At 43.8% G+C, this 144,179-nt stretch overlaps 1 protein-coding gene across 3 annotated transcripts; it reads left to right on the forward strand.

The window, feature by feature from the left end:
- The first annotated feature begins 339 nt into the window (after positions 1-339).
- gipc2 (GIPC PDZ domain containing family, member 2) lies at positions 340-74,521 on the forward strand. Of its 3 annotated transcripts, none has more exons than XM_048539913.2 (6): positions 340-754; positions 50,155-50,340; positions 58,418-58,598; positions 66,780-66,889; positions 68,531-68,612; positions 72,316-74,521. In XM_048539913.2, the coding sequence occupies exons 1-6, from the start codon at positions 473-475 to the stop codon at positions 72,465-72,467; spliced, it is 993 nt and encodes a 330-aa protein (XP_048395870.1). In that variant the 5' UTR covers positions 340-472; the 3' UTR covers positions 72,468-74,521. The 3 variants fall into 3 exon arrangements, with proteins under 3 accessions (XP_048395870.1, XP_048395869.1, XP_059504127.1); XM_048539912.2 differs by having other exon boundaries at positions 342-754; positions 66,777-66,889; XM_059648144.1 differs by lacking the exon at positions 340-754 and adding an exon at positions 32,177-32,228 and having other exon boundaries at positions 66,777-66,889.
- Positions 74,522-144,179: the final 69,658 nt, after the last annotated feature.

A 144,179-nucleotide genomic window follows, 5' to 3' on the forward strand; every position in this document is an offset into this window, starting at 1 on the left:
CAATTTACATTCCAATATAATGTCTAACTCACATCACAGGTACACTCCTCGCACACCTGGCCTTAATCTGGCCACGCCCAACTTTTGTCAACTCCTTTCGGAATGCGCGTGCGTCGGGAGCCGCTGGGCGGATTGGCCTGACCTCACTGCACCGACGTCCGAAGGGGGAGCCAGAGCATGCGCATACGACGGCCGCTTCCCAACTGGGCCAGAGAGCGCATATGCAAACCTCGACTGGCGAAGGCAAACCGCTGGATCGGAATACTGCGCAAGCGCTGTAGCACGCCGAACAATGGGCCGGCACAGTACGCATGCTCCACAGCGGCAGTGGGAACGCCTGAGCGTCATTCCACCCTCGCCCACCGTCCCGCGGGGCAAGGGGAGTGCGCCTGCGCACTGTTGTTCTTTGGTGCTTCCCTCACCTGCGGAGTGCGGCCGTTCCTAGCGGCAGGTTGGTAAAGGAACGGGAAAGATGCCGTTGGGTCTGAAAGCCAGGAGGAAGAACAAGTCTCGGGATAGTTCCGCCTTAGTGGATAACGAGGGGGGTTCGGCATGGAGGGGCGGCAGTGCCGGCGCTGTTTCCCACGATGGCGTTGGACTCGGGCTCCCTGCGCCGCCGCCTCACGCCCGGCCCAAACTGGTCTTCCACACGCAGCTGGCGCACGGCAGCCCCACCGGCCGCATCGAGGGCTTCTCCAATGTCCGTGAGCTCTACGCCAAGATCGGCGAGGTGTTCGGCATCCCGCCCTCCGAGGTAAAGGAAGAGACGCCACACCCGATGGGAAAGCTGTGGACCGCAAGCCCTCCCCTCTCTCTCTCTCTACCAAACCCCACCTTGCCCTCATTCCCTCTTTCTTTGCCCTCCCCCGGTCTCTTACCCCGATTCCCCCGTCCCCCACCCCCCCCGCCCCCTCCGATTCCCCCCCCTGCCCCCTCCGATTCCCCCCCCCTGCCCCCTCCGATTCCCCCCCCCTGCCCCCTCCGATTCCCCCCCCCCTGCCCCCTCCGATTCCCCCCCCCCTGCCCCCTCCGATTCCCCCCCCCCTGCCCCCTCCGATTCCCCCCCCCCTGCCCCCTCCGATTCCCCCCCCTGCCCCCTCCGATTCCCCCCCCTGCCCCCTCCGATTTCCCCCCCTGCCCCCTCCGATTTCCCCCCCCTGCCCCCTCCGATTTCCCGCCCCCTCCGATTTCCCCCCCCGCCCCCTCCGATTTCCCCCCCCCCCCGCCCCCTCCGATTTCCCCCCCCCCGCCCCCTCCGATTTCCCCCCCCTGCCCCCTCCGATTTCCCCCCCCTTCCCTTCGGCCCCGTCCGATTCTCCCCCCCCCTCCGATTCTCCCCCCCCCTCCGATTCTCCCCCCCCCTTCCCTTCGGCCCCCTCCGATTCCCCCCCCCTTCCCTTCGGCCCCCTCCGATTCCCCCCCCCCTTCCCTTCGGCCCCCTCCGATTCCCCCCCCCCTTCCCTTCGGCCCCCTCCGATTCCCCCCCCCCTTCCCTTCGGCCCCCTCCGATTCCCCCCCCCCTTCCCTTCGGCCCCCTCCGATTCCCCCCCCCTTCCCTTCGGCCCCCTCCGATTCCCCCCCCCCTTCCCTTCGGCCCCCTCCGATTTTCCCTCTGTCCCCCCCGCTCCGATCGCCCGTCGCCTCTGCTCCCCCCCCCCCGTCGCCTCTGTCCCCCCCCCCGTCGCCTCTGTCCCCCCCTCCGATCAGTAACTGAATTGGGTTTTGTTACTGATTGTTATGACTGTTCTTTTGCACGTTTGTAACGTGATGTGCGTACAGTACTGAGTCTTGGATTCTTACCGCCAACTAATTCCTGTAAGTACTATTTGCTGCCTCAGGGTTCATTTCAACCCCCTGAAGGTGTGATGGAGTGATTGCAGCTCCAGCACCCGAAAAGAAGTTGGATGAACTGTTGATGAAGCAAGGGCTGGGCATACAAGCACTGATTGGATAGCTCTTTCAAAAAATTGGCATCAGCAACCTGCTGAATAGCTGTGCCCTGTGCTTGAAGTCAATGACCAGTACAACATTCGTGTTGTATTTTGTGGCTTCATTGGAGAACAGCTTTCAACTCCTCATAATTTTGCATTTATATGTCACCTTTACTGTAGTAAAACAGCTCCAGTCATTCCAAAGTGCTTTTATAAGGTTAATCTTGAACACTGTTATTTGTTCCTACAAAAAGTACTGAATCATACAGCAAGGATGAAGGCCATTTGGCTCATCATACCAAAGCTGAATTTTCTTTTTTGTCCCCCTGTATCCCTTGTTATCTTTACCTTGTTTTGTGCTTAAAATAAAATTTTGTGCTCGAAGATTGAAATGTACATTTGGGGTAGATATTTAAAAATGGAGCGTAGATCTATGTCCGGCTTTTCACATTCTCTGCAAGTTCCAAAATGTTTTAAAACCACTGAAGTTACTATTAAATCTAGTCATTGGTATCAATGTCAATTTGCACATAGCAAGTTCCGATGAATAGCAACTGATAATGATCAGACAATCTGTTAATTATGTTGGTTGAGGGATAAATATGAGTTGGGTCTTTCTAAAATCATACTGTTGGGTTTTTAAAGTGTGCCTGAGAGGCAGCCAGTGCTTTGGTTTAATGTTAGGCCTGGAAAGTAGCACTGTTGATAGTACCACACTGAACTGTCACCCTAACTGAAGTCTGTGGAGTGAAGTTTGATTTCTGATTTTGTTAACTGATGGAAATTGTCATCAACAAGTGTTACACACCCACTTGACACTTACCTGCTCACCGACACTCTAATTTCAATCACTCCAGACTCCGGTACAGCTATTGTCAGAGATGGACAAGTGAGCAAAATGCCAGCACAGAAATATGACTGCCTGTGACATTAAGACCAAATTACACTCTCTCTGGGGAGCATGTAAATTCAGGAGGTTGACAAATGACCATTCCCCTGTTATAACCTTGGCAGTGGTGCTAAATAATAATTATTTCAGTGTTTCTGACCAAGATTTAGTTGAAGATAAGTGCATAAGCATACCTCACAAAAATATTTCATGGCTTCTTAAAAACTTGAGAACTACTAGGCTAATAACAGTTTGTTCTTTCATGATCTGGTGGTTTATTCAGTGTCAGTCATTGAAATGTGCATTGAATAGTTTCATTTGGTTCCTACTCCTTTGAGACCATTGTACGTACATCCTGCATTTCTCTGCCACAAAATCCTTTTAAAGAGCTGCCTGTGGGTGTATCTCACATCCTCTCTGCAACTGTAACCTGATCTGTCATATCCAATTATTGCTTGCAATTTTCTTTTTCCTCTTTTTGTTTAACTCAAGTTTAGCTGCAGTGAGTGTATTCAGAGATGCTCGCAATTGTTTAGTGTCCCATGTGTTGAATTGAGTATCCCAGTCTCTGCTTGCAGTTGTAATATTATCAAAGTAATTACCACTGAGAAAATGTTGCTAAGTAGGTTACTGAGTAGTTACCAAGTAATTCCTTTCTAACAGTGAATGTGTTTCAAGGAAATTTGCGTGCATTGTTTAATGAAGATAGGCAAATCTCATTCAACAATGAACATGGAGTGAGTTCTGTTTTTGTCAATTGCCAGATGAAGGTTTTACACACCAAAATCAAGCTGTCACATGAAAGTCTAGGGAAATTGTCTGCATCCTGTTTCGAAGGAAAATGGTTCCATGCATAAAACTTCGGGGTAATGGTCAGTTCTGACAACTTGCAGAATGTTGTGTTGACCCTGTTTAGGTTTAGCTGACATGCTGGAAAAACTTTTCTTGTCTTGGTAGCTGTATTTTAACAAGAGTAGAAAAACTTAAGTTCCTCCAATATTAACAACTGGACTTTTGATTTCCTTCATGTTTTTATACATTATTCAAAACCATCAGGTATGCTCATGAATGTAAAGAGAACAGAAACATTGCTCAATGCAGTTTTTCTTTGTATGTTTTGCGTGAATGTTTTGAATATTTTTATGTATAGAATACTATGACTCAATGATTGCTCCTGGGACTTTCTGCTTACAATTTATTCATGTGACTTTTAAAAATTCATTCACGGGATGTGTGTATCTGTGGTTAGTTCAGCATTATTGCCCATTGCTAATTGCCCAGGGATCAGTTAAGAATCAACCACATTGATATGGGTCTGGAGTCACATGTAGGCCAGACCAGGGTTAGGATGGCAGATTTTCTTGCCTAAAGGGCATTAGTGAACCAGAGGGGTTTTCTGACAAATGACAAAGGGCATCATTATTCCTGATTCTTCAGTGAATTAAAATTATGCTATCTGCCAAGGTGGGATTTGAGCCAGGCCTGCAGAACAATAGCTGAGTCATAGTCTGGCATAACAGGGAGAACTTGCTATCTGGATGCAGAACTAGCTAAAAGGTAGAAGATAGAGGGTGGTTGTGAGGGGTTGCTTTTCACACTGGAGGCCTTGAAAGTGGAGTCACAGGTAGATAGGAAAATGGAGAAGGTGGTTGGTATGCTTGTCTTCATCAGAAATGGCCAAGGGTCTAGGCCCGAAACGTCAGCCTTCCTGCTGCTATGATGCTGCTTGGCCTGCTATGTTCATCCAGCTCGACACCTTATTATCATTGAGTATAGGAATTGGGAGGCTGTGTTGTGGCTATACGGGATGTTGGTTCAGTGACGTTTGGAGTATTGCATGCATTTTTACTTGGAGAGTAGTAAGGGAATGGAACGCTTTGCCTGCAACGGTAGTAGATTCGCCAACTTTAGGTACATTTAAGTCGTCATTGGACAAGCATATGGACGTACATGGAATAGTGTAGGTTAGATGGGCTTGAGATCGGTATGACAGGTCGGCACAACATCGAGAGCTGAAGGGCCTGTACTGTGCTGTAATGTTCTATGCTCGATTCTGGTCTCCCTCCTATAGGAAGGATGTTATGAAATTAGCAAGTGTTCAGAAAAGTTTTACGAGGATGTTGCCAGGGTTGGGGGGTGCAGTTTGGGCTATATGGAGAGGCTGAATAGGCTATTTTCCCTGAAGTGTTGGAGGCTGACGGGTGACCTTAGAGGATATAAAATCATGATCGGCAAGCATAGGGTAAATAGGCATCATCTTTTTCTCAGGGTGGGCGATAGGTTTAAGGTGAGAGGGGAAAGACATGAAAGGGACCTAAGGAGCAACTTTTCATGCAGAGGATAATGAGTGTATGGAATGAGTTGTCAGAGGAAGTGGTAGAGGCTGGTACAATTACAAATTTAAAAGGCATCTGGATGGGCATATAAATATGGAGGGTTTAGAGGGATATGGGCCAAATGATGGCAAATGGGACTAGATTTATGTCAAGTATCTGGTTGGCATGGACGAATTGGACCAAGGGGTCTGTGTCTGTGCTGTATATCCCTGTGACTGTATAATATTATTGGGCCTTTGTCTTCTAATGAATGAATGGAGGGAAGGTGTGGATGCTAAATTTGCTGACGGAATAAAGTTATGTTGGAATCTAAGCTGTGAAGATAAGGATCTTAGAAAAAGATACAGATAAGTTGGCAAAGAAAACACAATTGGAGTATAAGATAACAAAGTGTGAAGCTGGATGAACACAGCAGGCCAAGCAGCATCTCAGGAGCACAAAAGCTGATGTTTCAGACCTAGACCCTTTATCAGAGAGGAGGATGGGGAGAGGGTTCTGAAATAAATAGGGAACGAGGGGGAGGCAGACCGAAGATGGATAGAAGGTAGGTGGAGAGGAGAATAGAGGTGGGGACGGGATAGGTCAGTCCGGGGAGGACAGACAGGTCAAGGTGGCGGGATGAGGTTAGTAGGTGGGAAATGGAGGTGCGGCTTGAGGTGGGAGGAGAGGATAGTTGAGAGGAAGAACAGGTTAGGGAGGCGGGGACGAGCCAGGCTAGTTTTGTGATGCGGCGGGAGGAGGGGATGAGCTGGGCTGGTTTTGGGATGCACTGGGGGAAGGGAAGACTTTGAAGCTGGTGAAGTCCACATTGATACCATTGTGCTGCAGGGTTCCCAAGGGGAATATGCGTTGCTGTTCCTGCAACTTTCGGGTGGCATCATTGTGGCACTGCAGGAGGCCCATGATGGACATGTTGTCTAAGGAATGGGAAGGGCAGTTAAAATAGTTTGCGACTGGGAGGTGCCATTGTTTATTGTGAACCGAGCGGAGGTGTTCTGCAAAGCGGTCCCCAAGCCTCCGCTTGGTTTCCCCAATGTAGAGGAAGTCACACCGGGTACAGTGGATACAGTATACCACATTGGCAGATGTGCAGGTGAACGTCTGCTTAATATGGAAAGTCATCTTGGGGCCTGGGATGGGGTGAGGGAGGAGGTGTGGGGGCAAGTGTAGCACTTCCTGTGGTTGCAGGGAAAGGTGTTGGGTGTGGTGGGGTTGGAGGGGAGTGTGGAGCGGACAAGGGAGTCATGGAGAGAGTGGTCTCTCTGGAAGGCAGACAAGGGTGGTGATGGAAAATGTCTTGGGTGGTTTTTGTGGGAAGGTTCGAAATTTCCATTTTTGGAGTAAGAATCAAAAAGCGCATTATCTAAATGGTGAGAGATTGCACAGCTCAGATGCATTGGATCTGGGTATCCTATGCATGAAGCACAAAAAGTTGATCCGGAGGTCGGCAAGTATTCGGCAAAACTAATAGTGATACAATTTATTGCAAGGAGAATTGAATACAAAAGTAAGAAGCTTGCGTTTCGTTTATACTGGGTGCTTATGAGATAGCATCTGAAATACTGAGTACAGTATTGATCTTATTGATGGAAGGATGTAAGTAGATTGGAGCCTATCCAGACACTGTTTCTCAGACCATTGTCTGGAATGCGAGAGTTATTTTAGAAGAAAGATTGGACAAGCTCAGCTTGTCGCCAGTTGAATTCAGAACAGGAAGAGACGTTTTGATTGAAACACCTGGGAACCCGAAGGATAACACCGTATGGAGATGGAAGGACGCAACAGACCAGGTAGCGTCAGAGGAGCAGGAAAGTTGATGTTTCGGTTTGGGACCCTTCTGACTTTGGCATCTGCCGTTCTTACTACCTCTGAGAGCCTGAGGGGTCTTGACAGGATAGATCTGGAGATGATGTTTTCTCCTATGGGAGGATCTAGAGCTAGGGCTTCAGTTTTAAAAAAAAAATCATGAGTTGCCTATTTGAAACAGAATTGAGGTGAACTATTTTTGATTGGGTTGAGTGTTCTGGAACTCATCCTGTAAAGATGCCCAAGACGGCTCTTGAATGTTTTTAAAGCAAAGTGGATAGATTCTTATTAAACAAGGCAATGAATGGTTATCTGGGGTAGGTTGAAATGTGGATTTGAGGTTGCAATCAGATTGACTGTGACTTTATTGAATGACAGACACGAAGGTCCTAATGAGAGGTTTTGGGATATGAGCCTGCTGATTCACTTCACTCTTGAATGAGATTTGGCATTGTATAGTTTTGAAGGCAAATTGCATAAGTTTTAGTCGGAGAAGAGAATTAATGATTCTCAAATGTTACAGGCCCAACCTATTCAACCTTTCCTCATGAGACAGTCCCCCCATACTGATACTCCATATATTTCACTTAGAAAAGATGAAATAATTTGAGCATAAAGATGGGCTTGAGATGAAAGGCTAGTTTGTGCACAGTCTCTCCTGTGTCATAGCAAGTGATTTGAAGATAATTATGGATGAATATTTGATGTTCTTCTTGCTTTTACTTCCTCATGATATTTAACACAACGTTTCCTGATCAGTATTGTTTTTGACTATTTTAGTTAGCTTCTGCCAGAATTGACTCTCTTTAGAAAGTAGTTGAATGCTTGGATGATAACTAATAGATGGAGTGTTATGACAAAGGGACCACTTTCAGGATGGTATCTAATGGTGTGCCACAGGTATCAGCACTGGGCCTTAAAATGTTTGCAATATGTTTGAATGATGTGAATATGGAAAGTGAATTTACTGTAACCAAGTTTGTAGGTAACAAAAATAGGTGGGAACATAAGTGGGGAAGATGGCACAAAGAGTTTGTAGAAGGATATGGATAGTTTAAGGGATAATATAATGTAATACATGAAGAACCATGAGGCTGTGCACTTTGGCAGGGAGAGTAGAGGAGCTGAACATTATTTAAATAGGGAAAGACTGTAGACAAGAATGGAACAGTACGTTTTGGGAGTTGTAGTGCATGAGTCACAAAAGATTGCATCCAAATTTAGTGGGTAATAGAAAGGCGAATGGAATGTTGGCCTTTATTTCCAACGGATTGGGGTTAAACTTTGGAAGATTTTGTGAAAACTATACAAGGCACTTGTCGGACCACAGTTGGACTTTGAAGAATTTTTGGTGGCTTATCTACGAAAAGATATTATGGCATTGGAGGCATTCCAGAGGTGGTTCCTAGGCTGATGCCAAGTGTGGATGGACTGTCTTATGAGGAGAGGTTGAATAGGTTGGGTCTGTAACGTTTGGGATACAGAAGAATGAGAGCTGACCTTGTTGAAACATGAAAGATTCTGGGAACTGAAAAGGGTCAATGTTGAGAGGTTGTTTTACCTTGTAGGAGAGACCATGACCAGAGATGCAACTTCAGAAAAATGCGGCTTGGTGGCTCAGTGGCTAGCACTGTTGTCTCGCAGTGCCAGGGACCCAGGTTCGATTCCTGCCTCGAGCGACTGTCTGTATGCAGTTTGCGCATTCTCCCTGTGTCTGCGTGGGTTTCCTCCGGGTTTTCCGGTTTCCTCCCAGAATCCAAAGATGTGCAGTTAGGTGGATTGGCTGTGCTAAATTACCCTTGGGGTTCAGGGATTTGTAGATCGGGTGGGTTATGCGAGATGTGTCTGGGTGGAATGCTCTGAATGTTGGTATGGACTTGTTGGACTGAAGGGCCTGTTCCCACACTGTGGGGTGCTATGGAAAAATTTCTATGGTTGCACATTAAGACACAGATGAGGATAGTGAATCTGTGGACTTCTGTTCCAATGTCTTGTGGTTTTAAAAAGTTTACACCTTTTTTCTGCAGATGTCCTATTCCATGTGTCTTTTGATGGCTGTTATGTTGGAGAGCACGAGTGCCAAATCCTACAATGTATAAACCTGGACAGTGATGCTGAGTTAACTACTTGGTTGTATAAGGCCTTTTGCACAAAGCATATATCAGTACTTATGAAAGTTATGAGGAGGACTGAGGACTAGAGATGTTGATTCTTCTTCTTCCTTCCCATATCCCTCCCGCTTAAACCCAAAACCCTGGCCTGAAAGGACGGGTTCGTTCAGCAGGGTGGTCATGGTTCCCCAGTTGAGTCATGAAATCAGCGATGACTGAGGATTGAAAACTTCCTTTTTGTGAGGCTCTGTCAGTTAGTGTATAAACAAAATTTTTTGATCATTTGAGATGGTTAGTTGATCCTCCCCGTAGATGCCTATGAGTTGGACCCAAATTAATTGACTTGTAATGAGTTTAAAATGCTGTTTAGTTCTTGAACTTGGTATACACTTGCTGTTGATAGATGTTTGGCAGGGTGGCACAAGCCTAAAGATCTGTTAAGGCTAATAATGAAAATAGACAAAAGCATAACTTTGATATTTCAAACAATGCAAAAGTCAGTGTGATTCAAGATTGGACTGCTCATTTATTGGCCTGCAGTTTTGAATGTTTATAGGTTTTGGATTTGCCTTAATAAACATGGTGAAATGTCCACTCTTGCCACATAAAACCAATGAATTTATCTACCTAATCTGTTCAGTTTGTTTTGCAAATTGAAGAAAGTGCAGGCAAATTGATTTTTGAGTCAACATTCAGATTATTTTGTCTGAAACTGTTTATATTTCCTGAAGTTTAAAGGTTTAATTTAGTTGTTGAAATAATGTTTACCTTCTCTGGGGAAGCCAATAACGAGAGGCTAAAGTGAGAGCGACATCATTCAACATTGACACTATACACAAATTTTTAGTCGTGGAAATTTGCAAAACTCATCTCTTCACAAAGGATGTCACAAATTGCTTGATTTGTACTTTGAGCAAAGGTATCAGGAGGTAGAAATTGAAACAGCATTTGACAGTTTGGCATCAGAGATCCCAAGTAACATTCACATTAATAAAATCTGTTTGATATTATTGTCATGTATACTGAAATATAGTGAAAAGCTTTATTTGCAAGCACTAGAGGCAGATCGCAGCAAGCAAAGGATGTACAGATCAAAAAAGACTTAGAGGCACACAGGTTAGATTGCAGGTTACATTATTTGAGGCTAGAGTCCATTCAGCAGTCTGATAATGACCCGAAACAAGCAGGTTCAGGAACAGCTTCTGCATGTATTCAGGCTTCTGTACATTCTCCCAGACGAAAGAGGTTGTAGGAGGTCGTTACCAGGGTTTGATGGGTGTTTGTTGGCAGCCTTTCTGCAGCAGCGAGCCATGTAAATCAAGCCCATGGATAGAAGGTTGGCTTCTGTGATGGCCTAGGCTGTGGACATCACCTTTTATAATTTCTTATAGCCTTAAGCAGAGCAATTGCCATACCAGATCATTATCTGTTGGTTGGATTCATATCTAATTTACGAAAGGTAGTTGTGGTTTTTGGTTAGTCATTTAATTCTCACGATATGGCTATCTAAGTTTCTCATGGCAGTTTCCAAGGCCCAACTATCTTCAGTTGCTTCATGAATGACCTTTCCAGCACCAGCAGTGGGGTTGTTTGCTGATTTCGTCATGTCAGTACCATTTGCAATTCCTCAGGTAATGAAGTAGTCAGTGTCCTAATGAAGCAAGTCCTGTAGGTATGAGGGTTGAGCTGAACTGTGGCAAAGTAACATTTACAGCAGGCATTGGCTGTCTGAAGAATCGTCTCCCCTTGACGGTGAATACTCTTTTCAACCTTTTGGCTTACTATTGACCAGAAACTGAACTGGAGCAATCAGATAAAGACTATTTCCGAGTGCGGGTCAGTAGTCGTTTATATTTGCAGAGACTAACTTGTTTCTTTTTTCCCCAAAGCTTCTCTATTATCTATAAAGTACAAGGCAGGACTCAAGTCTCCAACTGCTGGATGAGTGAAGCTAAAATGATACTTGAGAGACTTGATACACTCCAGGACAGAGAAACCTGCTTCATTAACATCACATATGCCACCTTGAACATTCAGTGCCTCCAGCACTGGTGCACAATGACAGCCAATTTAGATATAGACTTTTATTGTCACAAGTACAAAAGTGCAGCAGTAGAGTGAAAAGTGTATAATGTCACCACACAAAGCACAAGTAGCTAGGTACAGAATCATAAGAACAAGAAAGAAAGAACGTAGCTAAATGTTAAACATTATAGTAATTCTTAGTATTAAGTAGAAAAATAAAGAAATGAAGCTAAAAGTCAAATAGCACAGTCTTTCGAAAGTGCTTAGCCATGCTGAGACAGTACTTCCTACAGGACCCTGATCACCACTTCTTTGCCATGCTTTTCCTGCACAGTCCATTCCAGCAGTCCCCACACTGGGCCTACCATGCTGCCGCTGAAGTAACTGCTACTCCTGTTGATGCACCTGAAGTGTCGATTATGACCGCAGAGGCTGTGCTATTGATGAAAGCCAGTGCTGCAGCTAGTGCTTCAAGTCCTGTGCTGAGCCCACCAAAGTCAAAGGCGTCCTGCTCTGGAGCCATCACTTGCAGCTGGAAAAACAGTCTCTGTCATTGTGAGCTTCCTAAAGACTAAATCCTCTGTGCTGGGCTAGTTCTCTCCAAGGAGCTGACTCCTGCTGCCACACCTACTTGGGAGGCCGGGCCTGCTCCCTGCCTGCCAAGAATGCAGAAAGGTCTTGTCTTCAGTAGCTGCTGAAGCAGCAACAAGGAACAGCCAGATCCACTCCACTGCTGCAGGCTCCCGGAGCCTCCTTCCTTAACTGAAGCCTGAACTAGGTGTTGAGCTGGTTCTAGGATGGCCTTGACAGAAGCTGCTGGGAAACTGAACCATGGATGCTGTGAGTTCACACTGCTGGGCCCACTCGTCGCTGCCGATCCTATTGCTGGGATTGAGCTCTCCATGAAAAGGTAAGAAAAACGATGTGAGGTAAGAGAGAGAAATGAAAGAAAAAGCAAACGGAACAGATGCGCCCTGGAATCAGAAGCCCTATTCTGCCACCATCTTACTTACAAGATTTCCTGCAGCAGCTCATGCAGATTTGTTTAATGGCACCTTCCAAACCTGTGATCTCAACCACTTAGTAGTAGTAGTAATAGTATTAGTAGTAGTAGGGCAGAAGATGCAGGGGAACACAAATGTCTCCAAGTTCCCCTCCAACTTTTCCACCAACGTGACTTAGAAATACATTGCCATTCTCTGTCATTGGGTCAGAATCCTGGAACTAGGGAATGTGATATTGATGTATCTACACAAGATCACTCGTAGTGGTTTAAGAAGGCAGACCCCCACCTTGTGAAAGACTGGTAGAAATGTGCAAAAAATGCTAATTTTGTAGTATCTGAGAAAATGTGAAGAGAAAGATGAAATTACTATGACTTAGCACCTGGTGAAGGCGATTTGCCCCCCTTGAGCTTGCTGTGCTGTTCTGTAAGATCATGGCTGATCTGATTATTCCCACTCCTCCCTACTCTGATAAGCTTTCACCCCTTTGCCCATCAAGAATCACTGCCCATAATTATCCCAAACTGCTTTCACTGCCTTCTGAGGAACTGTTCTAAAGACTTAGCACCATCTGAGATATACTGCTTCTCTGTCTTAAATGGGCAGTCTCTTATTTCGAAACAGTGCCGTCTCATTCCAGATGCATGCTCCGCCTCCAGCAGGACCTTGTTTGATCTATCAAAGAGCATGTTATCCTTTGCCTGCATGGGTGTGGGGGCGGGGGGGGGGGGGGGCGGGGGAGAAGAGACAGAGAAAGAGAGAGAACGTAACAGGAAGCAATGATGTGTGGCTGGCTATCTTACCCCAACAGCCATTTGCATGCATTTTGGCACAACATGGAGAGAGTATAACATAAAGGTTCTATTTTAAAGGATGGACATGGGAAGTTTTAAATAAAATGGAAAGTCACCATGGTCTTACCAGACATTAGGTCTCTTCTCTCATGAGAGAGAAATGACTGATAGTGGTTTAATCTGAGGGTCAGTACATCTGAGGCAAGGGAAGAGGTTGAGCAGGGAAGTCCTTCTTGGTAACGTCAGATGATGTGGGAATTGAATTGTCATCACTTTGCTTTGCGAGCTAGACATACAGCTAACTGACCCCAGAAGCAGAGAGATATGGGTGTACACGAATAAGTCATTGAAAGTGGCAAGACAAGTGTAGAGAGTATACAGTATCCTAGGTTTTGTTAGTAAATGGAAAGAATTTGAGAACAGGGAAGCAGTGATGAACATAAATAAGATGCTTGTTAGAGATTTTGTACCAAAGTGCATCACTTCACTTGGCCACGTTGAAATTCATCTGCCACCTCTCTGTCCACTCCACCAGCATGTCTGTATCATTTTGAAATTCTATGCTGTCCTTCATGCAGCATATTTCTCCTAAGTTACGTGTCCACTACAAGCTTTGAAATTGTCCCTGCACACCAAGAGCTTGATCACTATTATCCATCAAGAAATGCAAGGACCCCATGCCAATGCTTTTGCGAGCTCCACTACGACTTCCTAAAATTGACCCACAGTCAATTCAGTCTGTTTCCTAACCTAAGTATCGCATGCAGATCTAAGAGCTACATTATTGGAAAACTGTGAATCCATTGCAGAGGGTACTGAAAAGGTTGACGAGAATGAATATCCCATCTTCAGAACCAATGATGAGGAAAATTTAGAGAAGTTGCCATTCATTTCCTTAAATGAGAAGCCTAGAAATCGATTTTCATAGAAGTTCTTAATATTATGAGAGGCTCAGACAAAGTGGAGAATGAGAAACTGTTCCAAGAACCAAAGGGTACAAGTTTGTGAATTTGAGGTGAAAAACCTTTTTTACACAGCGAATATTTAGGGCGTGGAATCACAACGCGGAAGTGGGTGCAGGCTGATAGGCATTCAAGAGTTCATTAGTTAAATAATCATCCAATGTGCAGGCAAAAAGCAGCAGTTGGCATCAAGTTTAAAGGCTCCGACAAGTGTGTGGAGTTGGCATGTTCTGCCCGTGTATGTGTGTTTCCCCTCCAGTTTTCTCCCACTGTTCAAAGATGTGCCGCTTAGGTGCATTGGCCATGCTAGGCTGAATGACTTCCTGCTGCGCTGTAGCAATTCCATAAATTCTGTGCTATATCTTGCCCATAACAGATCTCAGACTAACTGCCCTCTAGTTTCCTGCTTTTCTGACTCCCTGCTTTTTGAATAAATGACTTAGGTTGACTATTTTTCAATATAGTGGAACCTTTCTGAATCTGGGGGAGCTTTAGAATTGTTGATGAAGTCCATCAGATCCTGGGAACTTGGCAGCTCCAAAAATTTCCCTTTTGCTGTGCAAATCAGCCATGATTTAGCTGAATGGTAGAAAAGGCCAAATGATTTGAATACCAAGTATTCCTCAAAAATGGAATCTTTGAGTCTTGGACTGCAGCATTGAATGCAAAACCTGTGGTGCCCACTGGTCAAAAATCCAATCCATTTGATAGACACCTTTATTGCCTACTTCAGGGACATCCAAGTGTCTCAGAAGAAGAGCAGCCAGCCAGCCAGGTTGAGCAAACCATTTGCCTGCATTCTCTTTGAACTCTACCGACACTTTATTCCCTCACAAAATGGCTGAATGTCTTTTGCCATGGCAGTGAAATCCAGCATGGCCTGCCTCATTTTGATTCATTGACTTCCAGTCCATCTCTGCATTCTCTGTTTATTAGTTACTTATCGATAAGTTACAGTGGCTTACCCTTTAGTCTTTCAATTCTCTGACATCTCTCTTCTCTTGTACATTCCCACAGCCGTACCACCCACACGTCGGCTTTTTTGACCTCCCATGTATGTCATGTGACTGTCTGAAAACTGCTGTTCACTATTTTCTCTGCCTCCTCTTGTACTTTAGTAACTTTTTTCTGTGCAAAAGAAACACTCTTAAAAGAACTGTGATAATGGGAACTGCAGATGCTGGAGAATCCAAGATAATGAAATGTGAGGCTGGATGAACACAGCAGGCCAAGCAGCATCTCAGGAGCACAAAAGCTGACGTTTTGGGCCTAGACCCTCCTTCAGAGAGGGGGATGGGGTGAGGGTTCTGGAATAAATAGGGATAGAGGGGGAGGCGGACCGAAGATGGAGAGAAAAGAAGATAGGTGGCGAGGTAGGGCGGGGATAGGTCAGTCCATGGAAGATGGACAGGTCAAGGAGGTGGGATGAGGTTAGTAGGTAGGAGATGGAGGTGTGGCTTGGGATGGGAGGAAGGGATGGGTGAGAGGAAGAACAGGTTAGGGAGGCAGAGACAGGTTGGACTGGTTTTGGGATGCAGTGGGTGGAGGGGAAGAGCTGGGCTGGTTGTGTGGTGCGGTGGGGGGAGGGGACGAACTGGGCTGGTTTCGGGATGCGTTGGGGGAAGGGGAGGTTTTGAAGCTGGTGAAGTCCACATTGATACCAATGGGCTGCAGGGTTCCCAAGCGGAATATGAGTTGCTGTTCCTGCAACCTTTGGGTGGCATCATTGTGGCACTGCAGGAGGCCCATGATGGACATGTCATCGAAAGAATGGGAGGGGGAGTTGAAATGGTTTGTGACTGGGAGGTGCAGTTGTTTGTTGCGAACCAAGCGGAGGTGTTCTGCAAAGCGGTCCCCAAGCCTCCGCTTGGTTTCCCCAATGTAGAGGAAGCCACACTGGGTACAGTGGATGCAGTATACCGGGGATGATCCGGTTCTGTAGGCAGGTTCTCTTAAAAGAACTAACTGTTTTCATTAAAAACTCACTCTAGGGTTATTAAGAAAACAGTTTGTTTCGGTCAGACCCCAGTAACTATCAGATCATCTTCTGTTGACTTTTGGTTATCTTTAGAAAAATATTTTTTAAATAATGGAGATGTTGTGAAAGAATAAATGGTTTGACAAGTACATCGAGTTTTCATATTAATCGAGGTAAATGCCTGTTTGTAAATTGGGCTAATTCTATGGAAATCCTGCAGGTGAATCCTAGTTTCTTTGTCATTCACATGTTCACTTGTACTTGGCATTGTCTGATGGACTGAACCAACAAAGTTTATAATGTGCAATAGTTTTAGCAATGGTTTTACGCATCATGGGTGCTGGTCCCAAGGTTGCACTTAGGATATTGCAAAATGTCATGACCAACCAGTAATTGACTTTTGTGAATGGATTCAAACATCACTGTCAAATATCATTGGGTAAACTCATTAAAAATATTATAAAGACAGTGGAGGCTTCCTGTATCTCTGGCAACTTTGTTGTGCAGAATGTATGTGTGGAAGTACATTGATTTTCGCCAAGTATCATCATGAGCAGATTTGAAATTCTGGCTGTTCGCAAGAACACATGGAAATAACCGTCACTTACAACCAGAAGATTGATCACTTAATGAAATGAGATTCCTATTTTTCCCAAAATCATACATTGTTCGCAAAAATTTCAATGGCCATTATATTACATTTCTCCATTGAACACAGAAGACAGCTCACCACCGCCTTCTCAAGGGCAACTACAGACGAGCAATAAATGCTGGCCAGACAGCGATGCCCACATCCCACAAATTAATAGAGGAAAAAGAACCCAAAGCTGTGTGTTCTGGAATGGGTGTCCTGCAGAGGCACCTTAGGGAAAGCCAGTATCTGAGGCATTTCAGGCAGAATGTATTGAAGAACTGAAACTTAGAGAAACTCTTGGGCTGTGTGCCTTGTTATGAAATGTGTGAAGCGAATGTCTCATATTGTTATGGTTTTGATGCACCTAAGGTTGCCATAAGTTCAGTGGAGAACGGATGAATATTCTACTTCGTCATGTCCAATTTGAAATGTTATCCAATGTCCATTGAAAGTTTTGTTAACAGTGTATGATTTTGGGGGAAAATAGTTGATCCTTCAGCCCATTCAGACAGCTTTTGTCTTTATTCGATGTAATCCCTTTTGGTTTTCTCTGTTCTGAACAGAGCAGCTCAGTTTTTTCCAAAGTATCTCTGTGCAACTATCACTGCTTATTTTTGGATCCATTCGAGCAAATTTCTTGCACTCTCCAAAGCCTTTGCCCAGTGTGTTACTTAGAATTGATCGCAGTACTTCAGTTGGGGGCAACTAGTGCTTCATTTGGGTTTAGCCTTTGGTATTCCTTGCTTCTACGCTGTACTAACCAGTCCAGTCACTTACAATGATTCATGCACAAGGACTTGCATTTTATCATATATTGATTTCCTTCGTTGTTACTAGCAATCTATTAATTCTCATTTTTCTGTGACGTCGACTTCCTTTCACATTCAGTCTTGGACAGCTAATTGGGTTGGACAGTTTTTTTTCTTGATTACAACCATTTTCAACTTGATGTTTAATTTCGGTGTTCTTTGTACGTTTTTCTTTTTAAATGTCTTCAATAGTTTGTCTTCATGTTGCTAATTGCTATCCCTTTAGCTTGTGACCATGTACATATGAATGACATTGATATTAAACCATTTCTCCGTGTTCACTGAATATATAAATACAAGTAGAAAACTGATAAGCTTGGGTTGATAAGCTGCTCCCTCCAGCTTGCTTAAGACATTGTGAAGAGCTCCTCCATGAGTTAGTACTTACCTTAATTACCACCCAGGCCAATACAAACATTTTCCTGCAGCACTGTAATCTCTAGAGAGACGAAAACTGGAATCCAGGAACAGGCTACTCAGTTACTTAGGTGTGTTTTTATGTGTGAGAGAGAATATAGACATGGGAAAATATAAGATCAGAGGTGACTTATTTAAAGCTTTTTGTAATTTGAAAGGAATCATTAGAAGTTGCTTTCTTTTATTGGTGAAAAAGTCTCTGCCTTCGGGATGCAGACGTAAAATCATTCGAGGGAGAAGTTGGGAAGCAATTTCTCATGCAAAGAATTGTGGAAGCCTGGAATACTTTTCAACGGCCATGCTTACTTTTCAAAAAAAAATCTGCACGTTTGCGGGAATATGAAGGGATATGGAGCTTAGGTGGACAAATGAAGTTTGAAGGGATCCAGATCAGACAGAATCCACTCAGGTGGCAGAACAGCTTTTGGGGCTGGATAATCTAATGCTGCTCTGAAGTGGAAAGTGCAAATTGTATGTAATTGATTGTAATGGGTGGGAGTGAGGGCGATCTGCAACAACAAATTCAACAGTTACATACATAGGGGAAAAGTTACTATCTGGATGGGATAGTGTAGTCATTGAGAACAGTCAGTGGGAATATAATGGTCTTCGCTAATCCTGACCGTTTCTGCCTGCACGTCTTTGGTCTTGGGCTGAAATCCTAGCGTAACAAAGTTTACTGTATTGATTTGGCTCCACACGTTTCAGGTCCACTCACCTGCATTATCTAACTGTGAGGACTCTATACCTAAGATTTTTGTTAGTCTAAAGGAGCATCAAGTGATTTAATAAATTAAAGCTGGCAATAGTCCCCCATTCCCACTTCCTTCGCGTCCGCTGCATCTGCTCCCAGGATGAGGCATTCCACTTCTGCACATCCCAGATGTCCGTGTTCTTCAAGGACCGCAACTCTTCTTCTCCCCCCTCCCCACACCACTCACTGTGGTCGAGTATGCCCTTGACCGTGTCTCCCGCATTACCTGCAACACATCCCTCACACCCCGCCCCCACAATAACCACTCTAAGAGAATCCCCCTCGTCCTCACATACCACCCCACCAACCTCCGGATACGATGCATCATCCTCCGACACTTCCGCCATCTACAATCCGACCCCACCCTTGTCTGCCTTCTGGAGGGACCACTCTCTCTGTGACTCCCTTGTCCGCTCTACACTCCCCTCTAACCCCACCACACCTGGCACCTTCCTCTGTAACCGCAGGAAATGCTATACTTGCCTCCACACCTGCTCCCTCACCCCCATCCCAGGCCCCAAGATGACTTTCCATATTAAGCAGACATTCACCTGCACATCTGCCAATGTGGTATACTGTATCCACTGTACCCGGTGTGGCTTCCTCTACATTGGGGAAACCAAGCGGAGGCTTGGGGACCGCTTTGCAGAACACCTCTGCTTGGTTCACAATAAACAATTGTACCTCCCAGTCGTGAACCATTTTAACTACCCCTCCCATTCCTTAGACGACATGTTCATCATGGGCCTCCTGCACTGCCACAAGGATGCCACCCGAAGGTTGCAGGAACAGCAACTCCTATTCCGCTTTGGAACCCTGCAGCCCAATGGTATCAATGTGGACTTCACTAGCCTCAAAATCTCCCCCTCCCCCCACTGCATCCCAAAGCCAGCCCAGCTCGTCCCTGCCTCCCTGACCTGTTCTTCCTCTCACCCATCCCTTCCTCCCACCTCAAGCCGCACCACCTCCATTTCCCACCTACCAACCTCATCCCACCTCCTTGACCTGTCCATCCTCCCTGGACTGACCTATCCCCTCCCCACGTCCCCACCTATACTCACCTCTCCACCTATCTTCTCCTCTGTCCATCTTCAGTCCGCCTCCCCCTCTCTCCCTATTTATTTCAGAACCCTCTTCCCCATCCTCCTCTCTGATGAAGGGCCTAGGCCCGAAACGTCAGCTTTTGTGCTCCTGAGATGCTGCTTGGCCTGCTGTGTTCATCCAACTTCACACTTTGTTATCTTGGCAATAGTGGTGCTCCCTTGCTGACTATTTCTCAAAAAGTTGATTGGTTCATTAATTGACCATGTTTGCACAGGCAAGCCAAATTTTATATTTGAAGGTGATTGGAATTTACTAAACGGTGGCTAGAGCTTGGTAGCTGCATTTGTTTGTTTGGTTCTGTACGGAATAAGGGCACTTCACTATAACCCAGGATAAACTTGTCCAAATATGCACTTGCGTTTGAAATGGCATGCCATATCTTCCTGCATTGAGTCAGTGCACTCTATTTAATTGAGTGAAAGGATGTCCCAGTGGTGACATTGTGGCCAGTGTGCTGTACAAATTTGTAACTTTGCAACGTGCGTACAACATGCCTGTTATGGTTGTATTCATTATGTTTAGCACTTTGTTCCCAAGTTGTTGACTGACACAGGCACTTGTTAAAGAATGATGTATGAAGAAAGATTTGGATTCATTTATTTTGTATGACTCAGACTAAGGATGTAAGATTAGATTCCCTACAGTGTGGAAACAGGCCCATTGGCCCAACAAATCCACACTGCCCCTTGAAACATCCCACCCAGACCCATCCCCCTATAACCCACACACCTCTGAACACTACGGGCAATTTAGCATGGCCAATCCACCTAGCCTGCACATCTTTGGACTGTGGGAGGAAACCGGAGCACCCGGAGGAAACCCACGCAGACACGGGGAGAATGTGCAAACTCCACACAGACAGTCACCTGAGGCTGGAATCGAACCCAGGTCCCTGGCGCTGTGAGTCTGCAGTGCTAACCACTGAGCCACCCTGCCGCCCTCATGTCTCATGCTTTACAGCCAGTAAATTACTTCTGAAGTTTTACAGAGGGTGAGATTTCATATTTGAGTCCTTAGTTTAATTTTAATGATTTTAATCAAATTGCTGCACTCTACACTATGCTGTGGTTTCCGTAAAGACATGAAGCTGCTTATCAAAACAGAGAATATTCTTTTTTGTTTGTCTTGACAGCATGTTCATCTTGGAAAGGGGTGTAAACTGACACGCCTGATCTTGTCTTGAGATGATTTTTCCAGCCTGGAGTGGAAACCTTGTTAATTTTTCTCCTTCCCTTGGAATTGTTGAATTGTAACAATCATCGTTTATCAATTAGTTTGAAACAGTTCAATAGAAGAAGTGAAGAGAAATGAGCTTGTTAGGTGAGTAGACCAATATGTGATGTTAATCTTACAACTGTTGTCAGAAGTCGGCTAACAAGTTGTATTAAAACTGCTGGCAATGGTTAAGTCAGTGGGTTTTTATTGTTGATGAGTCAAAATCTTGGGAACTCTGCACCTAATGGTACAACAGCAGAACATTTGTCATTGGACTGCTTCAATTTGAAAAGAGGAATTGTGACTAACTGGTCCAGTAAATGAGGGTTGGGCAATAAATACTGGATTTACCATTGGTTCTGTTTATAGAGAAGTATAGGTTTCTCTTGCAAAAGGGGCATGTGTGCAATCCTAGTGTCTCATTCAAATGGGTTTGTTAATATTGTCCCAAAACACTTGGTCACCTTTAAACCCAAGTCTGTCTGGTCAATGTGCTGAAAGCAACTAGACTGGTAAAGAATCATTTGCCTGAATTTGTCTTTTGCAACCTCGGCACTGATGTACCCTTAGCTTTTCCTCGTGTATGGCTGATTTATTTACTCGGTTGCAACCTTGTGCAGTTAATTGAAGGAGCAAATTTGTGCACAGCTTGCAAGGAAACCTGGTTATGGTGTGGTGATGCCACCTCAAGGGACACTGCTGTACATGGCTGAGTAGCTGAACCTGGCATGTGGACGTTCTTCCTCTTTTTTCACTTGTGGAGTGCCTCTGCCTGACTGAGATTGGGAGCACTGGAAAATGACAGCTGTAAATATTTCTGTCACTTCTTGATGATGCACTGTTTTGGAACAACCATTATTACCTTGAGTTTTACTGTGCCATAAAATATTTTGCTTCTGAGCATGTTGAAGATTTATACATGTGAATCATTGGATGAAGGGAGATTAGAGCTTATTAGAGATAGTAAGAACTGTGGATGCTGGAGTCAGAGATAACACAATGTGGAACTGGAGGAACACAGCATGCCAGACAGCATCAGAGGAGCAGGAAAGCTGACATTTTGGGTCGGGACCCTTCCTCAGAAAATGAAGACTTTTATGAAGAAGGGTTCTGACCTGAAACGTCAGCTTTCCTGCTCCTCTGGTGCTGCCTGACCTGCTGTGTTTCTCCAGCTCCACACTGTTGTCTTGGAGCTTATCAGTTCATTTTGTCCTTACTGGTGGTCACATGACAATCAGCTTTTATCAATTCGTTTGCAACAGTTCAGTACGAAATAAGGAGAACTCGAGTGGTGGAGAGCTTTAGGAACCGGGTTGAAAATCACCAAGTTTGTTCCTTGTCTGAGGTGAGGCAATGGCCTAGTGGTATTATTGCTGGACTGTTACTCCAGAGACTCAGAACACATTCTGGGGACTTGGGTTCGAATCCTGCCATGGCAGATGATGGAATTTGAATTCAATAAAATATATCTTGAATTAAGAATCTAATGATGACCATGAATCAATTGTCGATTGTTGGGAAAACCCCCCTGGTTCGCCAATGTCCTTGATGGAAGGAAACTGCCACCCTTACCTGGTCTGGCCTATATGTGACTCCAGACCTACAGCAGTGTGTTTGACCCTGAACTGCCCTCTGGGCAATTAGGAATGGACAATAACTGCTGCCTAACCAGCGATGTCCTCATCCAGTTAATGAATAAAGGAGTTCATGTCCTTTCTAAAATTAGTCATACAAATTACAAAATGTTATTTTTGGCAAAATATTTGTCTCTTCACATTCAAGCCACTCAATACATTGTACTAAACCTGTGACCCTGTTGCCTTGCCATCACTCACAGTTGGGATTTTCAGTCGAACTGAAAATGAGGGAGGCTGTTGTTACTTTCATTTTTCCTCGTGTAACAAAAAAGCACTATTTCTGGATATGAATGGCACTCTGTTTAATACCCTACCTAGGTTCTTACTGGAACTGAATAATTTTCAAGGCTCCCTCAGAGCAGTTAAGTGCCAGCTGATGAGGGATTGTAGTCACATGCACTGTGGTTAAAGCTGTCAATTTATTACAAATGATATCGGCAAACCAATTAAGTCACAGGCAAGCTTTTGACTTTTTTTGTCCTGGTGAAAGTTGCGGTGTTAGGATAAAGATAACTTCTATTTGCGTTTTTGGTTCAGATGATAGGAGAAGGCTTTCCACGAACATCTGACCCATCCCACTAATGAGACCACTATTGCTTGACTAAGGAAACTATTTTAGAAATGCAAAAACCGGATGCAGCAAGGTTAAGTTGAGCACCACCTGCTTATTTTGAGGTGTGTTCTGAGAGCTGGGACAGTTGAATTTTTCTCGTCAATTCTAAACTGAGACCAGCAGAAGTCCTGATGAAGGTTTTCAACCCGAAACATCCCTGCTCCTCGGATCCTGTGCTTTTCAAGTTCCACATTTATTGACTCTAGCTGCAGTCTCTGCAGTCCTTACTGTCTCCATGTTGCTGAAAACCAGCATGAGAGTCAATGTGATAATGGGAACTTCAGATGCTGGAGAATCCAAGATAATGAAATGTGAGGCTGGATGAACACAGCAAGCCCAGCAGCATCTCAGGAGCACAAAAGCTGACGTTTCGGGCCTAGACCCTTCATCAGAGAGGGGGATGGGGTGAGGGTTTTGGAATAAATAGGGAGAGAGGGGGAGGCGGACCGAAGATAGAGAGAAAAGAAGATAGGTGGAGAGGAGAGTATAGGTGGGGAGGTAGGGAGGGGATAGGTCAGTCCAGGGAAGACGGACAGGTCAACGAGCTTGACCTGTCTGTCTTCCCTGGACTGACCTATCCCCTCCCTACCTCCCCACCTATACTCTCCTCTCCACCTATCTTCATTTCTCTCCATCTTCGGTCCGCCTCCCCCTCTCTCCCTATTTATTCCAAAACCCTCACCCCATCCCCCTCTCTGATGAAGGGTCTAGGCCCGAAACGTCAGCTTTTGTGCTCCTGAGATGCTGCTGGGCTTGCTGTGTTCATCCAGCCTCACATTTCATTATCTGAGAGTCAATGTTAACTGTGAGGGAGAGATCTTAATTAAATGCATGTCAGTGGATTACAGTAGCGGGGGTGGAGGTGCAATGATTTAGGTGATTTAATTGTTTTGTGCATATGAGGGCATGTGAAAAGAGGAAGAAATTCTCCAGCGGTTTTATAATTTGATTTTAGTTAGCTTCTACAATAAATTGATAAGGTAGACCAGTTGGAAAGCAAACAGTCTCACCTATATCAATTGAAGAGAAAAAAAATGAAGAAAGAAGCTGTCACTTCTTTAAAATCCAATTTGGTTTATGTTAAAAAGGTTGTCCAGGGGAGCAGTTAGATTCTGGTTGCAGTAAGAAAGATGAAATCCTTTAATTGCAAGTTAGAGTTTTTAAATTTCATTCTGCTGATATGATTGGCTAATGAGGTAAACAGAGCAACTCAGTGGTAAATAGTGAAAATGGTCATTTCATGGCATTTTGGTGGCACAAATGTTGCTGAATTTTGTCATGGATTGCTTCAGAATCTCAAGAGTCATGCACGATACTGAACGTTGTAGTCATCAGCGAACATTCCTACTTTTGACCTTATTATTGAGGCAAGGTCATTGATGAATCAGCTGATAATGGTTGGGCTGAGTACAACACCTTGGGGAATGCCTGCTGCAATGTACTGGAGCTGGTGAGGTTTGACCTGCAACGACCATATCCATTTTCCTATGTGATAAATACAGCTTCAACCAGTGGAGATATCCCCTAATTCTCCACGACTCCAGTTTCGCTAGTACTCCTTGATCGCACACCCAGTCAAATATGGCCTTGTTGTCAAGGACAGTCATTTGCATCTCACTATGGAATGCAGGAGGTAAAACAATTGGAGCGTTCTTCATTTTTTTTGCACATCTTTCTCAGGGTTTGAAATGGGCAGATTACATTGTCTGCTGCGCTCTTCAGCTTTTGTCCCCAAATGTTGATTTGTGAATGTACACCTTCCCAACTGAAGGTAATGTATCTGTGGAACTGTAGGAAGTTTTTGCCTTTGATGCACAGCGGAGGTCCAGTGCTACCACTTGACTGACTGCAATATAGAAATAAAGTCATCACTGCACGCTTTCTTTTGCATAAAATGACAATCCTGTTTCTTTGCAGACTATTCAGTCCAACAAGTCCATGTCAGTATTTCTGCACCAGAAGAACTTCCTCCCATTCTCTTCATCTCCTGTCATGTGTGTTTTATTCCTGTTTCTTTCTCCCTTTTGTTTATCCAGCTGCCCCTTAAATGCTCTTCATTTCAACTCTTCCTGGCAGTGAATTCCACATTCTCACCGCTCTGGAGGCTGTAAAAGATTTGTTTCTGTGTTCCTGGGTTAATTTATTGGCGATTAAAATTTATGGCTTGAGCTTTGTACTCCCTAAGTAATGGTGAAGCATCTCTGCCGCTGCCCTATCAAACCCTTTTGTAATTGTAGAAACTACATTGTACTTAATTGAAGGAAAATTCCAAAAATGATTAACTGTAGAAGACAATAGACCTGAGACATTCCCTTCAGTTTTTTTTAATCCTATTTATGTATAAATTCCTAGTAATAATGTAGTAGTAACCAATTGTCTTTATTGGGAATACTGGAATGCTCTGGAACACTCTTGATGAGTGGTTGCCTTGGTTACATTTGATATTAATGACCAGAGTGAGTGTGTAGCTGTTCAATTTCTAAGCTGTCAGCAGCTTGCGGAAATATCTTGAATTTGTAACTAATTCCATTGTTTGTACGTACCTAACAGACCCCATGTTCTATTTTAGGCAACATATGCACCTTGCGCTTTTTAAGGTGAAAGATGTTTATACAAGAGAATGGAATTTATTGAATCTGCTTGGATGACTTCATCTGTGCATCAAGTACGCCTTTTTCACACCCGATATGTGAACAAATTAGATTTAAATTGGAGATGGAGGACTATCAAAAGTTAATTGAATTTTGAAGAAGGATCACTTGATCCAAAATGTTGACTCTGCTTTCTTTCCACAAATGCTGCCAGAGCTGTTGAGTTCCTGCAACAATTTCTGTTTTTGTACAAGGTAGCTGAGGAATGGTTTTAGACTGCAATGGGATTTAAAAGCTAAGACCATGATCTTTAATTAAGTGTCCAACGATATTCCCTTTGAATTGTGTGATTTGTTTGTGACTGTTAACATAACCAGACTGACAGTCAGATCCTTAGAATTATTTAAAACGACGAAAGGTGTGTGTTTCTAATGCAGGACATAAAGAACCTCCGCATCCAGCGTATCATTCTCTGCTACTTCTGCCACTACGATCCGACCCCCTAACTGAAGAGATATTTCCCTCCCCACCCCTATCTGTCTTTCGTAGGAACTGCTCCCTTGAACGCTTCACATTCCCCACTAACCCCACCACACCTGTCAGCTTTCCCTGCAACTGCAGGAAGTGCTGTATCTGTCCCTACACCTCCCCCCTCACCTCCATTAAAGTCCCAAAACAAACCTTTCAATATCAGATCTGTATATCTGTCAACTTGGTTGACTGTATCCGCTGCTCCCGATGTGGCCTCCCCTATATCGATGAGACCAAGCATAGACTCAGACTGTTTTGTAGACCACTTGCACTCTGTTTGTGACAAGCAACGACACCTTCTGGTCACGAGCCGTTTTATCTCCCCCTCCCTCTCCCTAGATGACATGTTCCTCCTGGGCCTCCTGCAGTGTCACAAACTGGAGGAGCAGTGCCTCATATTCTGCCTCGGGAGCCTATAGCTCAGTAGCCTAAATGTGGAATTCACTAGTTTTAAAATCTCCCCGCCACTGGCCTCATCCAGTGTCCAACCCTCCCTCTCCTTCCCATCTCTTTGACCTGACACAACCTGTCCATCATCTCTCCCACCTATCCGCCCCTCCCATCCCAATACTTTCCCCAGCCGCACCCCTCCTCTTTGTATTTATTTCTCAGCTCCCTTGCCCCCTCTCCATTTCTGAAGAAGAGTCCTGACCTGAAACACCAACTCACCTGCCCCTCTAATGCTACCTTGTCTGCTTTGTTCCTCTAGTTCCACACTGTGTTGTCTCTGCATGTGTCATTACTCCTGTGAGTCAGTTGCCAAGATGATCTGCAGCCTCGGGAACAAGCAGGACTTGTCCCACAATTGGTGTTTGCTGATCCCTCTCCACACTTAGAACCGTGTTCGTAGACTGATTGAGGTTTACATCACAAAAAAAAAGCAGTTCAGTCTATTGTGCCTGCGCTGGTCAGTTCACAAACCCCTTTCTGTGTCTCATGTTTCCAACCCTAAATCCTGCAATCTTTTGAATATTTTCTGTCCTCGTTGTGTTGATGAGGCATAAAATTAAACCAAAGTCCGATGTTCATTTAGATTAGATTACCTACAGTGTGGAAACAGGCCCTTCGGCCCAACAAGTCCACACCGCCCTTGAAGCATCCCACCCAGACCCATTCCCCTATAACCCAGGATATAGGATCGATAATAAACTTTGAGTTTCATGAATATGACCTATTTTTGAGCGACGTTTGGCTGAATGACTTTATTTATCTGTGCTGTAAATTCAGTCTAATTTGGGTAATTACAGGAGAACACAATGGAAGATAGGTGTGCTTAATTTTGTTAATATATTGTTCCATTCTGACTTCACCTTGCCAAAATTGACATTCTATCCATGTGGAAAAGTGGAGTGTTTGAATGAGAAATAGATTCTTGACTTGAGACCTGATTCTTGAGATTTTTTTTAGAATGCACCCTTGCTTGTTCTTGCCAGCTTATAACACACAGACTGCAGTGGTTCAAGAAGGCAACAGGTATGAGATTCTTGCTCCCTGTACGGTTGAGGAAAAAGACTGTGGACAGGATGAGCCAGCTGACCACGACACCGTGGTGCAGAAGGTCATTCAAGAGGGGGGAGCAAAAAGACAGGTAGTTGTTATAGGGGGTTCTATAATTAGGGGGACAGATAGTATCCTATGCAAGCCGGATCGGGAGTCCCGCATGGTGTGTTGCCTGCCCGGTGCCAGGGTGCGGGTCATCTCTGACCGGGTTGAAAGGATATTGGAGCAGGAGGGGGAGGATCCAGTTGTTGTGGTCCACGTTGGGACGAACAACATCGGCAAAGCGAGGGTAGAGGACCAGTTCAGGGATTATGAAGCACTAGGAAAGAAATTGAAGTACAGGTCCTCAAGGGTCATAATCTCCGGATTACTGCCAGAGCGACTTGCCAACTGGCATAGGGAAAAGAAAGTTAGGGAAGTAAACGTGTGGCTAAGGGATTGGTGTGGGAAAGAGGGATTCCATTTCATGGGGCATTGGCATCAGTTTTGGAACCGGGGGGGGATCTGTACCTTTGGGACGGTCTCCACCTGAACCGATCTGGAACCAGTGTTACAGCGAAAAGGATAAATAGGGTGGTCAGTAGGACTTTAAACTAGTGAGTAGGAGGGGAAAGGGAAAGTGAAAGAGACAGGGAGTATGGAGTTAAATGGAAAGATAAGCAACAGGATAGCATGTGTACACGTGCATTTAAGCTCGAGGCAGACTAGGAATACAGCAAAAAGGAAGGATATCTTAAGACATCTTGGGATTTCCAACCTCTCTCAGAATGATAAGAAAGCTAGCATTAAGACACTTTATCTAAATGCTCGTAGTATTCGCAACAAAGTAGATGAATTAACAGCACAAATCCTCTTGAATGATTATCATGTGGTAGGCATCACAAAGACATGGTTGCAGGGAGCTCAGGACTGGCAGTTAAACATCCAAGGATTCACAACATATCGAAAAGACAGGGAGGTGGGCAGAGGGGGCGGGGATGCCTTGTTAGTTAAGAATGGAATTAAATCTACGGCACTGAATGACATAAGGTCAGAAGATGTGGAGTCTGTGGGTGGAATTGAGGAACCACAAAGGCAAAAAAACTATAATGGGGGTTATGTACAGACCTCCTAACAGTGATCAGGACCAGGGACACAAGATGCACCGAGTAATAGATGGGGCATGTCAGAAAGGCAAGGTCATGGTGATCATGGGGGACTTCAATATGCAGGTGGATTGGGTGAATAATGTTGCTGGTGGATCCAAAGAAAGAAAATTCATGGAATGTTTACAGGATGGCTTTTTGGAACAGCTTGTGATGGAGCCCACAAGATGGCAGGCTATTCTGGACTTCGTGCTATGTAATGAGCCAGACTTCATAAAAGACCTTAAAGTAAGGAAACACTTAGGAGGCAGCGATCATAATATGGTAGAGTTCAGTCTGCAGTTTGGAAGAGAGAAGGCAAAATTGGATGTAATGGTGTTACAGTTAAATAAAGGTAATTACAGGGGCATGAGAGAGGAATTGACGAAAATCGACTGGAAGCAGAGCCTAGCGGGAAAGACAGTAGACCTACAATGGCAGGAGTTTCTGGGTGTAATTGAGGACACAGTACAGAGGTTCATCCCAAAGAAAAGAAAGATTATCCGGGGTGGGATTAGACAGCCATGGCTGACAAAGGAAGTCAGGAAATATATCAAAGAAAAAGAGACAGCCTATAAAGTGGCCAAGGGCACTGGGAAATCAGAAGATTGGGAAGGCTACAAAAACAGAGGATAACAGAGAGCAATAAGGAGGGAGAGAATCAGATATGAAGGTCGGCTAGCTAGTAATATTAGAAATGATAGTAAAAGCTTCTTTCAATACATAAGAAACAAATGACAGGCAAAAATAGCTATTGGGCCGCTCCAAATTGATGCTGGAAGGCTAGTGATGGGAGATAAGGAAATAGCTGAAGAACTTAAGTACTTTGTGTCAGTCTTCACAGTGGAAGACATGAGTAGTATGCCAACAATTAGGGAGAGCCAAGGGGCAGAGTTGAGTACAGTAGGCATTACAAAAGAGAAAGTGCTAGAAAAGCTAAAAGGTCTAAAAATTGATAAATCTCCTGGCCCTGATGGGCTACATCCTAGAGTTCTGAGGGAGGTGGCTGAGGAAATAGCGGAGGCTTTGTTTGTGATCTTTCAAAAGCCACTAGAGTCAGGGAAAGTCCCAGATGATTGGAAAATTGCTGTTGTAACCCCCTTGTTTAAGAAAGGATCAAGGCAAAAGATGGAAAATTATAGGCCGATTAGCCGAACCTCGGTAGTTGATAAAATTCTAGAATCCGTTGTCAAGGATGAGATTTCTAAATTCCTGGAAGTGCAGGGTCAGATTAAAACAAGTCAGCATGGTTTTAGTAAGGGGGGGGTCATGCCTGACAAACCTGTTAGAATTCTTTGAAGAGGTAACAAGTATGTTAGACCAGGGAAACCCAGTGGATGTCATCGATCTAGACTTCCAAAAGGCCTTTGGTACAGTGCCTCACGGGAGGCTGCTGAGCAAGTTGAGGGCCCATGGTGTTCGAGGTGAGCTACTGGCTTGGATTGAGGATTGGCTGTCTGACAGAAGGCAGAGAGTTGGGATAAAAGGCTGTTTTTCGGAATGGCAACTGGTGACGAGCAGTGTCCCGCAGGATTCAGTGTTGGGGCCACAGCTGTTTACCTTATATATTAATCATCTGGATGAAGGGACTGGGGGCATTCTGGCTACGTTTGCCGATGATACAAAGATAGGTGGACCGGCAGGTAATACTGAGGAGGTGGGGAAGCTGCAGAAAGATTTAGACAGTTTAGGAGAGTGGTCCAGGAAATGGCTGATGAAATTCAACGTGAGTAAATGTGAAGTTTTGCACTTTTGGAAAAAAGAATACAGGCATGGACTATTTTCTAAACGGTGAGAAAATTCACAAATCAGAAGTGCATAGGGATCTGGGAGTGTTGGTCCAGGATTCTCTAAAGGTTAACTTGCAGGTAGAGTCCGTAATTAAGAAAGTGAATGTAATGTTGTCGTTTATCTCAAGAGGGTTGGAATATAAAGGCAGCGATGTGCCTCTGAGGCTTTATAAGGCTCTAGTTAGGCCCCATTTAGAATACTGTGTCCAATTTTGGGCCCCACACCTCAGGAAGGACATACTAGCCCTGGAACATGTCCAGTCGAGATTCACACGGATGATCCCTGGAATGGTAGGTTTAATGTATGATGAACGGTTAAGGATCCTGGGATTGTACTCATTAGAGTTTAGAAGGTTGAGGGCTAATAGAAACTTACAAGATAATGTATGGTTTAGAAGGGGTGGACGCTAGGAAGTTGTTTCCGTTAGGTGAGGAGACTAGGATCCGTGGGCACAGCCTTAAAATTAGAGGGGGTAAATTTAAAACTGAAATGAGACAACATTTCTTCAGCCAGAGAGTGGTGGGCCTGTGGAATTCATTGCCGCAGAGTGCAGTGGAGGCCGGGACGTTGGATGCCTTCAGGGCAGAGATCGACAAATTCTTGATCTCAGAAGGAATCAAGGGCTATGGGGAGAGTGCAGGGAAGTGGTGTTGAAATGCCCATCAGCCATGATTTAAATGGCGGAGTGGACTTGATGGGCCAAATGGCCCTTACTTCCACTCCTATGTCTTATGGTCTTAAGGCAGCTCATCACTGCTTTCCTGAAGGCAACTAGGAATGGGCAATAAATGCTGGCCTAGCCTGTGATGCCCACGTCCCACAAATGGGAAGAAAATCTCGAGTGCTTTTGCGCAGCAAGCAGCACAGATGATAAGTTGAACTCTGACCACAAACTGTGGTCTTTGTTTCTTGAGCAACACACATTTGCTTCAAAATTGCACATCATTTCTTGAATTAATTCAGCATCATGCATTTCTTTTGCTTGTAATTCTTTTATCTCTTCCTTCCTTCCCTAGCTGCTGAAATTATGAATAATTAAACTGGAACCAATCAGTTTTGTTTGTTTTACTCTTCAAAAATTCTGGCTCAAGATCTTATCTTCTGGTTGGCTGAAATACAGCATGGTTGAGTGGATTGTAAATCCTTGTACATCCTCAAAGTGAAACTCTAAACTCTGTTGATAAGTAATGAATCATGCATTTTGACCCAATTTAGACTTGAAGGTTAGATTTATTGAAAAGCATGTTGTCAGCCTGCTACTCTGTATATGTTACCTGCAATGTAACTCAATGGTCTAAGGTGACTGTCACTTATACTGGGTATTACATGCCAAATGTTATCAGACTTTGGTACTTGGTGACTAATCTAGGCTGCCACAATGTCGGGCGTGCACTGTATAGTTATGAGATGTTCACCTTGGGTGAATATAACGATCATATAACATGACTTCAGAGGTGAGTTGCATTCTTTCCAGTGCCTGATCAACAATTGTCAGACAGCAGACAAAACAGATACTGTGTTCCTTACACTAATAGTTTTTGGGGATCTTCCTGTGCAGGAATCTGTTGCAGCGTGTTGATTGTTAAAGTTGCAATTATACTTCAGCAGAGCATTTCATGAGAATATCCTGGTGGCTGTGAAAAGTGGTGCAGTAATGATTTTTTTTCCAGAGGTAATGTTTAAGTCTTCGTTAATGATCTGTCTGAACTATATTATTATGGCTTTTCCCAATGCAAGTCAAGGATTTTATGACTTAAGAAAGCTTGTGCTCTTGATTGCTGTTTTCTGTGGTAGATAAAACCACACTTTGAGGTCCCAAATGTGCTTTGGCACCCTTGCTGCAAATCAACATTTCTTGGATCTTCAAAATTCAAGCTGGGCAATGCACAGACTACATAATTAGAACTGAATTTTTGTGTTGGATTGATGAAGGTTTGCGGAGCAACTCTAGGTTGGCTGCATTTTGGGCATGCTGCTGTGTGGAAATGGCAGTATATGTTGACTTGCCTTAGCTAGTTTCATCTGGCAACATCTGAGGTATGCTCATGGATTTTCAGGCTTAGGAATGGGGGGTGGTGGGATGTGGAAACAGATTTCATGTTACTAGTTCTGGAATCCTACTGGAGAAAGAGAATATTTGGGACTGATGGCCTGTGCTACTCCTAGGTCAAAAACCTCCTGACATTTGCTTTTCTGGTTTGTGTGTGACTTTTGGCCCCTCAGATAAGTTCAAGTCGTGCCTATTCTCCAACAGGGTTTTGGTGACCAAATCAGAATGGTACATTAAATTAAGATGTACCACTTTCCCTGGACGAATTCCCAAATTCCTTCCTTAAACCTCTGAAGCACCCCTTAATGACCCAACCTCCATGGCCCTCTGCTGTGAAGAATTTCACTGATTCATTATCTGAGAGAAGGCATTCCTCCTTATCTCTGTCTTAAGTTGGCAACCACTTATTGTGGGATTATGCCATCTGGTCCAAGACTATACCACAAGGGTAAACAACCTTTCTGCATCTACCTTGTCAGGTCCCCTTGGAACCTTGCCTGTTTTCTAAAGTTGCCCCTCAAACTTGTAATGAGAAAGGCCTAATCTGTTCAACCTTGACTAATAAGACAGTACCTTCATAGCCAGGATCAAACTTGCAAAACCTGGCCGAACTTCCCCTAATGTCAGTGTATCTTAGGTAAGGGACCAGAACTATCCACAGTATTCCTGGTGTGGATTAATTAGTGTCTAGTTTTAGTTAGCCCACCTAATTTTATCTTCCATTCCCTTTGCAATTAAAGTTAACACTCCATTTGCCTTCTCTGTTTACAGTTGCACGCAAACTTTGAGTTATTTTTATGCATGAGGATTTCCAAATCCCCCGTTGGTTAGCTTTCTAGAGTCTCTTTCCACTTAAATAATCCCCGGTTCTCTTTGCCAAAGTACGTAGGCTCACATTTAAGTTCCATCTTCCATGTTTTTGTCCACTTCAGTAAATTGTCCATATCTCTCTGCAGACTTGGTGTCATTCTCATTACTTAACTCCCACCTATTCTTGTCACCTGCAAACTTGACGACTGCATTTACCTTCTCATCCAAGTTTTTAATATTTGTTGTAAATAGAGATCCCAGCACTAATCCATGTGGCACTCCACCAGCTAGTTATGATTATAAGAAAAAATTATCCATTGTTTAAAAGCAAGAAAATTGAATTGTGTAAGCCTTGTATGAAGTACTTGTATTCTATGTGGGAAATATGTGACATTTGGTAAACTTTTGAAAAAAATTCTAGTGAAAATAATATGGCACTCCTGGAATGTATCAGGCAAGTGATCTTTGTGGCGATTCAGATATGTATCTGTTCTCAAACACAACAATAGTTGACAGCAATATTTGGTATATTATTATCTTTCACTATGCATAGAGCAAACTGATTGATTGAAAAGCAGCATGATGGCTATTGAGAGCTTATTACCACAGCTAGCCAGTTTGCTGACATTAATGAACATTAAATACACTAAGTTTTACCAAGGTGGCTTTTTAATAATGACATTTTCTTGATTGATCATAGTGTTAATGTATAACTTGAGGTTGAGTATTTTGAGGGGAAGACATGCATAATCAGTTTTAAAGAGATTCGTTTGTGATCTGTGGTGAAGAATCTTGGGGCTCTTTCTGTATTTTAATTTAATTTAAGGTTTACAACCTTGACTTGAAGATCTGCAAAGGTTAACAGTTGATTCCGCTGAAGAAGGATTTATGATTGTTCTTCTCCAGTGTTACCGGACCCTGTCGCAAGACAATCTGAAAATGCAGTCACTCTGTATACTCCTATCCCTATAAGCCTGCATTTCCCTTGGCTAATCCACTTAGTCTGCACATCTCTAGCAGCCTTAGTATGGAAACATGTCTGCTGGACACTCTCTGATTTAGGGATCTCTGGTACTTGTCCTGAAATCAAATTTATAGTCAGATTAGTTTGCAGTTTTAGGAGTTTCATATTAGTCAGGAAAAGTAGCATCTGATGAAAGCATGTAAATTTTACAAAAGGAAATTACCAGCCTCGGGCTGAGGTTGCGACTTTGACGTGGAGATGTGTTGCCTTGTGACCCAGACTTGAATGTCTGTAAGGATATTGCTGGGATAAAAGGAATGGTGCCAATTTGAATCTTTTTGTGGTGTCTGACTGAATCCTTTCTAGTCTTTCATTTTGTCCAGTGCAATGAGGTGTGGATGGAGTGGAGGAGATATTTCTACAATTAGGAGAGACTAGGACATAAGGGTAGAACTTCAGGGTGATGGGATGATCCTTAGAACTGACATGAGGAGGAATTTCTTCAGCCAGAAGGCTGTGGAGGCCAAATCATTGCATGTATTTAAGATAGAATAGATCACGTAGACTCTATGAATCTATGAATAGGTAGATTTGTAAGGAAATCAAAGGTCATCATAGCTTCCCTACAGTGTGGAAGCACGCCATTCAGCCCATTCCACACCGACCCTCTTGAAGAGCATCCCACCCTGACCCGTTGCTCCTATCCTATCCCTGTAACCCTGCATTTCCCCTGGCTAATCCACCTAGCGTGCACATCCTTGGACACCGTTGCGCGATTTAGCATGGCCAATCCACCTAATCTGAACATCCTTGGGCTGTGGGAGGAAACCAGAGCACCCAGAGGAAGCACAAGCAGGTACATAGAGGTGCACAAACTTGAACAGGCTGTTGCCAGAGGCTGGAATTGAACACAGTCCCTCCCGCTGTGAGGCAGTAGTACTAACTGCTGAGCCACCGAATCACCCCATTACGGGGAGAAGACTGGAAGATGGAGTTGAGAAACATATTGACCATGATGAAATGGCAGAGCAAACTGATGGGGCAAATGGCCTAATTTTTTTCCGACATAGAACATAGCACGGTACAGGCCCTTGGGCCCTTGAAGTTGTGCCAACCTATTGTACACTAAGATCAAGCTACCCTGCATACCCTACATTATGCTATCATCCATGTGCCTATCCAAGAGTATACCTGACTCCACTACCACTGCCAGCAGCGCATTCCACACGCCCACCACTCTTATGGTTTTGTCATCTTGTTTACTAAACATTTTACTCTTTGTGGTGCAAATACTCTGGCAGCCTGGTGAATATGTTCAATATCTGACCTGCACATTTTTGAGAAAAAGAGGTAAATAGGATCTAACAGACCAGATTTCATTCTGGATTCCGACTTGTCAAGCATTGGTGCCTGCTCTGATCATAACTGTAGCAAACCTGGCAAGTTTTCCAAGGGTTGAGGAGATAAAAGTTCAGCCTAACTTCTGTTTTTTTTTTATATAAATGCTACCTGCCCTGATGAGAATTTCCAGGAATTTGTATTTTTGTTTGATTTCCATCATTGCAACATTTTGCTTGTCTCACAGAGCTAATGGAATGTTCACATTTATCTCTGGGTTTACCAAGGAGATAAAATGATAACTGAGTTGCTTTAAGCTGTGATTTCATCTGGAGAAGTATATTTGGTACAGCATCCAAGGAGGGATAGATCTTCTTGAAAACCTGTTCAGGTACCCCTCTCGAGCAATTGAGACTAGACCCCGGTCTCTGGCTGAACAGTGGGGACATCTCTGCTCTGAGAGCCCTTCTAAGGAAAAATTTACATATACGTATTAATCAATTGAAACCTTTTAACTGACTAAATAATTAACATCATCTTAGGTTTGCTTCATACATCCTCATCAGTTGTGTGACCCTTTGATCTTCTACTTCGAAATTCCATGTTCTTTATACTACTTTCTCACTTCACCTGATGAAGAAGCTACGTTCTGAAAGCTTGTGATTTCACATAAACCTGTTGGACTATAACCTGGTGTCATGTCATTTGTGACCTTATCCATCCCAGTCCAACAGCAGAATTATACTTGAATGTAAAAGGTTAATGTGTGAGCACTGGTTGTGTGGGCTGTGCTTGTTCAATACTTGATAGAAGAAACAGTGGTGGTCTAATTGCACTGTTTAAGATGATTAAACAATTTCTTAAGATAAAGAGGGAAGCATGGGGAGGGAATCTGGATAAGGATGAATAACTTAAAGTAAAGCACGTCAGTAGTGATGTTAAGAAGCACCCCTCCACACAAGGTGGCGGAAATCTTAAAACCCCCAACAGGTCCTAAAAAATCTTACCAGACTGAAGTTGGATGAAAATTTTGAAAGACTTTTTTTGTTAGTTAAGGATATAATGGATCACAGAGCTAAGGTGAGTTAGAGATGGAATTAAAATACTTAACAACATAATTTCAAGCTCGAGGGGGCCAAATGCCTGCCTTCTGTTATAAAACAAAGAACTGCAGACGCTGTGGAACAAAAACAGAAAATTGCTGGAGTTATTTTTCAGGTCTGGTAATATCTGCAGAGGAAAAGCAGAGTTAACATTTGCATCCATTGACCTTTCTTCAGAACTGGCTTCTTTATGTTCCTGTATTCCCCAGTTTAACTTGGCAATGGCAATTTTGGAACTGATGTTGACACACCAATTGCAATGTTAAAAGAAGTAAGCTCCTACTTGGCAATGACTTAGATTTGTATCTGCCCGAAGGTTGTAAAGAAGCTGCATGGGCATGCGTATGCAGTTCTCAGGGCTGCAGAAAAACAACTTAAATTTTTTTTTTCGGTCACCAAGTATTAGTATGGCAAGAAGAATGTATCGAGTGGAGTTATACAGTCTTTTGTCTGTCCTGTGGGTAAGAAATGATAGTTGTATCTGTCAAGAATTTCGAATTAGGTTTTGTTACTTTAATGTGGTTGAGAAATAAGTAATGAATATTTTGGTTAGAGGGTAATGGCGAAGAAAAAGGGTTGATCACTGTAAGGCAAATTTAATATTATAGTTCATGGAGAGTAAAGCTTCCTTTTGTCCTGTATTTCTTTCCACATCTGTATCCTGCTTGCCATCACACTGCCATTTGTTGTGTGTTTTTATTTGAGAAAAGTTGTTTCAATAAATAAATGTATGAGAGGCCATTGCAGCTAGATTAGGAGTTGCACAGAATGCGGAGGAGTTGTGACTAATGTATGTATTGCACTATGCATACAGCAAAACAGACAATCGGATGAATTTCTGACTGCTGAAACAACTGAGGCACAGTAACAGGAAAAGTTGCTTTAAATTATTGTTTAAGCAGTGGATTAACTGGAACCATTCTTTGAGAAAGGGCAAAGTTTTGAGAATTGTCCATGTAGCTTAACTGCAGAGACTTTAAACCTGCTTGTTTTGTTTTTATCAATTGTTTAAAGATACATTTGAATCAAACATATTGCTGTTTTTAGATGAGGTTAATACAGTTCACATCATTTGAGAACTTGTGTTTATCACATTCCTTTATGCCAGCTAAGTGGCACTGACCAAGATGCCCCCTTAGCTTCGTGCATGTGCAAGGGATAAACATGCCGCATCCCAAAGCAACGTGTGAAGCTGGATGAACACAACAGGCCAAGCTGCATCTTAGGAGCACAAAAGCTGATTTTCGGGCCTAGACCCTTCGTCTAGTGTGTAAAGGGTCTAGGCCCGAAACGTCAGCTTTTGTGCTCCTGAGATGCTGCTTGGCCTGTTGTGTTCATCCAGCTCCACACTTTTGTTATCTCGGATTCTCCAGCCTCTGCAGTTCCCATTATCTCTGATCACGTATCTCGAAGCAGTCTCTTTCAGATGTGCTGTCAGAGCCCATTAAGGTCTCTTGTCGTAAGGTGGTAGTTTCCATACCTCTGGATCTGAAGTGCTGGGTTTAGCTCGCACCAGCTGTGGAATTGTGAGATATCTGAACAGGTAGATGAATTTTTTTTAATGTGGCAACATGATAATCTTAAATTGACTGTGCCATTCAATAAATCATCTTTTCACAGAAGGAAATTAGAGGAAGCATTGTGCTGAAGATTTGGCATTACTGGTATAATCAACTGTAAAGTTATTGTTTGCATCACTTTAATGGGATTGGGTTTTTGAGGCACTTACATGAGCTCAACTGTTTACTGTAAGATGTGAGTACCCTTGAACACTACTTACCCATTTTTGAATCTCTTTATACTTAAGAGAATCACTTGATTGAGACGAGCAAGAGCTTTCATTTTCAGGCCCTGCAATTATAAGTAGTAACAACAGCTGATAGAGTTTAGGTAGCCTGATTTTGGATCGATTCCATATGTGTCATGTTTTAACTAAATTGTAGGCAACATGGAGTCTGAGATTTAGAGACTGCAGTGTTTAATGGGTAAGTTGTGTTTGCATGAATTACCTGACGTTGGTGGAGGATGCTGTGCTGGGGCCCACTAAATTGTCCGGATTCACTGACAGCAACTTGGTGTTTATGAATACTTGTAATTAGCCTTACAAAATGGATTTGCAGCTTGAAATTGGACTGTCTGGCCCCAGATAGGGACTGTACTTCTGCACCATAAGACCTTCAACTTGTTTTCACACAGCACCTTTAAATCTAGTAAAATATCCCAAAATAAACACTGAATCATGAGATTTGTATGATGCATTTCATTCATGATGACTTTGATTAAAGGTACGTTTGATGGAGCATCTTTAAAGGAAGTGTTCAAGGCAGAAAGATTTAGACGAGTGATTACGGATATAAAGGTATGACTCTCAATTGAGGTGACGATGAAAGTAGTAAAGGGTTGGTGATTTCAGAAACTTTCAGAGCTTGAGTAGGTTGCAGGGGGAGAAGACCTTGGATTTGAAACTGAGGATGAGAATTTTCAAGTCAAAGCCTTGCAAACCAGGAACAAATGTAAGTCAACAAAGGTGGTTGATGGGTGGAGTGGACTTAGCGAGTTTGGATAAGGGTAACTGTATTTTGGTTGTGCTCAGGCCTGCAGAAAGTCAAAGTTGAGGCAGCATATTTTGGGTAGATTTTTTCCCTCATTCATGGGCATTGTTGTATTGAACAGCATTTATTGATCATCCATTTTTTTTGACTTGCAGGACGTGGGTGTCTCTTGCTGACGAGCATTTTATTGCCAGCACCTAGCTGCTGTTGAGAAGGTGATGATGAGCTGCTTCCTTGAACCATTGCAGTCCATTTGTTATATGTAGACCCACAGTGCTCTTAGAGAGGGAATTCCAGAATTTTGATCCAGCGGCAATGAAGAACAGCAATATATTTCCAAAGTCAGAATGATGAATGGCTTGGAGGGAGACATGCGTCTGGTGGTTTTTTCATGTATCCATGCCCTTCAAGGTGGAAGTGGTCGTGGGTTTGGGAAGTTTGTTGCCTGAGGATCTTTGGCGAATTTCTTGTATTGTCTTCATCTGCTGTTGCTGTCGGTTGTGGAGGGAGAGGATGCTTGTGGATGTTGTGCCAATCAAGCAGGCTGCTTTATCCTGCATGGTGTCAAGCTTCTTGAGTGTTATTGGGGTTGCACCCATCCAGGCAAGCAGGGAGTATTCAATCACACTCTTGACTTTTGCCTTGTAGGTACTGAACTGTTTCTGCATTACTCAGAAGATGGCCACTTGGTGCTTGGTAGCCAAGCTGAGTGACACATGCTGAGAGATGATTGGACATTCTGATCCTTTGCAATTGAAATTGCCCTTTGTGTAAAGAAACCCCTTCTGTTGAGATCTTGGCAATTTAATTTTCTTAATCTTCAAACAAATGATTTCTAAATTGATTTGGAATGTGCCCAGGGGCCTTTGGGTGCAGGAATTATTGTTGTAGTTTAGTTAAGTGGTGCTGAGGTCAAAGTGCATAACTTCAAATATAATTGTCCATTGGCAGTGCAGCTCTGTACCCTGGTTTCTGTTTGGATGCGATTGGAAAAGTCCCATGTTTTATAGATCTCATTTGCATAGATGCAGGAAAGGTTATGTTGTCTGCTGCCAGGGTTCTGGTACATGTGCTGTAAAGAAGTGAGTACATCCATTTCAAAGTGCATTGTTGGATAAACAAAAAGGTGACCAATTTGCTCGCACCAAGACCAATTTAAGACCATTTCTTCATTTGCATGCTTAATTTGTTTTTCAAAAATTTGAGAGAGGAAGCAGACCATATGGGTTGCTGAAACTTCCTTGAATGTACCATGCAGTACCTTTCATTCATCTGTTTAACATGCTATCTGAAAAGATGATACTTTTTAACTGGAACACTCATACAGTGATTTGGAGTGCCAGCCTACAATACATGTCCAAGTCAGTACAATTTAACCTCTCAACTCAGGCCAGTTCATTTTCATTTATTCATGTGATTGGGCATCTGTAGCTAAGGCAACATTTTATTGCCATCATTACAGCACTGATCAGTGTCAACACTGACTGTATTTTCCCTTTTCAGCTGATTGGCATTTTGCCATGCTTTTTCTTTGCACTGACCCAAATTTTTGCACCATCTTGATACTGAGCTGTCACCATGCAAATATTAGGCATTGAAATGTAGAGTGCAATGTTGATTATCTGTGGTACTGGTGGTTAATTGAAAATTAATGTATAATTGAATTATCAAATGTTTGTAACTTGCATTTGGGGCACAGCAATAATCTTAACACAAAGGAAGGTGAGTGCAGCATACCTTTTCAGGAAGTTCATTCAATGCACTGACTAGGCTGTGAATTTGAGCTTTACTTTGGGTAGAGAAGGCGATGTTTGAGTGATAAGAAATACCAGCGCTGTGTGATTTCAAAAGTTTGTAATTGGTCTCGTTTAATGCGGTTCCTCATCATGTGATCCCTTTCTGATTCCATATTTCACCATACAGACTGGTTATTTTGACTTGGATGAAATGCTAAATGTTCTCAGCTGATATTGCTGGAATGAAATCTGGCTTGACCGAGCACTTTTTAACTTTGCGAGGTGGTCATTGACTACAGCGTAGACACAAGGCTTCAGATTTTGTCTGACAATGAAATACGTATACAGTGAAGAAGGAAAAAAATCAAGCTATCTTACAAGAGAGCACAGTTTGAATTATCTTAAAACCCAGAAAAACACAGTCATACCCCAACATCATCACTTGACAGCAATTCAAATTCAGAATCGTAAATCTTCGGAACCAAATCTTCCTAGTTCTGCCCTGTGAATTGTGAAGTTGTCTTCATGAATACACAGAATAGTGAAAACTCAAGACATTCTAGTCTTCTAACAATTTGAATGCTCATTGAACACTAACAATCTGAATTCTCACCTGAACACTACTGTGTGGAAGTTTCACAAGTTAAACTTCTACACCAAGTTAACTGAGCTTTAACTGAACTTCATCTGCTCCTTTAAGGAGACCAGTTGTATTTGCTTCTGACCTAATTAGGTCTCTTCCAGAACTGTCCTAAAAGCTTTCAATCTCTCTTTTTTAAGTTAAAATTAAACCTTGATTATTTTAAACCAAAAAAAGTTAATACCTTTCAATGTTTACACTCCTTGTTATAATTCTGATATCAATTATATTCTTTTAATGTCATGGTACTGGCACTTAATGAATAAGATTGTGTGGTTCTGGTAGGACCTTTTTCTATTTTAAATCCTTCACAGAAGTAATCATCACCCATAGTTTGAAATCCAAGTTAGTTTGGCTCTAGTTTGAAATCCACACTCAAAATGATGTCTATACACACAGTTATATATATATATTGAAAAAAAATGCATATATCAAGCACACAGCTTTCATCACTCAAGTATTTTGTTCTTTAACTTTTAAACAACACCAAGTTTTCTTGGTTTGCTGAACTTTAATATGCGGGGTGACAGGCCAGTTAAAGTCAACATCAATTTTGATTTTTTCATTGCGAGCGGGTATTGATTAAAAAAGGCAAAGCAGCCAAGCTGTAAGTGATAAAGATAATCGAAAGGGAGTATGAAGAGGATGTAGTGATTCTTTAATGGATTTATACTAATTGTTTTGATGAATTGAATATTCTGTCAATTGTAAAATGTAGCAAGATCATTGGGATATTTCACACCCATTTATCCAACATTTTACAATGGACATATCTCACCATTAGGAAATTGATTTCCTCCACTGCCTGAGCCAGATCATTAGATGTGTTGCTTGTTCCTTAAATTTCCATTACAGTGATTCAGTCTGTCCTCCCATAGTTTCACACTTCCCTCCCCACCCCATTGCCTAAACACAGCTTGATATACCGGATATGCTTCAACTAGAAGCCTCAACTTAGAGTCCTGTATGCTCTCTTGCTTCCTTATTTTCTGTCATCTTGCTTTGGAACTGACCCTTTGAAACAAGTGAATATCACAAGTGATGAGCCTCATTGATTTGGCAGAGGAGTCAATTTGCTGTGTGCCTCGATGCCCTGACTTAAGGGTTGACCTAGCGCACTACAGAGTTGGCCCATTGGCATAGTTTTTTATTTATCTGATGTTGCCTTAGAACAAACTGTCCCCTTAGTTGCTCGGTTGAATGTTCCGTTTTGAATGTTTCATCATTTGCTCTCTTACTACCGTTTGCACTTTTAAAACATTTTAAAAATCAACATTTGCAATTTAATGGTGATCCCCAACTTCACCATCTTGCTCCTTCGTGGCTGGAATCACTAGCTGAAGACTGTCCCAAGTGGAGGAGGAACATCCAGGAAAGCATTGAGCCCCTTGACGTGCTGTCGGGAAAAAGCGAATGCTGGGCGAAAACAGTGAAATGAGTGTACTACCCTGACCATCTTCAGCCCCAGAGCCTACGGTAGCTGCATTGGTCTATACACCCACTTATGGAGAATGGACAAGAGTCATTCATGCCTGTGAGGGACCCCCAGTGATGATGTTGGAGAATGATGCTTCATAGTGGATTCTGCCTATTATTTGTATCTTTGATTGTAGCATTTCTGTGAGAACAATGTATTTTATGATATTTTACTGTTCAAGTATCATCTGGACTTCACTTTATGCACCTGTATCCAAACCCAGGCAGCAATTCAACATTGCTACGTGAGAACTACAACCTACCTGCAGAAATGTTATCTTACTGTTCAAGTTAGACTTTAATTCTTGATTCTGTCTTACTGTTGCATATTTGTTTATATATTCTAGTAATACTTATTGAACAATGCAATGTGACCCACAAGGGTTTGCTTTATGGATGCTTGCAAGCATTTGGCATGAAGATTGTAGAAATGGATTATCACACGTAGGAGGCACTTGTTGATGACCAAAGAAAACAGTGACACCTGCTGTAGGCTGGTGTGTGCCATGACCTGTAGCTGCAGTAGCTTGACAATGTCTGCCATAAAAAACAGCCCAAAAGCCACTCGGTGACTTTATTTGAGGAAGAAGTTACCCATAAGGGATTAGCTTCTTCAGCCATCAGCATCGTGTACATTATGCAGCTACCTCAGTGCCCTTCTGTAGATGAAAGAATGCTGGAAACATTTGGTGTTTAAAAATTCACCTGCCCATCCCGATTACTGCTCCAGACTTGAAACCATAACTCTGTTTCCATTTTCTTCTTCTTCCTCCTTTATTCCTCGTAAACTCCTTTTTCCTGTTACCTGCCACATTTTTCACATCCCACACAGATACTCTGCCATCCTCAGTCCTTCAGTTTATATCATCCTTCTCCGCTCGGCACCCACTCGGCTATATTACAGCTTCCAACAATGCCTCTCGGCAGCTTCTAAAAGTGCCCATCGAGTTACGAGACGTTGCCTCGCTATAAACAACAAGCCAAGTACTGTGTCCCACTCACTGCTGTCTCTGCCCGTGGTTAATTTTGTCATCCTTCTTTTGACCTCCACTTTCTCAGTGACTGTAAACTCTGATTTGAGTAGCTCACGCTATGTCCTCTTCTGTATTTCCCTCCAGAGTCTCTGTTAATTTGTGAGCAAGGCCCTCCTCATCTGTACAGTTGTTATGGATAATTATAGCAACATCATGGCTTTGACGCAAGCATAGCTTGAGCAGTCATAACACCTGTTTTTTAAAAAATGAGGCCTCCCAATAAATGCATTGTGGTGTGTGTTTTGCTTGGAACAGGAGGTCATCAATGGGAAGCATTAAATCTACTTTTGCTCCATCAATGACACCTGATCTGAGTATTTGCAGTGCATTCTGTGTGACACAACAATTCACTATAAAAATACATATTCTGTATTAGAACAGTGTACACACAGTAACTCAATTTCTATATTTTGATCAGGCTAAATTAGAAGAGGCTGAAACTGATAGCAACTAGTCAAAGCTATTGTTGGTTAAACAGAAACATGAGCGGTGGGATGTGGATCCAGAACCTCAACCTGAGCTACAAATCTTCTCAAAAGCAAACTCACATCCAGAACCTCAACCTGAGCTACAAATCTTCTCAAAACTCGCTAGCACCGGTGGGATGTGTTGAAAAAGCATTTAAGTTTATGCTGACCAGTATGTATGTATGAGAGGGCTCTACTGAGCAAATAACACAGCCGAAGTTGACAAAATAGATGTGATTATATAAAACTAAAAGGAGCTTATGAAAGTGTAGAGGATTGTGTGGACTCAGGGCTGTGGGTTGAGGTTTCAGAAAGGAATATTTAAAAAAAAACCCTGCAAAATTGAATGCAAAAAGAAGCTTGGGTATACCCAGGTTAACACACAACGTTTATGTTTATTTCCACGAGGGTCAGTGTAATGTAGAATCTCTAGAAACAGATGTGAGTAATATTTCAAACGAAAGTAAAGAAATGGCAGATTTGTCATGACGTTAGGGCCTGTCTTCATGGTACAGTGGAAAAGATACTACCCCTGACCATACAGAGAAAACAGCCTATACCTAGTCTTTGAGGGAACCAAGAAGTGGAACTTGAGGTTAATGTAAACAACAGAACAGTTTTGGGAAAAATAATTGCCTAAAAGACTGCCACTTGCCCAGTAACTGGTAAAGGGTAGTATCCTCTTCTTAGGCTGTCTCTTGGGGACAGAGGATTATGTGCTTTCACTTTTGGAATTGCAGATCTTGAGGTGACTGAATTAACTATTTCTGATTTTGTACACCCTGTTGGAGACAGAGCTGAAGCTTTGAAAGTGGGAACTCTTTTTGCATGCTTATTCTAGTATTTACCTTTGTTCTCCTTTTAGGCTTGTTTGAGATGATTGAAACGGTTTGGCTCCTTAATGGATGATTCTTTTGGGTTGTCTTGTGCAAAAGATTGCCAATTGGATTTCTGACAGGCTTTGAAGACACCCTCAAAACATTTCCTCTGCCCTCCTGTTAAGCTTCTGTTGTAGTAAAGCTTGGAATAGAGCGCTTGTTTTGGGAATCTTGTGTCAGGCATACAGACATTGGGGAGACCACAGTCATGCTAGCCATAAACCATGTCTGTACCTGGAGATGTTTACCTGAGAGTGGACACTGATATTTGAACATCTGTCCTGCCATTTAAACTGAGGTTTGATGTACTCTTGAGATATATATGAAATATTCTTCGGTAAAATTGCAAAGAAGACCTCAAGTTCTGTCTGACGCCCTGACAGATATTTCTTTCTCAACTAATACCTAATAACAAAAACAAATAGAGAAATTGCAGAGAAACTCAGCAGATCTGTCAACATCGTGCAGAGAAAACGTAGTTAACATTTTGAGTCCAGTGACCCTTCTTCAGAAGTTAAACCATTTCCAGGTTCCAGTGTCTCTGGTTCTTTGGTTGATCCTGATAACAAATACTGTGATGTTTGTCACATTGCTGTTTATGGGATCTTGTCCAACATAAAATTGGTATCATGCTACATATTTATAACAATGACTTCACTCAGAAACTCATTTCAGAGGCTGTAAACTATGTTGGAAGGCACCTTGAAAGGTGGTTTCTTTGCTTCTACTCCTTTATTGACTGGTTCAAATTTTAACCTGCATTCTAATTTTGAATCTCCCCTCTTTCCTTTCAGTTGCCTTTTTAGTCTTTCCTTTTCTTTTCACCCTTCTATTTGTCCCCTTCCCTTTGTGTTCCTGGTTGTTCTTGCTAGCCTGCAGTTATGACTTCCCACATTACCTTACTCTCCAACCTTAGACTCATCAATAAGCTTTCAGGCATGATGTATTATCCTCCTGCTTGCTCCCTTTACAAGATCTCCAGCTGTCCAAAGTTACTGACATTGAAATTCCCCGCCCAGACTATATTTTATGCTGTTGCCATCCTCAGTGCTTCCTCCCAAGTGTTGCTCAACATTGAGGAGCACTACTTCATCAGCTGAGGAGGACGGTCTGTGGTAATCAGTAGGAGGTTTCCTTGCCCATGTTTAACCTGAAGTCACAAGACTTCATGGAGTCTGGAGTCAATGTTGAGGTTTCCTCGAGCAGCACTCTCCCGATGCTATACCACTGTGCCTCCCCTGGGTCTGTCCTGCTGATGGGACAGGACATATCCAGGGATGATGATGGTGGTGGTGTCTGAGACATAGTCATATTTACAGAATCATACCTTTTATAGACAATGTCAGGTAGTTGTTTAACTAGTATGAGACAGCTCTCCCAATTTTGGCACTAACCCCCAGATGATAGTGAGGATGACTTTGCAGGGTCGACAGGGCTGAATCTGCTGTTGTCTTTTCTGGTGCCTAGGTTGATGTCAGGTCATCTGTCCAGTTTCACTTCTTTGTGACTGTGTAGTGATTAGTACAACAGAGAGGCTTGCTAGGCCATTTCGGAGGGCAGTTGAGAGTCAACCACGTTGCTGTGGATCTGGAATCACCTGTAGGCCAGACCAGGTAAGGATGGCAGATTTCCTTCCTTGAAGGACATTAGTGAACGAGATGGGTTTCCCCAACAAACGGCAATGATTTCATGGTGATTAGTAGATTCTAATTTACAGATATTTTGTTGAATTCAGATTTCACCATCTGCTGTAGTGGGATTCAAATCTAGGTCCCCAGAACATTAGCTGGGTTTCTGGATTAATAGTCTAGTGATAATACCATTAAGCCTGAAATTCTATCCAATTGTATTCGCTTCCCCTCCTTTTGGTCTTTACAGTCCCTGACTGTGTGGTGACCAGAAGATGTTGCTATTTAATGATTTCTCAGTCTTCCTGATTAAAATGCACGTAAATAAGCTTAAATTCCTTTTTGATCCTGGTATGTTCCAATTTAGCAGCGGTCCATCATATAAAAGCAATCTGTTTATACTTTACCGCATGATCTAGACTGGGGTGTCAAAGCATAATCGAAAAATTAATAGATGACAGGACTTGAAAGTATAGTGAACTGTGAGGACAATCGTGTTGAATGTCATGGGGATGAAGACAGGTTGTGGATCTGATGGACAAGCGGCAGATGAAATTAATGTAGACAAATGTAAAATGATTCATTTTGGAAGAGTGAGGAGAGGCAATACAAAATTAAGGGTACAGTTCTAAAGTGGTAGAAAAGCAACAGCACCTGGGTGTGTATGTGTACAAATCATCCAGGTGACAGGATGAGTTGAGAAAGTGGTTAATCATAAAATATGAGACATTCTGGCCTTTCTGAAGTGTTGCATAGAATACAAAGACAGGGAAGTTGTGATGAGCCTATATAAAACACTAGTTCAGCCTCAACTGAGGTAGTGTCCTGTTCTAGCACTTAAAATAATGTGAAGGCATTGGAAAAGATGCAGAAGGTCATGCCTTACAAACCTTATCGAGTTTTTTGAGGATGTGACCAGTAAGGTTGATGAGGGTCAAGCTGTGGATGTGGTGTATATGGACTTCAGTAAGGCATTTGATAAGGTTCCCCATGGAAGGCTCATTCAGAAGGTCAGGAGGAATGGGATACAGGGGAACTTAGCTGCTTGGATACAGAATTGGCTGGCCAACAGAAGACAGCGAGTGGTAGTAGAAGGAAAATATTCTGCCTGGAAGTCAGTGGTGAGTGGGGTTCCACAGGGCTCTGTCCTTGGGCCTCTACTGTTTGTAATTTTTATTAATGACTTGGACGAGGGAATTGAAGGATGGGTCAGCAAGTTTGCAGACGACACAAAGGTCGGAGGTGTCGTTGACAGTGTAGAGGGCTGTTGTAGGCTGCAGCGGGACATTGACAGGATGCAGAGATGGGCTGAGAGGTGGCAGATGGAGTTCAACCTGGATAAATGCGAGGTGATGCATTTTGGAAGGTCGAATTTGAAAGCTGAGTACAGGATTAAGGATAGGATTCTTGGCAGCGTGGAGGAACAGAGGGATCTTGGTGTGCAGATACATAGATCCCTTAAAATGGCCACCCAAGTGGACAGGGTTGTTAAGAAAGCATATGGTGTTTTGGCTTTCATTAACAGGGGGATTGAGTTTAAGAGTCGTGAGATCTTGTTGCAGCTCTATAAAACTTTGGTTAGACCGCACTTGGAATACTGCGTCCAGTTCTGGGCGCCCTATTATAGGAAAGATGTGGATGCTTTGGAGAGGGTTCAGAGGAGGTTTACCAGGATGCTGCCTGGACTGGAGGGCTTATCTTATGAAGAGAGGTTGACTGAGCTCGGTCTCTTTTCATTGGAGAAAAGGAGGAGGAGAGGGGACCTAATTGAGGTATACAAGATAATGAGAGGCATAGATAGAGTTGATAGCCAGAGACTATTTCCCAGGGCAGAAATGGCTAGCACGAGGGGTCATAGTTTTAAGCTGGTTGGTGGAAAGTATAGAGGGGATGTCAGAGGCAGGTTCTTTACGCAGAGAGTTGTGAGAGCATGGAATGCGTTGCCAGCAGCAGTTGTGGAAGCAAGGTCATTGGGGTCATTTAAGAGACTGCTGGACATGCATATGGTCACAGAAATTTGAGGGTGCATCCATGAGGATCAATGGTCGGCACAACATTGTGGGCTGAAGGGCCTGTTCTGTGCTGTACTGTTCTATGTTCTATGTTCTAGAATGGATTTTTGGGAATGTATTGATGGATGAAGGAATTTGGTTTCATGAGTAAATTAGAGAAGTTGGGCGTAGTCACTTCTGATGAGGGAAGACTTATGATTAAGGTGCTTAAAGCCATGAAGGTTCTGGGCAGAGTGGATGGGGAGAACCTTTCCATTGGTGGTAAGATCAGAGGACACTAATTTCAGGCAAATGGCAAAATAAGCGACAGAAACAAGATATGTTCTGATCTGTGTGTGGTGCGACAAAGTAAAGGCCTACAAAGCAAAATTGAATAGTTATTTCAACAGGAACCAGAGGTGTTTGGAGGCGGCATTGCAATGGACTGGTGATTTTGTCTTGCTGCTCATTGCACCACCAGGAATTGAAGGGATAAAGTCTATGTAAGACAGGTGGGGGAGCAGAACCAAGGGAGTTTATAGAAACCTGGTGGTCACAACAGGTTGAATGATTTTTGTCTGTCTTGTAACTATGCTGAGATTTCATCTAACAATTTTAATACAACAGCAAAATCATTTCCCAGAATCAGGCAAAAATTGAGACTGGACTACATATGGCAATATTAGGACAACTAATCAAAACTCTGTTTACATAACTCGGTGAGAAATGAGGAAGTTCCAGTTTAAACCAAAAACACCAACAGTGGTAGAATAAATTAAGTGGCAAATCTACAAGTGATAGTATTGAAATTTGTTCAAGAATTTATTTGATAAATACAAGGAATAATCAGTTTGGAGGCAACTAATGTCATCCTGTAAGTTAGGACTTCTGCATGTCTATGTTCATCATTAATGTTTTTCTTCCCACACAGATTCTTTTCTGCACATTGAATACTCACAGAATTGATATGGACAAGCTCCTTGGAGGACAGATAGGCCTGGAAGACTTTATTTTTGCACACACAAAGGGCCTGAAGAAAGAAGTTGACGTGTTTAAAGCAGAGGATGCTCTGGGACTTACTATAACTGACAACGGGGCAGGATTTGCTTTTATAAAAGTAGGTTTGAATTCTGTACCCAAGCCAAGACAGAAAGTAGCACTCGGTTTGCATCAAGTATAATGTGAAACTTTTCCTGTCGAATAATTTTGCTTGTTTGTTTATTACTTCCCCCAGTAATACAGTTGCAAATTTTACTGCCTTTGCAAGCCATTTTGAGTCTTATCTTTTCTATCATTGTTGAAAAAATTTGTAACCTCTTAAAGCAAAGTTGTACACCATCCTGACTTGGATGGATGTCAGATAACACGGTGTGAAGCTGGATGAACACAGCAGGCCAAGCAGCATCAGAGGAACAGGAAAGTTTGATGTTTCAGGTCGAGACCCTTCTTCAAAATATGGATAGATGTCACTTTTCTTGCTGGATCAAGTTCCATCTATTCAAATTCCTCCCTACCTAATTGCACTGTGGCAGTTCACCATCAAGCGTACTGAGGTGCCAGTTGATTCATTAAGTCATCTTAAGACCAGTTAGGAATGGGTAATAAATGCTTATCATGTCAGTGACTCTTGCATCCAAAGAATTGTATTGAAAGTTGAATTAAACTCTATTGTTCTATGCTCATGCATAGGGTCATAGAGCACAAAAACAGATGCTTCAGTCCAACCATAATCCCAAACTAGTCCCACTTGCCTGCTTCTCGCCCAACTCCCTCCAAACCTTTCCTGTTCATGTAGTTACCTCAGGGTCTTTTAAATGTTGGAACTGTGCCCATATTTACCATTTCCTCAGCAAGTTCATTCCACATGTGAACCACCCTCTGTTTAAAAAAAAATTGTCCCTTGTCTTTTTTAAATTTCTCTCCTTAAAAATATGCCCCTAGTCTTGAAACCCTTCCCCCCCACCCATTCAGGGGACAAGGCACCTACCATTAACCTCTAAGGTCATCTGTCAACCTTCTACGCTTCATTGGAAGAAGGTCCCAGCTTATCTAGCCTCTTCTTATAACTCAGACCCTCCATGCCGGGCAGCATCCTGGTAAATTGCTTGTGAACCCCCTCTATCTTAACAATATCCTTCCTATAACTGGGCGACCAGAATTGGACACAGTATTCCAGAACAGCCCTCTGTACATACTGTCCATTAACTTCCTTCCCCTTCAATTCCTGCCAGTGTTTACACGACTTCCATTGACACTAAAAATGAATGTGTATTTGATGACACCAGCTTTTCATCAAACCATTAGCTGTTCAGATATATATATTTATAAAGGTTGTTAGCTGCAGACTTTGGTGGGAGTGAAATTTCACAAACACTGGAGAACAAAACCCACCTTCACCTGTAGAATTTTTGCTTTTTATCCCTAACTCCCCTGAGGTGGCAGTGTTGTGTTAACATGATGATCTTGAAATGGGTGTTGGTGTGTTTTGTATTTATGTACAGATCAAAACACTTAATGTTGGTAACCTGATGCTAAGCAGATCTGCATGGCAGTATCTGACCTGTTTGGATGTCAAGCCTTTTTGTTTTGCACATTGTCCTGGAGACTATATTGTTCTCCGGAATTAACTGTGTTCATGCTTGGATTGCAAACTTTTCTTTCACAGGTGGAGAGATGGCAACACTATTTAATGATGATCCGGAGTGGACTGCTCTTGGGTCAGGGATGCAGAATTGATAACTTTGAAAAAGAAATCGGATAGGATCTTGATGAGTTGCTTCCAGGGCTATGATGGAAAGCACTGGAAACTAATTAGTTGTCATTTCACAGAGCCAGCACAGGTGCAAGGAGCTGAATGGCACATCCTGTGCTCCATATTCCAAGATAAAATCTAAAATTTGAAGTCTCCTTTGTGTACAAGACTGGTTGACTGAAGCTTATAAATTGGAAAAGCTGTAATTTAAAACAAAAGTACCCAATTGCACATAAAGGGACTGAAAGTAAAATGTCAGTCCCTTTTGCATGCTCAGTGCAGAAGGAAGTGCCAGAAGGGTTGGGTTTGGGTGTGGATATTTCCAGTAGGCAATCTACTGACTGAAAAAGTCAGCCAGCAGATCATTGTTGATAGAATAAACACCGCAAAATGTTGGCAAGGGGAAGGAAGTTATTACTGCTATGTTTGCACTGGATAATGACTTTTTTTCTTTGTAGATAGAATTATTATTCTATGTGAAAACAAGGGTTGGTTACTCAGTTGCGTAGTTGAATCAATTAGTGTTGGAGGATATGTGTCATTAGTTTCCAGAAATGGAGGTAGCTATCCACAGGTTTACTTCGCAAATTGTAATTGACAATTAAGTATGCATTTACATTGTTTGGGTTATAAACTCTTGAGTACTGATAATCGTGAAATTCCCACTGAATCAGATCTCGGTGAATTCAGAGATCTATCGTGTAGCCACAACAGTTTTAGATTGTTTCTTTATAAACTGTTCCGTTTTAGTATTACCTAATGTTCCTTTTACGTGCCTCATTAATGATTTCAATTTTTCTGAACATGATTCATTGGTCAAATCTTGAAGACAAAGTTAGTTATGGAGCTACCTGAGGCAGTCTCACAGACCTACTCATGATTACTTAGCTAACGCATTAAAATGAATTCCTTGTGACAGAAATCACTTTCCAGGATGCCCTTTGTACATAACTGTTTATGTATCAATAAAAACACCTAAATACTCTGAAACTGACGCAACTTTGAAATTTAAAAACAAATCTTGAACAAGATGACATCATGTCTACATACCACACCTAACATTTTCCCCTTTCTTTTTCTGGCTTTGGGAGAATGGGATGTAAATCTGAATTGTTTAGATGAGCTCTTTTGGGTCCTTTTACCAGTTATATGTCAGCTTGTTATGCATCTGTCCTCAGAAGCAACTGTTGAACAGTTGACAAGTTTGTTTGAACAAAGAAACCTACAGCACAGGAACAGGCCCTTCGGCCCTCCAAGCCTGCGCCAATCAAGATCCTCTGTGGTTATATATCGTAATAGGAAGAAAGCATTTTGTTGCACATTCCTTAAAAAAGTACTTGCCTGATTGCAGTTTATGTAACTGTGTATGATTGTATCTAGGTCTAATACTGGCATTGGAGGTAGTCCAACAAAGGTTGACTCGACTGATACCAGGTGTGGAAGGACTGCCTTCTGAGGAGAGATTGAATAGTTTGGGCCTGTACTTGTTGGATTGAGAGGTTACCTGATTGGAACACCCAAGATTTAAGAGTAGATGAAGAAAGGTTGTTTTCTCTTGTAGGAGGGTCAGGGAGCAGAGGGCATCATCTTAGGATAAGGATTCTCCCATTTGAGACAGATGAGGAATTTCTTCGGAGAGGGTAGTGAATCTGAAATGCTTTACTGCAGAGACCTCAAGGCTGATTCACTGAGTATATTGAAGGTTGAGGCACAGATTTAGCCAGTAAGGGATTGAAGGTTTTTGGAAAGAGGCAGAAAAGTGGAGTTGGTTATGAGGTCTATGTAGTCGCAATGGTAAACCGGGGTCAATGGGCTGATTGTCCGACTCCTGCTACATTTTGTGTTTTCCAGCCACAATTCGAATGAATGTGTATTGCACTGCCACCTAGTGGCATTTAGAGGCCTATTCCGGATAATTGTATCACTATTGTTCCTTAACCATTTTTGATGTGTTCTTAAAAGTAGCCATGCTAATTATTTTCCCATGTATAAACAAGTTGTGAAGACAGGTTATGTGTCTGTGTATTTTTTACATGAAAGATGTATTGGATGTCTTGAACCTAAATTGACCCAAAAATCATCCTCCCAATACTTAGTGATTCTTAACTTTTTTTCTACTCGTCCATTCCCTGGCTCATCCCTCTCGCTTCGGGTGAGGCCCTAGGGGAGCTGGCTGAAGGAGGCGGCAAGTGGGAGGATTGAGGTACAGAACTGAGGAAGTGCCAGTTTGTTTTTCAGAAAGTGACCATGCTTTTCAGAAAAAGGATGGAGACAGTATTGTTTAGGAAATAGCCCTAATTTACTGACTACACCTAAGTAGAAAGTCACTTTGGAATACGCTTTAAATGGATAAAACCTATTATTGAAGGTCTGCATGACATTTTAAAATTTGTGCATGTTGATTTGATTACGCTAACAATGGTCACATTCTTCTTCCCTCCCCTCTCAGCAGATTGTGTATCTGAGAGGAACAAGCACAGCCAAGTTCACAGCTTGTTACCAGTTGGAATCAAGTTGATTATAATCAAGAATAGTCTGAGTTGCTTCCTCCCAAGTTCAATATGGTATTGGAGATTTTGGTACCTCTTAAATTTGGAGACTGAGAATTAGGATTAACACAATCTCTAGCACTAGTCCAACTCCTTTATTTTTAATTGAAGTTTTTAAATGTTAAACAGAATGGTTTGTACTATACAATAAAGTGACTCAAATTGTCTGAGATGATCAATCTGGGGTAGGTTAATTAAGAATTGATCTTTGACAGAGATTTTTGCTGCTTGGTTTACCAGGCATATTCTCATCAATATGCATCTCCTGTCTGTTTTCTTGGGGAAATTTATTGAAAGAAATGCTTTATTCAAATATGATTACATACAGCATGGTGAGTTCATTAGATTCTCTGTCTCAATGAATTATGTAGTTTAAATCATATAGAAATGGGTTGATTGGCACCTCCTGTCCTTGCTGATGTTTCAGCTTCATTTGTCTCCTTCCACTTTTCCTGCTCTAAATCTGCCATCTTTTCAAATATTTATTTCAACATATCCTTCATTCTCTTTGCCTCCATATACCTGTCTAACTTCAAAGCATCTGCACTCATCACTCCCAGAGAAACAGAGCAGTTCATATTTTTAAATTTGTTTGTGTGATATGGACATGGCTGGCTCAGCCTGCATTCACTATCTATCCCTGATTTCCCTGGAGGAGCTGGTGATGAGCTGCCTGCTTGAACTGCTGTAGTCCTCGGGGAATAAAAGCACTTACAGCTGTTAGAAAGAGAGTTCTGACGTAGTGACTGTGAGGAAAAGGTGATATAGTTTCAGGCCATGATAGTGTGCCTCTAAGAGGGGAATTCCCATGTGGTATTCTCATCTGTTGCTCTTGCTCTTACTGATGATGGAGGTCGTGAGTTTGGCAGGAGTTGTCAAAGGAGGCCTGGTGAATTCATGCACTGCATCTTGTAAATGGCGCATTCTGCTGCCACAATGGATCAGTGATAAGGAGAGTTCATATTTAAAGATGGCTGATGAGGTGCTGATCAAGCAGGCTGCTCTATTCTGAACAGTTTTGAGCTTTGTGTATTGTAGGAACTGGAACCATTCAGGCAAATAGAGAGTATTCCATCACAATTATACTTTGCATATTGTTGCAAGCATAGTACATTACAGTGCAGTACAGGTCCTTCGGCCCTTGATGTTCCACCGACCTGTGAAACCAGTCTGAAGCCATCTAATGTACACTATTCCATTATCATCCATATGTTTATCCAATGACCATTTAAATGCCCTTAAACTTGGCAAGTCTACGACTGTTGTAGGCAGGGCATTCCATGCTCTTACTACTCTCTGAGTAAAGAATCTCCCTCTGACATCTGTCCTATATCTATCACCCCTCAATTTAAAGCAATGTACCCTTGTGCTAGCCATCACCATCAGAGGAAAAAGGCTCTCACTGTCCACCCTATCTAATCCTCTGATCATCTTGTGTCTCTATTAAGTCACTTCTTAACCACCTTCTCTCCAACGAAAACAGCCTCAAGTCCCTCAGCCTTTCCTCATAAGACCTTCTCTCCATAGCAGGCAACATCCTGGTGAATCTCCTCTGCACCCTTTCCAATGCTTCCACATCCTTCCTATAATGTGGCGACCAGAACTGTTCGCAATACTCCAAGTGTGGCCGCACCAGAGTTTTGTACGGCATTGGGGAGGCAGGATATAAGTTACCAACCATAGAACCTTAGCCTCTGACCAGTTCTTCATAGTAATGCTATTGAACAGCAAAGCTTTTATTACCAAAGGAATAGAGTGTAAAAGTACGAGAGTATTTCTGTACCCATAAAAGGTAGTAGTGAGATAACACTTGGAGCATACAATTTTAGTCTCCTCCAGAGGGGAAGGATTTGACTTGTGAAGAGAGATTGAGCAGCTTAGGCCTTAACTGTGGAGTTTAAAAGAATGAGAGAAGATCTAACGGATCTGTGCAAGATGTTAAAGAGGATTGACAAAGTAGACACTGAGTGGATGTTTCTTCACAGGGTAATCGAGAACAAGAGGTCATAATTTCACGAAAAGGGATAGCAGATTTCAAACATGACGAGAATTTACTGAAGAGAACAGCAGAAGACCAGAACATACAGAACCAGAATTAAGCCAGTGGGCCTAACAACTCTGTTTTGCCATTTGATCTTCTGCCTTCTCCCCATAATCCTTGATCCCCTTACTAATCAAGAGCCTATCTATTTCTGTCTTAAATATACTCAATGACTTGGCCTCCAGAGCCTTCTGCAGCAATGAGTTTCACAGAATTGCCACCCTCTGGCTGAAGAAATTCCTCCTCATCTTAATTCAAAAGGCTCATCCCATCACTCTGAGACTGTGCCTTGGATCCTAGTGTCTCTTTCTAGTTCTCTCAAAATCTCTGGTGTTAAACTATCCCAGAGTGTGGTGGCTGCTGGGGTAAATTGGATGAAATAGATTTTTAATTTATAATTGTTGAAAAGTAATGAAGAGTGGGTAGAAAAGTGCAGTTGAAGCCGACATGAGATTAGCCTTTTTTTAAAATCAAATAGTGAGCTGGCTCGAGGGGCTGAATTGTCTATTCTTACGTCCAGTTCATATGTTCTTAGATTTGATCTGTTGATTGGATCATTACTGTACCATGCCCATGGCAGGAAAGTATGCAAAAAAGATTTGCAAGGATATTATTGAGACTAGAGGGTTTGAGTTATGAGGAGAGGATGGAAAGGCTGGGACCTTTTCTCATGGAGCATAGGAGGCTGAGTGCTGACCATATAGAGGTTTATAAAATCATGAGCAACGTAGGTTAGGTGAATAGCCAAGGTCTTTTTCCCCAAGTTAGGGCAATCCAAAATTAGAGGACATAAGTTCAAGGTGTGGGGAGAAAAAATTAAAAATACTTGAGCGGCAGATTTTTCTCACAGGAGGTGGTTTTTATGTGGAATGAACTGCCGGAAGAAGTGGTAGATGCAAGTACTGCTACAACATTTAAAAGACGTTTGGATAGGTACATAAATGGAAAATGCAGGCAAATGTGACCAGTTCAGTTTCGGAAACCTGAGTGGCATGGCCAAGTTATGCTGAAAGGTCAGTTCTGTGCTCTGACTATATTGCACCTCATTTTGACAAATGCAGTTGCTGGCATTCCTGCCTACACTCTTCATTAAAACAGGATTGATATTGCATCTCGGTGATAATACTGAAGTGGGAGATATGCAATACTGATGTTACAGATTGTTGTTAAATACAATTCTGATGGTCCGCAGTACCTGCTGGGTGCCCAGTTTTGCTCAATTTGTTGGACTAGCTGGATTTGTTTGTAGTTAGTTATTTAGCAAGGGGATCAAAAGGCAGTGTATTGAAGTTGCTGATCTGATGCTATTTTATAAAGATTTCAGGGTTCCAGTATTATTTGTGTAAGCTCATAATTGCCTCACCGTGGCTCATTGTTTGAAATGAGGAATTGCTAGATCTTCTCTGTTGTAAATCATTTATTTGCTGATGGATTTTTTTGTCCTTCTGTAGATAAGGTACTGAATGTGTTTCTACCAACATAGCCAATGTTCTGAGAAGTTTAGAAATAAAGTAGCCAGCTAGGCATCACCTGTCAAGTGATGCATCAAGCCAAACATTGACAGCATTGATATTAAATCACTATTTTGGCTTCCTTAACTCAGAATTATTCCACATTAAACTGTTTTTATTGGCAATAACATTTTGGAATGATTCAAGTCAGGGATGCAGAGAGGCCTGAATTGGAGGAGTGCTGATATGTTATTGGGTTGAATTCAGCATGCAGTGAGAAATAAAATGTAACAAACGTGCTGTGTGTGTTGACAACCAGAAGCTGTTTCTGTTTTAGATTGTTGATTGGAAAGATGTTACTGCTAACAGTGCTTGAATTCTCATTTTCTTTCCTTTTCCAGCGCATAAAAGAGAACAGCATCATCGACCGAGTCAAAGTAATCCTTGTCGGTGACCACATTGAATCAATCAATGGTCAGGGTGTAGTGGGATGTCGGCACTATGAAGTGGCCAAGATGCTGAAAGAGTTGCCAAAAGGCCAAACATTCACTTTGAAACTGGTAGAAACTACAAAAGCGTTTGGTAAGTTTTGACAACCAGTTACAGTCCTCCTCCCTCTCTTAGCCTACCCTGGAGCTGTTTAATGACAAAGGTATTATTATGGCCTGAATTATTTGCCATCTATGCTCATGACTTGAATGTAAGGTATCCCAATTTGCTACTGATACAAAGGTAGGTAAGAGAGCCTGTTGTGCCACATCTGGAGTGTTGTGTTTTGATCACCATATTTAAGAAAGGATGTACTGCTTTGTAGACTATTGAGATGAGATACACTAGGTTGATCCTTGGAATGAAGGTGTTGCTTTGTGAAGACCTAAACAGGTTAGAATTTGGAAGAATGAGGTATGGTATTGGGTGAGACAAGATTCTAAGTTGCCTTGACAGGGTAGATGTTGACAAAGTATTTCCATTAGTGGCAGAATCTTGAATCAGGTGACATAGTTAAAGAATAAAGAGATTTTCCTTTCAAACTGAGATGCAAAGGAATTTCCCTTTTGTGGAGGGTAGGCTATGTCTGGAATTCTCTACTCCAGAGAGTTGTGTAGGTTAGATAATTGGAAATAATTGAAGAGGAAGTAAATGGATTTTTGAAATATCAGAATTGAGGGCTAGGAGGACTTGGCACAAAAGAGGAGTTGAAGTCTGAGGCAGTTCAGCCCTGATCTTTTCGAATGACACGGCAAGCATGAGGGGCTAATTGGCCTACTCCTGCACCTATTATATTTTTATTTGCGTCAATCTGTCTTTTTTAAAACTGTATGCAGCATCATGGCTGAATTAATATTTTTGAGCTAGTTAATGCTACCTAACCCACTGCCACCTCCAAATTTATCCTGCCTGCTCTGCCATTCCAAAGTGACCCTGAAACTGTTGGATTGTTATTTAACAAGAAAATGCAATTTTTTTTATCTGCCTGCGGAATGTGGGTATTGCTGGCTAGTCCTGCATTTATTGCCTATCATATCGCCAATTCATGATTGCCCTTGAGAAGGTGCTGCCTTGAACTGCTGTCGTTCATGTTGGGGAGGTACACCCACAATGCTGTTGGGAAGAGGTGGCGATATAGTTAGAATCCAGTATGCTTTGTGATTTGGAGAGGAACTTGCAGGAGGCAGTGCCCATTTGCTGCTCTTGTCCTTCATGGATTGTTCTTGTGCATGGAAAGTGTTGTCAAAGGAGCCTTAAAGATAGAGTCTGATGTTAACCTTTTAAGTGCAGGACTGCATAGTTCCTTCCTGTGTGAGAAAGATCTGCTCAGCATTATTGATATAACAAGGTGTAGAGCTGGATGAACACAGCAGGCCAAGCAGCATCAGAGGAAATTTCTGAAGAAGGGTCTAGGCCCGAAACGTCAGCCTTCCTGCTCTGATGCTGCTTGGCCTGCTGTGTTCACCCAGCTCTGTACCTTATTATATCAGATTCTCCAGCATGTGCAGTTTCTACTATCTCTGATCAGCATTATTCTCTGCTTAGCCGAATTTCTACGTTACTATCATTGAAATCCAATTTCAACATCTTGGAAGTTGCCATTGCCCAGAAACTGAACTGGATTTGTACTGATGGTTGTGGGTTGCTACACTCTATTTTGTAAATGTTATGCACTGCTGCTACTCTGTACCATTAGTGGAGGGAGTCAATGTTGAAGATCGTGGACGGGGTGCCAGTGAACAGGCTACTATGTACTGGGTGACGTTAAGCTTTTTTGTGTTTTGTTGGAGCTGCATCCGTTCAAACAATTGGGAACTATTCGTGCTTCGTAGATGGTGAACAGACTTTTTAATGGCAGAAGGTGTATTACACACCGCAGAATTCCAAACCTCTGACCATTCTCAGAGCTACAGTGTATTTATGGCTGGTCTGGTTCAGTTTCTGACCGATGGTAACTCTCAAGATGTCAGAAGTGAATGATTCTGGGATAGTTGTGCCATTGAATGTCAAAGAGCAATGGTTATTTTTTTTCTTTCTTGAGATCATCATTGCTTGGCACTTGTGTGACATGAATCCTATCAGCACAAACAGAGATGAAGTTCAGCCTTGTTGCATATAGACACAAACTTAAGTATCTGAGGAGTCATAATAGCATTAAGCATTGTGCTGTCATCAGTGAACATCTTGTCTTCTAACCTCTTGATGAAAGAAAGATCTTTGAAACAGCAGATGATGTTGGACCAGGACTGAGACGATTGGCCTCTGACAAACACAACTATCTTTCTTTGTTAATAATATGTGAGGCTGGATGAACACAGCAGGCCAAGCAGCATCTCAGGAGCACAAAAGCTGACGTTTCGGGCCTAGACCCTTCAGGCCCGAAACATCAGCTTTTGTGCTCCTGAGATGCTGCTTGGCCTGCTGTGTTCATCCAGCCTCACATTTTATTATCTTGGATTCTCCAGCATCTGCAGTTCCCATTATCCCTGATACTATCTTTCTTTGTGTTCAGTATGTCGTCACCTATTGGATGGTTGACTGCCTTATTTGCATTGATTCCAGTTTTGCTTGGGAACTTGGGCATAGGCTGTCAGCTGCTTTGATGGCAAGGACAGTCACTGTCACCTCACCTCTTAGGTTTAGCTGTTTATGTTCATGTTTGGAACAACGCTGTAAAGCCAGTAACTAAGTAGTCCTTCTAACTGAGCAAAGCAACTGGAACATCAGTGAGCACATTATTATAAAGCAGTCAGTGCTTGCAGTACTGTTGATTGAGAATAGCCTAATGGACAGTTATTGGCCGCGTTGGAATTTGACCTTGTTGAGAAGTCATAGCAGTCTGAAAACATTCATCCTGTTTCCTCCCCACAGATGCTGCCTGACTATATAGGTTTTTGAGAAACTTCTGCTTTTGTTGGATTTGTCCTTTTTGAATGTGAGACGTAGCTGAGCGATTTCATAACTGGATATGGCAGAACTGTAGAAGTCTGATCTGTTAGTTGTGGGATCATTTGGCTCTGTACATCACCTGTAGCTTCTGTTTGGAAGCGTTGGTCTTGCGTTTTCACTTCTTCATTTGCAGGTGTGTGCCTAGTGCTGTCTTTGGTGTGCCTTCTGCATTTCTCATGGTTGACCTGATGGTGGTGGTTGTAGAATAGTAGCTTTGCAGGGTCATGCAGTTACAGATGGTGGTTAAATAGAATTCTGCTGTTGATGGCGAACAGTGTCCTCTGTATCAAGTTTTTTGAGTTTTTAATTCATGGGATGTGGCCTTCACTGGTATTTATTGCCTGTCCCTAATTCCCCAGGAGGCATTAACAAATCAAACGTATTATTACAGAATCATGAAATCCAGACATGGAAAGGATATCCGATTTCTTTCCCTAAATGAATAGCAAACCAGATTGATTTTTAGGACACCAGAGTAGGAACTGCCGATGCTGGAGAATCTGCGATAACATGGTCTGAAGCTGGATGAACACAGCAGGCCAAGCAGCATCAGAGGAGCAGGAAAGCTTGACGTTTTGGGTCGGGACCCTTCAGAAATGGGGGAGGGGAATGGGATTCTGAAATAAATAAGGAGACGGGGAGGCGGATAGAAGATGGATAAAAGAGAAGATAGGGTGAGAGGAGACAGACAGGTCAAAGAGGCGGAGTTAGAGCCAGTGAAGTTGAATGTAGGTGGGGGGTTAGGTCAGCCCAGGGAGGACGGACAGGTCGGGGGGTGTGGGATGAGGTTAGTGGATAGGGGATGGGGGTGGGGCTTGAGGTGGGAGGAATGGCTAGGGAAGCGGGAACTAACTGGGCTGGTTTTGGCGTGTGGTTGGGGGGAGGGGAGATTTTGAAGCTTGTGAAATCCACATTGATACCCTTAGGCTGCAGAGTTCCCAAGCAGAATATGAGATGCTGTTCCTGCATGTTTCGGGTGGCGTCATTGTGGCAATGCAGGAGGCCCAAGATGGGTGTGTCCGAGGAGTGGGGGGTGGAATTAAAATGGTTCGTGACTGGGGGGTGTGATTTTTTTTGTTGCGAACAGAGCGTAGGTGTTCTGCAAAGCGGTCCCCAGGCCTCTGGTTTCCCCGATGTAGAGGAGGCCACAACGGGAACGGCGGATACAGTATATAACATTGACAGATGTGCAGGTGAACATCTGTTTGATGTGAAAAGTCTTCCTAGGGCCTGGGATCGGGTTGAGGGGGGAAAGTATAGGGGCAGGTGTAGCACTTGCTTCGGTTTCAGGGAAAAGTGCTGGGAATGGTGGGGCTGGAGGGGAGTGTGGAGCGGACAAGGGAGTCACGGAGAGAGTGGTCCCTCCAGAAGGCACGTAGGCTTGAGGAGGGAAAAATATCTTTGGTGGTAGGGTTGGATTGCAGGTGGTGGAAATGTTGGAGGATGATGCATTGGATTTGGAGGTTGGTTGGGTGGTACGTGAGGACAAGGGGGATTCTGTTTTGTTTATTATTGCGAATAAGCGGTGTGAGGGATAAGTTGCGGGAGACACGGTTGAGGGCATTTTTGATCACTGTGTAGGGGAAGTTGAGGTTTTTGACAAAAGAGGACATCTGGGATGTTCGGGAGTGGAATGCCTCATCTCGGGAGCAGATGCAATGGAGGCGAAGGAATTGGGAATAGGGAATGGCCTTTTTACAGGAAAGTGGGTGAGAGGAGGAATATTCCAGTTAGTTGTGGGAGTTGGTAGGCTTAAAATGGAGATAGTAGGAACTGCTGATGTTGGACAATCTGAGATAACACTGTGTGAAGCTGGATGAACACATCGGGCCGAGCAGGAAAGCTTGACGTTTTGGGTTGGGACCCTTCTTCAGACCCTTCCCGACCTGAAATGTCAAGTTTAAAATGGATATCGGTTTCCAGGTGGATGCCAGAGATAGAGACAGGAAGGAAAGAGAGGGGTGTCAGAGATGGTTTTTAGGACAGTTGGCAGTGGAGTGGTCACTATTTGATTAATATTTAAATCCAGATTTTTTTAATTGTGTTCAGATTTTACCATCTGTCATGATCGGAATTGAGCCCATGCCTACAGAACATTCGACTGGAGTTGTGGATTGCTGGCAATAAATCTGTGATAGGTAGAATGTGATGATGAGGTCTCATCTTTTTTTCCTCTTATTGGTTTCCTCATCAGTTACCATTGATCCAGTTAAATGGTTGTGTCCTATAGGGCTCTGTCAGTAATTTTGCTGTCAAGCTGCTCATTGTGATGGACGTTTATTTACCTTATTCAGAATGCCTTCTGTACCCTTGCCAGCCCTGGTGCCGCTTCCAGTTGCTGTTCAGATGTAGGAACACTGATTCATCAACTGTGGATGTTTTACCGGTGGCTTTCTTGTCCCTGTTTAACTTGATACTATGAGATGTCATGGGTTATGAATTCAGTAAAGAGGACTTCCTTCCAATTGTATACCACTGTGTCACCACCTATGGTGGATCTATGTTACTGGTGGGACAGGACATTCTCAGGGGTAATGTTAACAGCATCTTGGAGATTGTTTATAACTGAAGATTGCCTGAGTATGATTGTGTGCTTTACTTGCCTATGCAGTCAGCTGTCCCAGTTGTGGCACAAGTTCCAGATGTTTAAAGGGAGGACTTCGCAAGGTCATCAGAGTTGGGTTGACCGTTGTCATTTCTGGTGCCATGTCAATACAGGGTGTCCATAGTTTCATTTTTGTTGTGCTCTGATAAAACAGAGTGGCTTCCTAGGCTATCTTAGAGGGCATTTAAGAGTCAGCCAAACCAGGTAAGGCTGGCCGATCTCCTTTAGCGAAGCACAGTAATGAAGCAGCTAGGCTTTCATGGCAATAGACAATAGTTTTGTGATCGTCATTGAAACTGCCTAATTCCAGATATATTAATTGAGTTTTAAATTTAATCAGTTATCACATTGGGACAGAAGTGAAACATAATCTGTGTGAAAGTTGTATTTGAAAGTTAAAGGAGAATTGTTGCAAATAATCTAAGTTTAGAAAAATCTGTCAGTGATTGGTTTGAAAGCTTTGAATTTTCCTTTGTGCTTTAGCCAGTGGTCTTTGGCAGAGATTTTTAAATCTTGCAGTAATTGTGTACAAATTCTCGGTCGCCTGGTGGGAAGTATAGGGTGTGGAGTCTGTTAGGATAGGGTTTGCAGTCTGTTAGGTAGATCTGACAGGCATTTCATTGAGTTGTGTGTGTTAATGTGACTTTCTGTATGGAGCAGTGCTCCCAGTCGCAGTAGGCAAATCCTACCCTGAAAACTCTTCTGCTGTAGCTGAGGAGCGAGTGGCAAAGGAGCGAAAACAGTTTTCAACTGTTGGCAAGAGATGGAAAAAAATGATCAAAAGTCAGCCACTCAGTCTGTACAGCCTGTTCCACCATTCAACAATGATCATGGCTGATCCTCTATCTCAATGCCGTTCTCCCCTCTCCCCAGCCCCTCAATGATAGCTCATACACATATATTGCTTTCTTAAATATATTCACTGACTTTGCCTCCATAGCCATTGAGAAGTCCACAGGTTTACCATCCGCTCAAGAAATTGCTCTTTATTTCAGTCCAGAATGGACCATGTGTATCCTGAGACCAGGATCGCTAGTTCTGACACTCTAGCCAATGGAAACATCATCCCACCATGCAATCAGTTTTTCTTTTGTCAAGCTGGTGGCGCCAACAAGGTAGGCACCGTTTAGACTCGTGAGCCCGTCGGCTTCACACTGGCCACTTCCTCCCTCCCTTACGTCAGGTGCTCCACTGGTTCTCCCAGTGATCTAGCCAATATTTATCCCTCAATCAAATCACTTTCAGAAAAAAAGACTGTCTAATCATTATCACACTGTCGTGGAGCTTCTATAGCAGAACATGTAGTGCTGATATGTGACTATGCTCTGACTTGGCCACTAGGTGGAGCTATGCCCAATGTTTTACCAATGCGCCTCAATTGCACAGTTGGGTGATCTCTTACTGAGAGGTAATCATTGAGTGGAGTCATTGATAAGAGATTCCAAAGGTCTAATAGATTAGCAGTCTAACATATTCTGATCATGCTGTTGTGAAATTTCATGATGTTTCAGTGAATTCAGAATTGTTATGCAACTATAGGCTATCAACAATCCAAAGGTTCCACCTGCATTGTGCAGTTGAAGCAGTATCATCCCACCTCCTTGACCTGTCCGTCTTCCCTGGACTGACCTATCCCCTCCCTACCTCCCCACCTACACTCTCTCCACCTATCTTCTTTACTCTCCATCTTCGGTCCGCCTCCCCCTCTCTCCCTATTTATTCCAGTTCCCTCCCCCCATCCCCCTCTCTGATGAAGGGTCTAGGCCCGAAACGTCAGCTTTTGTGCTCCTGAGATGCTGCTTGGCCTGCTGTGTTCGTCCAGCCTCACATTTTATTATCTTGTGCAGTTGAATTCTGTTTTGAAACAGAAATTCTTTCCAACCAGAAATTCTTCTGGTTTGAAAGAAAGGTTGCACTAACTTGAGGGCGCAAAACAGCATCTGCAATGTTTTCAGACTTATCGATGAGTTCATGCTGTGCTCGGACCTGCTGTTAGTCGTCTTCATCTATTCTTCACAATATAACCACGTTTATCCTCATGCCCTTGACTGGCTACACTTCAAATGCTTTCATTCTATTTGTTGACTTGCCATTCTCTTGATTAAAAAAATTTCCTTGGTTTTTTTTCATGTGGGATTTATTTGAGAATCTTAGACATATGCGTGTTTGTGTCTTCCCTGTCTCCAGCATTTCCCACATGGAAATGACTTCTCCAAGTCCATCTTATAAAAACCTTGGCTAATGAAGCATTCCATTAGATCATGCATCTCTTTATTGTGTGACTGCATGATTAAGTCATAAGACCAAATTTAAATTGAAGCAGAAGGTTTTTAACAGCATTGTAAATATGAAGCTTATGGATTTAACAATTTATTAGATAATTGATGTTTCATCTCATACAGCTGTAGTCAGTATGTCAAGTGCAACTTTTTTTGTCTGTTAACTGTTTCATAACAATCCTGGGAGCAATCTACAGTGAAGCACTAATGCAAGGCTGTTTGAATCTTTCTGCTTATTCATCTTGTTTGCCACTTGGAGGAAATTGTCTGTTATTCTGACTTATCTAACAGTGAGTTCAATTTAAAACTAAAGAAAAATTAGTTACAAAGTATTTTGGGCCATCTATGTAACAGACCTTTTGTCATGGTTTTTTCTTTTCCTTGCTGTGTTTTTAATTTAATTTAATTTAATTCAGACATTTTCCATTCCCTCGCTAGAAGCGATTGAACCGAGGTCACGAGGAGCCAGACCTGGTGGTGAAGGCAAAATTGGTACAGGGAGGGGCACATTGCGATTACGTTCAAAGGGCCCTGCAACTGTTGAACAATTGGTAGGTTCTACAAAACTGAGTTCCAGAACATGATTCAATTATCAAGCATTCAAATAAGTGTTGTTATCCTTCCACTGAAGACAAGGAATTTTTAGCAATGCATTAAGTGTACTCCAGACATGGATAATATTGACAAATAAGGAGTGAAGCTTTCTGTTCTGTCTCATTAATGTGCCTCAGACATGCTGCTGATAGTATATCAGTTTGGCAGAATGCAAGTGTTTTTTTGTTCCATTTCTCATATCTTTCAGTCTGCGAGATTCTTGTTTAATGCTGAATAGGAGATAGTTGTGTGTATGCTTTATTTTCCATTAGAATATATTTTTCTGGTAAAGTGATGACCCATGAGGAAATATGATGGTGCAGTTTGAAAATTGATAAACCTTTGTTGAGATGGATGTGAAGAAACTGTTTTTTCACATGGAAATGGCCACCAGATTTGATGGAGAAAAAAATTAGGCTACTTTGCTGGAGGAGTATTGAGGGGATGGGTCGGTTTGTGGGAGGGCATGGATGGGGAGCACGGGCACTAATGCTGTTTCTCTATGTCTATATGTACACAAACAATAATGAACAGTTTCTTGAGCAGCTTTCTTCATCTCTGCATTGAGAAATCTGGGACTGATTGTGCCCTGGGCAACCCACAACTGGGAAGGGGGTGATGGGGACAAATCCCAGGATAATCCCAGAAAATCTTGTAAAAGCACATTATTGTGAAGATCTGATATTAAAAACAGTGCTGGAGAAACTCAGGAGGTCTGCCAGTATCTGTGGATAGAGAGAAAGAGTTAATGTTTCAAGTCCCTTGACTGTCCTTGGGATCTGTTGAAATCCAGAAATGTGGGCTGGTTGGTTACTGTGTGACAATAAGTTCAGAATAACATTAGTATAAATAGTGGTAGGTCATATTGAATTGAAGAAAATTTCCATAGACAAATCAGAATAATGAATTCATTGCAACGTGGAATGATTGAAGCAGATAACATTGACACCGTCACAGGGAGATATGCTGCATATTTGATGATACAGGACAGGCTGAGAAAGGTCGCCAGAGCAGGAAGAGGCTTGTATAGATTATGAACATTGGCATAGACCAACTGGGACAAAATAGCCCATTTCCATGGTGTAAATTCCATTTAATTGTCCAATTCCATCAGACTGGCAAGATTTTAATCCAAGTTTCATAGGTTGTAGGCTCATGTCAACGCCCCCGCTGCAACCCCCCAGTTTCCATCCATGGTCTGTTGAGAATTCTGTCTTAATATAATTATTTCTTCACTAACTTCTGTTGTTTAGTGTCCAATACCTGAACCAATGTAACTAATGTATTAAATTACTAGCAACATCAGGTTAGATTTATACCATTCCTTTAATACAGTGTACTTCATACTACTTCACACGAGCAACTTGATGCTAAGCAGATTTGCATGTGAACTGTATTACAACAGTGATCACATTTCAAAGATAATTCATTTATTACAAAATTCAGTTGGGAGATCTTGAGGTTTCAACAGGAGCTATTTTTTCTTTGGAGTAAGAAGGTATTTGTCTTTGTACTTCTGTATTTGCTTTTGCATGAGTTTATCACTTGCAGCTCTAAGTCATTTTGCCTTTTATCCTTGAACTTTCTTTAATCAACAGCCCACTGAATTCGAAGAAAAGGCCATCGGTAAAGTTGATGATTTGTTGGAAAGTTACATGGGTATAAGGGATACAGAGCTAGGTGAGTTTATTGCTATTGTGCACATTTTTGGATTTATTAATCTTTAGTCAAAATACTTCTCTCTCTTTCCATGGCTATCTGCAAAAAATATTTTTCAATCTCGCATTAGTAGTGTTTCAAAACATCTGGTTATTTAAGGAGTATATTGGGTTGCCTGAAGGAAACAATTAGAATGGGCCAATTCGAGTATTGTGCAACAGCTTAACTTATTGGTTTATGCTGTGTGATGGCAAGAGCCTACAGGTTGTGGAACAGGGAAGGGCAAATTTTAACCTGATGTTTAGAGGCTCCTGACAACACTGGTTGGTTTGCTAGTTGGCAGACATTTTATTACCCTGCTGGCTAACATCATCAGTGCAGCCTCCAATGAAGTGCGGTTGTGTTTTCCCATCTGGTATTTAAACTCTGGGTCCGTTGGAGTCGATTACCTCATTTCCGGTATTTCTTCGCAGTGGTGTGTACATACATGAGGGTCTAATTCTGTGTGTTTATTGATGGTCTTCTTAGTGGAGAATGAAGCCTCTACAAATTCCCGTGTTTGTCTCGATTTGGCCTGACCGAGGATTTTAATATTGTCCCATTTGAACTGGTGGTTCTCCTTATCCGTGTGAATGGAGACATGAGAGTATTGGTCATGTCTTTTTGTTGCTAGCTGGTGTTCATGTATTCTTGCGGCCAGTTTCCTTCCTGTCTGTCCAATGTAATACTTGTCGCAGTCCTCGCATGGAATCTTATGTGTCATGTTGGTTGTGTCCAAAGTGGATATGGGGTCTTTGGTTTGAGTCAGCAGTTGACGTTGGTTTGTGTGCCACTCTGATGCTTAATGGTCATAGGAGTCTTGTGGTCAGATCGGATATGTTCTTGATGTACGGTAACGTGACTAGTGTGTTGGGGCAGAATGTATCTTCCTGTTATTTGTGTGATGGGCATCATCGGACCCAGCTGTTCGGGTATCCGTTGCCCTTAAATACTTGGTCGAGGTATTCTCCTTTGTTTTGGTGTAGTTCTGGGTTGCTGTAGCATTGTTGTTGCTCATTTAAATAGGATTTGCACACACTTTCATTTGAGGATGCTGGGGTGGTTACTCAGGACTTGATCCATGTGTGTGGCCCTTCTGTGTACCTTTTGGCATTCCACTATGACCTCCAGGAATGAGAGCTGTTCATTCTTTTCTTCTTCCCTGGTGAATTTGATGCCAGTGAGAGTGTTGTTTATTTGTTGGTGTGTCTCCTCTAGTTTAGTCGGTTTGATGATGCTGAAAGTGTTGTCCATGCATCAAGTCCATAGTTTAGGTTGGATCTGTGGAACAGCGATGCTTTCAACTCTCTGCATCACCGCTTCTGCTATTAGCCTGGAGATAGGTGACCCCATGGGTGTTCCGTTGATTTTGTTCATAGATTTGGCCATTAAAGGTAAAGTTGGTCATGAGGAATAGGTCCAGTACTTTCAGCATGTTGTCTATGGAGATGGTGTCATTTAGGTCTCGTTTTAGTAGTTTTGCTTGTGTTTCTCTTGCTAATGGTATGTCAATCAATGTGAACAGGGCGGTAAAGCCAAAGGACTCCATGGTCTCATCCTCATCTATTCTTACATCTTTCAGGGATTTGACTAACTCCTGGGCTAAGTGGATGGGGTGGGTGACTTGCTGATGAGGTGCTTTAGTCTTCGTTGTAATTCCTTGGCTACTTTGTGTGTTGGTGTGCCTGGGAGGGAGATTGAGGGGTATATACCATTGCGAAGAAATGTCGGAAATGAGATAATCAACTCCAGTGGACCACAGCATCCACAACCTGAATCTACTCAACAACCTTAGGGTTGAGAACCTCAAATACATGAAACAGCTGCCTGGTTTTATACGCATGCTAATAAGTGGTGTAATATGGGTCTTGAGACATTTTTTGCATAAATGAGCTTACACAGTTGAGACTTTAATCCTCTACCTCTTTTGAAGTGTTTAATTTTTGCCCTGCATTCACGTGAATATGCTAATACAGTCAATTGAGCAATTTAAAAAGGCCAGATGGAGTAGATTGGGAGGACCCCTGGTCGGGTATCAACACTGGTATTAGCCAAATGATCTTTTACTGAGCTGTATTTTGTATACTTCGAGATGAATGCTATTTGTGTATATCATTACTGTAATGCTTAGCATGATGCCAAATTTGATTTCCCCCTCTTTTGAAAATTTTTGCAAGTGTTTTTGATTAAACGATTGCTTACTCAGTCAACAGCTGAGCTGATTACAGTGAAGAACTCGTCATACAAGTTAAATTCTGTACCTGATCAACCATTGTTAGCTGATTGCAAATGGATCTGTACTGGTTATTTGTGACGTATGTTTGCACAGAATTGATTTGCTCAGTCACTGCAGTGTGTTAAGAACAAACTGTGTTGTGCACCAGATCTAAGGGTAGCCAACAGGTTTGCTTTTGGAATAGCCTGACAACCATTCTGTCAGAATCCATCTTCATCTGCCAGTGTGCTAGAGTCTTCAGTAGCCATTGCTAGATATGTTTCATGCTGCTGATACGTTAGATTTCTTGAATTCCGGAGGGTAGTCAAGTAGAACTGACACTGGATATCCCAAAACTTGAAATTTGTTGGACAAGAATCAAACATGTAGAGTAAGCCCCTTGGAGACAATAAGGACTGCAGATGCTTGCAGCTAGTGTCAATAAATGTCTTCACAGATGGTACCAGCCCTGCTGAGCTTTTCTAGCAACTTCTGTTTTCGTTCTCAATAAATGTAGAGCTGGAAAAGCATAGCAGGTCAGATAGTATCTGTGGGGCAAGGAAGTCAATGTTTTGGGCTGAAACCCTTTGTCAGGACTGGTAAGGGGGAGGGGAGCCCAGAAATAAATAGAGGGGGTTGGTAGGCCTAGGGGAATGGTAGGTGGGATGGAGAAAGGTGGATGCAGGTAGTGGGTTATTGTGGTTGGTTAGTGGATAGATGAGTCGGAAGATGGTCAAGTTGGGAGTGGAGAGATTTTTGAAGCTGGTGAAGTCAATATTCAGGCCATTGGGCTGTAAGCTCCCAATGCGAAATATCAGGTGTTTGTCTCCAGTTTACGTTTGGCCTCACTGACAGTGGAGGAGGCCAAGGATGGACATATCACCAGTGGAGTGGGAAGGGGAGTTTTTGCCATCCACTTTAACTCCAGCTTCACCAACTTTAAAATCTCTTCTGCCCCGACCTGCCCATCTTCTGACTCACCTATCTGCTCTACTCTTCCCACTGACCAACTACAATAAACCTCTACCCTCAGCTACCTATCTCTATCCCACCTATCCTCTCTCCAGCCCCACCCCCTCACTCTATTTATTTCTCGGCTTCCTTCCGAGTTCTGATGAAAGTCTATCAGCCCAAAATGTTGACTTTCCTGCTCCTCAGATGCTGTCTGACCTGCTGTGCTTTCCCAGCTCCATATTTATTGACTAGAGCAAGCCCCTTTCTGAACTACTTTATCTTTTAATCTCCAGCTGACAAGCACGTATTTCTCGTTGTTACATTTGATCCACAGTTGGCTCTGAGGGAAGTAAAGGCACCAGTTGTATCACTACATAATTGGTCATGCCCTGAAGGACCCAGTTGGGCTGTCAGTTGTGTTGGAACCAGCATCTTGTGAAGTGGCATGGGATATTCTATTAAAGGGGCTTATACATGTTATTATTAAAATCTGTACCCATTTTCCTTTCCTTTCAGCTGCAACCATGGTTGAGGTCGGAAAGGACAAGAAAAATCCTGATGAATTTGCAGTGGCTCTGGATGAAGCTCTTGGGGACTTTGCGTTTCCGGATGAGTTTGTCTTTGACATTTGGGGTGCAATAGGTGATGCGAAGAAGGGAAGACTTTAATGCCAACATTTCTGTAAAGATCAGTGAACAGTGTTTGGAAACTCTTGGTTCACTGTTCCCTTCTTTTATGTCAAGTGGACAATTAACTCATGTAGATTGAAAATGGAAAGAATGCTGTTTTAACTGAAATAATTCATTTTCCCTGTGACTGTTAATTCACGCTATTTCAGTTGAATTTTATCAAGTGCTTTTTTTCTAAACTAGAAGACAGTAATCATAAATACAAGGCCATATAAAATATAGCCAATGAAATGCAGCACTCTCCATACTACACTGCCTGCAGTCCCTAAACGATTTTGTTGGGAAAAAGACATGCAGAGCTGCCTTGATCAACCCTAGCACACACCCAATTTTTCCATGAGTATTGATTAATTTTTCAGTTTTCCTCCTCTCGCTCCCTGGTGTTTGCTGGAGATCAGCATTCAAAACGAATATAATGGAAGGTGACTGGGATTAAGGTTATTTAAGCTTACCCTCCCTCCACTTATCAATAATCAAAGCATTTATAACCTAATTGACCATTTACTAATGTTGTAATTGGGTAAAGTGTAATAATGTGAGCAGGATAGATATAATTAAAATAAGAAATTACAGCGATAGATGTATTCAGTACTTAGCGTGTCTAAAAGGGAGTATATGAAATTTATGAAACTCTGGCTTGGTGCTGATTGTTGGGTACTATGTGGCAGTATTGGCTGTGTTGCAGCTCCCTGTAAATGTCCTAAAAGGCTAACGGCATCATTGATTAACAGTGACTATATAAAGTATATTAGACCAAAGATTTTCTAAAGAATACTTTGCACACTCCAGTTGTTTGAATTGAGTGGGGATTTTATATAATGTTAAGCATATATGGGCCTAATATATTTTGACTGAAATTATAAAGAACTCCAAACCAAAAAGTTTGTTTTTAATAATAACTATCTAGGTTTTTTATGAAACATAAATTTACTCACCGCAGTGTGCCTAATGCCATACCACAGTGTTTTGTAACCAAACTATTAATTTTGATCTTTGCATGAAATGTGGTACTAGAACTATCGTCTAATCAGAATTTTATTAGGATTTCTATTTAAATATAGATCCAATACTTCCTACTTTGAGATCATTTAATCTATAAATACACTTTGCCTGTTGATTTATATGAATACAGCTGCAAGTTTACTGGAATCATTTAGCTTTTCCTTAAATGGGCCAATGCCCTCATCTGCCACAGTTCCTTAATACCCACTACCGGCCTCCTTGGAAGCTATTCTTTAATCCCAGTGATTCAGGGAACCTGGGAAATGAGCCAGAACTTCCTGGAAGTATCATTATTGTGTAACATTGTTTGGTGACTCAAGCTATATAATTATTTTTCCACACTGTTTGGAACATTATAATTTTTTAATGCAGTATATAATCTGACACAATTGAGATTGCATCCTGCTTTGGATGTCGATAATCATTTATTTATTTAAACCTTTGTTCTGCGTCTTGGTGAATTTGTTCATGTTGCTTTATTTTTCAATGGGGTATAGGTGCTTAATCTATATTATATCACTGTGTCTATGTAGTTTCTTTACTGAAACACTTACCTCAAAAACTGCTACCAGAAAGCATTCAACATTAGTGTGTTTGGAGCCTTGCCAGTCCTCAACTGAAGTTTAAATCAGCATTCTCAATAATTTGTGTCTCAGACTGCCAGTATCAGCAGGTTTTGGTATCTTAATTTGGAATTTGTTGACCAATAAGGGGACAGCACAATCTTTCCTTTGCACCACTGTTCTCCCACGCTTCCTCCAACTTCCCAAATAATTTGGCACAATCCAAACCCACAGGCTCTCAAAACTGAAGCAGGAATAACCAGAGTCAGAAAGTAAGTTGGCTTGACCTGCTTAAAACCTGGTGATTGCTTATCAATCACAGTTTGGATACCTCTGTTCAATGGGACCAGTTTTTGTTTCCAGTTCATTCAAATTTCTTCTGCACTTTCATTTCCAGATCAAAAATTATAGAATAAAATAATCATCAATTTTCACAAAGGGTGTCACACAATGGGATTGGGGGGGGGGGGGGGGGTGGGGGTGGTGTGGAAAAGACATTCTGCCATAATTGTACTTCAGAATGCCATGATGGATTAAACTGACTACTTTGCCTAAAGCAATGCATTTGTGTGAACTACTGAAAGTTAGAAATGAGATTTACACTACATCAGTTGAAAGCATCTTCTGTATAGATTATTTTCTATTAAAAAAAAGTTTGCAAAGTCTTGTGTGAAAAGTGTTAATTTGATAAATAATTTTGCAAAGAAATGCAGCTGCTGTGTTTTTGCCTTTAAGCCCATTGTCCAGCATTTATTACTTCCTCCATTCATCGTAGTGGATCTTCATTTCTGGAATACAAAATTTTCCACTATTGGCTATTCTTCAAACACTCCAATGTCAGTGAAGAGCAAAGTCTGTTGTATTCCTTTTCCAGTAATGTGCCTTGCATTTGCTATAGCAATATATTTCTCATTGCTGGCTAATGACACATTAGACAAACAGCATCAATTTCAGTCATGTAATGATTTACGAGGCTACCCAACCTCATGTTTCACAGACGGCTGTTAACCGATCACTTTGACTTGTTTCTAACTCAAATGCTAGAGATTGAAGAACAAAATCAAATCCACTGCACCACCTGTACCCCTTATCTGATGTGATAAGGGCCACCTCCAGTGCTACAATGACACCATCTGCAGTACCTCGTATTCTGCATTGGGAGCCCACAGCCCGATGGCTTAAACATGAAATTCACCAGTTTTGAAATCTCCCCATCCCGGGCCTCATCCCACATCCAACCTTCCCTGTCATCCCTTCCTTCTTGACCTGACACAACCTGCCCATCATTTCTCCCATCTATTTGCCCCACCCATGCCACTGACCAATCCCTACCTGTACTCAGCTATCACTATCCCACTTATCTTCCCCATCCCCACCCCTCCTCTTGCTATTTATTTCCCAGCTCCCTTCCCCCTCCCTATTTCTGAAGAAAGGTCCTGACCCGAAACACCAACTTTCCTGCTCCTCTGACGCTGCCTCACCTGCTGTGTTCCTCCAGCTCCACACTGTTGTCTCTCACTCCAGCATCTGCAGTTCTTGCTATCCTTGTATTTATTTCATGCCTTCGGTGTCACAAAGCATTTCCTAGCTAACAAACAAAATGCAGTACTGTTTTGTCAGGCAATATGTTACGGACTGTTCAAACAAGCAATCACCAACAAAATAAATTCAGGTATTTGTGTTTTGATGGTTGAAGGATTCATATTGATACAATCATGCATTGTCCTACAACAAGAGGTGAGTTTCCATCATAGACCAAGTCTCTTAAGTTCTCCAGTAAAGTCCACTTTTTAACCTAGTTAACATTCAGGGACTTAAGACAACAGGTCATTCTATAAGGCCGTTCAGAAATATGTTGCAGTCATTTTCCTCTGTTCCAATTATTCCAGGGATCCAGACTTTGATTTACAACTTAACCGTGCTTTATCCCATCTTCTCACTGCTTGCAAACTAATTCCATTGTTTTGCTTTCTTTTCCCATACGACCCCATGAGGTTCATTGTAGATTTTTCCATGATCTTTTCACTGGACAAACTTCCAATTCAAGATCTGTTTCAAAATTCAAACTAAACTTTAGTCCTACCTGCATTCTAGAAGTTAGCTGTTTATTTGCTTACAGTGCAGCCTCACTAACTTCCTCAGTAATTGACAAGATGTTACTCCCTTCCCTTGTGGCTCCCAAATCTGACTCCCACACACCACCTACCTGCTACTCCCTGTGGACCCCTGTCGTCTGCCACCCAAGAGCCCTGGTCTGACCCTAGTTGTTTCTTACTCAGGATAAAATGTGAGGCTGGATGAACACAGCAGGCCCAGCAGCATCTCAGGAGCACAAAAGCTGACGTTTCGGGCCTAGACCCTTCATCAGAGAGGGGGATGGGGTGAGGGTTCTGGAATAAATAGGGAGAGAGGGGGAGGCGGACCGAAGATGGAGAGAAAAGAAGATAGGTGGAGAGGAGAGTATAGGTGGGGAGGTAGGGAGGGGATAGGTCAGTCCAGGGAAGACGGACAGGTCAAGGAGGTGGGATGAGGTTAGTAGGTACCAGCCCAATTCGTCCCCTCCCCCCCCCCACTGCACCACACAACCAGCCCAGCTCTTCTCCTCCACCCACTGCAGCTTGGACTCCCAACTGACCTTGCATTTTTAGCCAACTTGGCTGGTGGCACTGTGTAATTGCACCTACCTCTGGGCTGGAGGGTCCAGTATTCTAGGAAGGAATAAAAGGTTCAAGTTCCACCTGTACTAGAAATACATCTCAACCTGCCTGAATACGTTGATTTAAAACACTTGCATTGTGCCCATTTCCCCACATCTGTGTAATTGGTGTAGGTTGTAAATGGCTGAGGACTGAGCCCTGATCCTGTGATACCCCACAAGTTATGTCCAATCCAAAACTGACCCCTTCATTCCTAACTTGTTCTTAGCTCCTAACAATTGCACAATCCACCATATTATGTTGATCACAAGAGCCTTAATTCAGTGTTAATGGCTCAAAATGCTGTAGTAGATATGTTGAACATAATTTGCCTTTCATATATCAGTGTTAAATTTGCCTCATCATTTTATGATTTTTAAGAACATGTTGGTATGTCTCATAATAGATTTTAACATTTCCCTATTACTGAGGTCAGGCTAACTTTCAGTTTACAGTCCCCTGTTTTTGATCTCTCTCCTTTGTTGAATAGAGCAATTATACTTACTACCTTTCAATATTGTGACTGTTAGAATCTAATGAATTCTGGAGGATCGAAACCAACATATTCACTTTAAATGAAACTTGTCTTGAAGGAAAGCTGGAAATGTTACTTTTTCTCTCTCCACATGCTGCCGGGCCTGCTGAGTTTCTCCAGCACTGTGGTTTATTCGCTTTTTAAATGTTTGCCATTTTAACTCGACTATCTTATCTTTCAGTCTAGCTTCCTGAATGACTTTAGCTAACCTGCTCCTCATCTCCAGGTACCTTGTGTAATGGGCTCCCCATAATGGCAATGGTGACGGAAGGTAGCTGGGGCTGTTGAACATCCTCTCACTAGGAAAAAGGGGTGTCTGTTAGAAACAGGATTGGTGGGAAGGAAAAACAAATGGACAAAGGGAACATTTAGTCGAGTGTAACCCACAGACTCATTCCAAAGAATACCATGAATAGTTTTAATTTTTGACCCTGTTTGTAATGACATAATTCTGATGCCATTGCAATAAAATCACTGCTTCGCGATCTTTGAACCATCTGAGTTGATTGGCATGGACATGTTGGACTGAAGTGTCTGTTTCCACACTGTCTGACTGTTCAAATCTCGTTACAATCTCATGGTTTGTTCAGTTTTAAACCCTAATTTTTGACTTAACAAAATCGCTTTCAGACTATGTAAAATTCTACCATATACAGATAACTTTTTTGCACTGGTACTTTAATAATTGATTATAATTAACTCTTGTGTTTCACAAACAGATATCTGAAGATGTGCAGGTTAGGGTGGATTGGCCATGCTAAATTGCCCCAAGTGTTCAGGGATGTGTAGCTTAGGTGGGTCATAAGGGAATGGGTCTGGGTGGGATGTTCCAAGGGTCGGTGTGGACTTGTTGGGCTGAAGAGCCAGTTTCCACACTGTAGGGATTCTATTCTATTCTAGATCTTAAAATAATCCATTCTCCACTTAGCTTTCCAGATCATTGTAATAAAAAAAAACCTAAGGTTCAAAGAACAAAAACAGAAGTTGCTAGAAAAGCTCAGCAGGTCTGGCAGCATCTATGAAGAAAAAAATTGGAGTTAGCATTTGGGTTCCAGTGACCCTTCTTCGGGATGCCGAGTTGTCTACATTGTTTTTCTAAGGAACATTTCTTATTTAGTGGGTTGATTTGTGTGAAGCAGTAGATGAGCCGTGAGCAGTGGCTTGTTACTTGTATTGAGGGAGGAGGGTCATGACCACAATTTGAGTTGACTGATTATCCTTGCTGTTGTTGATACAAGAATTGCTATTTTTATTTCCTTTTGGAAACAATTAAAACCAAATTCATGACAGCCCAGATGCCAAAATTAAAATGACATTAACCACAACTAACTTTAGTGTTCTGGGTTTTGCAATTTTGTCTAGATTCTGTCATTTGCCATCTTGTTCTAACTATAGACACAAATGTGGCTTTTTCTTTTGAACAGAGTTAGTGAGTCAAACAAGAGGGTGTGGTCCCAGCTCGAAAGGTTGAAATGGCTGAAATTGGAGAATCACATCTCTCTCAGGTTAAAAGAAAGCTAGATTTGCATTCATGCAGGACCTTAAAAAAGTCTTAAGTACCAAAAGAGCACAGAAAATGCTGGTGAAACTCAGCAGGTCTGGTTGTATCTGCGGAGCGAGAAACAGAGTTAACATTTTGATGCTACTTAAGCTTCTTCACAGCATAAAATTCCTCAATATGCTTCATAGTCGATTTAAGTACTTGTTTAAATGAAGTCACTGTAACAATGTAGAAAATGTAGCAGCCAAATTTAACACAGCAAGTTCGCACAAGTAGCAATGTGATTGAGATAGATTTTCTTTGTATTAGTTGTGGGATAAATTGGCCAGGGTACTGAAGTGAATTTCCCTGCTCCTCTTCAAAATAGTACTCTTTTATGAGAGGAAAGGTAGGCCATCAATAAATGTCTTACATGTAATAAGTGGGGGAAATTGGCCTACGTAAAAGATGATGTAATTGAGGCAAAAAACTTCTCAACTGGTTTGACAGCAGATTCTGTAAAAATGTCTAAACAGCTTTAGAGTCAGGGGTCACAGTCTGAGAATAAGAGGGCAATGGCCATTTTTTAATGGAAATGATGAATCTTTCTGCTGCCAGTCTTTAAGAAGGGGTTAGAGTTAGATACAGTCCTTGGGGATCAAAGGATTTGGGGCAAAAGATGGAACAGGGTACAGTGTTGGATGATGGCTATGATCATATTGAATGGTGGGGAGGGTTGATGGGCTGAATGGCCCACTCAGAATAGATTCCCTACATTTGGAAAAAGGCTGCTTGGCCTATCAAGTCTGCACCAAGCCTCCAAACAGCATCTCACCCAGTCCCTTAACCCCTACCTATAACCCATCTAGTCTGCACTTCCCTCGACACTATGGACAATTTAGCATCCACTCAACCTTACACATCTTTTGACTGTAGGAGGTAACTGGATCACCTGGAGGAAACCCACGCAGACATTAGAATGTGCCAACTCCACATTACGACTGAAATTGAACCCGGGTCCCTGGTGCTGTGAGGCAGCAGTGCTAGCCACTTAGCCACTGTGTTGCCCCTCCTCCTGCTCCTATTTTCTATGTTCCCTTTTGTTTGTAACATTCCTGACTCGATCCAGTTCCAGATTGACTGGCCAGTTCTTTGCTGTTGACAGGATCCTTCTGTATTAACCTTCCATGCTAACTTTAGCAAGGCCTTTAACAAGGTACTGCACAGTGGATTGTTGAGTAAGGTTAAATCTCACAGGATCCAGGGAGAGTTAGCCAAGTGGATACAAATTTGGCTTGATGGTAGAAGGCAGGGTTGTGATAGAGGGTTGTTTTTCAGACTGGGGGCTTGTGACCATCAGTGTGCCACAGGGAATTGATATTGAGCCCATTGTTAATCGTTATTTATATAAATGATTAGGATGAGAATTTAGGAGGTATGGTCCATAAGTTTGTCGATGTCCACTGCACTACCAATCTTGGAGTCAATGAGGCATGTTATCTGGGAATACAGCAACATCTGGATCAACTGGGCCAGTACGCTGAGGAATGGTGGATGGAGTTTAATTTAGATAAATGCAAGTTGTTGCATTTTGGTAAAGCAAATCAGGGCAGGACTTACACAGTAAGTGGTAGGGTCCTGGAGAGTGTTCCAGAACAAAGAGATCTAGGGGTACAGGCTCAAGCTCCTTGAAAATGGAGTCACAGTTAGACAGGGTGGTGGAGAATCCTTTCAGCATGCTAGCTTTCATGGTTCAGAGCACTGAGTGTTGGAGACCAGGCATCTTATTGCAACTGTACAAGATGTTGGTGAGGTCTCATTTGGAGTACTGCGTGCAGTTCTTGTTGCCTGACAATGGAAAGGATATTATTAAAGTAGAAAGAGTGCAGAAAAGATTTACTAGGAAGCTACCTAGACTGGAAGATTTCAGTTTTATAGGGAGAGGTTGGATTGGCTGGGACTTTTTTTATTGGTGCGTAGGAGATGAAGGCGACCTTATCTATAAAACCATGAGAGGCAAGGATAAGGTCGATAGCCAACAGTTTTTCCCCATGGTAGGGGAAACAAAACTAGAAGGCATAAGCTTGTCGTGAAAGGGGAGAAGTACAAAAGGGCCCAGAGGGACGACTTTTTTCACACAGAAGGTGAGTGTCTGGAATGGGCTGGCAGAGGTAATGATGGAAGCAAAATTATATATTTGTCATTTAAGAAATGTTTACACAGGTACATGGATGAGATAGGTATGGAGGAATGGGGACCAAATGCAGGCAAATGGGATTAGTTCAGTTGTGAAAACTGGGTGGAATGGGCAAGTTGGGCAGAAGGGCCTGATTCCATGCTGTAGAACTGTAAGATTCTAGATGAAAATCTGGTTGCGGTATTCCAGTGTTCTATCTGTCTTCTGAATTTCTCTAACTTATCCAATAATTGTGGGTGTCTCACTTGGAGCAACTTTTTTTTCTGCCAATTTGTCTAACGTGCTAAGTAAAATTGCTCTATCATACCTCAGGTGAGGGAAGAGTATACTTCGTTGTACCTTCAGCCAGTGCAGGAATTGAATCCATGCTGATGGAGCTGGTCAAACGTGATAGTTAACATAGCAACCTATGGTCGGTGTCCTTTATTGTGTGCACCTTCTTCTGACCAATCTGCTCCTGAAGCTCCTGTTGCATAGACATCATTGATGTTCTGCAAAAAAACCTCTTTTTCCTTAGTTTCCTGTCTTGTTCCAATGAAGTTCGACAAAAGCTAGACAAACAGGAATATATAGGATTCTTAAGGGGCTTGACAATGGAGTGTTCATCCTCGGGAGAGTCTCAGTCTAAAGTGGATTTTAAGCTGAGGAGTAATTTCTTCTCAAACAGGGTTGAGAGATTTTGGCGCAGAGAGCTGTGGGGGCACAGTTTTTGCATATATTTAAGGCTGAGATAGATTCTTGATCAGTCAGGGAATTAAGGGTTGTGCAGGAAAGTAATGTGAGGAATGTTGGATCAGCTATGATCCTATGGAATGGCAGAGCAGGCTCGAGGAGACAAATGATCTGCTCCTGTTCCCGTTTCTTATGGTTAGGTGCTTGGCAGTCATTCAATTCAATAAGTTGAATAATTCCATGAGGTTAAAGATTTCAGTTCAACACCACTGGTCTTTTTCCTCAGGCAGTATGTGTGGATAATAATTCTGCTGCTGAATCACACAGCCTGTCTTTGGTTTGTTTTATGTTGGTCAGTGTGGCAGCATGTACACATCTGAGTCAGAACGTTGTGGTTTCAAGAGCCATGCCAGAGGCTTGAGCACAAAGATGAAAGTTAACACTAAGCTGCTAGACGTGTGAGTGCTGAATGACTGCACAGTAACTGCTGCCTTTCACATGGGAAGTAAGCTCTGTCTGTCCTCAGGGTGGGTCTAATTAATCCCAAAGCAATATTTTGAAGAACAGAGGAATTATTCTTGGTGTTTTGGCCAAATATATCCCTTAATCAATGTCAGAGTCAGATTATCTGATTGTTATCACAGTGTTGCTTGTGGGAGTTAGTTGCAGGTAAATATGCTGCCCCCTTTCCTCGATTCCACCATTGAAGCCTTCAAAAGTACTTTATTAGCTATCATTGAAACTGGGACATCTTGAAGTTGTGAAAGACAGATGCAAAACCACAGAGAACTTGCATTTATTTAGCACTTTAATGTAAACTTTACTACTGTTCCACAAGAGGGCCCTAGGACTATGTTTTTTTATTGCCGCTCCTATTTTAAAAAACCCCTCACACTGCCACTGCACCCAAAGGGTTCCAAGCAGTAGGACTAGGTTTTATAGTGGGGGAATCATCAGTCAACCTGGAGCCACGTGATCTGCTTGATTGTCCTTGGTTTTACATAATGAGATTATAAGCATCGCTGGCAATGCCGAGTTCTGAACCAGACCTGAAACATTAACTCTGCTTCTTCTCTCCACAGATGCTGACAGAACCGCTGAGTATCTCCAGCAATTTATGTTGCTTGTAGCACTGGTATTATTGCCCCTCCCTTGAGAAAGTGGTGTTGGGACCCCCTGTTTGAGTCACTGATGATTATTAGGCAGGGAGATCCCTGGTTTGGACCCAGTGATAGTGATTGATGTGTTTCCAAAAGAAAATGGTGTGTACGCTTAAGGGGTCAGTGTTCCCATGTAATTCCTGCCTTTTTCCTTCGAAGTGATTGACATTGTCCGAGACACCACTGAGAAGGCCTTGGCAAGTTGCTGCAATGTAGGGGTGGCATGGTGGTTCATTATATTGCTGTACTACAACACTGCTGCCTCACAGTGCGAGGACCCAGGTTCAATTCCAGCCTCCGGCAACTGTCTGTGTGGGGTTTCCTCCTACAATTCAAAGATGTGCAGGTTAGATGGATTGGCTGTGCTAAATTGCCCTTAGTGTCCTGCGATGTGTGGCTAGGTGGGTTAGCCATGGAAAATGTAGGGTTGCAGGGATGGGTTAGGGGTTGGGTTTGGATGGGATGCTCTTCAGAGGGTCAGTGTGGACTTGTTGGGCCAAATGGCCTGTTTTCACACTGCAGGAATTCTAAGTTTCTATCTTACGGATGGTAAATATCATGGCCAATACGTGTCAGTAGTGCAGCCTTAATTGGAGATCACAAGCCTGCCATTTCCTCACTAAGAAAGGGAGGATCTAAACTTTTCTTTAATGTAAAGCCAACAAGAGCCAGGACTATGTCTCCCTGTATGTTGTATGTTATTGTGAACTCTGCCAATTTTGAGGCTGCCAACACAATCGCTCTCTTTAGAAGGCATGTTATTAATGGGAAGTTCAGTTGTATGACTGTAATGGTTTTTAAAACACAGTGGGCAGTTCAATAGGAGTTCCTAAGTTTTGGAAAATGTTATGCAGATTGGCAGAATGAGTGGTGACTGACAACTATTGGAAACAAGTTTATCATGGGAGGCCAAATCCGCGACACTTCCAATCCATTGGAGTTACTGATAGTTTGCTGGCACTGTAGTGAGAGCAGATCAAAGGTGTAGAAACTGTATTGCCCCCTGCTTTGCTGCCATCAACAGGCTGCTGCAAGCGATTATTGTGTTGGAATGGGCTGGCCCTAGTTACATGCCCCACGACCATAAGACAAAGGAACTGAAGTAGGCTATTCAGCCCATCGATCGTGCAGGGGCCTGCCATTCTTCATCATCATTGGCGGCTCCTTACAGACGGGAATGACTCCTTTCCACTCTCAGGGTGAGTCTGTACGGGCCTGTACAGACCAATGCAGCTATCGCTGGCTCTGTTACACTTGGGGTAGGAGATGGTTGTGAGAAGCGGGCAGGTGGGGCATTGGTATGGCACCGTGCTCCTTTCGCTGTTTTCGCCTGGCTTCCGCGTTTTCGTGACAGCAAGTCTCAAGGGGTTCAACGCCTTCCCAGATGCTGGTCCTCCACTTTGGATGGTCTTAGGCCAGTGATTCCCAGGGAATCTGTGGGAATTCCATATTTTACCAGTGAAGCCTTGAGGGTATCCCTAAAGTGCTTCCACTGTCTGCCTGGGGATAGTCTGCTGCTTCAAAGCTGGGAGTAGAACGCTTGCTTGGGGAGTCTCGTGTCGGTCGTGCAGAGAACGTGCCCAGCCAATCACAGCTGATTGAGGTGGTCAGTGTCTTGATGCTGGGAATGTCGGCCTGGTCGAGGAGGCTGGAGTCGGTGTGTCTCTCTTCCCAGCGGATTTGCAGAGTCTTGCACAGGCATCGTTGGTGTTACTGCTCAAGCGCCTGGAGGTGTCTGTTGTTGGCAGTCCACGTCTCAGAGCCATAGAGGGAACCAACCACAGCTCTGTAAGCCATGAGCTTGGTGTTGGATCTGATGTTGTTTTCAAACACCCTTTTCCTCAGGCAGCCGACGGCTGTGCAGTGAGTTCATGGCTGATCTGATAATCCTCAAATCCACTTTCCTGTCTTTTTCCCGAGAAACCTTGATTCTCTTACTGATCTATCTCAACCTTGAATATTCTTAATGACCAAGCCATGACCGCTGACTGTGGTAAGGAATTTCACAGATTCACCGCACTCTCACAGAGGAAATTCCTCCTCATCTCTGTATTGAGCCTTGGGCAGGCACCCACAGGGGGGCCAGGCAGCTCGCTAGGATGGAGGATCGTTTTACTGAAACATTCAGATTGGAGATGGTGCGGGAAGTGTGGAGGTTGGGAGGGGTGGGGCTGCAGCTGGGGAATGGTCAGAAGAGACAGAGTGAAGGGAAGAAAGGTTCACTGATTGTGGTAAGACAGATATGCAGTGAAAGGGAGAATAGGGAAGTGCTTTGGAGGGAACAGGAGATGGGAAAATGTTCAGGGCAGTGGAAGGGCAGTCAGTATTGGTTGGGAGAGGGATGATTATCAGGGACAGGACCCAATTCGGAGGGCAAAGGACAACTGGTAGTGAAGGAAAGCTATTGGGAGAAGGTGGGGGAAGCGGTTAGGGAGTAAGGTGGAAGTGGGGAGATCCTGAGACAAGTTGATGATGAGGGGGCAGAGAGAATTGGGTAGAAAGAAAAGGGCCTGATTCAAACTTTGGATGTTTTTTTCCAGACTTTGCCAAAATGGTAGGCTGAGTATAATAAGCTTGAGACCCCATTCTACAAAAAAAAGAAAAATGCATGGTCATCAAATTGTTGGACCTGATGATTGTCATATTTCTTACACCAGTGATGTCAATTCAAAAGAATTTCATTGGCAGAGAAGTAGTTTAGGATGTCCTGAGGTTGTGAAAGGTGCTATTTAAATGCAAGTCTTTTTTACAATTGCAGTTCTGCTGCAGTTCTTTGAACAGGTGTGTGCAAACTCTTTTTTTCCCTGTATTTCTAGTAGTGGGTTGAAATGAAGAAAGAGCTGTTTTAAAAGCCAAGCACTGCTGCATGTTTTGAAAATCAATTGCCTGACCTTCACTGTGGGTCCTGTTTACGCAGTTTCTTGTTGAAGCTTGGTTAAAGTGAGGCTGCAGATGAACCGGAGCTGAGAAGTCATGGACAGATCGAGCTTCTGTTGAAAAATGTAGCTGATTGGTCATTGGATAATATTCCACAGACCAATGAGAAAGGTCAGCTGCCTGTCAAGAAATAATATGATTGGTTCGCAGCTTGGGGCTATGAATGAGATATACAGCAGCCCTCAGACTCCCACCACCTAAGGAGCACTCAGTGTTCTCTGCAGTAAAAATTACTTAAAATCTGAAGAATACCAGCTTATCTTTCCTTTAGCAGTTGCTGTATGTCATAGCTTCTAATAGAAAAGTCAGAGACCTTTTGTAAGCGAACTAGCTACCCTTTGCCTCTTGCAAACCAGTGGAAGAATTTGGAGAAGGATGACTGAGGAGCAGCATTCTGACTAGCACAAGAGTCATCTCAGCAACCGTTCTGAACACGAGCCACTGAACTGCTTTCCCAGTCTTTCCTTCTATCCATAACACCCTTGTTTTATTTTCCTGTTTTTGCTGCGGGAAATTTATGAGGGGTTGAGAGTTTTAATTAGGAAAGTTATAGATACTTTCAATCAACCTCTTTACAAATGTTATTAACCACCTCTGGAACATGAACCCAGGCCTCCTAACACAGAAGTAGGGACACTTCCACTGTTGTGCTAAAGCACCTTTTAGTAAAGTAATGTATTGATGTTTCATGATTGTTTACCTGTAGTTAGAATCTAATTACCTGTAATAAATAGGAACTCTTGTTACACACAGAAACGCAGCCTGTGTTTTGGGTCAACCTTGGCCACCCTAAATTTGTGATGAGTTTAGATCAATTTCCAGTGCATTGCCCTGGTCAGGCATGATTTAGGCAGCTGCCATCCGTCATGTTACTGCTTTGTTTTAATCATTTGAATGGGGTGAGCTATGGTGCAAGGCCAGCTGGCTAGTCCCAGATTGCTCTTGCAAAGGTTAATGGAAACTTTGTTCTCTTTGCTGACATTTAAGAGTATGTTGGGTGTAGGGGCAATGGCTAGTCAGGTTAGATTTGTTCTGCTTTTTTGCAGACAGGAGATACCCGGGCAAATTTTTGCGTTGCTGGCTGATTTTCAGTGCACTGGCTTATTGTACTGTATTTGCTTGGCTAATGGCTCACTTAGTTCTGGAAGTTTAGTCCTCAGTACTTTGTCCAGATTATGGCCCATAGCCTTTGTAGTATCTGGTTGTTTCTTTATATTGCATACAGGGAATTATATTGGTGGATGATGTGAAGCTCGAGAGGTCTGGAAGAGGCTTGCCTAATGCTCATCTGCAGCAATTCACTAAAATATAAAGAATCAGAAAATCAAGTCCTAATGTTTGTGAGAATATTGTACAGTCCGAAGCAAGAAAAATATCCATCAGTCAATCAAACTTCAGATTCATCAATACTATGCTCCTCTGTTAGAGTCATAGAATCCCTACAGTGTCGAAAGAGGCCACTGCAAACCTCCAAAGGCCATCCCACCCAGACCCAGTCCCCCACCCTATCCCTGCAACCCAACATTTACTGTGGCCAATCCACCCAGCCTACATGTCCCTGAACACAATGGTCAATTTAGCATGGCCAATCCACTTAATGAGCAAATCTTTGGACTGTGGGAGGAAACCAGAGCACCCAGAGGGAAGTCAAGCAGACATGGGGAGAATGTGCAGATTTCATACAGACGGATGGTTGCCTAAGGCTGGGCTCAAACCCAAGTCCCCGGGCTCTGTGAAGCAGAGGTGCTAGCCGCTGTGTCACCCCAATAGGCTTTCATTTTATTTTTGGGGTGTAAGGGACAAGCTGACAATTACTGATTACCTTGAAGAGAAGTTGGGTGTGGTGAAGTGGCGAGGCCTTTAGTGGTGGATGACAGACACAAAAACGCTAGACAGCATCATGAACTGGAGCCAGAAGTAAGCCATTCAGCCCATTGAACCTGCCCCATCCCCACGATCCAACCTAGACACTTCTCCATGGTAAAGCATTCCACGGATTCCTTCCCCTCTGAGAGAAGAAATTCCTTCTTGTCTCTGCATTGGTCCCAAGCTTGCGCAGTGAGGTTTAGGTCAGCAAAGGTCAGACAGAGGGTCAAAAAGATCAGCAAAGGCCCCACAAAAGAAAGCAAATGCCTTAGTCCTCTATCTGTATTCTACTGGATGCCTATTCTTTCAAAGTTTTCGTTCCAGGTATCCGACCAATTGTCTCAAGCCTGGAAAACAAACCTTGGCATGATGGGTGAATTTTTCTGAGAAGACTGGGATTTGCCTTGCAATCTCCACCCAACATTATTCTGCCAGATTTAGCTCATCAATGGAAAATTCCTTTTGAGCAACGAGCAAGAAAACAATGCATCCCTCTGTTACTGGAAACAGAGCGTCTGTAAAATTCTTGGATTAGCTTGACTGACATATTAATCACAGATATTTTATCTCTCCCACATGTGGGCTCAAAAATCAGCGGCAAATTCTGTTTTCCAGCCACATAGTGATGCACAGCTGTTTAGATGGAAAGAACTTACATTCATATAGTGCCTTTCATCTTACACTCCTGCGAACACTCTGCTGTGTAAAGTGGTTCACAGTTTTATCATACAGCGCGAGAAGAGAGTGCTGATTGTTTGGCAAGTGCTCGACATTCTTGCCACTTGTCCTGATGAGCGCAAGATGACAAGCTTCAACAAAGTGTCCTTATACTTAAGTTCTGTTCTCTTAAACTGCACTATTGGCTTAAAGCACTTTACAACCCCAAAGTACTTGTTGAAATAGATTCACAGCTGCAGCGTAGGAAAAACACATGAGAACATTGGTCCCTTGTTTATCCAGAATGGTAAAGGTGGATGCAATGGTTTGAAGGAGCCATGGCAGGTATGGAGGGCAAGCAGAAAAAGGCATTACTTGTCCATGACTCTGGTGTAGAATTGGGAGACATTTTCAAAACATTTATGCATCTGTAAGAATAGGTGGCAACACTTCCTCCCACCATAATCCTCAACACTGGCCTCCTGCAAGGTGTGTACTGAGCCCCCCTGCTGTGCTCCTTATACACTCACAACCCTGCGGTCAAATTCCACCCCAACTCCATTCACTAGTTTGTTGACAACACCACCATTATAGGCCAGATCTCAGACAATGGGGAGAGAGAGAATATAGGAAAGAGATTGCGTGCTTAGTGGCATGGTGTAAAGACAACAATCTCTCCGTCAATGTCAGCAAAACAAAGGAGCTGGTCATTAACTTCAGGAAGCGGAGTGGAGGGCACCCCCCTGTCTGCAACAGTGGTGCTGAGGTGGAGATGGTTGAGAGTGTCAAGTTCCTGGGAGTAATGATCGCCAACAAGCTGTCCTGGTCCACCCATGTCAACACGATGGTCAAGAAAGCACAGCAATGTCTCTACTTCCTCAAGTGGCTAAGGAAATTTGGAATGTCTACAAAGACTCCTACCAATTATTATAGTTGCACCACAGACAGCTTCCTATCTGGATGCAGCACAGCATTGTAGGCAACTGGCCTACCCAGGACTGTAAGAAATTACAGGGAGTTGGGAACACAGCCCAGTCTATCATGAATGCCAGCCTTCCATTCGTTGTAACAGAGATAACGGGAACTGCAGATGCTGGAGAATCCGAGATAACAAAGTGTGGAGCTGGATGAACACAGCAGTCCAAGCAGCATCTCAGGAGCACAAAAGCTGACATTTCAGGTCTAGACCCTTCATCAGAAAAGGGGGAGGGAGTGGGGGTTCTGAAATAAATAGGGAGAGTGGGGGAGGCGGACTGAAGATGGATAGAGGAGAAGATAGGTGGAGAGGAGACAGACAAGTTAAAGAGGTGGGGATAGAGCCAGTAGGGGTGAGTGTAGTCTCCATCTATACTTCCCACTGCTTCAGGAAAGGAACCAACATAATCCCACCCTGGTTATACTCTCTTCCATTCTTTGCTGTCAGGCAGAAGATATAACAGTTTGAATGCGCATACAAATAGATTCAAGAACACCTGCTTCTCTGCTATTATCAGCATTCTGAACAGGCCTCACAAATGTTAATGTTGGTCTCTTTTTCTCTGCACCTTCTGTGCAGCTGTAACACTGTATTAGATTCGATTCCCTACAGTGTGGAAACAGGCCCATTGGCCCAACAAGTCCACACCGCCCCTTGAAGCATCCCACCCAGACCCAGCCCCCTATAACCCACACACCCTTGAACACTACGGGCAATTTAGCGTGGCCAATCCACCTAACCTGCACGTCTTTGGACTGTGGGAGGAAACCGGAGCACCCGGAGGAAACCCACGCAGACACGGGGAGAATGTGCAAACTCCACACAGACAGTTACCTGAGGCTGGAATCGAACCCAGGTCCCTGGCGCTGTGAGGCTGCAGTGCTAACCGCTGAGCCACCGTGCCGCCCTTTTAGCAACTGTGCCGCCCTTTTCTGCCCTGAATTCTGCTAGACTGAAGCACTTTGTACGATATGATCTGCCTGTACAGTACACAAAACAATACTTTTCACTGTATCATGGTGCATGTGACAACAATAAAATCAAACTCATTAAACTCAAACTCATTAGAGAAAAAAAACTGCAGATGCTAGAATCCAAGGTAGACAAGCATGAGGCTGGAAGAACACAGCAAGCCAGGCAGCATTTGGAGGAAAGAGTTCAGTCAATGTTTTGGGTATTACCCTTCTTCAGGATAAACTCAAACTTAAACATAGAACATGGATCATAGAACATTACAGCACAGTACAGGCCCTTCGGCCCTCAATGTTGTGCCGACCTGTCATACCGATCTCAAGCCCGTCTAACCTACACTATTCTATGTACGTCCATATGCTTATCCAATGACAAATTAAATGTACCTAAAGTTGGCAAATCTACTACCATTGCAGGTAAAGCGTTCCATTCCCTTACTACTCTCTGAGTAAAGAAACTACCTCTGACATCTGTCCTATATCTTTCACCCCTCAATTTAAAGCTATGCCCCCACGTGCTCGCCGTCACCAACCTAGGAAAAAGGCTCTCCCTATCCACCCTATCTAACCCTCTGATTATTTTATATGTTTCAATTAAGTCACCTCTCAACCTTCTTCCCTCTAATGAAAACAGCCTCAAGTCCCTCAGCCTTTCCTTGTAAGACCTTCCCTCCATACCAGGCAACATCCTAGTAAATCTCCTCTGCACCCTTTCCAAAGCTTCCACATCCTTCTTATAATGCATGACCAGAACTGTACACAATACTCCAAGTGCGGCCGCACCAGAGTTTTGTACAGTTTCACCATAACCTCTTGGTTCAGGAACTCAATCCTTCTATTAATAAAAGCTAAAACACTGTACGCCTTCTTAACAGCCCTGTCAACCTGGGTGGCAACTTTCAAGGATCTGTGTACATGGACACCGAGATCTCTCTGCTCATCTACACTACTAAGAATCTTACCATTAGCCCTGAACTTTGCCTTCCGGTTACTCCTAAACCTAGCAACATTACTACAAACTGAATTAACAACAAATGTGCTAACATCTTACCACAAGCCAAAGGAAAATTCAATGTATTTATTTGCAGATGCACAGAATAAATAGCATACAAGGGGACTGACCAATGCTGCACACATTGAAAGCTTTTGGCAGCCAAATGTAATGTGAGTGAAAACTGAAAGAACTGCGGATGCTGTAAATCAGGAAAAAAAAATACCGAAGTTGCTGGAAAAGCTCAGCAGGTCTGGCAGCATCTGTGAAGAAAACATCAGAGTTAATGTTTCGGGTCCGGTGACCCTCCCTCAGACCATGTTCTGTTCATATGTTCTGAGGAAGGGTCACCGGGCCCAAAATGTTAACTCTGATTTTTCTTCACAGATGCTGCCTGACCTGCTGAGCTTTTCCAGCAACTTCTGTCCTCTGGTTGAAGTTGGAGAAGTGTAAAGTGGATACAAAGCACAGATCATTGCAGAATGTTCCATCAGTTGGAAACCACTGGAGAAAGACAGAAAGCTATCAGATTTGCTAGAGTTCACAAGGTCACTACTGGTCTCCAAGTCAACAGCCATTGCAGTTGAACTCATCCAAAACTTCACTTTCAGTTCATGCTGTAACCCTCTATGTGCCGCAAAACCAAAACAGAGAACAGCAGTTGTGCAGAGTCTCAAATTGTTCAACCAAGGTCATACAATCTTCCTCCACAGTCCATTCCTTCACTGAGAAACAGTAAAATAGAAAAAACTTGTGGAAAGTCCAACTACTTTGCTCATATTGGCTGTTCATTGAAAGAAAATTAACTACCAGCAACACTATAGAGCCATAGAGTCATACAGCACAGGGACAGAACTTTTGGTCCAATTCACTCCTGCCGATTAAGTTTCCCAAACTAAACTAGTCCCATTTGTCCCAAATCCCTCTAAACCTTTCCCACCCATGTACTTGTTCTATCCACGTGCTTGTCCAAATGTCTTTTAAACATTCTGATTGTACATATATCCACCAGTTCCTCTGGCAGCCTATTCCACACAGACACCACTGTCTATGTGAAGAAGTTACCATGCAGATCCCTTTTAAATCTTTCTCCTCTTGCCTTAAAAATGCTCGCCCTAGTTTTGGGCTCCCACACCCTAGGGAAAAGCCCTTTGCTATTCACCTTATCTATGCCCTTCATGATTTTGTAAACCCCTGTAAGGTCACTTCTCAACCTCCTACACTCGAGTGAACAAAGTCCCAGCCTATCCAGCCTCTCCTTATAAGTCAAACCCTCCAGTCCTGGCGACATCTGGTAAACCTTTTCTGAGCCCTCTCCAATTTAATAATATCCTTCCTATGGCAGGGAGACCAGAATAGGACACAGTACTCCAAAACAAGCCTCACCAACGTCCTGTACAACCTCAGCATGACATCCCAACTCCTATATCCAATGGCCTGAGCAATGATAACAAGTGTGCTAAATGCCTTCTTAACCATTCTGTCTACCTGTGATGCACTTTCAAAGAACAATGTACCTGAACCACAAAGTCTCTCTGTTCGACAACACTTGAGATCAGGGTTCAATTCCAGCCTTAGATGACTGTCTGGGGAGTTTGCACATTCTCCCCATGTCTGTTTGGATTTCCTCCCACAGTTCAAAGATGTACAGATTGGGTGGATTGGCTATGGGGAATTGCCCATAGTGTCCTGGGATGTGCAGGCTAGGTGGATTAGCCATGGGAAATACAGGGTTACAGGGATAGGTTAGGGGGGTGAAGCTGGGTGGGATGCCTTTCAGAGGGTCAGTGTGGGCATGATGGGCTGAATGGACTGCTTTCCCACTGCAGGGATTCTATGACTCTATCCAGGCCCCTACCATTAATTGTTTAAGTCCGGCCCTTGTTTATTGAAGGAGGAAGTTTTGGATATCCTAAATTGGATTGAGGTAGACAAGTCTCCTGGACCAGATGGGATCTATTCCTGGTTTCTGCGAGAGGCAAGGGAAAAAATAGTTAGGGCAGGAGCAGATATCTTCACATCCGCTTGGATCACAGCTGATGTTCCAGAGGACTCGAGATTAGCAAATGCTGTTCCCTTGTTTAAGAAAGGAAGCAGGGATAATGCAGGATATTGTAGCCAGTGAGTCTGTGGTGGGGAAGCTCTTAGAGAAGATACTGAGGGACAAGATATATGCACATTGGGAAATGGAGTAGTCAGGCAGCATGGCTTTGTACGGCGAAGGTCATGTCTCACCAACCTGGCCAAATGTTTTGAAGAATTAACAAAGATAATTAATGACGAAAGGGCTGTGGATGTAGTTTATATGGACTTTAGTAAGGCATTTGACAAAGTTCCACATGGCAAACTAGTACAAAAGCTAAAATTACATGGGATTCATGGTGGGCTGGCTAGATGGATAGAAAACAACTATGGCTTTGTCATAGAAGACAGAGGGTAGCGGTGGAAGGATGTTTTTCAGAATGGAGACCAGTAACTAGTGGTGTTCCACAGGGATCAGTCTTAGTCCTCTGTTATTTGCAGTATATATTAGTGATCTGGAAGAAAATGTGGGTGGTCTGATCAGTAAGTTTGCAGATGACACGGAGATTGGTGGAGTTGTTGATAGTGCCAACAGTTGTGAAAGGACATAACAGGATATAGATAGATTGGTGACTTGGGTGCAGAAATGGCAGATGGAGTTTAATCCAGACAAATGTGTGGTGATGCATTTTGGAGGATCAAATTTAGGTGTGAATTATACTGCAAATGGCAGAACCCTTAGGAACACGAACATTAAGATGGATCTGGACATGCAGATCTACAATTCCCTAAAAGTGGCAAGACAGGCGACCAAGGTGATTACGAAGGCCATGCTTACCTTCATCGGCCAGGACACGGAGTACAAGTGTTGGCAAACCATGTTGCAGCTGTATAAAACCTTTGTTAGGCCACATTTGGAGTATTGTGCGCAGTTTTGATCACCATATTACCAGAAGGGTGTGAAAGCTTGGGAGAGAATGCAGAGTAGGTTCATGAGGATGGTGCCCAGTCTCGAGGGCATTGGTTATGAGGAAAAGTCAAAAAGACTGGGATTGTCTGGAAAGGTGGCACCTGGGAGAAGATCCGATAGAGTTCTACAAAATTATGAGAGGCATAGATAGGGTAGAGAGTCAAAGGTTTTTTACCGGGGTTTAAGTTTCAATTCTGAGGAGACACAGGTTCGAGGTGAGAAGGTAAAAGATTAAGGGAGATGTGCAAGGCACGTTTTTCACGCAAGGAGTGCAAGGAGCCTGGAATGCACCGCTAGAGGAAGTGTTAGAAGCAGGCACATTTATTTAAGAGGCACCTGGAAGATTACATGAATGGGGAGGGAATGGAGGGATATGGGCTGAATAAGGGCAGGAGGTATATTTTATAATTTAGTCAGTGCATGATGATCAGCACAGGTTTGGAGGGCTGAAGGGATGTGGAGGGACTTCCTGTTACTGTACGTCACTTTTGTTCGTTTTACCAAAATGAACAGTGTGGGGTATGCAGCAAAGAGTGAGATTATACAGCCAAAATAGAAGCAAGTGAATATGAACACAGTCTGTTCAAAAATGGATGGCATGGTGAGTCAGGGTCAGTACTGCTGCCAGGGACCTGGGTTTGATTCTAGCCTATATGAAGTTTGCAAATTCTCCCTGTGTTTGTATGGGTTTCTGTCAGGTGCTCTGGTTTCCACCCGCAGCATTCTAAATTGCCTCAGGGTGTTCAGGCTAGGTGGATTAGCATGGGATAAGATCAGGGAGTGGGATAGGTGGGATGCTGGTTGCAGTGTCTGTGCAGACTCAGTGGGCTGAATGGCCTCCATCTGCACTGCAGGGATTCTATGATTCTGTGAAACATGTGAAAGCAATCGCTAGCTGCTCAGATATGATTGCTATCATGGGTGTAGAAGAATCTATCAGTGTTACAGGAGACCTAAAGTACTATTGTAAGAGACAGTGGGGCCCATCAATGCTGCCAGCATGCGAATGTATTTAATAACCCCGAAATTGGCGTCAGTTGTATAATCCTTTGGTCTTTCACTTAGAAGTCCTGTGTCTTGATACTTCTTTTCTCATTATACCTGAGGAAGGGGCAACGCTCCAAAAGCTTGTGTGTTTAATTAAACCTTTTGGACTATAACCTGATGTTATGTGATTTTTGACCTTGTACAAGATCTTTACAATGATTGAAATAAGCTGCTGGCCACTTCTGAGGTTGTGTTATGCAGCAACTACATTGTTACCCCACAACCGTCTACAGAATGAGTTGTCAACTTGGCCTGTGAAGTTCACCAGGGAACTAGCAAAACCCAAACAAATCTCTAGGTAAAATGTGTGATTTCTGGGAATTGACTGCATGCTTAAACACAAATTAAGTCGTCAAGCAACCCAAATGTTAAATCTTTGTGATTCTGTCAAACCATCAGAACTATCCCCTGACCCATGGGTTGAGGTTCATGTTGCTTTTGCCAATCTGTGCACTGGTGAACAGCTCTTTGTGCTTGCTGCTGACTACAGCAGACTCCCAGCTGCAGAAATAGTTACATCAACTTCACTGAGTGCAGTGATCCCATAGCTTGATCAGATTTTCACCTTGTTTGGAATCCCTTAAATAGTGGGAAGTGACAATAGACCCCTATGCAACAGCGACAGTTCAGTATATTTTCAAGTCATCTAGGACTCACTAAATGAAAGATTGGACCCCTTTGGGAAAGAGTTAATGCAGATGTCCAAAGATTTTTACATATATTATTATATAAGAAGTGTGGTTGTTGGTGAGGGCAAATTCTGAAAGTAAGAATTGCCACATTTTGTTTGCACTTGCAGAGTGACTCCCCAACAATCTACTGGAAAGCCTGCAGTTACACTCTCTGTGGCACATCTTTCAGAGCTACCCCCCAGAGCTAATGATCAACGTGTAAACAAATAGGGGGAGGCAATGGCCTAGTGGTGTTATCACTGGACTGTTAATCCACAGGCCCAGGTAGTGTTCTGGAGACCTGGGTTCAAATCCTGCTATGGCAGAGAGTGCAATTTGATTTCAATATAATATATGGAATTAAGAGACGAATGATGACCATACTGTCAATCAATTGCCAACTGTGGGGAAAAACCCGTCTGGTTCACTAATGTCCTTTAGGGAAGGAAACTGCCATCCTCACCTGGTCTGGCCCACAAGTGACTCCAGACCCACAGCAATGTGGTTGACTCATAACTGCCCTCTGGGCAATAAATGCTGGCCCAGCCAGTGATGCCCTCATCCTGTGAATGAATTAAAAAAGAAACACGATTAAGAACTAAAGGATTGACTTTGTGTGAACGCAGAATGAAATGTGAAATTCAGAGCCACACTGGAAAAGCCAAGAGTTAAAATGTTGGCTGAAGCCAACTATATTGAAAAGCAAACAAAGCCTTGTGACTATGTGGAAGGGCTAAGGTCTCTGGGGAACCTTGCAATAATGTCATTGACGTGCACCTCACTGGGCATAAATAGTGCAGTGTTGAGCAGTTAGAGGAGAGAGAAACAGCTGGGGAGAATGTTGACCACTAAGCATAGTTTCCATATCATCACGTGGAATGTGCCTTTCTCCAAAGCACTGAAAACACATCATTAGCATTGAACCAGACACTGACATTGGCGTCTCAGATAAAGAACGAGTTAGCTGAGATTTCACCTTATGTTACACAATATCCTGTTCATTAGAGAAGACATTCGGTGTACATAAATGACTGTGTGCTGATTCAAATTATTTTTAGTTGATGGATTTTTCAAAATTGTTGGTAACGAGAGTGAAGTTACGTAATAAGAGGAATGATTCAGTTGATTGCTCAGACTATGGGGATGAATCATTAGAACATACTATATTCCTCTTTGACAAGAGCGGTGAGAGATGTTTTATTTTGAAAAGGCAGTCGGAAGACGGATAGTGCCGGTAAATTTACTGTGCCTTGCAGCAGCTGTGAAGACAGACAAAATACTGTGGATGCTGGAGATCTTAAATAAAACAGATATAATGATCACTTGCCATACAGAACATATTAGATGGACTGCAGGAAGAAGCAGAGAAAAAGCATAGAGTTAAAGCAGCTATTTTTCTTTTCTAGTTTTGTCTGTAACTATTTCTAAGTGCCAAGAACCTCCCACACCCTACCTGCTATCTCAGTGGCTGTAGATACCCATTCATTAATGGCTGACAACTTGTATGTACAACTTCAGTGATGTGTTTCTGTACCTACAAAATCCTTTCACTAGATCCAACGTATCTACATTGGGGTATAAATTTCCTTCCTTTTCGTTACTGCTATTTACACAACTTGGGGAAATGATAGTCTGCACCTGGACTGCCAGATGGAAAAAAGTCATGGGCTGGCAATTTGCCTGTAAAAAAACCCCAGGATCCTCTGCAATCACATTTCTCCTTCGTTGCTGAAAATTAATCATTCTCCAACTCCAAATCCGTGCCTCCATAATTCCAATATATGCCTCTGGGGCAAATAGATGGTTGTGCCATTCTTTCATTCTGCACCAAATGGCATCTTTCATCACTTCACATCTTGCCCACCTCGCCCTATTGCCACTCATCCTAATGTTGGTCTGTGCTTACCTTTGGTCATTTCTTCCCATTCTCCTCTTTATTGTTTCTTATCTCCCTAACTGTGACTTTTCTAGATTTAACCTGGTTTTCAGTTATTTCAGACGGCTCGTAATTGTGAAATTTTTCTTCTAGAGTCACCGAATCATACAGCATGGAAACAGACCCTTCAGTACAACCAGTCCATTTTGAACATAATCCCAAACTAAATTAATCCCACTTGTCTGCACTTGGCATATATCCTCCAAATCTTTCTTGTTCATGTATTTATCTAAATCTCTTTTAAATGTTGTAATTGTGCCCATATCCACACTTTCTTCTGGAAGTTCATTCCACACTTGAACCACTCTGCAGACAAAAGTTGCCCCTCATATCTTTCTTAAATCATTCTCCTCTCACCTTAAAAATATGACCCTCCCCCCCAGTCTTGAAATCCCCCACTACAGAGAAAAGATACCTGCCATCCACTTTATCTATACCCCTCATGATTTTGTAAAGCTCTACAACGTTATCCCATATTTTCAAAAGTTTTGAATTTGCTTTGGCGGTCTGGTTAGTCAAAATCGGCTGATAGCCCATTCTTCTGACTGACCAATGTTCAGGAACTTAGCAATTATTGCACTTCCTCTTCCAAAGGCATTTGCCTCCTTGGCCCGCTCCATTAAGACATTGTCCTGTCAGCATTAAATATTACAGACTGGAAGAACTACATGCTGCTGCCTTTCTGAAGCTCATTGATCAATAAATGTTAAGGAAATGGAAGATGGCACAAAGGAAGCTGCAATTTAACCAATTATAAACTTGGTAGTGCAGGAAAGATGATTATTGTGTTATCTTTATGTGATAATCACTGCTTGAAATGAATGCATTTATTCACCGTTAGAACTGACAAAATGGCAAAATATTTCTTAAATGGTGAGAGTCATAGAGTTATACAGCACAGAAACAGACCCTTGTGTCCAACTCATCCATGTCGGCTAGATATCCGAAATTAATCCAGTCCACTTGGCCAGAATTTGGATCATATCCCTCTGAACCCTTCCTATTCATGTACCCATCCCAAATGCCTTTTAAATGTTGTAATTGTACTAGTCTCCACCACTTCCTCTGGCAGCTCATTCCATACACATACCACCCTCTGTGTGAAAAAGTTGCCCCTTAGGTCCCTTTTAAATCTTTTTCCTCCCACCTTAATATTGTGCCCTTTAGTTTTGGACCTATCTACCCTGGGAAGTAGATGTTCTCTATTTACCCTATCCTCGCCCGTCATGATTTTATAAATCTTGATAAGGTCATCCCCTTAGCCTCTGATCCTCCAGCGAAAATAGCCCCAGCTATTCAGCCTCTCGCTATAGCTCAAACTCTCCAATCCTGGCAACACCCTTGTCAATTTTTTCTGAATCCTTTCAAGTTTAACAACATCTTTCCTATAGGATGGAGACCAGAATTGCACACAGTATTCTAAAAGTAGCCTCACCAATGTTCTGTACAGCCACAACATGACCTCCCAGCTCCTACACTCAATGCACTGACCAATAAAGAAAAGCATGACAAATGCCTTCTTCACAGCCCTGTTTACCTGGGGCTCCACTTTCAAGGAACTTGAACCTGCACTCCTAGGCCACTCAGTTTGGCAACATTCCCCAGGACCCTACCATTAGGTGTATAAGTTCTGCCATGATTTATCTTTCTGAAATGCAGCGTCTCACATTTATGTAAATTAAACTCCATCTGTCACTACTCAGCCCACTGGCCATCTGATCAAGGTACCATTGTACTCTCAGACAACCTTCCTCACTGTCCACTACACCATCAATTTTGGCATCATCTGCAAACTTACTAACCATACCTCCTATACTTGCATGGAGTCACACAATTAAACAGCATGAAAACAAATCCTTCAATCCAACTTTTCCATGCCGACCTGGTTTCCAAAACTAAACTAGTCACATTTGCTTAAATTTGGCCCATATCCTTCTAAACCTTTCTTATTCATGTGCCTATGTACCTATCCAATTGTCTTCTAAATATTGTAACTGAACCTACATCTACCACCTCCTTTGGCAGTTCATTCCACACACAAACCACTCTCTGTGTTGAAAAGTTGCCCCTCAAATCCCTCTTAAATCTTTTTCCAATTAACCTAAAAAAAACTTCTCCAACCTTGGGAAAAGATCTTTGGTAATCACCTTATCCATGTCCCTCGTGATTTTATAACCTGCTATAACTTAACCCCTCAGCCTACTATGCTCCAGGGGAAGAAGTCCCAGCCTATCCAAACTATCCTTGTTGGGAAGTGTGGGTATCCAAAGTGTTCTGGGTTCATGCGTCACAAAAGGTTAAATAAAGCTAAAAAGAAATCTTTCTTGGTCTCAGCATTGCATTTCACATAAGAGCAGAAGTAGATGCTTCAGCCCATCAAGGCTACTTTATTATTCAATGATATTACGATTCAATGCTACTCTCCCATCTGTTGATTTCAGCAGTTTTCCACAAACCCATCATAAAAACCCTCCACCCTAACCTGCACATCTTTGGACACACAGATGCAGGGAGGATGTGCAAACTGTACACAGATAGTCTCCCAAGGCTAGAATCGAACCCAGGTCCCTGGCACTATGAGGTAGCAGTGCTGTCCACTGAGCTACCATGCCACTGTGATCGTCTTTTTAGTCAGTGAATTTACTCAGTGATTGAGCTTCCACAGCAATCCCTCCCCACCCTGAGGTAGAGAATTCCCAAGATTCACCACCTTCTCTGTGAAGAAATGTCTCCATATCCCACTTTTAAATGACATTCCCATTATCCCGACATGATGTGCCCTGATTCTAGACTCGCCAGCTGGGGGCTGTTTAATATTTCAACTGTATTGTTGTGTTGTGGACTTGACTGACAAATACAATGCTCATCAATCAAGGGCTGTTCATTTCTCAGCTTTGGAGCTAATTTTTAGCAGCAGAAGTTTCATCCTGCCAGTTACTTTGACAGTAAACAGATGTCTGGCTATATGATGGATCAGAAATATCTTAAAAACATTGGACTGAAATATTTAGCTGATATTTGATATTTAAAGGTTATTAAACCTTGTGAAATACTGTCCCTGATACTTAAAATCATAGAGCTTAAATGTGTGACCCCTTCCACTTTGGTCTGTTTACTTGAATTTAGGCAGAGAACCCTCCAATGTACCACAGTATTTCTGAGCAGATGATCCATGATTACACAAGCCAGGCACAGAATTGTTACTGTCCCTTGGAGGTCATTCAGCCCAAAGTTTCTGCCTGGCTCATCACCTCACCTCGTGCCATTCTCCTGAACTCTCCCTGTAAACCTGTACATTCTTTCTTATGATAACAAAGTGTGCGGCTGGATGAACACAGCAGGCCAAGAAGCATCTCAGGAGCACAAAAGCTGACGTTTCGGGCCTAGACCCTTCATCAGAGAGGGGGATGGGGAGAGGGAACTGGAATAAATAGGGAGAGAGGGGGAGGCGGACCGAAGATGGAGAGAAAACAAGATAGGTAGAGAGGAAAGTATAGTTGAGGAGGTAGGGAGGGGATAGGTCAGTCCAGGGAAGACGGACAGGTCAAGGAGGTGGGATGAGGTGGTAGGTAGGAAATGGAGGTGCGGCTTGGAGTGGGAGTAAGGGTGAGAGGAAGAACAGGTTAGGTAAGCGGAGACAGGCTGGGCTGGTTTTGTGATGCAGTGGGGGGAGGGGAAGAACTGGGCTGGTTTTGGGATGCAGTGGAGGAAGGGGAGATTTTGAAGCTTGTGAAGTCCACATTGATACCATTAGGCTGCAGGGTTCCCAAGCGGAATATGAGTTGCTGTTCTTGCAATCTTCGGGTGGCATCATTGTGGCACTGCGGGAGGCCCATGATGGACATGTCGTCTGAGGAATGGGAGGGGGAGTTAAAATTGTTCGCGACTGGGAGGTGCAGTTTTTTGTTGTGAACCGAGCGGAGGTGTTCTGCAAAGCGGTCCCCAAGCCTCCACTTGGTTTCCCCAATGTAGAGGAAGCCACACCGGGTAAAATGGACACAATGTACCACATTGGCAGATGTGCAGGTGAACACCTGCTTGATATGGAAGGTCATCTTGGGGCCTGGGATAGGGGTGAGGGAGGAGGTGTGGGGGCAAGTGTAGCACTTCCTGCGGTTGCAGGGGAAGGTGCTGGGTGTGTGGTCCACACCCCTCACCTTCCCCTGCAACTGCAGGATGTGCTACACTTGCCCCCACACCTCCTCCCTCACCCCTATCCCAGGCCCCAAGATGACTTTCCATATCAAGCAGATGTTCACCTGCACATCTGCCAATGTGGTATATTGTATCCATTGTACCCGGTGTGGCTTCCTCTACATTGGTGAAACCAAGTGGAGGCTTGATGACCGCTTTGCAGAACACCTCTGTTCGGTTCGCAACAAACAACTGCACCTCCCAGTCGCGAACCATTTTAACTCCCCCTCCCATTCCTCAGACGACATGTCCATCATGGGCCTCCTGCAGTGCCACAATGATGCCACCCGAAGGTTGCAGGAACAGCAATGCATATTCTGCTTGGGAACGCTGCAGCCCAATGGTATCAATGTGGACTTCACAAGCTTCAAAATCTCCCCTTCCCCCACTGCACCACACAACCAGCCCAGCTCGTCCCCTCCCCCCACTGCATCCCAAAACCAGCCCAGCCTGTCTCCACATCCCTAACCTGTTCTTCCTCTCACCCATCCCTTCCTCCCACCTCAAGTCCCACCTCCATTTTCTTCCTACCACCTCATACCGCGTCCTTGACCTGTCCGTCTTCCCTGGGCTGACCTATCCCATCCCTACCTCCTCACCTATATTCTGCTCTCTACCTATCTTGTTTTCTCTCCATCTTCAGTCCACCTCCCCCTCTCTCCCTATTTATTCCAGAACCCTCACCCCAACCCCTCTCTGATGAAGGGTCTAGGCCCGAAACGTCAGCTTTTGTGCTCCTGAGATGCTGCTTGGCCTGCTGTGTTCATCCAGCTTCACACTTTGTTATCTTGGATTCTCCAGCATCTGCAGTTCCCATTATCACTGATACATTCTTTCTTATCCTTTGTCCCATTCTTGTAAACCTCTTCTGTGCTCTTTCTAATGCGTTCACATCTGTTCTTAAGTGTGCCATACATAACCATCACACACAATACTCCAGCTGAAGCCAAACGGTGTTTTGTACAAGTTCAATGCCACCTCGAAGACTAAAGAGGCTGAGAATCTACTCATTGGAGTTTCAAAGAATAAGAGGAGATCTCATTGAAACATGTAGGATTCTTAAGGGGCTTGACAGGATAAATGCTGAGAGGATGTTTCCTCTCATGAGTCTTTGTGTATATTTAAGGCTGAGACAGATGGAATCTTGATCAGTCACAGAGTCAGAGAGATATACAGTACGGAAACAGACCCTTCAGTCCAGCTTGTTCATGCTGTCTAGATATCATGTATAAATCTAGTCCTATCGGCCAGCAATTGGTCCATGGCCCTCTAAACCCTTCCATTTCATATACCATCCGGATGCCTTTTAAATGTTGTCATGTACCAGACTCCACCACTTCCTCTGGCTGCTCATTCCATAGACCCACCACCCTCTGAGTGAAAAGGTTGCCCCTTAAGTCCCTTTTATAACTTTCCCCTCTCACCTTAAACTTATGCCCTCTAGTTTTAGACTCCCACACCCTGGGGAAAAGAAATAGTCTATTTACCCTATCCAGGTCCCTCATGAATTAAGAAGTCTCTATAAGGTCACCTTTCAGGGAAAATAACCCCAGCCATTCAGTCTCTTCCTATAGCTCAAATCCTCTAATCCAACAACAGCCTCAGAAATCTTTCTTGAACCCTTTCATGTTTCACAACATCCTTCCCACAGGAGGGAGACCAGAATTGAGTGCAATATTCCAAGATGTCCTGTAGAGCTGCAACATGACCTCCCAACTCCTTTACTCAATGCACTGACCAGAAATTAAGGGTTAAGGAAAAATGTGGGAAAGTGGACATAAGGAATGTCAGATGGTGGGGCAGGCATGAAGGGCTGAATGATCTACTCTTGTTCCTATTTCTTATGGTCTTATGTTATGCATGGCCCCAATAATAAAGTCCAGGTTATTATTAACAGTTTTATTAACAGTTCTGCCCACAGTGATGAGGGGGTTTGGATGGAATGAATTTTGCCAGGCTAGAGGAGCCAACTGTTAAAAGGCATCTGGATGGACAGACGTATAGGAAGATTTAGAGGGATATGGGCCAAATGCTGGCAAATGGGACTAGATTAATTTAGGATATCTGTTGGCATGGATGAGTTGGACCAAAGAGTCTGTTTCCATGCTACGTATCTCCATGGGTCTATGACCTCTTCTGCCACCTTATTAACATATACAACCAGGTCAGACTGTCCCTGCTAATAAAATGTGAGGCTGGATGAACACAGCAGGCCAAGCAGCATCTCAGGAGCACAAAAGCTGACGTTTCGGGCCTAGACACTTCATCAGAGAGGGGGATGGGGAGAGGGAACGGGAATAAATAGGGAGAGAGGGGGAGGCGGACCGAAGATGGAGAGAAAAGAAGATAGGTGGAGAGAGTATAGGTGGGGAGGTAGGGAGGGGATAGGTCAGTCCAGGGAAGACGGACAGGTCAAGGAGGTGGGATGAGGTTAGTTGGTAGATGGGGGTGTGGCTTGGGGTGGGAGGAAGGGATGGGTGGGAGGAAGAACCGGTTAGGGAGGCAGAGACAGGTTGGACTGGTTTTGGGATGCAGTGGGTGGGGGGGGGAGAGCTGGGCTGGTTGTGTGGTGCAGTGGGGGGAGGGGACGAACTGGGCTGGTTTAGGGATGCAGTAGGGGAAGGGGAGATTTTGAAACTGGTGAAGTCCACATTGATACCATTAGGCTGCAGGGTTCCCAGGTGGAATATGAGTTGCTGTTCCTGCAACCTTCGGGGTGGCATCATTGTGGCACTGCAGGAGGCCTATGATGGACATGTCATCTGGAGAATGGGAGGGGGAGTGGAAATGGTTTGCAACTGGGAGGTGCCGTTGTTTGTTGCGAACTGAGCGGAGGTGTTCTGCAAAGCGGTCTCCAAGCCTCCGCTTGGTTTCCCCAATGTAGAGGAAGCCACACCGGGTACAGTGGATGCAGTATACCACATTGGCAGATGTGCAGGTGAACCTCTGCTTAATTTGGAATGTCATCTTGGGGCCTGGGATAGGGCTGAGGGAGGAGGTGTGGGGGCAAGTGTAGCATTTCCTGCGGTTGCAGGGGAAGGTGCTGGGTGTGGTGGGGTTGGAGGGCAGTGTGGAGCGAACAAGGGAGTCATGGAGAGAGTGGTCTCTCCGGAAAGCAGACAGGGGTGGGGATGGAAAAATGTCTTGGGTGTTGGGGTCGGATTGTAAATGGCGAAAGTGTCGGAGGATGATGCGTTGTATCCGGAGGTTGATAGGGTGGTGTGTGAGAACGAGGGGGATCCTCTTAGGGCGGTTGTGGCGGGGGCGGGGTGTGAGGGATGTGTTGCCGGAAATACGGGAGACGTGGTCAAGGGCGTTCTCAATCACTGTGGGGGGAAAGTTGCAGTCCTTGAAGAACTTGGACATCTGGGATGTGCGGGAGTGGAATGTCTTATCGTGGGAGCAGATGCGGCGGAGGCGGAGGAATTGGGAATAGGGAATGGAATTTTTGCATGAGGGTGGGTGGGAGGAGGTGTATTCTAGGTAGCTGTGGGAGTTGGTGGGCTTGAAATGGACATCAGTTACAAGCTGGTTGCCTGAGATGGAGACTGAGACGTCCAGGAAGGCGAGGGATGTGTTGGAGATGGCCCAGGTGAACTGAAGGTTGGGGTGGAAGGTGTTGGTGAAGTGGATGAACTGTTCGAGCTCCTCTGGGGAGCAAGAGGCGGCGCCGATACAGTCATCAATGTACCGGAGGAAGAGGTGGGGTTTGGGGCCTGTGTAGGTGCGGAAGAGGGACTGTTCCACGTAACCTACAAAGAGGCAGGCATAGCTGGGGCCCATGCGGGTGCCCATGGCCACCCCGTTAGTCTGTAGGAAGTGGGAGGAGTCAAAAGAGAAGTTGTTGAGGGTGAGGACGAGTTCAGCTAGGCGGATGAGAGTGTCGGTGGAGGGGTCTGGTCGGGCCTGCGGGACAGGAAGAAGTGGAGGGCCTTGAGGCCATCTGCATGCGGGATGCAGGTGTATAGGGACTGGACGTCCATGGTGAATATGAGGTGTTGGGGGCCAGGGAATTGGAAGTCCTGGAGGAGGTGGAGGGCGTGGGTGGTGTCACGGACGTAGGTGGGGAGTTCCTGGACCAAAGGGGAGAATATGGAGTCCAGATAGGTGGAGCTGAGTTCCGTGGGGCAGGAGCAGGCTGAGACTCCCGCACATCCACTGCATCCCAAAACCAGTCCAACCTGTCTCTGCCTCCCTAACCGGTTCTTCCTCTCACCCATCCCTTCGTCCCACCCCAAGCCGCACCCCCATCTACCTACTAACCTCATCCCACCTCCTCGACCTGTCCGTCTTCCCTGGACTGACCTATCCCCTCCCTACCTCCCTACCTATACTCTCTCCACCTATCTTCTTTACTCTCCATCTTCGGTCCGCCTCCCCCTCTCTCCCTATTTATTCCAGTTCCCTCTCCCCACCCCCCTCTCTGATGAAGGGTCTAGGCCCGAAACGTCAGCTTTTGTGCTCCTGAGATGCTGCTTGGCCTGCTGTGTTCATCCAGCCTCACATTTTATTATCTTCGAATTCTCCAGCATCTGCAGTTCCCATTATCTCAGACTGTCCCTGCATTCCCTTTTGGAGTTGTATCCTTGATTTTATTCTTATATTCATCATACCAACATGAAGCACTTCCCACTTCTCCGCATTGAATTTCATCTGTCATCTGTCCACTCTCTTGTGTATCCTCTAACTTGTCTATGTTGAAGGGGCATAGCTTTAAATTGAGGGGTGAAAGATATAGGACAGACGTCAGAGGTGCTTTCCTTACTCAGAGAGTAGTAAGGGAATGGAACGCTTTGCCTGCAACGGTAGTAGATTCGCCAACTTTAGGTACATTTAAGTCGTCATTGGATCAGCATATGGATGTGCATGGAATAGTGTAGGTTAGATGGGCTTCAGATCGGTATGACAGGTCAGCACAACATCGAGGGCCGAAGGGCCTGTACTGTGCTGTAATGTTCTGTGTTCTATGTTAAGTTCTGAAGTTCTGTACTTTTCCTCCAATTAGTTTACAATGCTTCCAAATTTTGAGTCATCAGCTAACCAACACCTGTACACCCAATCATTTATTTATATTAGGAAAAGCAGGGCCCCAAACACTAGCCCCAGGAGTGCTCCAGTACAAACTTAACCCCAGCACAGAAAACATTCATCAGCCATTGCTTGCAGTTTCTGGTCACTCAGCCAAATTGCTACTGTTGCCTTTATTCCCTGAGCTGTATCTTTGCTCACAAGACTTGTGCGGTACAGTTACCAAATGCATTTCCAAAATTCACGTTTTTAAATTCATTCACAGGGTTTAGGTGTTATTGGCTAGATAACGTTTATTGCTCATCCCTAATTGCCCGGAGGGAATTAAGAGTCAACCACATTGCTGCAGGTCTGGAGTCACATGTAGGTCAGACCGGGTAAGGAAGGCTGATTCCTTCCCTAAAGGACATTACTGAACCAGATGGGTTTTTCCCGACAATCAGCTCGATTTACGGACATCATTAGATTCTGAATTCCAGATATTTATCGAATTCAATTCCTCATCTGCCACGGCAGGATTTGAATCAAGGTTCTCGGGACATTATCTGGGTCTGTGGATTAACAATCCAGCGATAATACCACCAGGCCCATGCCTCCCCGTATGTACATCACATACTCATAGTCATAGCATCAGACAGCATGGGCGACATCAACAGCTTTGTCCTGAAATGTCTCTCTGTTAGCACTTCCAAAAAAACCTAGTAATGTGGCTATCATTGGTGACAAAACTGGAATATTGGTGCTTTTCCAACTGTGGTTATCCTATCACTTTATCCAGCAAATAGAAAGCTTTTTCTGCACCAACCCCATTGTATGATTGTATGATGGCCGAACTCCTTCAGGTGCTGGAGTGAACTTTCAAAGGTAGGTATGTTCCATGGATCACCAGTTCGCGAGGATCCTCTGCATGGTCCAATGGCTGATTCGAAATCCATGCAACTGACAACAACTTGACCAAAGCTGTACAATACGACAGTCTGGAAATGCAGGTGGTGTCACACAATCTGACCAAACCTTGTGGGCATGGCATGAGCCGTCAAAGATATTAACAACAATGGAGCAGTTTTTAAGCAATATACAGGATTCTGTTGATATTGTTTGTAGAGATGTAAACTAAGTATTAGTTTCTCTGAATATTATTATGATGAACAAATGAATTATAGGATGCTTCAAATAAAGGTGGTCTCTTGTAGTATTAACATGAAAATGTCTGTAACAAAAACAGAAATTGCTGGAGAATCTCAGGATTCTGTAGGAAGAAAGCAGAGTTATTGCCTTGGGTCCAACAGATGTGTGATAAAAATGCCTGTTCGTGGTATGAATGAATAAATTATGGTGTTTAATAGAAAATGCATTAAAAATTATTAAATTTAGTAACAAAAGAGAAGTATTTAGAGTTTCCACACATTGCCTTGTGGTGTGGTGGTAAGTGGATGTGTGTGGTGTAAGAGTAGGTGTACATTCTTTCTCCCTGTCTGACTTGCTCTCAGACCGAAAGGAGTGAGAAACACTGGTATAGTCCATAATGCAACCAAAGGATTGCTCTAAAACACAGTAGGTTGTGTCCTGAGCTGGCAGTGTCAACACAGAGATATATTGTTCTTGTTATTGTTGAAACTTTGCATAGCAACTGGATTTGTTCTGTCTGTCAGTGAGAGAATTTCTCCTGGAAACACAGGAGATGTAGGGGTGTTCAAATTGAAGGGTTTAAGATGATTAAGGATTCCAATAGGATAAATAAAGAGAGAAACAATTCCCTCTGGTTGGACAGTCCAGATCAGAGAGCAAAGTCTGAATGTTGGAAAAGGGCAATTCATGGGTGGTGGTCAGAAACACTTCACCACACAATAGGGTATTGGAAACCTGGAACTCTCTTCCCACAAACAGATCAGTTGAAAGTTTCAAGGGTGAGATTGACAGAAATTTGTTTAGTCAGAATATCAAGGGTCATGGAACCAAGGTGACACAGATCCGACATGATGCAATTAAACTGAAAAACCAGTTCGAAGGGCTGAATGATTTTCCCTCGCTCGTCTATCTCCGCATTACGTAGTGATGTGCAAAACAATCCCAATCTCATCCCTTAAATTTCATCTCCATTCAACCTAAATATTTTAGAGATATTATGGCATGGATTTTCTTGATAATACATTCATGACGTAAATCTTTGTAATTGAGATACTGACTCAAATCAGAAATTTTGGAATGCAGATTTAAATGATTTCTTTTCTTCATCATTACCTTCTATCCTCCTTCACTCCTCACTCTTTCCCTAGTTAACAGCAATGGCTACACTCCAGAACTACCTCATTGTCTGTCATGTGCTTTGGGACACCCTCAGGAAATGAAATATACTAAACTAATGTAACATTTCTGTATAAATGTGAAACCATTGTAAGACATTTTTTGTACAGGTAAAATATTGCTCTGCATGACCAGAACTCGTGTATCATAGAATCCCTAGAATGTGGAAGCAGGCCATCATATCCACACAGACCCTCTGGAGAGTGTCTTACCCAGACACATCCCCTACACCTATTGCTGTAACACTGCATTTACCATGACTAACACACCTAACCTGCACATCCCTGGGCACTATGGGGCAATTTACCTTGGCTAACCCATCTAACCTGCACGTCTTTTGGTTGTGGGAGGAAACTGGAGTACCCAGAGGAAACCCCTGTAGACACGGGGAGAATGTGCAAACTACACACAGACAGTGCCTGAGGGTGGAATTGAACCCAGCTCCCTAGTGCTGTGAGACAGCAGTGTAACCACTGAGTTACGGGGCCACCCATCTATTTGAATTACAATCATCTGTCATATGTTTGAGGGACACCTTGAGGAGTTTCAGGTAAAAATATTTACATTGACTCTCGTCTTCCAGGTGAATGTTGCAGAGAACTTGCATGATCTCTGCCAGACCCACAAACAGGGGAAAAAAAAGCTGACTGAGCAGTCATTCTGTTTTTATGGTGCTGGTTGAGCAGCTGTCTAGGATACCAGTGTGGACTTACATCACACTTCTTCAAAATTGCACGTTGGGATATTTAATATCCTCCTTAAAGTTATCAACAGCGCTATCAAGCAGCATCTGCTCAGCAATAACCTGCTCAATGACACCCAGTTTGGGTTCTGCCAGGGCCACTCAGTTCCTGGCCTCATTACAGCCTCGGTTCAAACATGGACAAAAGAGCTGAATTCCAGAGGTGAGGTAAGAGTGACAGCCCTTGACATCAAGGCTGCATTCGATTGAGTGTGGCATCAAGGGGCCCCAGCAAAACTGGGGTCAAAGGGTAACTCACCACCTTTTTGAGGTCATACCTGCCAAGAAGGATGATGATTGTGCCTTTTAAGGGTCATTCATCTCTGCTCCAGGACACCTCTACAGGAGTTCCTCGGGACATCTTCAGCTATTTCAATAATGGTGTTCCCTCCATCATAAAGTCTGAAATGGTGGTGTTTGCCGACGCATTTGCGACTCTTCAGACACTGAAGCAGGCCATTACCAAAAAACAGGAAAACCTGGAAAATATTTAGGTTTGGGCTGATAGTAATGTAAGTGCCAGGCAATGACCATCATCAGCAAACAGAGAATCAAAGCTATTAAGAGATAAGCAATGGATTTTTTGCTTAATTAGAGGACAGCAGACTTGGAGAAGCCTTAGATTTGTGCTGTGCATTGCCTAGCAACAGCCTCTGAGATCAAGTTGCAATGTGATGTCATAGACCTGGCATATGAGCTGTTGAAGAAGCTGACTGCCAAAACTCAATGTCTTAGGAATAGACAAATCTTCAAGCAAAAACAACTGAACGATCGCTCTCAGTGAAGTAGTTTGAAAACTTGATTAAGGTTAAAATATCCAGGTTCCTAACTCATTCCTGAATCTGAAATTTGGTCCAAAGAACATCTATCATTCAATCACCTTCAGTAATTCGATCTGGCCAACAGGAAACTGAAGGAACTGTGAGAAGTTAACTCATTCTATCTTCTGAATTTGTACCCTAGGCCTATAAGGATGTTGTTCCTTTTTTGCTTCAAACCCATGATATGTCTACAGAGTTGTTTGGTCTTGTTTTATTATTGTTTGAATGTGCATGTTTGGGATTAAGGGAATACAATTCAATTCTGAATTGTAGCTTGGTTGTCAACCAATTTTTGCCTCTTATTTATAGATTCAGTCTTGCTTACAATAACTGAATTAGGGGGAGGTGATGGCCCAGTGGTATTATTGTTGGACTGTTAATTCAGAGATCCAGATAATGTCCTGGGGACCTGGGTTCAAATCCTGCCACAACAAATGGTGGAATCTGAACTCAAAATATATCTGGAATTAAGAGTCTAATGATGACTGTAACTCCATTGTTGATTTTTGGGAAAAACCCATCTAATTCAGTAATGTCCTTTAGGGAAGGAAGCTGCCATCCTTACCTGGTCTGGCCTACATGTGACTCCAGACCCACAGCAATGTGGTTGACTCTGAACTGCCCTTTGAGCAATTAGGGATGGACAATAAATGCTGCCTTGCCAGAGATGCCCTCATCCCATGACTGAATGAAGAAAAAAAAATATTTTGACTTCTTTGAAGCAGCGTGGTCTTTTACACTAGACTGTGGAACAAAAGAGAGAACACTTGACCATTTGGTGAGTCAATGAAGCAGCTTGATTATCATCATCAGGGTTGTAACCAATGGGCAGATGAGGCCTCAGTTTTGCATCCTATCGCCCTTGGGTACCATTCTGTGAACGGAGTGAGCTTCGGCGTGCTGAAAAAGTGTCATGTGGGACTCGAGAAAACAACTTTCTTCCTGTCTCCACGAATGCTGCCAGACCTGCTGAATTTCTCCAGCATCTTCCTTGTTTGTTTTAGATTCCCAGCATGAATGGTATTTTGTCCATACATCAAGCGCCAGACTGCTCTAAATCTTCTTGGAATCTATGACTACCTTCCCTGGAATATGGATTCAAGGAAGTTTTGTGTTTTTAATCCATGCTGAGTTTTTCTGAGTATTCTGCGTTTGACAGTTCACAATGCACTTTTTGTCTTGCTGCTACACATCAGAAACAAAAACAGTATATTTTCTCAGAAACGTTCCCACTGATATTCGGTTGGAAATAATTTATTTTCGAATATTCTTCAATCAAGATTTCCATCCAAAAAATATTGTGATTCCACTGGGGCCAACTCTTAGCTCCACCTTCCTGCAGAATTTTAGACCACATACATGACTGACTCACATTTTCTGTTTTCTGCTTTTCTCTCTGAAGCATATGGATTGGGTAATCCCGTTTTATTTTACATTTACATAGCTCTTTTCAAAGCCTCAAGGTATCTCCAAATGGTTTACTGCCAATCAATTTTTTATTGAATGCAGCCACTGAAATTATGTACGAAATGTGGTAGCAAATTAGCACAAAGAAAGCTCCCGCAAACCGAGATAAAAGGAGGTAGTGGCCAGATGACTTGTTATTGCTGATGTTGGTGGAAGATTAAATATTGGCCAGGATCACAGGAAGAGCTTCTCTGAAATGGGGAGGCAATGGTCTAGTGGTATTATCACTGAATTGTTAATCTAGACATCCAGGTAACGTTCTGGGCACTCAGGTTCAAAACCTGAGGTAGTAAAATTTGAATTCAATTAGAAAACAAACAAAATCTGGAATGAAAGAGTCGAAACGATAACCAAGGATCAATTATCAGGAAAAACCCATTTGGTTCACTGATGTCCTTTAGGGAAGGAAGTCTGCTGTCCTTACCTGGTCTGGCCTAAATGTGACTCCAGACACTAGACCAATGTGGTTGACCCTTTGGGCTATTACAGATGGGCAATAAATGCTGGCTTGGTCAACAGCACCTACATCCGGTGAATAAAATGAAAATTCTCCAGTCCTCAGGCACTATATCCCTGTGCCTCCATAATTTCTGCCTTTACCTCCCTTAGTGTCCTTGGTTGTACCTGTCTGGTCTTGTTGACTTATCCACTTTTAATAGAGCTACCCCATCCGATACCCCCATTTGATAAAGTTTGGGGCTGCCCAAGGTTACACAGATTTCTTGTTACACTGTGACTTTGGTGATACCATTCTCCTTGGTAAACACGCGTGCAAAGTTCTCATTTAATATCTCAATCATCTCACCTTGCCTCAATTGTCCTTTTAAATCCCTAATAGACCCAGTCCTCCTCTTACCACCTTTCACTATATAGATGCCTACAGATGACTTCCAAATCCCATTTTAAGGTTGATGCTAGTCCTGTCTTACTCTCTTTACTTCTCTTATTTTCTTAATTCCTCACTAAGCTTATCGTGTTCAGCCTCATTTGTAAATGTGTCATTCATCTGATGTCTGCACCCATTTTCCACTAATTTCACTCTCTATCTTTTTGTACATCTGGCTTGGTTTGACCTACCTTTCTCTTTCCTCACCACAGGAATGTGTATTGACCTGAAACTCTTATTAAAAACAGCCTCATGTTCCTGGCAGTTTGGTCTGCTAGTCTTTGGCACTAATTTACCTGAGTCAAATCCATTCTTACCCAATTGACATAGGCCCTCTGCCAAATAATTTTCTTTATTGTGGGTCACTCCTTCTACTTTTCCATAGCTAATCTAAACCTTATGTTAGAGCATATGATCTCAGCTGCAATATTTTGTACAGTTGTGGGTGCCACATGATAGGAAAGATGTGAATACATTGGAAAGCATCCTCATGTGATTAACTCAATGGTTTTACCCTGAGCTCACTGCATAAATAAACACCAATACTATATTCAGAACAAACAATAAATTCATTTAGCCATCCAATTTAAAGTCTTTCTAAGCATTAACAGAAGTAATTATGTATCACCCTTGACAGTGCAGAAATGATTTACAAGAATGATTCCAAGAATGAGAAACTTCAGTGATGAGGATAGATTGAAGGAGTTGGGATTGTACTCCTTGAAGAGATGAAAGCTGAGAGGGAGATCTGGCTGAGGTTTTCCAAACCAAGAGTGGGCTGGACTAGGAGAGAAGGTGTTTCCAAATGTAAAAGGCGTAAGATTGAGAGGGATAATGGGAACTGCGGATGCTGGAGAATCCAAGATAACAAAGTGTGGGGCTGGATGAACACAGCAGGCCAAGCAGCATCTCAGGAGCACAAAAGCTGATTTTTCGGGCCTAGACCCTTCATCAGATGATGATCACCTCTCTGATGAAAGGTCTAGGCCTGAAACGTCAGTTTTTGTGCTCCTGAGATGCTGCTTGGCCTGCTGTATTCATCCAGCCCCACACTTTGTTATCAAGAATGAGAGGGAATAGATTTAAAGTGATCTCCAGATGAAGCAAGACAAGTGAGACAGAATGTTTTCACACACTGGGTAGTCAGGAATGGAATGCACTGTCTGAAAAGTGTGTAAGCAGGTTCAACTGAAGTAGTCAAGAGGGCATTGGATGGTTATCATAATGGTAGGAGATTGGCACAAGGGGATGGAGCCAGACTAGATAATAGAGCCAATGCAGGAAGGATGGGCTGAATGGTCTCCTTCTGCACTGTATTAATCCTGTGATGTTCACTGCACACTAAATGTTCCCCTACTTGACCGAACTCATTCTCCAGCAATGCCATCTTCCCAATCGGACTGGGAACATACTGCCCAGGAAAACTCGCAAGAGAGAACATTCTAAAATTTCTCTCCCAGCTCTTCCTTTTGCCTCATCATTATCTGAGTCTATACAAGGAAAAATAAAGTTTCCCATTATAACAACTGAGCAATTTTTGTATCTCTCCATAGTTTATTTGCAAATGTATTATTCTGTAGTTTTCATGCTGGTTGATGGCCTGTGGACAAAATGCAGCAATGTATTACTACCTGAATCGATTTTTTAGCTTTAACTAAGTAGATTCTGTCCCCATGGCTGTTCACAACAAAGTGCTGACCATAAATTGTATCAGAAATAATGGGAACTGCAGATGCTGGAGAATCTGAGATAACAAAGTGTGGAGCTGGATGAACACAGCAGGCCAAGTAGCATCTCAGGAGCACAAAAGCTGACATTTCGGGCCTAGACCCTTCATCAGATGATGATCACCTCTCTAGTGAAAGGTCTAGGCCCGAAACGTCAGCTTTTGTGCTCCTGAGATGCTGCTTGGCCTGCTGTGTTCATCCAGCTTCACACTTTGTTATCAAAGTACTGATCATATCCAACCAGCCTGCATTTGTAATACAATGTTTAACATTAAATAGAATTCTACAATTGGACACCATTTGCTGATAATCTCGAGTGTGTGAGGAATGACACTGACATCCAGTTTAGTCAGTCGGACTTGCAGCGTGGTACACTTCCATTGACCGGTAGCTACATATGTTGAGACACACAGAGCCCTTATATTTGCAGACAGATAGAGCTTGCATATACAATGCACTCATCTCTGCTCAACATAACTGGTAACACCCATGCCTGACCAATCAGAGTCAATGTGCTGAGTTTAAATTTAAACAAAGCCTTGCTTTTAACTATCAATCAGTGGTGCATTCTCTATGTCAATGCCTCTACCAATTAGAGTCCATTTGTCAACCAAGCAGAACACTCCTCTCATGCAACATGAATGTAGGATATCCTCTTGAGTTGGTATTCATCTGAATTGCCCTGATAAGTGCAAGAGTAAAAGCTTTGACTCAATGCGTCTTTTCTCAGCCTTATACAAAATCTGGTGACGAAGGAGCAGCACTCCGAAAGCTTGTGATTTCAAATAAGCCTGTTGGCCCGTAATCTGGTGTCGTGTGAATTCTGATTTTGTCCACCCCAGTCCAACACTGGCACCTCCCCATCACAGATGCAACCCATACAGCCATCCCCCTCAGAACCAGTTCCAATGTGCCAAGAATATAAAACCGTTCCTCTTCCATCATCTGTCTAGCTAGGCACACGTCTGCTCGTTCCTTCTCTTTCTGTGCTGACTTGTCCCTGATACTGGACGAATGTGGAAATTGCTGAAAATGGAAAAAAAAATTGATCCTCAACTGTCAGTCATCGTCTAACTGGTGCATTCTCCAGTGTAATGCGCTTACTGATCAGGATTCACTTGCCAAGCAAGAGGTGTAATCAGCTCAGAAAGTATAAAATCCTGCTCCTTGTTGTATCAGTATTTCTTGAGAAATGTCCAGATAATGCAAGATGGAAAATCTCAGCAACATGTGTGTCCTTTTTCAGCAATATTCATACTGGAATATTGGTGAGAGAGTCAGACAGACTCAGAGGATTCCTGCATGGCCCAGCTGGTCCTTCTTGCCCGTCTGACAGTCACACATTTCATTCATATAACACCCTCATCCTACTGAGACACAACATTGGCTCCAACTGCAACCCACATCTGAAACCCACATCTCCAGCCACTGCAGCTGGTGACAATTCCTGAACATGTGCAGGCAGATTCTTAAAGTTTCCATACGGCACAGGACACGCGGTTCATGGATTCGAGAGGCCCGTCCATTTGTCTACTTATTAGATTATTTAAACAAGACTCACCAACTACTCACTAATTAGCTACTCCTCCTGTCCTGACTCCAATTTATTTTAGAGAGAAGTTACAAGATGTTTTCAGCTAATGCTTGCGATCAAGAGACATCTTGTTTTAATTTATTGAGAAGCATTCTGAATGCTTTGGTTTTGCTTCTAGTTCAGCTCTTTGCCAGAAGGCAGATCCTCAATTATTTATCAGACCACAGCAAGCTGCTGTGACTTTTACAATGAGGAGGGTACTAAAACTTGCATGAGCCTTCCTAAACCCAGGGTGGAGTTTGAAAACTGTACTGGGCGCAGTAGTTCGATCCACCTACAAACTGGCCAACCAACTGGGCTCCCCTGAATTTTACCGTCCCTTCTTATTTAATTACACTTTTAAACTCTGGGATCTGATTGCTTAATAGAGCAGTGGCTTTAATTAGATAATACAACAAATTGCATTTAGTTTTTGTTATATTCTAATTAATTGATTAATTTTGTGATGTGGAGGTGCTGGAATTGGACTGGGGTGGACAAAGTCAGAATTACATGACACCAGGTTATCAGTGATGAAAGAGCAGTGCTCTGAAAGCTTGTGTTAATCCTGTTGGATTGTTGATCACGTTGTTGATTGATTTTATAGTAATTAATGCAGATTAAATTGAATACTTAATGCATGCGTCTCTGCGATGATGCTTCATAATTGTCTTTTTCCCTGTTCCACACCACCCCAGCTCAGACTTCAATTAGTTTTGGTATTGTAGATCACAGACTGCTCCACTCTGGGTCTGAGCAGGCACACTTGCCTAATTCCTGGTCTGTTTCACACTGCTGAAGTCCATGTCTGCCCCACCCTGGTCTGTTTCACACTGCTCCACTCTCTGTCTGCTTCATGCTGCTCCACTCTTGCTCCACTCTCGGATCTACTTCACACTGTTGTGCTTCTGACCTGCTTCAGACTGCTTTGTTCTCAACTTTCAGATTGCTTCCACTCTATTTCACATTGCTCCCCAGCCACTTCCCAAAAATCAGAATCTGCTTCGCAGTGCTCCAAGTTGGATCCACTGTGTTCCTGCTTTGCATTGATCCTATTCTGCATCAGTTTGCGTTTCTATTCCTACAGTCTTATGGTTGCCAACAGTAAGACAGCTATTTCTAGTCAGAATGGAAATGCTTGTTTAATTCCTCTGTAAATCATGCTAGAAAACACACTACTTTTAATCAATGGGACTAATTTCATGCACATATTTATCTTATGTGATTATGCTCGACTAATTGAATTTTGTTGGAGAAATAACTTTGCTTTTATCAGGGTAGTTTGCTTTAGTTTTGGTCATGAGTTCTATTTTTTGTCTTTCTATTCATTTGTGGGATGTGGGTGTAATTGGCTGGGCCAACAGTTATTGCCTATCCTTTGTTGCCCCTTGAGAAGGTGGTGGTGAGCTGCCTTTTTAAACTGCTGCAGTCCACCTGCTGTGGGTTGACCCACAATGTCCTTAGGGAGGGAATTTCAGGATGTTGACCCAGCGACGATGAAGGAACGGCGATATATATTTCCAAGTCAGAACGGTGAGTGGTTTGGACGGGAACTTGAAGGTGTTGGTTTTCCCATGTATCTGCTGCTATCGTCCTTCTAAATGGAAGTGGTCATGGGTTTGGAAGGTGCTGTCTGAGGATCTTTGGTGAATTAGGGTCAGTTTAAATAGACATTGTTCTTGGGAAAAGACAGTTGCAGAATTATTAGAAGGAACACAGCCTTGTTGGCTGGTCTTACTTCATGTTTATCACCCTTGCACACTGTAACGGGTTAGTTGGACGGCTGGTTTGCAAACAGAGTGAGGCCGTGCATTCTGGGTCAGTTCCTGAACCCGCTGATATCACCACCTCAACTTCATCCCTCTCTTGGGAATGTGGTAACCCATTGACCAGTTATCTATCGCCAATGAGAGAACAGCCTACACTCCTCTGGGACAATGTGACTTTCTTTTTCACTTCACCATATGTCCTTCCCCACAAGTGCAGTCCGACTTTCACTTAATTAGCCATCATGGTAAACAGCTAACTTGGATCCACCATTAAATGCTCAAAGTAGCCTTGTGAAACCATGGGAATACTGTAAAAATGCTTTGTTCACAACTATTCATTCATTGATGGAAAATTTATCATTTATACTCATACAGAAGCAGGAACACTTAAGCCACACAGACAATGATCACTATCAGAGAGCAGAATTTAGCAGGTGCTTCATTGAGAACAGTTGAGAAATTCTTGTTCTGAGAAAGAATAAAACATATTGTGAAAGGCACAGGACAGGAACTAGGGAGAAGTCAAGAGCCATGCCTGCACAAGTTCATGAATCACTGTGACTAATGTACAGTTGGTAGAATGGCTCATAAACATTGGCCTTTATTGCAGAGAGATAGAATACAAATGGCAAAGACTATAGTTCCACCGAGGTACCTTACAGCCTTCAGGATTCCACAATGCAGTTAACAACTTCAGAACATGAATACTTTCCCTCATGTTCATCACCCAGCCCAACACTCCTAGTCCTGTCTTGTATGGGTAACTCCCAGTATAGCCAATCCATTTTCAACCTTTCACAGTTCTCATTTGCATCCTGGCTGGTGTGTATCTCCCTCATGGCTTAGCATCAACAATCCCTTTGTTGGCTTTTCCTTTTTTTCTCTCTTTTTACACCATTTCCATGTGTTCTACTCATTATTTCACCACTCTGTCGCCAGATTGTCGACCCCCAATAGTATAAATATACCCTTTTCCCAGCTACCTTCCGTTCTGCAAAAGGGTTACTGGAATCGGAACGTTAAATCTATTTTTCCCTCTACAGATGGAGCTAAACCTGCTGAATTTTTCCAAGATAATAAAATGTGAGGCTGGATGAACACAGCAGGCCAAGCAGCATCTCAGGAGCACAAAAGCTGACGTTTCGGGCCTAGACCCTTCATCAGAGAGGGGGATGGGGGGAGGGAACTGGAATAAATAGGGAGAGAGGGGGAGGCGGACCGAAGATGGAGAGTAAAGAAGATAGGTGGAGAAGGTGTGGGTGGGGAGGTAGGGAGGGGATAGGTCAGTCCAGGGAAGACGGACAGGTCAAGGAGGTGGGATGAGGTTAGTAGGTAGGAAATGGAGGTGCGGCTTGGGGTGGGAGGAAGGGATGGGTGAGAGGAAGAACAGGTTAGGGAGGCAGAGACAGGCTGGGGGAACCCTGCCCATGGCCGACGTCGATGGAACCCCGCCCACGGCCGACGCAGACGGAACCCCACCCACAGCCGACAACCTCATCACTCTGCCCACAACCTCCACAGCCAGCAACCCCAGAGGAGACAGCCACACTGAGACCTGCTGAATCTTCACCATCCCCCCAGACCTCCCACTGACTGAGGACGAATGGTCAGTCCTAAGCAAGGGGCTCACCTTTGTCCCCCTACAACCACACGTCAATGAATACCAGTCACGTGTGGACATTGAGCAGTTTTTCCGCCGCCTTCGCCTCCACGCTTACTTCTTCAACCGGGAACCTAACCCTCCCTCCACTGACTCCTTCACCCGCTTCCAACACAAGTCCTCCTCCTGGACACCACCCCCAGGCCTCCGACCCTCCCTCGATCTCTTCATCTCCAAATGCCGTCGAGACATTAACCGCCTCAACCTCTCCACACCTCTCACCCACTCCAACCTCTCCCCTGCAGAACGGGCTGCCCTCCGCTCCCTCCGCTCCAACCCCAACCTCACCATCAAACCCGCAGACAAGGGTGGCGCAGTGGTAGTATGGTGCACTGACCTCTACATCGCCGAGGCCAAACGCCAACTCTCCGACACCACCTCCTACCGCCCCCCTTGATCATGACCCCACCCCTGACCACCAAACCTTCATCTTCAACACCATTCATGACCTCATCACCTCAGGGGACCTCCCACCCACAGCCTCCAACATTATTATTCCCCAACCCCGCATGGCCCGTTTCTATTTCCTTCCCAAAATCCACAAACCTGCCTGCCCTGGCCGACCCATTGTCTCAGCCTGTTCCTGCCCCACTGAACTCATCTCCACCTATCTGGACTCCATTTTCTCCCCTTTGGTCCAGGAACGTCCGACCTACGTCCGTGACACCACCCACGTCCTCCAATTCCTCCAGAACTTCCAATTCCCTGGCCCCCAACACCTCATTTTCACCACTGTATTCCGCACGCAGATGGCCTCAAGGCCCTCCGCTTCTTCCTGTCCCGCAGGCCCGACCAGTCCCCCTCCACCGACACCCTCATCCGCCTAGCCGAACTCGTCCTCACCCTCAACAACTTCTCTTTCGATTCCTCCCACTTCCTACAGACAACAGGGGTGGCCATGGGCACCCGCATGGGCCCCAGCTATGCCTGCCTCTTTGTAGGTTACGTGGAACAGTCCCTCTTCCGCACCTACACAGGCCCCAAACCCCACCTCTTCCTCCGGTACATTGATGACTGTATCGGCGCCCCTCTTGCTCCCCAGAGGAGCTCGAACAGTTCATCCACTTCACCAACACCTTCCACCCCAACCTCAAGTTCACCTGGGCCATCTCCAACACATCCCTCGCCTTCCTGGACCTCTCAGTCTCCATCTCAGGAAACCAGCTTGTAACTGATGTCCATTTCAAGCCCACCGACTCCCACAGCTACCCAGAATACACCTCCTCCCACCCACCCTCATGCAAAAATTCCACCCCCTATTCCCAATTCCTCCGCCTCTGCCGCATCTGCTCCCAGGATGAGGCATTGCACTCCCACACATCCCAGATGTCCAAGTTCTTCAAGGACCGCAACTTTCCCCCCACAGTGGTCGAGAACGCCCTTGACCGTGTCTCCCGCATTTCCCGCAACACATCCCTCACACCCCGTCCCGCCACAACTGCCCAATGTTCTCACACACCACCCCACCAACCTCCGGATACAATGCATCATCCTCCAACACTTCTGCCATCTACAATCCGACCCCACCACCCAAGACATTTTTCCATCCCCACCCTTGTCTGCTTTCTGGAGAGACCACTCTCTCCGTGACTCCCTTGTTCGCTCCACACTGCCCTCCAACCCCACCACACCCGGCACCTTCCTCTGCAACCGCAGGAAGTGCTACACTTGCCCCCACACCTCATCCCTCACCCCCATCCCAGGCCCCAAGATGACTTTCCACATTAAGCAGAGGTTCACCTGCACATCTGCCAATGTGGTATACTGTATCCATTGTACCTGGTGTGACCTCCTCTACATTGGGGAAACCAAGCGGAGGCTTGGAGACTGCTTTACAGAACACCTCCGCTCGGTTCGCAATAAACAACTGCACCTCCCAGTCGCGAACCATTTTAACTCCCCCTCCCATTCCTCAGACGACGTGTCCATCATGGGCCTCCTGCAGTGCCACAATGATGCCACCCGAAGGTTGCAGGAACAGCAACTCATATTCCGCTTGGGAGCCCTGCAGCCCAATGGTATTAATGTGGACTACACCAGCTTCAAAATCTCCCCTTCCCCCACCGCATCCCAAAACCTGCCCAGTTCGTCCCCTCCCCTCACTGCATAACACAACCAGCCCAGCTCATCCCCACCCCGCCACTGCATCCCAAAACCAGTCCAGCCTGTCTCTGCCTCCCTAATCCCTTCCTCCCACTCCAAGCCGCACCTCCATTTCCTACCTACTAACTTCATCCCACCTCCTTGACCTGTCCGTCTTCCCTGGACTGACCTATCTCCTCCCTACCTCCCCACCCATAATCTCCTCTCCACCTATCTTCTTTTCTCTTCATCTTTGGTCCGCCTCCCCCTCTCTCCCTATTTATTCCAGAACCCTCACCCCAGCCCCCTCTCTGATGAAGGGTCTAGGCCCGAAACATCAGCTTTTGTGCTCCTGTGATCCTGCTGGGCCTGCTGTGTTCATCCAGATTCACACTTTATTATCTTGGATTCTCCAGCATCTGCAGTTCCCATTATCACTGAAATGTGGATATAACTGCAAAGGGATTGAGGAAGATTGATGAATCTTTTAGGCCCTAAAGGCAATCTTAATGCTTTGAGACAATCACCAAAACATCCAAACATGGCAAGACATGTGGAATGTGAAATGCCCAGCTTTCGGTCAATTCTGCACTGTATATTGCAGAAGAGGCCATTGATAGAGGTTGTGTGCTACAGCAAAAGCGAGGCAACTGTAAAGAGCCGTGCACCAATCTAAACAGACCACACACAAGGAGTAACTGGAAACTCCAAGACAGACCATCTTATCGCCTGTCAGAGGTTTATATATGGTGTGAATGATAAACCAGAATCTGGACACAAACACAATTGCAATGAATGGAGATTTTTCACACTGTCAGTCTTGTGGAGAACATCATTGTAATTAATCCATCCAAAATGTTTGCAAAATTTCAAGTAATCTGTCTTCAGAAAATTGGTAGCTTTTCATTACTAACTGTGATCAACTCAGGGACATGTGCCAATATATGACCTGTGTGAATTCAAACGAATATGTACCATCCTGCGCAAAGACATGGGAAGCCATGACAATGTTAACAAACGTAAAACTATCGGTGTGCAACGGTTCATTAGTTCCATGTGCAAGGTCAGTGCGTGCATACTCTTGAGTTTAGAACGATGAGAGGGGATGTAGTTGAGACAAAGAAACAAAGAAACCTACAGCACAGGAACAGGTCCTCTGGCCCTCCAAGCCTGCGCCGATCAAGATCCTCTGTCTAACCTGTCATCTATTTTCTAAGGGTCTGTGTCCATTTGCTCCCTGCCCATCCATGTACCTGTACAGATACATCTTAAAAGACGCTAACATGCCTGCATCTACCACCTCCGCTGGCAACGCGTTCCAGGCACCCACCACCCTCTGTGTAAAGAACTTTCCACGCATATCTCCCTTAAACTTTCCTCCTCTCACTTTGAACTCATGACCCCTAGTAATTGAGTCCCCTACTCTGGGAAAAAGCTTCTTGCTATCCACCCTGTCTATACCCCTCATGATTTTGTAGACCTCAATCAAGTCCCCCCCTCAATCTCCATCTTTCTAATGAAAATAATCCTAATCTATTCAACCTCTCTTCATAGCTGGCACCCTCCATACCAGGCAACATCCTGGTGAACCTCCTGTGCACCCTCTCCAAAGCATCCACATCCTTTTGGTAATGTGGCGATCAGAACTGTACGCAGTACTCTAAATGAGGCCGAATCAAAGTCCTAAACAACTGCAACATGACCTGCCAACTCTTGTACTCAATACCCCACCTGATGAAGGAAAGCATGCCATATGCCTTCTTGACCACCCTGTTGACCTGCGTTGCCACCTTCAGGGAACAATGGACCTGAACACCCAGATCTCTCTGTTCATCAATTTTCCCTAGGACTTTTCCATTTACTGTATAGTTCGTCCTTGAATTTGATCTTCCAAAATGCATCACCTCGCATTTGCCCGGATTGAACTCCATCTGCCATTTATCTGCCCAACTCTCCAGTCTATCTATATTCTGCTGTAATTTCTGACAGTACCCTTCACTGTCAGCTACTCCACCAATCTTAGTGTCATCAGCAAACTTGCTGATCAGACCACCTACACCTTCCTCCAGATCATTTACATATATCACAAACAACAGTGGTCCCAGCACAGATCCCTGTGGAACACCTCTGATTACAGGTCTCCAATTTGAGAAACTCCCTTCTACTATTACCCTCTGTCTCCTGTTGCCTAGCCAGTTTTTTATCCATCTAGCTAGCACACCCTGGACCCCATCTGACTTCACTTTCTCCATCAGCCTGCCATGGGGAACCTTATCAAATGCCTTACTGAAGTCCATGTATTTGACATCTACAGCCTTTCCCTCATCAATCAACTTTGTCACGTCCTCAAAGAATTCTATTAAGTTGGTAAGACATGACCTTCCCTGTACACAACCATGCTGCCTATCACTGATAAGCCCATTTTCTTCCAAATGGGAATAGATCCTATCCCTCAGTATCTTCTCCAGTAGCTTCCCTACCACTGATGTCAGGCTCACTGGTCGATAATTACCTGGATTATCCCTGCTGTCCTTCTTAAGCAAGGGGACGACATTAGTAAGTCTCCAGTCCTCCAGGACCTCACCCGTGTCTAAGGACACTGCAAAGATATCTGTTAGGGCCCCGGCTATTTCCTCTCTCGCTTCCCTCAGTAACCTGGGACAGATCCCATCCGGACCTGGGGACTTGTCCACCTTAAAGTCTTTTAGGATACCTAACACTTCCTCCTTCCTTCTGTCAACTTGACCTAGACTAAGCAAACATCTATCCCTAACCTCAACATCTGTCATGTCCCTCTCCTTGGTGAATACCAATGCAAAGTACTCGTTAAGAATGTCACCCATTTTCTCTGACTCAGCGCATAACTTCCCTTCTTTGTCCTTCAGTGGGCCAATCCTTGCTCTAGTTACCCTGTTGCTCTTTTTATATGAATAAAAGGCATTGGGATTTTCCTGAACCATGTTTGCCATCAATATCTCATGTCCTCTCTTCGTCCTCATAATCCCTTTTTTCAGATTTGCTCTACATTCCCGATATTCTTGCAAAGCTTTGTCTGTCTTCAGTCACCTAGGCCTCATGTATGCTTCCTTTTTTCTCTTGGCTAGTCTCACAATTTCACCTGTTATCCATGGCTCCCTAATCTTGCCTTTTCTATTCCTCATTTTCACAGGAACATGTCTCTCCTGCACACTAATCAACCTCTCCTTAAAAGCCTCCCACATATCAAATGTGGATTTACCTTCAAACAGTTTTTCCCAATCTACATTCCTCAGATCCTGCTGAATCTTGGTATAGTTGGCCTTCCCCCAGTTTAGTACTCTTCCTTTAGGACCACTCCTATCCTTGTCCATGAGTATTGTAAAGCTTGCGGAATTGTAGTCGCTATTCCCAAAGTAGTCCCCTACTGTAATATCAACCACCTGGCCGGGTTCATTCCCCAGCCCCAGGTCCAGTATGGCCCCTTCCCGAGTTGGACTACATACATATTGCTCTAGAAAACCCTCCTGGACACACCTTACAAATTCTGCTCTGTCTTGACTCCTAACACTGAGTGAATCCCAGTCAATGTTGGGAAAATTAAAATCTCCCATCACCACCACCCTGTTTCTCCTACACCTTTCCATTATCTGTTTACATATTTGTACCTCTATCTCACTCTTGCTGTTGGGAGGCCTGTGGTACAGCCCCAACATTGTTACTGCACCCTTCCTATTTCTGAGTTCTACCCATATTGTCTCACTGCTTGAGTCCTCCCTGGGGCCCTTCCTCAGTACAGCTGTGATATCGTATTTGACCATGACTGCAACTCCTCCACCCCTTTTACCTCCCTCTCTATCCCACCTGAAACATCGATATCCTGGGACAACTAGTTGCCAATCATGCCCTTCCCTCAAGCAAGTCTCAGTAATAGCAATAACATCATACTTCCAGGTACCGATCCAAGCCTTAAGCTCATCTGCCTTATCTACTACACTTCTCGCATTAAAACAAATGCACCTCAGACCACCTGTCCCTTTGTGTTCATCATCTGCTCCCCTCTATTCCCTGTAGTCACACTTACTCCATTATCTAGTTCCCTACAGGCTTTTGTTACTATCTCTTTTCTGTCCAATATTTGGTTCCCATCCCCCTGCCACATTAGTTTAAACCCTCCCCCACATCATTTGCAAAAGCACCCCCAAGGACATTGGTTCCAGTCTGGTTCAGGTGTAGACGTAAAGGATTATTAAGGGATTGGACACTCTGGAGGCAGGAAGTATGTTTCCGCTGATGGGTGAGTCCAGAACCAGAGGACACAGTTTAAAAATAAGGGGTAGGCCATTTAGAACAGAGTTGAGGAAAAATTTCTTTTCACCCAGAGAATGGTGGATATATGGAATGCTCTGCCCCAGAAGGCAGTGGAGGCGAACTCTCTGGATACTTTCAAGAAAGAGATGGGTAGATCTCTTAAAGATAGTGGAATCAAGGGTTATGGGGATAGGGCAGGAACAGGATACTGATTGTGGATGATCAGCCATGATCATAATGAATGGTGGTGCTGGCTTGAAGGGCCGAATGGCCTACTGCAGCACCTATTGTCTATTGTCTGTTGCAAGTTCAATCCTAGATGCTCGACAGCACAGACATTCCTGGTCCAGTAAATGCAGCATACTGTGATATCTCACTAAACACAATCCATAGAACACATCACACATCAGAGTCGCAACAAAAACTGCAGCAAAGTCGGTCAATTGCAGACTTGTTGTCAAGGGCAGTCACAGTCACCTCCCCACTAAAAATAAACTTTTGCTTTCCATGTTTGGATCAAGGCTGTAGTGAGGTCAGGAGCTGAGTGTCCCTGACCTACCCCAATCTGAGTGACATGGAGCAGAAGTGCCACATGGTTGCACCACTGACATACCCCTACCATTGTTTTACTGATGACCGAGAGTAAGCTGATAGGGGCAGTAACTGCCAGCTTGGATTTGTTCTGCTTTTTACGTACAGGACATACCTGGCCAATATTGTAGCGATACTGGAACAACTTAGCTCGGGGAAGCAGCAAGTTCTGGAGCGCAAGTCTTCAGCACCAATGCTGGAATGTTGTCAGAGCCCATAGCCTTTGCAGTATCTAGTGTCTCCAACTATTTCTTGATAACACATGGAGTGACTGGTATTAGCTGAAGACTGGTAGATGTGATACTGGGGACTCTGGAGGGGTCAAGATGGATCGTGAAAATTGTTGCAAATGCTCCAAATTTCAGGCTTGTCTTTAACAGGGAGGTGCTGGTCTCCCCGACTTTTTTGGGTGGGGATATTTGTGAAGCCGTCTCCTCCAGTGAGTTATTAACCGTCCACCACCAGTTACAACTGGACTTGGCAGGGCTTAGACTCGCTCCATTGATTGATTGTGGGATTTCTTTGCTCTACCCATTGCACACTGCTTTGTTTTTTGGGTTTGTTGCTGTCAGTAGCATTGAATCATAGAATCCCTACAGCATGGATGCAGGTTATTTGGTCTATCAAGTCCACATTGACCCTCTGAGCAGCATCCCATTCAGACCCACTCCCCCCATCCTGTCCCTGCATTTCTACATCCTGGAACACAATTCGGCAGTTTAGCATGGCCAGTCCACCTAATTTGCGTATTTTTGCACTGGGGGAAGAAACCAGAGCACCCGAAGGAAACACAATGCAAATGCAGGGAGAATGTGCAAATGTTCAGCCACAGACAGTGACCCAATTCTGCAACTGAGCCTGGGTCCCTGGTGTTGTGAGACAACAATGCTACCCAGCGCTACCCAATAGTGATGGTAGTCACTTTCTGGTCGAACTAGAAGACTCTTGCAGAGCAAACAAAATGTATTGGACTGCATCTCTTCATCTATATGCAGGTCATTACAATAAGCTCTACAAAGTCAGTTGGAAGGATCTAGACTTAGATCTGTATCCCACAAGACCCTACTTAATCCTGACTAAGTCCTCATGATATCACCATCACGGGTAGTACTTCTTGCAATCAATCATGTATTAACCATTTCAGAGCCACACACAATTCTGTTGAAGCTTTCATACAAACATACGAAGCAGGAGCTGGAGTCAACCACTCAAACCTCTCCATCATTCAACAGCTGATTCTCAACCAAGCGTTTTTTAATTCATTCATGGGATGTGGGAATCATTAGTTGGGCCAGCATTTATCACCCATCCCTAATTACCCAGATGCATGTCAAGAGTCAACCACGCTCCTGTGGGACTGGAGTTATATGGAGGCTAGACTAGGCAAAGCAGGCAGTTGCCTTTCCTAAAGGGCAATAGTGTCTCCACTGAGTACTTCCTCAATAATGGTCACCATTAGACTCTAAATTCAGAGAATTATTGAATTCAAATTCTACCATCTGCCAGGGCGGGATTCGAACATGGGTCTCAAGAACGTTACCTGGTTCTCTGGGTTGATGGCCGAGCAAGGACACTATTTCCAGGAGTGAGTTGAAATGTTGAGATGACTCACATAGTGAAGTTCAGTGCGGGATTTGAGCCCATGATTTTGTGACCCAGAGACATATTATTATCACTGAATCAGAGCCTAAGTCAGAATTTAGACCTTTACAATCGCTTTGTCTCAGCTGCTCACCGCATTTACCAACTTAGTAAAATCAGTAACTTTGCAAAACACTCACAAACCTCGGGCGTCCTTTGGTCTGATTGGCTCCTGTCTGACTGCAAGGAGATGCATTAGGTGTTTGGAGGAGAGAGTGCACTTGAGACTAGCCAGTCTTCTTGGCAAGTGTGATTTAAAACAAATTGAAAACACGTTTGATCCTGTGAGGCTACATTATGCGTGTTCCTAACAACACGATGACTGTATTTTTGTTTTTCTTTCCATTTTGCCAGCAGGTCTTTAATTTTTTGTATTGGTCTCTGCAATGCTTTTCCAACCAGAAATCCTACAGCAGGAGGTCAGTCAGTTTGGAATGGATAAATGTGTAATCATTAAAAATAGTCTCCAGGGCACGCATGAGCAATCAGGATAAAATTGCCACATAACACTGAGAACATCCAGAGACCCACACCACCTGACTAATGGGAGGCGAAGAACAGAACAGTAAAACGATTGGGGAGTTTAGTCAGCTTTTCCCCCTTTTTTTATAGAATCGTAGTATTCTTACAGTGTGGAAGTAGGGCATTCAGTCGACACTGACCCTCCAAAGAACATCCGACCCAGATTCATTTTCCTACTCTATCCCTGCATTTCCCACAGCTAATCCTCCAAGTTTACACATCGCTGGACACAATGGACAATTTAGCATGGCCAGTCCACCTAACTTGCACAACTTTGGACTGTGGAAGGAAACCAGAGCACCCAGAGGGAACCCATGCAGACACAGGGCGAACATGCAAACTCCACGCAGACAGTTGCTTGAGGGTGGAATCGAACCTGGGGCCCTGGTGCGGTGAGGCAGCAGTGCTAACCACTGAGCCACCGTGCTATCCTGACTTATGTTACCAAAATGACTGCCTACTTCCACCTTTGCATTATGGCAGGGATTTGTATCTGCTGTTGCTGAAACTCCTCATCCAAGCTCTTGTTACCTCCAGACTCAACGTTTCCAACACACTCTTTGATTGCTCTCTCTTGTTCTATCCTTCCTTCAAGCCTCTGCAGCTAGTATCCTAACTTGATCCAAGCCCTCTTCAGCCAGGGCTTTGAGGGTATTGAATGGCATTCACCCCTATTTTGGCAAACCTGAATTTTAAAATTCTTAATTTTGATTTCAAGCCGCTTCCACGGTCTCATTCTCACAGTCTTTCTATCTCATAATCCTCCAGCTCTACTGACCCTGAAGTCTCAATACTCTTCTACCTCTGGCCTCTTACACATCCCTGTTATTTTAATTGTGCTTTTGGCTGCATAAGCTTTCAGCCTCGGAAAACAGGCACTGTGCAGGACTAAAACGATTGCAGTCCCAAACCTAATTATTAGGAGATACACTGGCCTTTAATTCAATAGACCTTTAGTTAGCTTTGACTTCTCTTAATTCTTTCATAGGATGAGGGTATCACAGACTGGGCTGGCACTTATTGGCCATCTGGCAGTTAAGAGTCAATCATATTACTGGGCCTGGAGTCACAAAGAGGCCAGACCAAGGAAGGATAGCAGTTTCCTTTTCTAAGGGACACTAGTGAACCAGATGTGTTTTTATGACAATTGACAATGCATTCATAATCATTATTACACCGTTAATTCCAGATATTTGCAGAATTCAAATTCCACCATTTGCTGTGGCAGGATTTGAACCCGGGTCCCCAGAATATTACCTAGTTTTTTATTATAACACTACCAGGCCATTGTCTCCACAGGGTTTACTGCGGGAGTCCTACAGTGTTACTGGTGTTGGTTTTAGGTGAGAGCTCAATCTAAGGACACATCTTTGTTCTGTAAACGATTCCAAGGAAACCTTTGAAGGAGAGCAGTTGAATTTTCTCTAACAGTATCATTAAACCAGATTCTCTGGCTGATATCACATTGTGAGATCTTTATGGGTGCAGGTTGGCAATGTAGGAGATGGTCATCAACTTCAGGAAGTGAAGTGGAGGACATGACCCCTGTCTGTACAAATGGTGCTGAGGTGGAGGCGGTCATGAGCTTCAAGTTACTAGGAATAAAGATCACCAACAATCTGTCCTGGTCCATCCATGTTGACACTACAGTCAAGTAAGCACACCAACGTCTCCACTTCCTCAGAAGGCTAAGGAAATTTGGCATGTCCACAATGATTCTTTTTATAGGTGCACAATAGAAAACATCCTGAGATAACAAGGTGCAGAGCTGGATGAACACAACAGGCCAAGCAGCATCGGAGCAGCAGGAAAGCTGACGTTTCCTCAGAAATGGCTTTCCTGCTCCTCTGATGCTGCTTGGCCTGCTGTGTTCATCCAGCTCTACACCTTGTTATCTCAGATTCTCCAGCATCTGCAGTTCCTACTATCATAGAAAACATCCTGTAGGATGCATCACAGCTTGGTGTGGCAACTGCTCTGCCAAGGACCAAAAGAAATTTGTGAACACAGCCCAGTCCATCACACAAACCAGTATTTCATCCATTGACTCTTTCTACACTTCCTGTTGCCTCTAGAAAGCAACCAACATAATCAAAGACAACCCCCCCCCCACCCGGTTATACTCTCTTCCACCTTCTTCCATTGGGCAAAAGATGTAAACATTTAAGAACACTTATGAACAGATTTAAGAACAGCTTCTTCCCCGCTGTTATCAGACTATGAACAGGCCTCTCATACATTAAAGTTGATCTTTCTCTGTAGCTGTAACACAATATCTTGGTTTCTGCTCTGTTACCCTGATGTACTTACATAAGGTACAACTTGTCTGGAGAGCACTCAAAACAACACTTTTTCTTGTATCTCAGTACGTGACAATAACAAAATAAATCAAATCAAAATTCTTAATGTTACTTCACTTGAAAAGTATTTCATTGGTGCAGGGAGATTCTGAGATTGTGAAGGTGCTATAAAAATGGAAATTTCCTTATCCTTCTCTGACAGACATTTGCAACTGTGTAAGATGCTTAGGAGCTCAAATTATAGAGGGCAAATTCTGAGATGCTTTTTTTATTCAATTGTGGAATGCAATCACTGTCACCGTCACTGGCTGGTCAGCATTTATTGCCCGTCCCTAGTTGCCCCTTGAGAAGACGAAGGTGCGCTGCCTTTTTGAGCCGCTGCAGTCCACGATGAAGGCACGGTGATATATTTCCAATTTAGGATGGTGAGTGATTTGGAGGGGAACTCGAAGGTGGGGGTTTTCCCATGTATCTGCTGCCCTTGTCCTTCTAGATGGAAGTGGTTGTGGGTTTGGAAGGTGCTGCCTGAGGATCTTTTGTGAATTTCTGCAGCGCATCTTGTAGATAGTACACACTGCTGCTACTGAGCGTTGGTGGTGGAGGGAGTGGATGCTTGTGGATGTGGTGCCAATCAAATGGGCTGCTTTGTTCTGGACGGTGCCAAGCTTCTTGAGTATTGTTGGGGCCTGCACTCATCCAGGCAAGTGGGGAATATTCCACTTATGACTTGTGCCTTGTAGATGATGGACAGGCTTTGAGGAGTCAGGAGGTGAGTTAGTCACTGCAGTAGTAGGGTGAGTCCAGTTGAGTTTCTGGTCAATGGTAACCCCCAGGATGTTGTTAGTGGAGACTCAGTGATGGTAACACCATTGAATGTCAAGGGATGGTGATTAGATTGTCTCTTATTAGTGATGGGCATAGCCTGGCATTTGCGTGGCACGAATGTCACTTGCCACTTGTCAGCCCAAGCCTGGATATTGTCCAGATTTTGTTGCACGTGAATATAGACTGCTTCAGTATCTGAGGAGTAACGAATACTGCTGAACATTATGCAATCATTGGCGAACATCCCCAGTTCTGACCTTATGATGGAGGGAAGTTCATTGATGAAGCAGCTGAAGATGGTTGGCCTGAGGAACCCCTGCAGAGATGTCCTGGAGCCGAGATGATTGACCTCCCACAATCACGACCATCTTCCTATGTGCCAGTATGACTCTAACCACTGGAGAGCTTGCCCCCTGATACCCACTGATTCCAGTTTTGCCAGGGCTCTTTGATGCCACGCAGCCATGCAGCCTTGATGTCAAGAACTGCCACTCTCACGTCACCTTGGGAATTCAGCTCTTTTATCCATGTTTGAACCGAGGCTGAAGTGAGGTCAGGAGCTGAGTGACCCTGGTGGGACCCAAACTGAGCACCACTGAGCAGGTATTGCTTGACAGCACTGTTGTTGACACCTTCCATCACATTACATATTGAGAGTAGAACGATGGGGCAGAAATTGGCTGAGTTTGATTTGCCCTGCTTTTTGTGTGCAGGATATACTGAGGCAATTTTCCACATTGTCGGGTAGATAGCAGTGTTGTAACTGTACTGTAACAGCTTGGCTAGGGGAGCGGCAAATTCTGGAGCACAAGTCTTCAGTACTATTGCTGGAATGTTGTCAGGGCCCGCAGCCTTTGTAGAATCCAGTGTCTCCAACTGTTTCTTGATATCACGTGGAGTGAATTGAATTGGCTGAAGTATCTGTAATGCTGGGGACCACTTGGCACTTCTGGCTGAAGATTACTGCAAATGCTTCAGCCTTATCTTTTGCACTGATGTGCGGTGCTCTTCCATCACCATTCACAACTGGATGTGGCATTACTGCAGAGCTTAGATGAGATCCATTGGCCGTGGGATTGCTTAGCTCTGTCTGTCACTTGTCGCTTTTGCTGTTTGGCATGCAAGTAGTCCTGTTTGGTGTCTTCACCAGGTTGACACCTCATCATCAGGTATGCCTGATGCTGCTCCTGACATGTCCTCCTGTACTCTCCACTGAACCAGGGTTGATCCCCTGGCTTGATGGTTACAAATTGTGCTGGAGCACAATTCTGCTGCTGTTGATGGCCCTCAGCACCACATGGATGCCTAGTCTTGAGTTGCTGACCTGTGCGAAGTCTGTCCCATTTAGCACGGTGATAGTGCCACACAACACGACGGAGGTTTTCCTCAATGTGAAGGCAGGACTGTGTCTTCACAAGGACTGTGCAGTGGTCACTCTCACGAACACTGTAATGAACAGATACACCTGCAGCTGGTACATTGGTAAGGATGAGGTCAAGTATGTTTTTCCTTCTTGTTGGTTCCCTCACCACCTGCCGCAGACCCAGTCTGGTAGCTACGTCCTTTAGGACCCGAGCAACTCAATCAGTAGCACTGCTGCTGTGACACTCTTGGTGGTTGGCATTGAAATCCCCCACCCAGAGTACATTTTGTGTCCTTGTCATTCTCAGATCTTCCTCCAAGTATTGTTCAACATGGAGGAGTACTGATTCATCAGCTTAGGGAGGATGGTATGCGGTCATCAGCCTTGCCCATATTTAGCCTGAAGCCATGTGACTTCATGGGGTCAGAGTCGATTTTGAGGACTCCCAAAGCAACTCTGTCTCAATTGTATACCACTGTGCCACCCCCCCCCCCCCCGCCCCCTGCTGCTGGGTCTGTCCTGCCGGTGGGACAGGACATATCCAGGGATGGTGATCATGATATCTGCGGCGTTGCCTCTAAGGTATGATTCTGTGAGTGACTATATCCGGCTGTTGCTTGACTAGCCTGTGAGACAGCTCTCCCAATTGTGGTACTAACCCCCAGATGTTAGTGAGGAGCACTTTGCAGGGTCGACAGGGCTGTTTCTGCCATTGTCTTTTCTGGCGCCTAGGTCGATGCCAGATGATCCATCCAGTTTCATTTCTTTGTGATTGGTACAACTGAGAGGCTTGCTTGGCCATTTCAGAGTGCATTTGGGAGTCAACCACACTGCTGTGGGTCTGGAGTCACATGTAGGCCAGTCCAGGTGAGGGTGGCAGATTTCCTCTCCTGAAGGGCATCAGTGAACCAGATGGGGGTTTTCCCAACAATCGGCATGGTGATCCTTAATTTCAAACCTTTTCTTTGAATTCCAATTCCACCATCTGCCGTGGTGGGATTTGAATCCGGGTCCCCAGAACATCAGCTGGGTTTTTGGATTAATAATCTAGCATTAATGCCATTAGGCCATCATCTACCCTCATGTTTAGGTAGACAGCCACCCCCCCAGCCTTCATATTTAGGACAAACAGCATTTTAGTGATTTTGTTATTTACCTCATTCCTTTCAATTCAATTATGTCATGGGAAATATTTAATGATATTCAGAATTCTGGGAACACAATTTAGTTTGTCTTGCAGAAATCAGTGAGGTCATGAGATTCCAACATGACAGCCTGGTTTGGTTGCCTCATTTGCCAGTTGAATCCAATACAGATGGGCTGTACAGATGGAATCTATGTCAATGTTTCTCATTAAAGTGTCTTAGCTTGTCTATTTCAGCCCTGAAATCCACTTTGTCCATGAGTGTGAAGTTGAAATTGGTTCCAAATGATGGGTTGATTGATTGATTTATTGTCATGTACACTGAAATACAGCCAAAAATCTTTGTTTACAAGCAGTACACGCTGATCATAGAAAGCAAGAATGTACAGATCAGAGGTTGTAAGAAGACTTAGACAGAGGCATTGGGCAGGCAAGATCATTGTGAATAAGATTAGTGTTATTTGAGGCTACAGAGTCCAATCATAGGCTATTAATGCATGTATTCAACCTTCAGTATCTTCTGCCTGATGGAAGAGGTTGTAGGAGGTCATTACCAGGGTGCAAAGGGTCTTTGATGATGTTGGCCGCTTTTCTGTGGCAGCGAGCCATGTAAATGGAGTCCATAAGTGGAAGGTTGGTTTCTGTGATGGTCAGGGCTGTGCACACAATCTTCTGTAGTTTCTTATGGTCCTGGGCAGAGCAGTTCCCGTACCAGGCCATATGCACCCGGACAATATGCTTTCACTGGTGCATCTGTAGAAGTTGTTGAGGGGCCTTATGGACGTGCCAAATTTCCTGAGCCACCTGAGGAAGAAGCGGTGTTGTTGTGCCTTCTTGACTGTTGCATCCAAGTGGGAAGTCCAGGGCAGGAACTTGATGCTCTTCACCCTCCCAATCTCAGTTCTGTTAATGAAGATGGGGGCACGTCTTTCCTGTTTCTTTCTGAAGTCAAGAATCAGGCAGGGGTGGGGTGGGGTGGGGGGAGTGGTGATGCTCCGGTGTTGAATGTTATGGTGGTTGAGGGGCAGTTACCTATACACAGAAGTTGCTGGGAAAGCTCAGCAGATCTGTCAGCATATGTGAAGAAAAGTCAAGTCAACGTTTCAGGTCCGGTGACCCTTCCTCAGAACATATGAATGTAACATGTCACTGGACCTGAAATGTTAACTCTGATTTCTCTTCACAGACGCTGCCAGACCTGCTGAGCTTTTCCAGCAATTACTGTTTTTGTTTCTGATTTACAGCATTTACTTGCCAAATAGTCAATAATGTAAGGGAAGCGGTGGTCATGTCACTGGATGAGCAATCCAGAACCCCAGGACAATGTTCTGGGGACATGGGATTGAATTCTATCAGGGAAAATGGTGAAATTAGAATTCAATAAAATCAGGACTAAAGAGCTGACCTCATATAGAGCATGGTACTAAAATTGTAAAAACCCATGTTTGCTCACTAACGCTCTTCAGGGAAGGAAATCTGCTGTCCTAACCTGGTCTAAATCCTTGGAACAGTAATGTTTATTAGATCAGCTGCATGATCAGATTCTTTCATGCTTTTTGATTTGATGTGAATTACTGTTAACACATGTATTGAGATACAGGCAGATCATACCATACAAGTGCTTCAGGCTAGCAGGACAGAGTGCAGAATACAGTGTTACAGCCACAGAGAATGTGCAGAGAGAGACTGGAATTTATATTTGAGAGGCCTGTTCAAAACTCTAGTAGCAGCTTCAAGATGGCATTGGAGCGTGGTGGCTCTTTGCAAGCTGACAGCAGATCTCATTCTTACATATCTTATGCTAATGTTCTAACATAGACAAATATGTCTGCCAGCTGATACTTGGGATGACCCTATAAGGAGCAATGTGATGACGATTTGTTCTGGTTGCGTTGTTTGAGGGGGTAAATATTAGCCTTGAAAGAATTCTCTTTCCTTTGAAACACTGCCAATAAGAACTTCCACATATTCAGTCAAGCCTTTGGTTGTCTCAGAGGGCAGCCACTTCAACTGTGGACACACTCCTTTAAGCCCAGAGAGGGACTGCAACTAACAACTTTCTGACTCATAGACAATGGGAACTGCAGATGCTGGAGAATCCAAGATAATAAAGTGTGAAGCTGGATGAACACAGCAGGCCCAGCAGCTCCTGAGATGCTGCTTGGGCTGCTGTGTTCATCCAACTTTCTGACTCACCAGTGTGATTGCCGCCAGCTGAGCCAAGACTGACTGCAGTCTGCCAGAGTTGGTTCAGCTATCCTGAAATAGGCTAATGTACTCAGGAATTTGGTTTCATCCTTTTAACGGGAAATCCACTTCAGGCATTAATCAGTCGAAAGATCAGTTCAAAAATGACCTTTCTTTGGTTTGACCTGTGCTGCTCCAACAATCTGCTTTCAAATGATATGCCAGCTTCAATTATTTTGTTCTCTTTTCCATTCTGGTTCCTTTCTGTGTCATCCGGGATCAAGTGTTGCAATTTTCCTTAAATTCCACTCAACCCAACGAATAAGTGAGTTACAAACGGTGTTAGAATGCAGCGTTTACGTTCCTTTGTGGCCAAAACATACCTCTGCACAGTTTCAACCCCTACTTTATCTGATGAAGGGTCTAGGCCCGAAACGCCAGCTTTTCTGCTCCTAAGATGCTGCTTGGCCTGCTGTGTTCATCCAGCCTCACATTTTGTTGTCTTGGATTCTCCAGCATCTGCAGTTCCCATTATCTCTCTCCTACTTTATCCTGCAAGGCAGCTCATCATTGTTTTAACAGAGGGAATGGAGCCCACTGCTTCACATGTCTGGGCCGATAATAGTAGCTGGTTGCTTTAAGCATTTAAAATACCAACAAACAAGTGTTTTGTCACTTCCTGAGTTGAATTCACAAGCGAGTCGCTTACATTCTGCAGCTCATTCGCCCCGTAACATGAAGAGTGTTTAGGAATGGAACCCTGACTGCAGGTCTTTAATTAGCTGACAAATAGCCCATAAACAGGAACACAGAGAAAGGTCAATATCATACCGAACTAGTGCAAGCACATTATCCGTGAAAATGGAACGTCTCAGAGAATTCCCTTCTGGGAGATTCAGTATGTGATGGTAATCAGAGTTGTCGGTCCAACTTAGAGCTTGTTCTGTGTTAATCACGCTCCAAGACCACATTACGCACTTAGGTCCCCCGGAGCTCGCTTCTTCGACTTCCCTTCTCCAGTTTACGGACTGGTGCCTTCTTGGATTGGGCTGGGGACCCCCTCAAAACCAACCCCGGAGAGAGATTGTACTTTAAAACTGAAGGAACAATTTCTGAGTGCGACATTGCAAGTTGACATTTGCCATGTTCTGTTTTCTTTTGCAGCCAAAGAGGTGCATCAGCGATTGTGAAATCCGAGCCTCGAAATACGGTATTCCAACATTTCTTTGTTCCCACATTCAAGTGCTTAGTAGACACCCAAAAGACATAGGTATCACCATCATCAGATCAGGGGTGAGGAATAATTAAAGCAGAAATTATGTGTGACTTTATTCCCAGCCTTGGAGATGCTGACTGGAAATAGAACTCTGTGAACTGTGCTTTCTGCCGTCATCAGAATGGAGAACAGAGATAAGAAATGGTTTTCTAAGAGGTGATAAAGTCTCTGAGAAGGAGCGTTTTCCATAAATAGAAAAGTCATGGCCAAGTAGTTTGAAAATAATTAATGGGAGGAAAAGTGAGGAGGAGTATTACCAGCTGGTAGTGGGAATCAGGAATTCACTGCTTGAATGGGTGGAAGAGACAAAAATAGCCTCTTCTAGTTAGGCCCCATTTAGAATATTGTGTCCAATTTTGGGCCCCACACCTCAGGAAGGACATAGTAGCCCTGGAACGTGTCCAGCGGAGATTCACACGGATGATCCCTGGAATGGTAGCTTTAACGTATGATGAATGGCTAAGGATCCTGGGATTGTACTCATTAGAGTTTAGAAGGTTGAGGGCTAATAGAAACTTACAAGATAATGTATGGTTTAGAAGGGGTGGATGCTAGGAAGTTGTTTCCGTTAGGCAGGGAGACTAGGACCCGTGGGCATAGCCTTAAATTTAGAGGGGGTAAATTTAAAACTGAAATGAGACAACATTTCTTCAGCCAGAGAGTGGTGGGCTTGTGGAATTCATTGCCGCAGAGTGCAGTGGAGGCCGGGACGTTGGATGCCTTCAAGGCAGAGATCGACAAATTCTTGATCTTAAAAGGAATCAAGGGCCACGGGGAGAGTGCAGGGAAGTGGTGTTGAAGTGCACATCAGCCATGATTTAAATGGCAGAGTGGACTTGATGGGCCGAATGGCCTTACTTCCACTCCTGTGTCTTATGGTCTTATGGTCTTCACAGTTAAGGTCTCGGGTTATCTGCCCTGCTGTCACCCATAGGGTTGGCAAGTGGCATTCAGATGCAAAGGTCTTTTTTGTGCTGGTACAGACATGGTGGGTCATAAAGACCACTTTTGAGCAATACATTTTTATGTAACAGAGATCTTTAAAATTTTGAAGAGGTTTATTAGGGTGGATGTAGAAAGCAGGCCTCCATCTGTGGGGTGAGGTGGGGGGGGAATAAAATAAATCCAACAAAGAATTCAGGCAAAACTTCTGTGCTTGGAGAAAGCTTAGAAGGCGCAACATTATAAAGCAGAAGTGGTTAAAAGGTGTAAAAACTGAACTGCGGAAGCTATAAATCAGAAACAAAAGCAGAATTTGCAGGAAATGCTCAGCAGGTCTGTCAGCATCTGTGAGGAGAAATCCGAGTTAACATTTCTGGTCAAGTGGCCCATTCTGTGGAACTCGGATTACTCTGCACAGATACTGCTCAGCTTTACCAGCAATTTCTGTTTTTGGTTAAAAGGTTTTGTTTGACAACCTTGGATGTGATCAGGATGGAAGGATACTCTTGCAGTTCTTAGATATCAGAAATTGCTGAAGAAACTCAGCAGATCTGGAAGCATCTGTCGGATGAAAGCTGAGTTAACATTTTGTACGAATTACCCTTCATCAGAACCATTCATCAATTCAACAGCACGCATTCAACATCACCATTCTGATTTAGCCAGTAGTCACACAACACCAGGCTATATACCAACAGATTTATTTGAAATCACAAGTTTTCGGATAGCTGCTCCTTCATCAGGTGAAGTGTCTGATGAAGGAGCAGCCCTGCAAAAGTTTGTGATTTTAAATAAACCTGTTGGACTATAACCCAGTGTAGTATGGTTTCTGATTTTGTCCACCCCAGTCCAACACCGGCACCTCCACATTTAGATGAAGAGTGGCTGGACTCAAACTGTTAAGTCTGCTCTCTCCCCACAGATGGTGCCAGACCTGCTGAGCCTCTTCAGCAATATCTCTTATTCTGTCAGATCTCCAGCATCCACAGTCTTTTGCAATAGCCTAAATATTGGGATGTGGGAAAGAACCAAGATCGAGCACAAACCGTGCCATAGACCAATTGTGCCATATAGCCTGTTTCAATGTTGCAAACTTTGTTGACATTAGATCTTTATCATGTTTTCGCATTTCATTATTAACGAACAAAATTACATCACAGATTTTTAAAAAAAAATTGCTTTTGGCACGCAAACTTTGTTGATTAGTCCAGTGTTTAACATCCATTCCTAATTGCTGTGGAAAAGATGATAGTGAGCTGCCTTCAGGAGCTACTGCTATCCATGTACCCTGCTTAACAGCAAAGTGGGGTCTACCTCCTGTACCTGGACTGCAGCAGTTCAAGAAGGCTGCTCACCACCATCTTCTCAAGGGCAGTTAGGGAATGGCAATACATGCTGGCCAGCCAGCGACGCCCATATCCAGTGAGTAAGTTATCTTTTTACGAAATAATGATGCCTGCGGTACCTGCAGAGCTGATAAGAGTGCCAGGATTTAGACCCAGTTGAGGAACAATGATAAAAGCTTTAAGCCAGGATGGTGCGTGTCTCAGAGGGAATCTTCCAGCTTGTGGTGTTCCCATGTAACTGCTGCCCCTTATCCTCGGTGGTAGAGGGCTTGGATTTGGAGATATTTGGGAATATATTTTCACTGATATGAGCTCCATTGGAATTAACATTCTCAAACTGTTACAGGATTTGAATGCCCTTTCTCTGGATTCCAGATGAGGCATCGGAAAATTATTTGGATAGAAGTCTTGCAAAAGGATATGGGGAAAAGGCAGGAGTACGGCCCAAGGGATAGAACCGGTGCAGGAATGATGGACTGAATAGTCGCCTTCTATGTTGTAATGATTCTGTGATTCTGTGATTATTATTTTGAGGTGTCTAAGATGACCAGTCCAGCAGTACATTATAAGATCCTCTGAGGCACCCATGCTGCTTGATTATCTTTCACAGAATGGCAGAGATTTACAGCACATGTCATCAAGTTTGAAGGTGATGGTGGGGGAGGGGCGCTTAAAATAAGGTGGGGTACCAGACCACTCCTGAGTTGCAACCCAACCCCCACCCCAATATTACTGTGGGCTGGCAAGATGCCTGCCAGTCTGCTTACCTATGCCAATTCAGCCTCTGGTGTTGCCAATTCAAGTTGAATTGAGAGTGTCTTTCTATTACACTCAGGGGTAGGGAAGCAGTGGGGAAGGTGGGGGGAGGCGGGATAGGCAGAATGGAAGTGACTAGTCTGGTCCATTCCTAATTAAAGGTGAAATGGAAAGTGGTAGCTCCATTAGTTGGGGCGATAGAGATGTCTCCTTTGGGTGGCCAATCGGGGGACCTTCCCAAGATAGTAACCTCTCCATCTTCTTTATACTAGCCCCCCACCCTACCAGCCTCTGGGAGCTGATCCCCCAACATTCACTGCAGCCCGCACTCCCCTCCATTACTCGGATCCATGATCATTGCCAGACCCAGAATGATTCAGCCTGACACGCTCACTCGATGTGTACTTGCAGTTCCAAACAGCAGCCACTACTGTACTGTGGTGCTGTTAGGCCTACTCTGCTGACAACCAATCCAATTGGCTGGTAGCTCTGGAGGCCAAGTCTCCTATCCCTGACAGGCAGGAATCCTCGCCCCATCCTGTTAAGTGCACCTCCTTTTAAAAGGATTGTTTTTTAAAATTGCAGTCCGCTGATCAGGAAGATGAACAAGATACCTCTGGTCACCTCTCCAACTGCCCCCTACTTCATGACCGGGAAAGGTCTCCCTGCCCCTCTGATGGGAACACTATAAGCTGTAACTTCTTCTCAAAGCTACTTAGTCTCTGATGAAGGGTCTAGGCCTGAAATGTCAGCTTTTGTGCTCCTGAGATGCTGCTTGGCCTGCTGTGTTCATCCAGCTTCACACTTTGTTATCATTGGCTTGGAAATACGTCACTGTTCCTTCGCTGTGGCTTTGTCAAAATCCTGCAACTTCTTCCCTGAGAGTGTGGGTCTACCGATAGCACTTGTCGTTTCAAGAAGGCAGCTCACCAAGAAGGCTTTTCCAGGGCAAGAAGGAACGGGGTATAATTGATGGTGCTAACAGTGATGTTCACATCCCATGAATGAATAATAACAAAAGCCCGCAAAACTTTATGAGAAAAAAAAAATTCTGTTTGCTGACCGGGAGAATGCAATGGCCTTAATGGTATTATCACAGGACTCTTGATCTAGAGACCCAGATATTAATCAGGGCACCCAGGTTCAAGTCCCACCATGGCTAATGGTGGAATTTGAATTCAATTAATGTCTGAAAATAAGAATCTGATGATGCCCATGAATCCATTGTTGATTGTCAGGAAAAACCCATGTTCTTTAGAGAAGCAAACTACCACCCTTACCTGGTCTGGCCTTCAGATAACTCCAGGCCCACAGCAACATCATTGATTCTTAACTGCCTCACAGTTCCAAGGAAGGGTCATTAGCATTAACTCTGATTTCTCTTCACAGCCCTGCTGAGCATTTCCAGCAATTTCTGTTTTTGTTCCATGGCGATAGTTGCTGAGCAGAAGAAATTCATCACTTTCAGAAATGGCTTGGCCTCTTGTCCAGTGACTGTAGACTAGTTCAGTCTACTTAATAGAAGCAAAATACTGCGGATCCTGGAGAGTGTATGAGAATGTTACGCTGGATTAGAGAAGTTAACTCCGTTTGTCTCTATCCATCTTCAAAGATGCTGCTAGAGTTGCTGAGTTTCTCCAGCATTCTCTGTGTTAAGTTCAGTCAACTTGTCTTGGTGCAGTACAGATAGTGCACACTGGTTTTACTTTTGCATAGAAATAACCACGCTTGCGACAAAATTTTACCTCACTTTGGAGACTTGAAACAAAGAACAATAAACAATACAGACTAGCAACAGGCCCTTCGGCCCTCCAAGCCTGTGCTGGCTCATTTTGCCCTTCCATACTAAAACTGCCTTCACTTACAGGATCCATATCCCTCTATTCCCTTCCTGTTCTTGTATTTGTCCAGGTGTTTCTTGAATGCTGCCATCGTGCCTGCTTTCACCCCCTCCTCTGGCAGCATGTTCCAGGCACTCACCGCCCTTTGTGTGAAAAAACTGCCTCATGCATCTCTTTCAAGTTCCCCTCCCCTGCGCCTTCAACCTGTGTTCCCTTGTAATTAACCTCCGCACCCTGGGAAAAAGCCTCATACTTTCCGATCTACCCATTGCCATTCATGGTCTTATAAAATTCTATCAGGTTGCCCCTCAATCTCCCAGTGAAAACAAAATCAGTCTCTGTAGGTTATGTCAAACAATCCCTCTTCCGTAGCTACACTGGCCCTAAACCCCACCTCTTCCTCTGTTACATTGATGACTGTTTCGGCGCCGCCTCGTGCTTTCACGAGGTGCTCGAATAGTTCATCCACTTCACCAACACTTTCTACACCAACCTTAAGTTCACCTGGATCAGCTCTAATACCTCTCTCTCCTTCCTGGACCGTCCTTTTTCCATCTCTGGCAACCACCTAGAAACCAATACCCATTTCAAGCCCTTTGACTCCCACAGCTACCTAGAATACACCTCCTCCCACCAACCTTCCTGCAAAAATGCCATCCCCTATTCCCAATTCCTCCGCCTCCGCCACGTCTGCTCCCAGGATGAGGCATTCCACTCTGAAACATCTCAGATGTCCTTGTTTTTCAAGAGCCACAACATCCCCTCACTCAGTGGTCGAGAACGCCCTCAGCCGTGACTCCCGCATTTCTTGCAACTCATCCCTCACAACCCCTCCCTGCAATAACAAGCAAAACAGAATCCCCCTCGTCCTCACATACCACTCAACCAACCTTCAGATCCAATGCATCATCCTCCGACACTTCCGCCATCTGCAATCCAACCCCACCACCTAAGACATTTTTCCATCCCCACCCTTATCTGCTTTCAGAGGGACCACTCTCGCCGTGACTCCCTTGTCCGCTCCACACTCCCTCCAGCCCCACCACACCCGGCACTTTCCCCTGCAAC

This window comes from Stegostoma tigrinum, chromosome 8, assembly GCF_030684315.1.
Source record: "Stegostoma tigrinum isolate sSteTig4 chromosome 8, sSteTig4.hap1, whole genome shotgun sequence".
Classification (NCBI taxonomy): domain Eukaryota; kingdom Metazoa; phylum Chordata; class Chondrichthyes; order Orectolobiformes; family Stegostomatidae; genus Stegostoma; species Stegostoma tigrinum.

Coding starts and splice junctions, on each gene's coding strand:
- gipc2 (XM_048539912.2), top strand. CDS start 473: ATGCCGTTGGGTCTGAAAGCCAGGAGGAAGAACAAGTCTCGGGATAGT. Junction 58,599..66,776: donor AGAAACTACAAAAGCGTTTG/GTAAGTTTTGAC, acceptor TTCCCTCGCTAG/AAGCGATTGAACCGAGGTCA. Junction 68,613..72,315: donor TATAAGGGATACAGAGCTAG/GTGAGTTTATTG, acceptor CTTTCCTTTCAG/CTGCAACCATGGTTGAGGTC.